The sequence below is a fragment of the Dreissena polymorpha genome, chromosome 6, assembly GCF_020536995.1.
Source record: "Dreissena polymorpha isolate Duluth1 chromosome 6, UMN_Dpol_1.0, whole genome shotgun sequence".
NCBI lineage: Eukaryota > Metazoa > Mollusca > Bivalvia > Myida > Dreissenidae > Dreissena > Dreissena polymorpha.
Window position 1 is genome coordinate 5,376,462 of NC_068360.1, and position 126,802 is coordinate 5,503,263.

At 35.6% G+C, this 126,802-nt stretch overlaps 5 protein-coding genes and 2 long non-coding RNA genes across 10 annotated transcripts in view; 2 read left to right on the forward strand and 5 right to left on the reverse strand.

Moving 5' to 3' along the window:
- LOC127836178 (uncharacterized) overlaps positions 1 to 27,059 on the reverse strand; it is a 27,267-nt gene extending 208 nt beyond the window's left edge. Inside the window, exons 1-7 of one of the 2 annotated variants that reach the window (XM_052362659.1) lie at positions 26,377 to 27,059; positions 20,557 to 20,732; positions 19,626 to 19,806; positions 18,182 to 18,373; positions 17,779 to 17,928; positions 3,784 to 3,949; positions 1 to 1,304 (exon numbers count right to left, since the gene is read on the reverse strand). The exon at positions 1 to 1,304 is cut by the window's left edge and continues 208 nt beyond it. In XM_052362659.1, the coding sequence (XP_052218619.1) occupies positions 1,237 to 1,304; positions 3,784 to 3,949; positions 17,779 to 17,928; positions 18,182 to 18,373; positions 19,626 to 19,806; positions 20,557 to 20,732; positions 26,377 to 27,039 (1,596 nt within the window). In that variant the 5' untranslated portion in view covers positions 27,040 to 27,059 and the 3' untranslated portion in view covers positions 1 to 1,236. The remainder of the gene's footprint in view (positions 1,305 to 3,783; positions 3,950 to 17,778; positions 17,929 to 18,181; positions 18,374 to 19,625; positions 19,807 to 20,556; positions 20,733 to 26,376) is intronic. The other variant, XM_052362660.1, reaches the window with a different exon arrangement.
- On the reverse strand, positions 13,373 to 15,949 carry LOC127836186 (uncharacterized). Its single transcript, XR_008028642.1, has 5 exons — positions 15,419 to 15,949; positions 14,889 to 14,965; positions 14,597 to 14,693; positions 13,910 to 13,991; positions 13,373 to 13,623 (listed from the first exon to the last, which is right to left on the reverse strand). It is a non-coding gene; the product is annotated as an uncharacterized LOC127836186 (long non-coding RNA).
- LOC127836179 (integral membrane protein GPR180-like) lies at positions 18,153 to 48,831 on the forward strand. Of its 2 annotated transcripts, XM_052362662.1 has the most exons (10): positions 18,153 to 18,418; positions 25,186 to 25,213; positions 29,770 to 29,907; positions 31,511 to 31,723; positions 37,010 to 37,190; positions 39,029 to 39,078; positions 40,478 to 40,632; positions 42,436 to 42,627; positions 43,857 to 43,934; positions 46,387 to 48,831. In XM_052362662.1, the coding sequence occupies exons 3-10, from the start codon at positions 29,829 to 29,831 to the stop codon at positions 46,540 to 46,542; spliced, it is 1,104 nt and encodes a 367-aa protein (XP_052218622.1). In that variant the 5' UTR covers positions 18,153 to 18,418; positions 25,186 to 25,213; positions 29,770 to 29,828; the 3' UTR covers positions 46,543 to 48,831. The 2 variants fall into 2 exon arrangements, with proteins under 2 accessions (XP_052218622.1, XP_052218621.1); XM_052362661.1 differs by lacking the exons at positions 18,153 to 18,418; positions 25,186 to 25,213 and adding an exon at positions 27,210 to 27,530 and having other exon boundaries at positions 46,387 to 48,829.
- Positions 48,832 to 71,125: 22,294 nt separating this feature from the next.
- Positions 71,126 to 89,132, reverse strand: LOC127836180 (RNA-binding motif protein, X-linked 2-like). Of its 2 annotated transcripts, XM_052362664.1 has the most exons (6): positions 89,048 to 89,132; positions 80,138 to 80,296; positions 77,293 to 77,422; positions 74,280 to 74,475; positions 73,247 to 73,846; positions 71,126 to 71,626 (listed from the first exon to the last, which is right to left on the reverse strand). In XM_052362664.1, exons 1-6 carry the CDS (start codon positions 89,059 to 89,061, stop codon positions 71,622 to 71,624), a joined length of 1,104 nt encoding a protein of 367 aa, XP_052218624.1. In that variant the 5' UTR covers positions 89,062 to 89,132; the 3' UTR covers positions 71,126 to 71,621. The 2 variants fall into 2 exon arrangements, with proteins under 2 accessions (XP_052218624.1, XP_052218623.1); XM_052362663.1 differs by having other exon boundaries at positions 71,126 to 73,846.
- Positions 74,787 to 75,441, reverse strand: LOC127836185 (uncharacterized). Its single transcript, XR_008028641.1, has 2 exons — positions 75,190 to 75,441; positions 74,787 to 75,027 (listed from the first exon to the last, which is right to left on the reverse strand). It is a non-coding gene; the product is annotated as an uncharacterized LOC127836185 (long non-coding RNA).
- An 8,385-nt stretch (positions 89,133 to 97,517) lies between the features above and the next one.
- Positions 97,518 to 99,822, forward strand: LOC127836181 (uncharacterized). Its single transcript, XM_052362665.1, has 3 exons — positions 97,518 to 97,641; positions 98,150 to 98,893; positions 99,549 to 99,822. Exons 1-3 carry the CDS (start codon positions 97,608 to 97,610, stop codon positions 99,818 to 99,820), a joined length of 1,050 nt encoding a protein of 349 aa, XP_052218625.1. The 5' UTR covers positions 97,518 to 97,607; the 3' UTR covers positions 99,821 to 99,822.
- A 12,898-nt stretch (positions 99,823 to 112,720) lies between these two features.
- On the reverse strand, positions 112,721 to 121,263 carry LOC127836177 (uncharacterized). Its single transcript, XM_052362658.1, has 2 exons — positions 121,094 to 121,263; positions 112,721 to 117,328 (listed from the first exon to the last, which is right to left on the reverse strand). Exon 2 carries the CDS (start codon positions 117,317 to 117,319, stop codon positions 114,338 to 114,340), a length of 2,982 nt encoding a protein of 993 aa, XP_052218618.1. The 5' UTR covers positions 117,320 to 117,328; positions 121,094 to 121,263; the 3' UTR covers positions 112,721 to 114,337.
- Positions 121,264 to 126,802: the final 5,539 nt, after the last annotated feature.

Here is a 126,802-nt window from a genome sequence, read left to right on the forward strand (position 1 = left end):
TATGTTGACAGTCATAAAGACAGATTCACCATTATTTAGATGCATTGAACCTGTTCTAAAATGCAATTTACAGTATTAACTTAAAGGGTCCAATATTCTTTATATTTACAAATGTTGAATAGCTTAACCCTTTACCCTTATCAACACACTTTAATGGGTTTGCAGTCACTAATAAAAACTAATTAAGTTTAAAATCTTCTTTACTAGAATCAAGTTTTAAAGGCTTCATTTCCAACCCTTTGATACTGATAAGCAGCATAAAACCTGAACAGACTGCGAGTTCCTCGCAGGCTGTTCTGGTTTTAGGGTGGTTGCATATAGCCATTTTCACCTTGCTTCTGATGGGGAAAGGTTTAAGGTTTATTGAGTCAAGATTCACAGAAGCAGCTGAGATTGCGTCAATTCAGCATTGGAGCCAGCCTCTTCAAAAGATGGATCAATTTTATCTCCAGTCTGGGTGTTAAGTGTCAGCTCTGAGTTCAGATCCAAACTCTCGGTGTCTTCAACATACACTGATGGCAACATCACTGAACAATATTCAGTGTTTAACTCCAGAGATTGCATAACTGTACCACCACTTTCAACAGCAGCTATTGTCTCTGGGTTGTTTTCTAAGCTAGCATTATTTTTGTCATTGAAATCACTTCCAAAAAATTCAGTTTTGCTTATTTCTAAACAACTATTGTCATTACCATGCTGCTCAACGATAGCATTGACATTGGAAAACTCTGATGAATTCAGTTCAGTGTCATTAAATTCTTCTTTAATTTGGATGTCAGAATTCTCAGTAAAACCATGGCACTCAGCAACCTTCATATCCATTTTCACTCTCTTGTCAATATGTGGATGGCAAAAAGCATTGTTGCAGGAGACATCATACTTTAATCCATTTCCATCAAAACTGTTTGCTTCAAAATATCTGGTACCTTCATCTGAACATTCTAATAAATTCCTCTTTCGTTTGACATATTTCTCTCTGTTTACAGCATCACCTTTATTAGATGGAAAATCCTTACCTACAGATATTTTAGTTACATTATCTGAACACTTTCGTTTGGCCACACCACTTTTAGAAACATAATCGGAACCATATTCATCAGAACAAGATGACCGTAATTGTTCAACGTCCACCAATTCAGGAGACAATCTGTTTTGGATTTGTTTTAAATATGAGGTCCGGTGTAATTCATCGCTAGACACACCCCAATGTGACTCAACCTGAATGATACTTTGACACTATTTTATTGCACGATGGTTGCTTGAAATTTCAGCTGCTTTCTGGTCAAAATATTCAGTTGCAGAATCTGAAATATAAAGCAGTCATTTAAATTAATGCGGACTTGTCTTAAAAGAATTTATCAGAATCAGCAGTGTTTTTTTCCACTGTTTTGGGAATTTGGCCGGGTCCGTTTTGATTGGGAAAATTCGCAGCGTTTTGACTAAATTTGGGAAATTTGGGAAATTAGTGTTGTTATTGTTTTGCTAAAAAATGCTTCAAACTTGAAGATACAAGTGTGTCAAGTATTATATTTACTAAGGTTCAACTTATATTGATGGGAGAGAAACAAAATATTGAGACCAAACTAATTTTTTTTTGGAAACCTTCCATTGGGAATTTTTAGCTCCAATTAGGGAAAAATATATACTTTTCCCATAGGGAATGGGTCCGGTTACCGGACCCTATTTTGAATGAAAAAAACAACACTGGAATGTTGAATATTAAGCTTGGCTATTAACATTCATGATAAGCACACACTAATACTATATACAGGGTATCTATATGATAGACTTTACTCTCTATTGTTTTTGCTTTTTTCATTACATGAAATGCTCTTTTAACCCTTTACCACTTAGATACATATTTTGACACATTTGTTGTCCCTCAGGAAGTTATTTATAATTAAAAACCTTTCTCACTAGATTCAAGTTTTAAAGGCTTCATTTCCAACCCGTAGATACCAATGAGATTAGAAGCAAACAGCATACAATCTGAACAGACTGCGAGAAAATCGCAGGCTATTCTGTTTTCTTCTGGGTTTGCACATAGCCATTTTTACATTGCTTCTGAGTGGGAAAGGGGTAGTTACAGGTGCAGCATTTTCTGAGGGAGGCTTGCTAATGACATTATGTGACACAAAACAACTATGAGGTCACAACCATAAAAATGACTTACTAGCAGGATGCCAATCAGTCGTATGTTGAGAAAATTGTAAAAGTTGTTTGCAATTCTTACAAAAGCTGCACCATGCACATGTCTGACCTTTATTCTTCAGTGTGACCTTTGACCTTTATTCTTCACTCTTCAGTGTGACCTTTGACCTGTATTCTTCTATGTTACCTTTGCCTATCAGTCAATTAACTGTTTTCCACTCAGAAGCAAAGTGGAAATGGCTATATGCAAACAGCATAAAACCAGAACAGCCTGCAAGTGACTTGCAGTCTGTTCGGGTTTGATGCTGTTTGCTGCTCTTCAGTAGTTAAGGGTTGGAAATGAAGCCTTTAAAAATTGAATCTAGTAAGAAAGGTCTTTATTTAAATTTAACTTTCTATGGGACTAAAAACGAGTCAAAATACGCATCTAAGTGGTAAGGGTTAACTTGCGTGTGACATGCCTTTTTCACATGGTAAACATTTGTTGTAAACAAGAGATATTTTTAAAACATGTTACCCACCGACCTACAACTAATGAAATTCAAATGTCCCACCTGCAGAAATAAGCAAGCAATAAAAATAACAACCATGTATATGGCTTATGAAACTGGCTATGTTTGATAAACAACATCTTTACCACTTAGATACGTATATTGACGCATTTGTGGTCCCTTAGAAAGTTACATTTAATTCAATTCTCTTCTTACTGGATTCAAGTTGTATAGGCTTTATTCAAACCGTTGGATACTGATGAGCAGCAAACAGCATAAAACCTGAACAGACTGTGAGTAACTCGCAGGCTGTTCTGTTTTTTTTGCTGGTTGCAAAAGCAATTTTCACTTCTCTCCTTATGGGGAAAAGGGTTAAACAAGATGAAATGCTTTAAGCATTCACAGCTGTTAGTACCGTCATCATTGCAATTATCCAGGCAGTGAGTTATGTCCAGATGATGTTTTCTCAAATTGAAAATCTGCTTAAAGGATATTTTCAAAGGTATTATCAGCACTTCAAATAACTTCTTTAAATGACTATCATATTCATTTTTTCAAGTTACAAGCCCTTCTTTCCTCCTAAGTAATGATCATACCAAGTTATAGGTTAAAAAGTTTCCCTAGATGTCACATGGAAACGAATGGTCAAAGTGATCTAAGTGCACCGACTGACCCATCAACCAATATTTGCAAAGCAATAGCATTGGGAAAATGTTCTGAACAAAGTTGATTAAGATTCAGCAATAAATGGGGTTGTAGAGTTTTCACAAGGTATATCTTGATGAGGGACGACACTTAACAGACAAAAAGTGAACAGAAAAGCACACCAGGTGAGCTTAACAAGTGTTACTAGAAAAAAACTAGAGCTTAACAGCCAGATAATATATTTTTAAGATAAATTTAGTTCTGTAAACTTTCAATGGCAAAAGGTAATATGTTGCTGAAAATCTGTTAATTACAAAATAATATTCTATACTGTTTTAAACTAATGAATGTAAAGTAGTCAATAAGCTTGTTTAACTTTCCACTATCCCTTTATGCAGCACCGTGTGCACTGTTAATACTAAGACACTGTATATTTTGCATTCCTTGGATATAAAAATATTGCTCATTAAATGCACAAAATAATTAAGACCATTACCTTCACCAGCATGAAAAAACTGTGTCAGAGATGACTGTCTGGTGGCAGTGAACAGCTGTTTTGGAGGGGGGGAGTTTTGTGTCATCTGATACGGTGTTCCAGACACAGACGTGGCGCGGGGTCGACCTATGGCTGCCTGACGCTTGATTCTTTTCTTGGGCTCAATCTAAAAGGATATTGGTAAATACTTTAATAATATAAACCATTTTGCATCTTGCACTATGCTTTTACGAAATGAAATCCATTACTTTACAATCCTTGGAGAGATTGGCTTAAATATAATTGGCACAAAAAGACTTTTTTTTCAAGATGAATTTAGGGCATTTTCAGCAGATTGTACATTTGACAGTGTACGTTTTGGGACAAGCTGGGCAAAATTTGCAATCTTCATTGTAAGGCATGTCATACCAGTCATTGTTCTGCTGCTATCACAGGGCTCGTATTGGACCTGTTGACCTGTTCCCAATTTTAAATGGGCATATTTTGACCAAATTCTCTCACACAAAAATCCTTATAGTAAATAATCAGTACTTATTTAAAATTTGATTTTTCAAAGTTCATGTTAATATTTGTTTTTTTATTGTTTAAAAGTTGATTTTCAGTAATTTTCAGACTGTTTCAAAATTCTCTTATTTTACAATTGTTTACAAAAAAGTGCCTTCTTTTGCCTGCTTCGCATTCAATCTAAATTTTAATTTACCAGTTGATTAATCAATGTGATTTGATAAGAACATTGCCTTATGCGCACACATTTATTTTCAAGATTTATGTATTACTTGTTCTTGTGCATTAATTATTTGGTCAAATGTTATGCAGGTTATTATCATGAATAAATTATAATCTAATTATGGTTCAGATTGACCACTTATTAAATATTCACCGGGTATTTTGCTATTTAAAATATTAACCTGGTATTGTGCAACCATTTCAGATATAATCCGTCTCCCTCCTGGTCACTAGGAGTTGCAACTCCTTAAGGCTTTTTTCATGTTAACTTGCCGCTTGAAATCCAGCGGTGACTTTATTTGTTAATATGAGCCACATACAATGTTTTCTGGCAGAAAGTAACACAAAAATATCACAAATATGTCTCTTAGGCTCAAATTAAAACAACTTACTGGTTAGCAAGTATTTGTCGGACAGCAGTATTTACCTGACGTTCTATTTATTTCGTGTATTGTAACGCTGCAACGCATTTGCTTCGTTAGATACTTACAGATGTTTGTTTTCCTGAAGTTGACAGCAAAAAAGTCATGAAATGCTTGTATTAAAGTTAAAGGGATCTTTTCACGGTTTGGTAAATTGACAAAATTGAAAAAAGTTGTTTCAGATTCACAATTTGTGAGGAAACAGTATTACTGAACATTTACCATAGTCCAATATAGCCATTATATGTATCTTTTGACGATTTGAAAACCTAAAAATTATAAAGCGTTGCAACGCGAAACGATTGAATAATTTGGTGAGTTCTGTTGTTGTCGTTTAAATTTACGAAACTACGAAGATTGCTTATATAAGGTATTAAATACTTATTCTGTGTATACTCGGCAGAATAGCCGAGAGGGCTAATGCGTATTTTACTTCAGACTAACTCCAGGACTCCGGGGGTCACTGGTTCGAGCCCTGGTACCCGCTACTTTTTTTTCCTTGTTTTAATTTTATTCTTGATTTTTTACTGGAGCTTTTAAGATCCAATGTTTACATTTATTAATATAAAGCATTTAATGACAAACTTCAAAATATGCAAAAATCTGTGAAAAGGCCCCTTTAAACAATTGTGATGTTTTCAAATTTCCTCGGTATGTAATGCGACCTCCTGGCGGGGGATATTAATAGCACGCGCATGCTCAAGAGAAATCCCTTACTGAAACACGAACTGTGTGCTTGTGATTTTCATGCTTGTACTGTATATGAACAGGTCTCAATACTTGTATTACAAACTCTCGTATTTTACCAAACCTTCTTTGTTTGACACGCACACATTTTTTAAATTATATATTTTTTTCATTCAAATTACACACAATTTTCTATATACATTTATCTGAATTGCTCACACAGTGTACTAAGTAAACAATTATATATAATAGAAACAAATCTCATTTAAAATTATAAATTCACTGTTTGGATTTACTCCCTTGAAAAATAATATTCTTCTTTCCACAAATATCTATAAATAAACATGCTTATTTATAGATATTTGTTCGAACTGATGTTGGAAACAAATTATTAATCTATTTACACACTCAGAAAGCGACATATTTCACTATCAAATTAATGTATTTACGTCATTTTAATGTTAATATTAAGAAAAGTTTCATTTCAACTTTTGTTTGTTTCAAAATGCTCAATTTATATAAATGTCTGGTAAATACTTCTGTAAAGTGGAAAACTACCTCCCTTTAATGACCCCATATACAGCCCTCGTACATACGCATGTGCACATCAAAAAATGTTTTGTTTACATTCGCTTGTAGATAAAGGACCCAGGATATTTCAGTATTTTTTATAAAATATTTCGTTTTAATTTGAAAGTTATTAAATCAAAACCCTATATTTTGTCCGACAAATGCTCGCTAACTAGTACGTGATCTGGTGTGCTTGCAGAATAATTATATGAATACAAGTTTCAAACATGTCAGCAGTTTATAAAATGGGTAATATTTAAAATTAAACAATGCAATTTGTGTTCCGAATTTGAAAATATGTTAAAAATAGATGTTTGAAATACGAAATTAAAATGTGATATATCAACTCCTCCAAAAGATAGATCATGTCGCTAATCAATGTGAAACATGTTGTCCATGGGATTGAAAGATCAATTTAAAACTTTCACTTTCTGTTTGACAATGTTTTTTTAATAAGTTTCTATTTTGAGCATTTTTCCACAAAAGACACATGAATTGATGTTGATGGTAAAAGGTATTGTGTTTGTTACAAGGTATTAGATTGATTGATCTTGATTTTATACACAACAATGGGACATCTTTTTATCTATATGGGAATTTTTAAAAGTTTTATATTAACGTTTAAGAACTTTGAGCTGTACATATGTAGATCGAGTTATGGAGGTTTCGTAAGTAACAAGTTCGGTAAATTTGATTTATATAGTAAATGCCGCGGAGGTTTCGGTAAATTGGTATAAATAGGGATTATTGCACCTTTAGTCGATAAGCGTGTACACTAATTGAGTTGTTTGGCACTAATTAAATTATCTGATTAAAATGTACGGAGTTGATGTTATCAATTTAGAGATGTTTGCAAAGTGTTAATATTATTTACCCAGGCTTGCAACCTATTACCAGTAATATTCTAATCAAGGGAGGTAATTTATATATTAAATGTTTATCTTTAGGTCCTGATTTTTTTGTTATTATATATGTTTTTATACAATTAATTGGAAAAACTTTAATAAAAGTGTATCAGATCAGATAAAAATAATAATAATTTCTATCAAACATATTTGTTTCTTATATGAATAAATTTTTCGCTTCTTTTTCCTACAAGCAGGTCAGCACATAAGGTAGTCGTGAAGACTCGTAAATAAAATTTTATGAAAAAAAAGACCTTTAAATAAACTCTGACATCCACACACACTTTTTAATACAAAAGTTTACATTGCCGTAAATCCCATTGTTCCAATTAATACAGTAGCCAGGTGCCTGTGTATTTAGCTGATAAGATAGTGATCACCACAGCAGGTTGCTAATACACAGTGTATTCATTCGGGTCTGCTGGCGTTATGTTAGATGTCATTTTTATCGGTTTTTAATTATGTGTAATTTAGTTCGCATCTCTTCGCTTAACTCAAAGTTCAATGGCACGCGCACTATTAAAAAACATAACGTGTATCATTATATTTCTTTTTATAAATTACGTCCATGTATTATATGTTATATATTGTTTTTTTCTTGTATTTTTCTCAACCTGAAAAAAATAATAAAACATTGTTATATATTAAGCGCATTCGGAATGTGACCTTTAATTTGAAGCAATCCACAATTTTTGTAGCGGCCAAGCGCAGTATTCTGTGCTCGGCCGCTGATGGTGTATTGTAATATGTAATATGAAATTCAACATTTGGCTCTTACAAGAGGTGGCCTCCACGTGGCAAGAGCTGGGCAACATATTCATTATGTTGGCAAATTACCTCATGTATACACTGTAACTCCAATATAGCGCGGTCAATGGGGTCCAAGCCGCGAAACAGCGTTATAACGGATCCGCGTTATAGGTTTTGAGCTCATTTACTGCAGGGCGCTATAAAAAAAAAACAGGTATAGAATAGCCTATGATATAGGTCATGTATATTGCCATGCTGTGTTGACGCAAACACATGCATATAAACCGAATCGTATCGATAACAGTATACATACCGCTTTTCTTATGTGCACATTTATCCGATAATGCAATATAATTGCAACATCACTTAAAAAATAATAATCTTGAATATTAATGACGATATATCATATGTTTAAGAAATTTGTAGACACAACCGTACGCATATATGCCATTTTCAGAAGTGTTAAGAGTACAGTGCATTATGGGGCAGAGCTTTCATTGGACGAGCAACTTTAAATTTAGATTGAATGCAATACGACTCATGTACAAAAATTGTTTTATTGCGTCATACGCATGCAAAAAACGTGTTTCCCGGGGACTTTCTGATACCGCGCGAAAATGAAAGTCAAACTCTGTTAACAATTACCGGTACACTGCGTTCCCATGTAAATAAATCGTCTGCATTATTTAATTTCTTATACACGAACTGAAAGATTAAATGACATAATACTAGAATGATAATGAAATGACAGAAAAAGTTGTTTTATACAGTAGGCAATATACAGTACACTCCACGCGTTTTCCCCAAAAAACGCGCTCCCTCCGCGGGTTTTTTTCTGCTAGTGAGTGTTCACGCGGCGTTGAGACAGCGAGGTGAACTCGATAAAACGCTCGGCGTTACGCCGCGTTCGCTAATTCCCGCGGCATGTATTACTTTAGCCTAGTCGGTAAATGCAGACAATTTCCGTTCCTATCAGTGACCGCCGCGCAACGCCGCGTTAGCAGTGTGCTACTGGGCATGCCAAAAAATAAAAACATTGTTTTAATAAATTGTTTAAATACTGTAGTACATGAATAAAAAAGAAAATGGTATAGAAAATTAATACGTATAAAAATTATGTTTTTAATTCACAGGTACGTCTACAATATGAATGAATACAAGAGTTCCGCGGTCGGAGATGACCGCATTGAAGCCGGATTTTTGATTTAAATGACAGGAAAGTACCTTTCGTGTTTTTGTCAATGCAATACTTAAATTACTGAAATATTGTTCAAAGGTCAAAATGAAATGTAAGTACTTTTCAAGGCATGAGCAAACCTTGTGCTATGTTTTGAATGCATGCATATACATGAACAACAATAACATTTAAGGTCACAAATATGAACTTGAATTGACAATTAGGAAAGTTTGATCTCAATTTTTTTATTAGCAAATTAGTAACATATTGTTTGAAGTTTCCATCAATTTCATTATCAAATGTAAGAAAATAAACTTAGATGAAATAATACTATTTATTGTTTTGCTTTCACATACCTACACAGAAATCCAGACAGCCTTATGATCACTCCAAAAGGTTTCTATCACACCAGTTCTAGCAGATAGATTGGACACATAAATATGATCCAAGCTTGAATGATAGTCTGTGGTTTCACTTGGCGGGGTAGCCTTCAGTCCATTTTTACATTCAAGGTCACAGTGACCTTGACCTTAGAATGAATGACCTTGAAATGACCAGTGGTCATCTAAGTGTGCTTGCAAACCTTCATGTCAAGTTTGAAGACTCTATGTCCAAGCATACCAAAGTTATAACAATTTTAACATTTTAACATTTAAGGTCACAGTGACCTTTACCTTCAAATGAATGACATTGAAATGACCAGTGGTCATCTTCTAGTACTGGCCAATCTTTATTTCAAGTTTGAAGACTCTAGGTACAAGCATACCAAAGTTATAACATGAAATAAGAACTTTAACATTTTTACATTCAAGGTCACAGTGACCTTGACCTTCAAATGAATGACCTTGAAATGTCCAGTGGTTACTTACTAGTTCTGGCCAACCTTCATGTCAAGTTTCAAGACTCTAGGTCCAAGCATACCAAAGTTATAACAACTTTAACATTTTTACATTCAAGGTCACAGTGACCTTGACCTTCAAATGAATGACCTTGAAATGTCCAGTGGTTACTTACTAGTTCTGGCCAACCTTCATGTCAAGTTTCAAGACTCTAGGTCCAAGCATACCAAAGTTATAACAACTTTAACATTTTTACATTCAAGGTCACAGTGACCTTGACCTTCAAATGAATGACCTTGAAATGTCCAGTGGTTACTTACTAGTTCTGGCCAACCTTCATGTCAAGTTTCAAGACTCTAGGTCCAAGCATACCAAAGTTATAACAACTTTAACATTTTTATATTGAAGGTCACAGTGACCTTCACCTTCAAATGAATGACCTTGAAATGACCAGTGGTCATCTGTTAATCCTGGCCAACCTTCATGTCAAGTTTGAAGACTCTAGGTCCAAGCATACCAAAGTTATACCATGAAATAAGAACTTTAACATTTTTACATTCAAGGTCACAGTGACCTTGACCTTCAAATGAATGACCTTGAAATGACCAGTGGTTACTAACTAGTTATGGCCAACCTTCATGTCAAGTTTCAAGACTCTAGGTCCAAGCATACCAAAGTTATAACAACTTTAACATTTTTTATATTGAAGGTCACAGTGACCTTGACCTTCAAATGAATGACCTTGAAATGACCAGTGGTCATCTGTTAATCCTGGCCAACCTTCATGTCAAGTTTGAAGACTCTAGGTCCAAGCATACCAAAGTTATACCATGAAATAAGAACTTTAACATTTTCGAGCACGCCGCCACCCCGCCCGCCCGCCCGCCCGCCCGCCCCCCGCCCGCCCGACAACATCAATCTATAAGCCGAGATTTTTTCGAAAAAAATCCGGCTAATAAGACATTTGACAAATTAATATTTAAATCATAACACATATAAGACAAGAATAAATGTTCCGTAAAATTTCCAAATGAGAATAATAATTAGTAATCCGAAACACACTACGATTTTTATTGTTAACACGACGTTTACAAATGCTTCCAATATACAGTCATCATGTATATTTCCCGACAAAAGCGCGCGAAAATTATGCTGCAATGTACAAGGTATACTCTTGCAAAGCGTGCGTGCATTGATTTTTTTGATACAAACTTTATAGCGCAGAGAACATTGAATTTTGTTGATTTCGGTTAAAAGTTTCTTTGGTATTTTTTAACAAAATTATATCGCGACTAAGTTGATATTTCCTCCAAAATAATTTCAAATCATACACGCCAAATCTTTATCGTTACGGTATTTTAGTAGAGTAATTATTTTAACAGTAATTGTACTGTAAATTGATTAAAGAAGACATCTGGGCGGAACTGTATTTTAAGTGTTTGACGTTATGAAAACACGCAAAGCTTGTCTACTGACCTATTGTGTAGACTGCTGTCTGCGGTGTTTTGACAAAAGGGATTAACATGTGTGAATGTCACTGCCGATTTGGTCCATAATTACTGGTAAACATTGTTTTGAATGTTGACGCAACAAGAATACAACTGTGAATATTAAATGCAACTATCAACTCAATAGTTACATGTAACACCTTCTTTTGACAATCAATGGAATAACCTAACTTCAAAGAGAAAATAAATGCAATAGCGAGCAGAGAATTGACTTTGTTCCGACAATTAAAACCATTCCTTATGCATTCGTTGAACGTGTTTACTTGAGTAAGTTATGCCTTTAGACAGGAAGCGGCTTTTCTTTGATTACGTCAAACTGTCAATTCACACAGATTTGCGAGATTTTTAGGGTCCTTGGTCATTTGTTTACATGTTCAGTATAGAAAATCACCTGCTAACATGAAAACTTTGGATTAAATTATCAAAATAAAAACAATGTTGCAAACTGTGTTTATATTAATTGGTAATTATTAGTTAAAAGACGACGTTTTGTTTGTTGTTAATCAACAAATTTCTATACAACAACAACTACTTCTACACCCACGTCGGGATCGATCTATCTTGGTTGTTTTTTTTAATTGTAAATATTATACTACATGTACATGTATGTACTTGTAATAAATGTAATTTTATTTGAAAATCAGGAAGTCAAACAAAATTAAATTGATCGTTATCTCGTAAAACGCGGAGTTTCCCCGGCGTTGCCAACGTCGAGGGCCGCCGCGTCGGCTTATCAGTTTTGCCGATCGTTAACCACCGCATCCAAAATCATGCAAACGCCGCGTCTGGCGGGATTTTCTTAATCTCCCTCCAGGTCAATCACCGCGGAGTATGGAGGGAAATTGGGGAAAACGCGTGGAGTGTACTGTATTTCACAGCCGCTCATTTAATATAGTCAAACTGCAACCATATCAAAGTAAGAATGTTTCAATCGTTTTGAATTACTTTAATTGTATAACTATCCCGCTTGCACTTAACTTATGGAAATTAGCGCATTGAACCGCTCTGATGAGGAATACATGTAATAAACACTGACACGCGAGTTTTTCACACCTTTATTGACATTACACAACAGAATAACACCAATTAGCTGTCGGTGTTGTTTAACCTCGAGGCGATTATAATTGGTTCAACGGACGGTTGAATAAAGCAATCAACATGTGATTGCCGCCATTGTTTGCATAATACGGATTTGAATCAGAAATCAAATGGGAGGTTGGAGAAAAAATGGGATCCAAGCATCCTCCGCGTTATATTGGATTCAGCGTTATAACGGAGCGCGTTATATTGGAGTTACAGTGTATTGAGAAATTGAGTGCTTTTCTGTGGTCTAAAATACTATTGTGCTTTATATTTAAACTGAAATCAATATCAAACTAATTATTTCATAAATTGTTTATGTTTTTTGTGTGTTATGTTTTTTTAATAAATCATGTCTACAATATTTTACAAGAACCTTTTCAATAGCATTAAACTTAATTGAAGATCTTACATTGATTCCGTCTTAAATCATCATTTATTATTACTATTATGTTATTTAAATAAAAGCACCAATTATTAAAAAAAATAGTATTGAGTTATTTAAATCGTAAATTTACTTTCAATAGAGTTACATTTTAAATACAATCTACATTTTTTGGTTTGGTACCTACAATTTCTTAAAAGAATTCGTTTTTAAATGATGTTATTGTAAGCCAATAATAGGTGTCATTGACACCTCATTGTAGGTATACCACCTCTATAAAAAAACAATTTACCGAAACCTCCGCGGCATTTGCTATATAAATCCAATTTACCGAACTTGTTATTTACCGAATCCTCCAGCACCCTGTAGATCTACTCATAAAAGCTCAAAGCACAAAAGTAGGACTACCATTTCAGATACTAGCAATAACCACTGATTTTGAAAATTGACATAAACCCAGTAAAATTATACATTTTCTGATAGATATTAGTAAACCATTTCCAAATATGTATGGTTTTTCTATCTTACATTGTCTATAGTAATGTTAGTGAATGCGGAAACATTGAAAAATCCCATGTGTCAAAATTGTCATTTTTCATTTTTTCAAAATAGTCAACCTGGGTGTATAATTTGTTTAAAATAATGATTTAAGAACACATTTTTTATCCAAACTTTCAATAATTCATTACAGATACATTTCAGCTATGTTAGATGTCCTTGCAAGTGGATGGTCCGGCAGGATTCTGGTCTGAAACACGTTACCCCCCCACCAACCCAGGACCCAAAAATTCCTGAAATAGACAATAAAAAGTTGATTTTTCTAAATTGCAAATGTGCATGTGATTCAATATCACAGTTGAAATAATGTACAACAAAACAAGAATAAATGTTGAAAAAACAAAAACTTATTTGGTTAGTATTTAAAAAAAAAACATTATCCAAAACATGTACAACTGCCCACCCAATACAAATGTGATACAACCTGGTATTTAAGAACATTTTCTAAGTAATATTATTTCTCTTAAACAAAATTTTATTTATGAACTAGCAGTTAAATTGAACAGGAAAAACACTTACGGTTGAATATGCAGCCAGTAATCTGAATTCTTATCCAAAATTCTGATATGTCGGTTGATTAGGAATGGCAGCACCAGGAATTCTGAAAGATCGACAATGCATTGCTAAATTAAATCTTATATACTTTTGTAAGATGAAACAGAAACACTATTTGTTAGAATAGTTTAACACACACCTATTCAAAAAAAGATAAACATATAATAAAATAATTAAAAAAATATTATAATAATTACTGTAAGAAGTTTCGAACTCATAATAGGCGAATGTATGTAACAGCTCAATATCTTTAAACAACTTCTTGGATTTAGTAAATCATTGTCGATACATTAATTAAGAGCTTGTTTTCTTCATGAAAGGAACTCCAAAGATGCTGAAATATAATAGTGCACTGCATGCAAATATTAATTAAGTGATACTGACAAACTGAAAGAACAGAACATTTAACCGCAAATGTTTTCTACAAGCTTTTACTGATTCAATGTTTCTTTTTTCAAAGTTTGCTAAAAAATCATGCTGAAATCAAAATTAGCCAATTGTAAGGGCATTTAATATTTCATCCATTTAAGTCATCTTTTTAATGTAGCGCCATATGATGAAATAACTGGAATTCCTTTGCCAACTGAAGTAATTTCCAATTTAATTTTAATAGTAATATAATAATTAATAATAAGATGCAGTCACACATACTGTTTGTCGAAAAGGCTGTTAAACAACTGATCTTTCACTGGAATATTCCTGTCAACCAAAAGGTGAAGGTGGTTGTGTCTCGTCAAGAGTCCGATATCTATGCAAATGAACAGACACATACATATTTTTGTCATCATACTTACAAAGTACATTTTCAACAATAATATTATTTCTTACAGTAGGGGCATGTGTATATTCTGTATTATTAAATAATTAAGTTTAAATTTAGGATATAATTGTTAACCATCAAATTCAATGTCTTCAACATGCAACTGCTTAAAATGTTACTTACCACAATGTAACTGTGCTCATGTATTTGTGAAATCCCATCATAATCACTGTCCAATAGATCTTTGTCAGTCATGTTCTCTATAAAATAAAAAGTAAATAAAATAGAATTTCAATACCGTTATGCACAAAACCTGCGACACATAATAACCGAGTCTTAGCAATGCATCCTCAATTTTGCAAAGGTTAATTCTAGAACCTAACCTTTATATATAATAATATCCATTTATTTTTTGTATATTAATCATGTAAATGAAATTAGAACTGAAATTAATTATAGCAGTTTTAACACGTTAACAAAACTAATAATGAGATGGTGTGTGAATTATAATGCTCCCTAAATGTATAATCAACTTAAAACTAATAACGTAACTTAGCTTTTAAGTTTATGATTATGATCAATCACAGAAGTTACATTTTACATTTGTTACAAATGAAGACAAGTCCGGTACGACATGGCGCGGGTACGATCTGGAACAGATTTTCTTTGACATAATTAACACAATAATTTAGGTGATTTAAGTGAATTCATACCTGCATCGATACCAGATGAGACGATTTCTCTTCCTGCCAAACAAATACTGTGTTTATCGTACCGATATCCGTAAAACTGCTCAAAAGATCGCTCCCGAATTCACCGTAACAACAATGTAATAATTCCGCGTAAAGGGGAGTAACTCTACTGCACAGGAATAGTGGTGTTGGAAATAAATAAATATATATTATTTCACGCGCATATACCTGATTCAAATGGTTAGAATTTATTAAAAAACACAATAATTGATTTATTAAAAGCTAAATTTCAAGTGAATCTGCCTTCTTTCTGCAAAATATTGGCCTTCGAATTTTTTACTTTCACTTTTGAGCAATGATTTTTTATTTTCCGGTCATGGCAAGGTCAGATACTGCTTATTTGGACATATCTCCTCCCACATATGCAAATTTTTCATTTGGATTACTTCTTTCATGCTCGTAGTGAAGCGTTAAAAACACCCCACATTTTTCGGTCAACTTTTTGCCTGAACACCGATTGCGCAATAATTTGCATAGCAGGTGCGTGGTTGTTGCTACAGATACCATATCGGCCACCAATTATTCTTGTTTCTCAATCTGGAACAAGATCTTCATGTACGACTTGGGAATTGACAATTACCTTTATTTTATTTCGCGTTGAAAGCCATCCAGTTTCTTGGCCAACCATTTCAAATATTCGCAACAAGTTTCGTCAATAAATGTTGGTTGTTATCTCAATCAATAGTTGTCATGTCGAACTTGTAACAAAGGGAAGTAACTTTGTTCAATTCAAATGTAAAATAAGATCAATTAAGGTCAAATATGCTGTTACATTTAGTGCTGTACACTATTATTTACATATTTTTAGTAAGTTTTAGTTATGATATGGCGATACCAATTTCGTATCAACTGGTTAAATATCAAACAATAAACTCCGCGCAGCGGGTAGCAGGCTTTTTCGGGCCCAAGCTTTTTCGGCCCAGTCAAAATAATCAGGTCGATTCGGCCCCAAACATATTCGGCCCAATTACAGTATTGACCAGGCATATTCGGCCTATTTTTAATTACACATTTTCTTTAATAAATTGATAACAGCGGTTTATGTTTGTCGGTTTGTTTGTTGAAGGTTGCTTTTGATTATAATTGATGAAAGGTGTTAATGATGGATATATTGAATACAATGACTAGCTAAGTTTGACAGTCAATTTATGTCCCTATAAAAGGTTGATAACATAATAAAGTAGCAAAATCCATAATGATTTGCAAATTATTATTTTATTTCATTGTCAGTTCAAATTTTGTGGACACACAGTTTTGTCTCAAGAATTAATTATTGTTTTATTTAAGATTATTTTAATATAATAATATCTAAGTATAAATGTGTATCCGGTGACACATCATACATGTATTTAACGGTCATTATAAAAAACCTGAAAGGTGATGTACAATAGCTTCAATTGATAATGAATGATGGGGTAGAAGTCAATAAACAACATCTTCTGCTTTGTGCTATATATCCACTATTTTATGCTAGAAGCTTTATAATTATTGTAAGCTTTAAATTGCTGAAATAAATGTTGTTGTATGTGTCTAAGAGTACCAAATTTGTTGGTCCAACGCCATACACATATAAACCTCCTAATAAAAATTACACTGGCTAGACTACAATAATCAGTTGTTTTCTGTTGTTTTATAAAATTTATACATGCAAAAAACTTGTGGAAAATTAATTGAAATAAAACAATGAGAGAGAGTGAGGGAGGACGGGAATAAAATGAATACTACTGGTACAAGTGTTGATAATAGTGATGTTTATCTTGCTCCATTAGGACATCAGAAATGTTTTCCTGTCATGTGTCTGTGACCTTGTGGTCTAGATTAAAGACTAGCTATGGTTGGTCTATGCGATAGAAATACTTTCTATTCCTTTTCAATAAATACCGATATTTATGGTTCTAAAAATGAAAAATATATGTTTTATTTAAAGTTAAAAGAATGTCACTTTTGTGGTTAAATTCTTCTTTTCTCATTAGGGGAAAAGAATTCAGGACAGCCTTTCAAAAACTGAAGACTCTTCCTGCAGTGTTTAATGGTATCCCATTAATATCATACATGAACTACCATTCTGATGAAGGAGCTGCCAAATATTTTGGAGAATGTGATGACCTTAAGAAAGACCCCAACGATTATTCACTTTCACTCCTGTTTACGCATTTGTTCTTTATATGCCAGGCAGCAGCATATCTGAAGCATTTGTTTGGATGTGGTGATGTAACAACATATTGATATGCAGTTATGTTTTCAAGACAAGATAATGTTGTTTTTAAAACAACAGTTGAAGGATTACACATTCAAATTTCCAGAGTAAGATTTGTTCTTACATCATCTGTTGCTGGAATCATCAGCCGCATGAGGTTTGATCTCCCGAGTGTGAAGAGGATAATACATGCAAGACCAGCTAGTAACCTGTCCCAGTACCTCCAGGATATAGGTCGAGAGCAGGTCGAAGAGTTCAAAACAGTACAGCAATACTACAATACAATGAGACTTTAAACCCATATATGTTTGTTCCATTGCATCATTATTTGAAAAGCTCGAGTCTGTTTCCTGGGTAGTTTTAGACCAGTACTTGTTGTGTCTGGGGGAGATCTAAAAAACAAACGCTTCCCCGTGACCTCCCAGTCGCAAGGTGGACACCATATCCACTACAACACAGCCTTGAAATTCTTATTAAGCTAGACTGACACAAGAAAGGGGTGTAATTGTAGCTCAAACATTACGTACCCTGCTGCCCTTGTTGTGTCTGTCCATTGCCTGATGTCCTGGTCTCACATCTCTGTCACTCGTGATTTCGAGTAGTTTTTTTCTTCTAGTACTGTTCATGGTGTGTTCCAGCATATCCCCAGCCTCACCCAGTAGCCGCAGTTTGGATGATGACGACATTGTAAGTCCCATGCGGTTGAATAGTGTTAGTGCCTGCACATAGTCAAATGTTGAAATGATCAACATATTTAGGACTGGGTAAGATTTCTTTTTACAGAACACACTTTATGACTTTAAGTGTTCATTTTGTTTTCATCTTAAACCCTAAGAATTCTAATTGGTTTATGCACAAGAAAGTGATAAATATGACTATGATAAACAATGCTTTCAATAACAGATAATAACAGTAATAGCCATTATTGAGTAAGGTTCCAAATGGCAAAACATACCATTTCCCATATCATGTTCTGAAATTTCCAAAAGAATTTTGAATTCAGATTGTTTTGAAAATATATAAAAGAAGTCCTGTTAAGTTTGAATAGCACTATTTTGGTCAGAATTTGCATTAAAACATAATTTGGACTACGTTTTCATAATACGTAAACAACAAATTTAGTTCCTAACTTCAAGGGTCATATTCCTTTAGTGGGACCAGACTAGGGCCACCGTTTCCTATATTATCGTAGCTGCAATGAGGCCCCATATAATTATACATTTCCACCAGCTTTCATTCTTTAAAATTAGTGTATGCTTACCCGGTATTTAACCCCAAAATAACTCCTTGTCTTTAAAAAATTGCTTTTGCCAACACTAGAGCTTAAGTGTGTTTTTTCCCACTATTTTAGGAATGGCGCTGGGTCTCTTAGTATTGCGAAAAATAGCATTGTTTTAACTAAAATTGGGAAACTAGTGTTGTTGATAATTTTTTGCTAAAAATACTTTAAAATGTATACTAAACGTGATTTCAATATTATATATTTACTTAGGTTCAACTTGTAGCACTGGATTGTTTATTAATTAAATGTTTAAACATATTTTTTTTATGTTTTTTTGTGTGGAAACTTTAAATTGGAAATTTTTAGGGTCCTATTTGGGAAAAAATCATTCCGAATGTGTTTCCCTACCGGACCCGAATTTGAATGGAAACAAGAGCTGTCACCATAGGATGACATATGCCCCCTATAAACGCTTTGATAGAAGTTATGAGCATTTTTCTAAACCTAAACGGGGACCCTAAATTTAAGGTCAAGGTCACAGAGGTCAAAATTTTTGTGTGTATGGAAAGGCCTTGTCCATATAAACATGCATACCAAATATGAAGGTTATATCTCAAGGGACAGAAGTTATGAGCATTTTTCGAAATCTAAACGCAAAGTGTGACGGACAGACGGACGGACTGACAGACAGACGGACAGTGCAATCACTATATGCCCTCCTTCGGGGGCATAAAAAATACTAAGCTTACTGCGTCATCCAAGTGCCCTTTAATGGATACAACTGTTGTGAGTCTGTGCCACGCTGACAACTTCTCATTCCTGGCATTCATGAGGATGGCATAGGCAGACACAATTGGGGCAATCTTATTGGCTGATGGGGTATTGCCCGCTATTGCCATCGTGCAGAACAGGTCAAGGACAAACGGAAGGCTAAAAGATAACAGCATGCATGTCAATTAACCCTTTACCCCTTAGATACATATTTTGACACATTTGTAGTTCCTTAGAAAGTTAAATTAAATAAAAGCCTTTTCTTACTAGATATAAGTTTTTAAGGCTTCATTTTCAACTTTTAGATACTGATGAGCAGCAAACAGCATAAAACCTGAACAGACTGCGCGTTACTTTGCTCTTTTTAAAACAAAACATATAAAAGGAAAAAAGAAACAGGAAGCAATAATAAATCAATTCACTGTCTTCTGACAGAGAAATAAATTGAAAAATAAAAATAATTTGTGTCTGTATTCATCACACAAAAGTGGAAATGATGACTCAATAAGAGAAAGTGGATAAGCGTTCTTTCTTATCAAAAACTTACAAAATACATGTGTATAGTGTAATGTTAACAAACATCATGGGGGACTTTGCAATATAGAAGTAAAAACCTTTTTAAAGAGGCCTATCAACAGCATTTACACTCTATCAAGATATTATTTTTAAGTTTAATGTTTAAATTATGAGAACCGAATCCACTTTGTTGAATGAAAATTTCCTAAGCAAAAGAAGGGTTGACTTAAAACTGATGAAGAAAAGTGTGCTTTTAATTTTAATTAATACAAATTTTACTATAGTTCTATACACTGGAAAAGTGCTCAGGGAACAAACTTTAAAGTTTATCCTATTTTTATTTTTATAGATTGCTTATTATATAAAGTATACTAAAAGGTAAGTCTTTTATACCTTTCTGATATTTCCTGTAATATTTCTGGAATAATGTTTTCACCATTTTGCAGCAACTGTGAAACACTTTTCTTTTTCAAAAGAATGCTGTTTAATGCAGCATCTCTTGATGCTAGTCCTCCACAGACATTGTTGATCTGTTCCAAGAATCTTGCTTGAACTCGTTTTGATAATGTCTACATAAAACCAAAAGGCAAAGTAACAAAAACAGTTTTATTTACATGTACTCTGTAAATTTTACAGAAAAGCTTTTGTTGTGGAACAGGAACAATTATCTGCTTTATTTCATAGCTGGTACTTGAAAGAATATGTACAAATTATCAGGGATTATTTTACCTTTCCTTTGAGGAATTAACACCAGTTCAAATCATTTGTAACAAGAGATGTGTTTTTCAGAATCACAATGCCCCCTACTGTGCTGCTTTGAAGCAATATATTTGACCTATGACCTTGACCTTTCACCACTCAAAATGTGCAGCTCCATAAGATACACAGGGCTTTCCTTTGACCCGAGCTCCCGGGTTTTGACGCTTGAAAATTAAAGAATACCCTAGTTTGACTCTTGAGAAAATTACGTCATGCGTCACATTTGACCCAGGGGAATGTACCGACTTGCGTCAAAGAGATCAAAAGTTATTAAGAGTAATCGATAATTGGCTTGGGGCGGAGTATCTTTTGGTAGACGCTAACCTATATCGCCCGTTTGAAGCACAAGTCCGCCCAGTAGGCGGAATTTTGCCCATTGAGAAATCTAATAATGACCAATTAAAACACTGCTGGTTCGATGACGCGTGTATCAACGTTCCATTATTTATCTGAGCGTTTGTTATCAGCTGTTTGCAGAAACGACATGTATTCAACCCACCAAAACAGAATGGACTCACCCGCGTCAGTTTTAATAATATCCAATATATAATTATAACATCCCTATCCACAATATTTTGAGAAATACTTCCACAATATGTCAGAATGTATTTCCAATGCTGAATACAGTGTACCCAACCCTGTTTTATTCCATGTTTGCTTTGTTCAAAGACGCGCGAAAGTTATGCTGGCATATGTACTGTCTACAAACTAAATTTACACGCTTTGCATCAGAGTTGCTAATAATAACCATAGAACTGGTATAACTGACCGTGTGGCAAAGTGACAAATTTGGATGCTGCATCTGCTAATTGATTACAACATAGGTGTAATAGTTGACCATTTGAGACGGCATAGAAAATCGGCGTGTTTGTCGCACGTCCTCAGTAAAGATGGCACATGAAATAATTAAATCCGGATTTGAGCCGTCCAGGGTCGATTTTGAGATGATAGGAAATCCAATTAGTTAGTTTAAGGAGGTATTTTGATGGTAAACGGCTGGCACTGACATGAGAAGTAACTGACGAAACATCTTTTTGTTTTGTTTTAAAACATCTTCGCTACTTTCCCAAAACCGTACCATTCTACGAACATTGCTATAGTTGTCCGCCAACTATAAATTATCTATTAGCAAAGTAAAGCACTGCAATATCATACTTAAAACAATATGTCAACCGAATTATATATTAATTGCGTATTTGCTAGGTTACTTATTACTGGCTTTCATTTTCTGCAGACAAACAAAACACATATTTTATTTCATTCGCAAACGACGTATCTCTACCCGATTTCGGATACGGTATGGTTCGTCGATTTTAATTTATTTCCAACGGTCTTTATAACATTTTTTATAGAATGACAAATACACATGCGGTGTTACGGATGGTCTGATTGATAAAATTTTGCATTGTACTCGCAAGAAATTGCACATAGAAAGAAAATAAAGAATAACAATAAGCAAGGGCTGGAGGGGCTTTGCCCTCTATTCCCTTTATCCTACGGTCTCTGAATCTCTGCTTAATTTTCCGTATTTCGAATTTGGGACAATTGACACCCCTGATATATATTACATGTATGTCACTACAAGTGCGAGTGTATTTTTCACAATGTTGGTCACAATGTATGTTTGCATTATCTCTTTCATTGACTGGAATATATTAAGAAATAAATGTTTAGATATTTGTAAATTTGTTGCTTTATATATATATATATATATATATATATATATATCTCAGTAATTCGCTTTAAGTACAAAAGATCATTGACTTTCCTGCGTTATTATTATGACTCATACAAATTTGATTTTGACTCTTGAAAATTTGGTCCCAAGAGTCATTGACTCTTGAGATTGGAGGTCTAAGGAAAGCCCTGAATTATTACACATGAACGCATGCATGCCAAATATCAAGTTGCTATCTTCAATATGGCAAAAGTTATGGGCAATGTTAAAGTTTTCGGACAGACGCACAGACTGACAGATAGTTCAACTGCTATATGCCATCCTACCGGGGGCATAAAAATAGCATTGTCCTACTGCTATTTTAAGCCCATGTTTTCATTCTACATGTACCTTAATTTAAAACAAAATAAAAAAACAAGAGATGTGTTCATCAGAAACACAATGCCCCCTATTGCGCCGCTTTGAAATAAAATTTCTATTTATCATTTGGCAAGTATAGAAATCATCTCCCTTTAAAGCTTATTACTTCCCTTGGATTTTGTCCAATCCAACCAGGGGGGGGGGTGTCTGTAGACAGTCAAAATGATCAAGTCAGACATCACTGACAACCAATGCTTGTGGTTTGTCAAAGAGATCATAGCCAGAGTTCATCATGTACCTATAGACATAAGTCCAGAGGTATGTAATGAACCTTACCATTCACAAATTAGTACAGTAAAGAAATGATAATTATATCATTTAAAAAACACCTTTGACAAATCATTCATTTGAGTTATAAATAATCAAAATAAAAAATCTGTACAGTAACTGTGAAAAGAAGTTAAATTCTTGGTAAGGAAATATATAATATGAGATTTATAATTATATAAATTACTTCCCTTGAAAATAATTGTCTCTAACAAATCTCTATTTTTAGTAGCAAATAATTAAAAGCCACTCTCTATTTTAAGTAGCAAATAATTAAAAGCCACTACCGTGACTGTAGATTCACCACTCAATGTGCAGCTCCATGAGATACACATGCATGCCAAATATCAAGTTGCTATGTTCAATATTGTATAATTATCTCCCTTTAAAGCTTATTACTTCCCTTTGATTTGTATTTTTTACCTTAGACCTTGAAGGATGACCTTGACTTTGACCTTTTACCACGATTTGTTTGTCAGAAACACAATGCCGCCTACTGCGCCACTTTGATTTATTTAAAAAAAAAAATTGGCAGGTCAGATAATTATGTCCATTTAAAGCTTATTACTTCCCTTGGATTTGTTTTTTCAATCCCTAGACCTGGAAGGCTGATGTTCACCTTGAAATTTTACCACTCAAAATGTGCAGCTCCATGAGATACACATGCATGCCAAATATCAAGCTGCTATCTTCAATATTTAAAAAGTAATGGCCAATGTTAAAGTTTTTTTTTCGGACGGCCGGACAGACTGACATACTGACTGACGGACAGTTCAACTGCTATATGCCACCCTACCGGGGGCATAACAATATGCCCAGTGACTTTGAAACAAAACAAAATAATACTTAATACAATAATACTGAAAGAATTTGTATTCATTTTCATACATGTAACTTACATTTTTAATACCAGCATTATTGGATAAGTAGCTTTGATTTAATGCCATGAGTGGAATGAATATTAAGCCTCACATGATAAAGTTCATCCCTATCCAATACTAATTTTTTATTCATTTTAAATCATGATCTCATAAATCCTGAGGACTTTTGTTAAGGGTTTGCCACAAAGTTCCAATACTGCATTCCAGGATGTTTAAAAACTTTCAATATTCAACACTTCCAAGTGGCAGCTCAGTAAGTTCATGGGCACACATTATCAAGGGCGTGCCACAGGGCTCTATACTCGGTCCTCTCCTATTTAATGTCTTTATAAATGATATATTTTACTTCATTCATAAGGGTACACTCTATAACTATGCTGACGACAACACATTATCGTACTGTACCTCAAATTTTGATGAGTTAGTAAATGTTCTACAAGAAGAGAGCAATATTCTAATAGACTGGTTTACTTTTAATTGTATGCAAGCCAATCTCGACAAGTTTCAAGCAATCGCTGTAGGAAAAAGAACTTCTTCAAGAAATCCCTCTTTTGATATAAGAAATGCTAACATAAAATGTGATGATGTAGTCAAACTCCTTGGTATAAACCTGGACTCCAACTTAAATTTTAATATTCATATTAGTAGTATATGCAGTAATGCAGCTCAGCAACTTAATATCTTGAAGAGAATAGGGAAAAACCTCTGTCGCTTAAGTAGACTGACCATTTTTCATTAATTTATTTTATCAAATTTTAGTTTTTGCCCTTTAACTTGGCATTTCTGCGGTAAAAGTAATACAGATAAAATTGAAAAAATACAGGAAAGAGCACTCCGTTTTGTATATGATGATTATTGTAGTTCATATGATCAATTACTTAGTAAAGCAAATCTACCTAGCCTGTATATCAGAAGAATCAGATCTATGGCACTTGAAACTTTCAAAATTATAAATAACATGGCACCACCTGTTTTAAATGACTTAGTGTTTAAACGTGACTCTTGTTACCATTTCAGGTACACCAACTTATTAGAGATTCCCCAGGTTAAGTCATCAAAGTACGGTAGTAGCAGTTTCCGGTATGCGGCTCCAGTTCTGTGGAATTCCTTTCCAGAAAGCTTCAGAAAAGCGAGCAATTTTAATCAATTTAAGAGCTTAATTGTGCACTGGAATGGTAAAGAATGTAAATGCTCAGCATGCAATGTCACATAGGCTCGCATAGCTGGCACACAGATCTGGAGCGGCATGCCACACTGCTTCCTTTGTTTTGTTCTTAGGCTGCTTGTGCTGTCCTTATTTCTGCTTTTGTATTTTATTTTTGCTTTTGTACTTTATGTTGCTTTAATATATTAGTTTGCCTGTGCCTGCTCATAGTTGTGTTGCTCATAGTTGTGTTGCTTTTCGCTATGTTACTAGTTTTATTGTGAGAAAGCTGCTGATCAGTTCACCTCAAATCTGATTTGAGATGATATTCGTTCTTAGATAAGTTTTATCCGGTCGCACTTTTGTGTTTTTTTTTGTGTTCAGTTTTTTATTTCCTTTTCTCTTATTGCAGTTTTTAGTCCTATCCACAGGAATAGATCAGCAGCTTCCTACACAGCTTTTAAACTCTCATATTGTTTTATTTGTGGTTGCAAATGTACGTTTATTTTTGCTTTATATTGCCTTTGGTTTCCATCGATGCTTTATTACTACCTGGTCATTATAAATAACTTCTTGCACTGACTCTGCTGCTGGTCCAGCTAATCTACATCCTTACATTGATTTGTTTGTTTTAAACATATTTTACCCCGTGCGTGCCACGATGATGATAATATCATGCCTTAAATTGCCCCTCCTAGTGCAATACCAGCAGGAAAGTAAGGAATATGTCTACCGTAGTTTAATATGTGTTGTATGCCTTAAATTGTATCGACTGTTTGTGTATCTGTATTTCTTATAATTATGTATTTGTATTTTAATACCCTAGTAATTGTCTTTCTTTTAACTAGCTTCTTTACTCTTGTTTTACTGTTTACATTTGTTGTATAGTGGGTTCAAAAGCTTCACAGCTTATGTTATTTGTTATTGTCTTGCCGACTCAAAATAAAATTTATTTGATTTTATTTGGAAAATACACAACATTAAGCTCAATTTATAACATATTTATTTATCAGATAAAATGGTACAAATTATAAATGATGAAGCAAATTATTATCAGTACAAACCTTATTATTGGCGACAATATCAACTATTTCGTCCACTATTCCACAATTTCCAGTGCTCCCACTTATATCATGCAAATGCTGCTTGATAATGTCCACAGCAGTGTTTGTAAGAATTGCATGACTGTCTTGTGGTTTAATAGCAGTGTTACTAAAAACTGTTGTGTAGTCATGATCTGATCCAATGGCTGTGTCCTTACAGTCATGATCACTTTTGAGTACAGCATGACCACCACTTACCGGTACTTCAACTACTTCTGGAGAGTCCTTACAAATAGAAGTACCGGGTCTGGCCGTGTCAACAAGTGAGCGCCTTGCAGTTGTTTGACTAGGAGAATGTTTACTATGCTTCACAGTTGCAGATACTTTGGGGGTTGTGGGCGAGACTATGCCACGCTTAACTCGAGTCGAGTCTGGTAATTGTATGCCATCACTCAAAACAAGCTCAAGTTTTTGAACAATTTCATAAGCAGATTGAATTTTCCCGTCACACGCTCTACAAACACCTAGTTCAATTTGTGCCTCTTTATTTGCTGTTACAAAATCCATAAATGGATGACCTAATAAATAAGAAATTTTTTTATTATAATACGATTCCTTTTTTCCGGTTAAACTAAAAACTCTTTTATTTTCACAAAGGAAACAATTCTCAGGCACTTTCTTCATTGTCGTATATTGGACGAGTTGTAACAAAGGGGAGTAACTTTTCTCAATTTGAATGTCGTAAAGTAAACACATACAAATAAAGAAAAGACTTAGATCTATATTATTTTTCGTGGTTTACGCTTTATTTACAATCTTTCACTTTGCATTTTTCGCTGATCATATTTCTTTATCCAAATCGCGAGCAAATTGATATCAACCAGATTTTATTAAACAATTTTGCGACATCCACGTAAGCCGACCAGATTTAGTAATCAGTTTTCGCGAGATATTGTGTCAACAACTATAGAGATTTTTGACAACTTTAACGTTCAAGCATTGTCTCCAAGAAATATTTTACATAAATATGACACCGTTTTCGATCATTGTTCCACTGTTTTTAATTGAGATACTTTCACTTCGTCTTGTTTGTCCAAAAACCATCAAAGGAACTGTGAACAGTTACCAAGCCAGGCAAGAAAAGGGCCTCTACCTATCCTCGTTTTGTTTTCATGGTTTGTATTCAATGATCTTTTAATTCATGGTGGATTTGTGGTTTGAAGTTTATGAAGTCTTTCTGCCTATGAGGATGCATTATGTGACGACCTGGGTTTCCTAGGTTAGAATCATGTGTACCAACCACTGCGCTAAGTGGACATCCATCATTAGCTTTATTTTTACATCATTAATGTAAATCAGATAGGGAAATCGTACATAATGCTGGCCTGAAACCTAGTCCATATAATTGACTCCCATACCCTTTGATAATTTTTGCTGTGATTGCACTGGGAGTCCATATGCATCCTTTCATAAACACAACCGCAGTTCTCTGCAGATGATCAGTGTGCATCACTAAACATACATTGTTTGTTACCAATTAAGGAAAGCAATGAATAAACTTTAAAAACACTTTATAATATATTGACCTGAATGTCAACCTGCAGACGTTATCCTTTGCATGCACCCTAAAAATAACACTATTTATAAAAATAACACTATTTATAACAGTGCTCCAGCTAGGCCTAAATTGAAGGGCGCCCCGCCCTGCCCTCCCGAACCTCCGCCCTGCCCATCCTAGGGCCCCCTCCCCCCCTGCCCTTAAAATTTTTTATTTTTTTTTTTACATAATGATGATTGATAAATCTCTTATTACAATACATTGTAATTAATGCATTCCTCATTGTAGACATTATTAGAATTGTTTAATAATAATGGGAATAATATATTATAACAATTCCAGAAACGCCTGCGCGCTCGAAAGTGCCCTTTTGACAAAATACTGTGCGTCCAAAGTGCCCTTTTGACAAAAAATCCCCCCTGCCCTTTTGAAATCCTAGCTGGAGCACTGTATTATAAAGTCTATTCTTGTGGACCTTTTTATGACATTTGGAACAGTGTAAATATTCGAAAATCATTATCAAATTAGGCTACATTACAAGAACAATGTGCAAAATATTGGTTTACTGCCAGTGATTTTTTTTGCCTCAAATTACGGCCTCTTACTTGCTGTTTGCCAATGATAACAAGTAAAAAAAATCCCCAAAGCTGACCAAAATTTACCCTAAAACGATGCCCAACTTTTCCTATAACTTAAAAAATGGTTTATTGAGTTTATTATAAAGCAATTTAATTCCCCAACACTTGTACATTTAAGAAAGCATTTAAACATGCACTAACAAACAATTGGTATATATACTGTTATTTATTGTTAAATATTATATTAATGTTTATTTTTTCCCAATTTCATGGTCTATCAAGCTTTTTTTGCCTCTCAAAAAGGCACAGGCTGTAAAATATAAAGCGAAAAAAAATCACTGATGGCAACCTAATCGATAGCGACACTTTAAGTTGGTAACATTCCAACAGTTTTACATGATGGTGGCAAGAGACGGAAGAGAGTAGGAATGAAAAACAAAGTAAATAAAAAGCAATTATTTTGTGCTTTAATGGTACAATTTGCATGGGTTTGTGGTTAAGACGGGTAAACATTGATAAGTTTTTGCATTTTCAGTGCTCCTTAGACCTTGCATTGGTGATAAAATTGTGCACCTTTGGAAAATAGTCGGTGTTTTTCAACTCTAACAACCCTTTGGGTTAAAAAGCTGAGAGTTTTATTATTGCAACTAGCCTTAGATCAATGACCTCTGGTACACTACTGTCACTAGCTTATTTCTTTCTTCTTGAATTCTATGAGCTTTTATGAGTACACTGGACATACGTACAGCTCATAATTATTATAGCTGGTTATGGGGCAGGTTCCCTTTGGATTGAGAAACATCACAGTGTTTTTACTAAAATTGGGAAATCAGTGTTGTTGTTTTGCTAAAAATTCTACAAAATTGAAACTTAAAGTGTTTTCAGTATTATATTCACTAAGGTTGAACTTACATATATGGATTGGAGATGACGAAAATGTTGAGATCAAAAAAAAAAGAATAGATTATTGTACCTTAACTAAATTGTAAATCTAAGACTACTAAGACTATTTAAGATACTTTAAACAGTGTAGTTCATTAACAGTAGATTCTATAAATTAAACCATTTGAAGCTCTTTGTATGTTTATTAGAGTTTTGCTCTGGGTATAACGGGCTAAATACATGTGCCTTAAGTTTAATCCCAGATTTGCAATCTGCTGACTGTTTCAACTGGCATGGAATTTTTCATTTCTAAGCGGAATGTGTTGTCCCTGATTAGCCTGTGCAAACTGAGCTAGGCTCATTATATCCCTTAAAAAAATGCATTTCCCTTTTCAGGAGATGGGGCTCTGCTGTACACTTTCAACACCACTGTACGAACCTCTGCACACTTTTACATGTTTCTGAAGGAGGATTGGGAAAACATTCTTCCAGACACAGACTGTGTATCACGGTTTCAACAAGCTAGATCAGTCTGTAGGAGACTTTTGTTTTTGTTTTATATTCATAAATATGCGTCCTTCTTGGTTTCATCTGGAATTGTTAAGTTGATACTTTTTATCCCCACGCTTTTTGAAAAAAAGGTGGGGATATTGTGGGTATCTCCGCCGTCTGTCCGTCTGTCTGTCTGTCCGTCCGTCCTGGCCACTATCTCCTCCTACACTAAAAGCACTAGAACCTTGAAACTTACACACATGGTAGCTATGAGCATATGTGCGACCCTGCACTATTTGGAATTTTGATCTGACCCCTGGGTCAAAAGTTATAGCGGTTGGGGTGGGGCCGCGTCAGAAATTATCACTCATTTTTTTAGGTTATTTTACATTTACTTCTTTATTTCTACACCGATTCACTTCAAATTGATACTGGACCTCTCTTATGACAATACGGTCAATCTCAACCATGCATGGCCCCATTCCCAACCCTGGGGCGCCCCGCCCACATAGGCCACACCCACCAAAAATTTCCATTTACTATAATTTTTTCATTTCTACACGGATTCACTTCAAATTGATACTGAACTTTTGTTATGACATTAGGGTCAATCTCAACTATGCATGGCCCCAATCCCAACCCTGGGGCGCCCGCCCACATAGGCCACACCCACCAAAAAATTCCATTTACTATAATTTTTTCATTTCTACACGGATTCACTTCAAATTGATACTGAACTTCTCGTATGACATTAGGGTCAATCTCAACTATGCATGGCCCCATAACCAACCCTGGGGCCCCGCCCACATAGACCACACCCACCCAAAATTGCCTTTACTATAATTTCTTTATTTCTACACCAATTCACTTCAAATTGATATTGAACTTCTCTTATGACAATACAGTCAATCTCAACTATGCATGGCCCCATTACCAACCCTGGGGCGCCCCGCCCACATAGACCACACCCACCCAAAATTGCCTTTTACTATAATTTCTTCATTTCTACACCGATTCACTTCAAATTGATACTGAACTTCTCTTATGACAATACGGTCAATCTCAACTATGCATGGCCCCATTACCAACAATACGGTCAATCTCAACTATGCATGGCCCCATTACCAACCCTGGGGCCCCGCCCACATAGACCACACCCACCCAAAATTGCCTTTTACTATAATTTCTTCTTTTCTACACCGATTCACTTCAAATTGATACTGAACTTCTCTTATGACAATACGGTCAATCTCAGCTATGCATGGCCCCATTACCAACCCTGGGGCACACCTAGGTCAAACATTCGGCGTGGGGATACGCGTCGGCCTCTGCCGCGCCATTTCTAGTTATTTTCTGAATTGAAAGTTGCATTAAATAAAGTTGAAAGTTTGTTTCCCTTTTCATTAACATTTATCAAAGAGACCTGTCCATTTGCTTAAATTTTTATTTTTAATTATAAAGCAAAACTTTAGGTTAACATTACATTGAAAATTGTAACATCACTCTTTACTGATACACAAGTTCAAAATTAGGAAATTAGATCTTTAAAAACTGTGAGTGGTATTACCACTGGCTCTTTTCAGGAATTACAATCAAAATAGGAAAAAATCGAAAATTGAAATAAATATCTGTGTGCCCCTTTCAGATGAGGTTACATCTTCTTTCGGCAATCAAACTGTCACAAACTTTGCCACTCCTCGGGTGTGGTATATAGTGTTTGCAGACGCACACACCTGCCAGGAGTACCCACTCTCCGACCTGGATGATGATAAACTGAACTACCTGTACTATGACATACAGCTGCTCAACCCTGATGCCTTGGGAAATGCCAAAGAACATTTTAGCGATGAGGAAACAGGTACTGTAGTGCTGCTTGTCAAATTTTTGGCTCCATTTAGAATCTCCAAAAGTGTGTTTTTCTCAAATGACAGCCTGGAATTTCTAATTGAATATTTAAAAAAAAATATTATTTTTAATTAACACATTTAAATATATATAAGATAAACCTTAGTTAATATAATATTTAAATTGCTTGTATAAACCAATTTCCAATTTAAGTCAAAACAATGCAATTTTTCCCAATTAAAAAGGCCCCAGTCCCTTTCCCAAGTTAGTGAAAAAAAACTTAAGTGTTAAATGGACTTGTTTACAGTTTAGCAAAATGAATATTGTCAAAAAAATGTTACAAATTCAAAGAAGAATGTATACATTATGTTTAACCCTTTCCCCATAAGAAGTAAAGTGAAAATGGCTTTTGCAACCAGCATAAAACCAGAACAGCCTGCGAGTAACTCTCAGTCTGTTCAGCTTTTATACTGTTTGCTGCTCGTCAGTATCTATGGGTTGGAAATGAAGCCTTAAAAACTTGAATCTAGTAAGAAAGGTTTTAAATTAGATATAACTTTAGAAGGGACTAGAAATGCATGAAAATACGTATCTAAGTGGCAAAGGGTTAATTACGTATTTAAATGGTAACGGGTTAAATACTTATCTAAGTGGTGATGGGTTAAATACCTATCTAAGTTGCAAAGGGTTAACCCTTTGCATGCTGGGAAATTTGTCGTCTGCTTAAATGTCGTCGGCTGAATTTCTAAAATTAGCATTTTCTTCGATTTTTTTCGAAGAATACTATCAGAATAGCAAACAGTTTGGATCCTGATGAGACGCCACATTATGTGGCGTCTCATCTGGATCCAAACTGTTTGCAAAGGCCTTCAAAATTCGGTTCCAGCACTGAAATATGTTAAATATGTATCTAAGTGGTAATGGGTTAAATACATATCTAAGTGGTAAAGGGTTAAATACGCATCTAAGTTGTAAAGGATTAAATATGTATCTAAGTGGTAAAGGGTTAAATACGTATCTAAGTGGCAAAGGATTAAATGTGTATCGAAGGGGTAAAGGGTTAAATATGCATCTAAATGGTAAAGGGTTAAACAAGGGACATAACTCCTCACTGAGAAAAGTGTTAACATTGTTGGCTGATTAATGGATAATCATCCATCAAAATAGGCAAAATTACAAAGCATTAACTGGTTTAACACTTTCCCTAAATAATTTGGAAAATCTGCATTTTACAACCAAAACGCTTGTACTATGGTATTTAAAAGTACAGAATGCGTGGTGCAATTGTAGCGAACTAGCTTTTGGTTGCAGAAGTGCAATGTGTTTATGCTGTGAAAGGCATTAAATTGTAATCAACCAAGGTTATAATAATCGGGGTTCACAATTGAACGTTAATGGATATAAACAAACTGGAATGTGGTGCCTTTCTTCAGATAGCTTTTTAAAACTTTTTTTAATGAATTACAATGAATTACAACATGTGCATAAGAGACAGTTTTTAGCTCCACTGGCCAGAGGCCAGCCGGGCTTATGTCATGGTCCTGTGTCCGCCGTGCGTGCATGCGTCCATGCGTGCGTCCGTGCGTTAACTTTTTTTAAAAACATCTTCTCCTAAACTACAAGTCCAATTCTGATAAAACTTCTCACAAATGTTCCTGGGGTGAACCTCTTTCAAATTTGTTCAAATTATGCCCCTTGGGTCAAATTTGACCCCGCCCCGGTGTTCAATAAATTGAACATATGCTTATATAAAGCCTTTTTTGTGCAAACTTTAAAAATCTTATTGTCCATAATCATTGGACCTAGTGCTACCACATTTGGCATGTAGTGACATTTAATAGTTCTCTACTTATGTTCATCATGAGCAATTTCTCCTTTTTGAAACCGGAAATCCTGTTTTCAAAATGAAAACAAACTCTTCAGAAGGAGTTATGATCTATTGGAATGTCAGATGGAAAAAGTAAAGGAAAGTTAGGTCAAGCTAATTGTTTGTCATGATATCTCTTAAAACCTCACGCCATATGCAAGTAGTGTTGCCATGATCGCAACATCTTGATGAATTATAATTCAATATTTTGTCTCATAAACATTTACTTTGTTTAACAAACAACCCCTACAAAGTTATCATTCCTACTGCCTTTCGGCACCTCATGAACCTGAAAAACTCGTAACTTTATGTTTCCTCAGACAAATGTACAATAAACAATTTCTTCACCACGTTAACAATCCTGCTACACTCACTAATGCCTCAAAAATTAAGTAAAGTTCAGGTGATCTACGTCATTAGGTATTTTGCATATGTCATGAACGATATAAGTAATAGAAACTTTAAAACCTACAAACACTTTTTGAAATTTTGGAAAAAGATTCATGATTGAATGAAGGAACTTTCATTAATCTTGTAGAACATGCATAGATTTGATCTTCAGCATCTAAAAATATGTGAAATAGAAAGAACGACAATATCTTTTGGAGAGATAAATGTACCTACGTTATAAGCAAAGGACCAATGCGACAATTCCCGGGCTTTTAAGTCTGTTTAGTTAACACCGTAGTAACGTTTTCCATATATAAAAATGCTCACCCTTCCAACTTTAAGCGCCCAGTGGGACGAGGGATAGAAAGAGAAAGTCACATGCTTAAGTACATTTCAACCCATGCGCATTGCACGCTTTTTTCGCATAAAAAAACAGTGGAGCGATACAGGGCCATCACGGCCCTCTTGTTTATACTGCTTAGGGTGATGCAAAATACATCAGAATTAGTTTATTGTCCCCTACCGGTTTCACCGGAGGGGACTTATGGTTTATACTCCGTCAGTCAGTCAGTCTGTGAGTCAGTCTGTCTGTCACACTTTTCTGGATCCTGCGATAACTTTAAAAGTTCTTAATAATTTAATGAAACTCGCAACATGGATAGATGGCAATATGGACATAATGCACGTCATTTCATTTTGTTCCTACGTCAAAAATTGTGGTTGCTATGGCAACCAAAAAAAAATTCTGAAAATGGTGGAATTTCTGACAATGGTGGAGCCGGTAGGGGACCATATTGCTTGACAATAGCCTTGTTGGATAAGCCTGTATTCATGGCCAATAATTCAATAAGTAACTTGAAGGTCGCCGTGGTGTTATGGATATGGTGTCCGCCTAGCGACCAGGAGGTCACGGGTTCGATCCCCGCTGTGGGAGGCTGGGAGCGTTCTTTCGATCTCCCATATAGACACCAAGTACTGGTTCTAGGCCCAGGAAACGGACTCGAGAGCATTTCAAATAAGTAGGAATTACTTTCTATGCAATCGAGCTAAAATAAATAGGTTTAAACTAATAAGTAACTCATTCAAGTACACAGGCTGCAAGCAACGTGAAATATTGGCACCTTTTTCAGACGTATTTAATTATTTATTCTTTAATCTTAAGATATCGGCACAAACTGCAAGTAAAACTTCTTTTTTGCACTAAAGATCTTTACAAAGGTATTTATGTAAGATATTTGCAAAAATAAAGTTCTTTACAGTGTGTTTACATATTGTCCAATCCATGTGTAAACCCCTGTGAATCCTGTTTATCCTGCACCATGGTAGCATAAAAAATGTAGTCAATTTATGAAAACAAACTTTGAAAAAATCATGGTGAGTATTTTGAAGGTTTTCCTCCATGTCCCAGGTTTGTTGCCTTTCTACCAGCTGCTGTCCCTGGCATACTTACATTATAACAGGCCAACATTTTACAAAACCAGGATCTCAAATGTTTCCATTTCTTCCATTTCCAGGCCCCTGTGCAGACACTTCCGTTCCTTCCAGGGATGTTGCTGTTCCACCATTTACTGGTCCTGGTCTACTTTGTCCTAGGCTTTATCTGCACGCCACGTATCGTTGAGCCCCTCAGTAGTTGGGGACCACTGAATGCATGTGCATAAAGTGTTGTATCTGGTAAGCCTGCGCAGTCCAGACAGGCTAATAAAGGAACATGGATGACACTTTCCTTCTTAACTGGATTTTCGTTTGAATAAATATGCGCAGGCTAGTGTGGGACGACACTTTCTGCACATGCATTAAGGCCAGTTGTCCCAGAACTAGGTTCAAGTAGCTTTCACTACTTTGCTTTAGCATGACAAGGATTTCGAAGGTTTCTTCCATTTCTAGGATTATTGCGGTTTTACTAGGTACTGGCTCTGGCCTACTTTGTCCTGGGCTGTATCTGCGTCCCCCGTCTTGTTGAGCCCTTCAGTAGTGGGTGACTGCTAAATGCCTCCTTCATTGGTTGAGAGCTCCAGATAAGGTTTTGTGAAATTCTTAAATTACTACCAGATTTTAAAAAAGAATTCTTAACTCTGAAATTTTATTCTTAACGTTACTACTAAGTTTTGGAAAATAATTCTTATTTTTTCTAAATGACCTAAAAATAATTTATAATGGTTATTTTCATGCAAAAAAAATCAAAATAAACATACTAGCAACTTTATTTATACGAGTTCAACAGTGTCTTTTCAGTATTGTACACTTTTATTTTTCAAAAACCTTCAAATGCCCAAACTGTGCTTAGATTGCATGCCTTAGATGAATTTTTACATATTTCACAAGTAAAACTGGTCTCCCCTTCAAACTTTTCAACAATTAGCCACGGGACTTGTCCCTTCCACTCGTTCAATGTTTTTTTTTGTGTTTAAGTTTGGACCCGTCGTGTCGCGTTTTTGTTTAGCTTTTCCGACTGTGTCAGCAACTGAACATACAACATCGTATAAGATCTTTTCTATAATGTCTTTCTAAACATTTAACTTCCGCTCACTTTGCGTACAATATGTTAAAAGCGTGTTTTTGGACGCTTTGCAGTTTTTTAGGACGTTCTCTGGGCGCCGCCATTGTTTTTTTACAGATAGACTGTATACGCCGCTTTTATTGGAAAAAATGCGCTTTGTTAAACAAACCCGATAACCATTCTATATAAGCACCGCAAAGATCTTTAATACGCGCAAAGAACTCAATAAAAATCGATACGAACCGATGTAAAAATAATATTCGTAACCTGATTTTGTAATTCTTAATGGTACGACAAGATTTTAAAATAAATACGTAACGGACTTGGAAATAATTCGTTATTACAAAAATACGACCCTTATCTGGAGCTCTGGACGTTTGTTTGTTCCAGGTTTGTTGAGGTTCTGCCAGCTTCTGGCTCTGGCCTACTTTGTTCTGGGATGTATCTGCGTCCCCCATCACGTTGAGCCCTTCATTAGTGGTCGGGGGACTGCTAAATGGCTCCTCCTCCTTCAGTGGTTAACTGACGTTTGTTTGTTCCAGGTTTGTTGAGGTTCTACCAGCTTCTGGCTCTGGCCTACTTTGTCCTGGGCTGTATCTGCGTGCCCCGTCTCGTTGAACCTTTCAGTAGCGGGGGACCCATGCAGCTTGTGATCCAGCTGCTCAGTGTCAGTACAGGGCTACAGGCGGTCGGCGCCTTCATCATGATGATGCACCTGAGAAAGTGAGCCTTTTGATTTTTATGCCCCCAAAGGAGTGCATATTGTGATCGCACCGTCCGTCTGTCAGTCCGTCCGTCCGTCTGTCTGTCCGTCACACTTTGCATTGAGGTTTCGAAAAATGATCATAACTTCTATGTCACTTCAGATGTAACATTCATATTTGGTATGCATGTATATATGGACAAGGCCTTTCAATACGCACACAAATTTTGACCCCCTTGACCTTGAACTAAGGGTCCATGTTTAGGTTTCGAAAAATGCGTTAAGGTTTCGAAAAATACTCATAACTGCTATCAAAGCATTTATCGGGGGCATATGTCATCCTATGGAGACAGTTCTTGTTTTGCTTTGCTGTAAATTATTGTTTGATTCAGTGTCAAATCATATTATCATTTCATGAGTGATCATATTTAAAATTGTTTTTAGAAGCAGAGGCACAGGGGTATTGAGTAACGCTGGCTACATATGGCATTAGACCCATTTTTCATGACGAGGGGCATATGCATTATTATTTTTGTGTGTTTTGTAAGAATTTATATCAGTTAAGTTGTTGCCACAAGTCACATTGCATGAGAGGCTGCATGTGTGATGCTACACGGCAAAACCAAGGAGACTAATAAGACTCGATTCTCCTGTTACACATTATTGGTCTTATGCCCTTTGTAAAGCCGACCCATTCCAAAACAGAAATTGTAAAAGTTCCCTATTTGGCTGGGAGAACAAATCCCTATTTTTTATGCCCCCGGATCGAAAGATCAGGGGTATATTGTTTTTGGCCTGTCTATCATTGTATGTGTGTGTGTGTGTCCCAAAACTTTAACCTTTTTCATAACTTTTTCAATATTGAACATAGCAACTTGATATTTGGCATGCATGTGTATCTCATGGAGCTGCACATTTTGAGTGGTGAAAGGTCAAGGTCATCCTTCAAGGTCAAAGGTAAAAAAAAAAATTAAAAAAAACTTTAACCGTCTTCATAACTTTTGCAATTTTGAACGTAGCAACTTGATATTTGGCATGCTTGTGTATCTCATGGAGCTGCACATTTTGAGTGGTGAAAGGTCAAGGTCATCCGTCAAGGTCAAAGGTCGAAAAAAAAATCAAAGCGGCGCATTAGGGGTCATTGTGTTTCTGACAAACACATCTCTTGTTTATTTATTTTTTTAAGTGTATTATGATTATTTTATCTAAAATATATAAAAACTTAAATATCTTAGCTTTTCAATTTTTAATATCTCCCTTTAACTAATTTTACAATAATATTATAATTTGAACACTGAAGTATTCACTGTAAAATGAATAGATGAGTTTAAGGAAAAATACAGTGATCAAGAACAGTAACTGTTTATAGTCTTCTTTTTTAATTACCTCCCTTTCTCTCATTTCCATACATGTTATTCTCTGCAGCATAACTCCAACACTATATAACTAATTGATCCTTGAAATATAAATAGATGGCACAAGTTCCATGTTTTACAAATATTATTCTACTCTCTTAAACAAATGTCATACAAGCAAACACATTTCGGCGGGGATTTGGCACTACTGTGACAAGCTCTTTTTTCAATTACATCAAACAAATTATAACTAGAATTCATATGATTTTGTTCTTCTAATTTGTGGATTCTGAAGAATTATGATCACTTGTTTCTTTTCAAAATCAGTGGACTTTTCGTGCCAAAAAATACAATACAAAAATTGCATTTGTCCCAAAAAGGCCAAGAAAAGGCCTGAAAAGAAAAACTCTCAATACTTCTAAAGATAATAGGCAAAACTTCAGAACATAGCCATGAATTTCCTATTTCCATTTTTAAAAGAGTCGTTGTGTTTCCTGTTTCAGATATTCCAGGGATGGAATTGGATCACCAATGTTTGAAATGCTCTCCGAATGTAAGTTATGTTGGTGGAATATTAGAGTTTTAGATAAGAATTTATGCTTGAATTATACCCTCTGCAAAGAATAAGAAGTGCTTGCTCTTGATCCATACTGAATGTTTTCCCACTTCAGAGATTTTTTTGCCCACTTAGGAAAAGTACTGTTACCAGCCCGATTGGGAAAAATTTGCAGGAAAACCCCTTAAATTGGGAAAATTTGTGTCTATACATTGGGAAATTGGTGTATTTTAAACTTTGCCCTCAAATACTTTAAAATTGATGACGAAGTGTTGGCAAGTTATCAATATTATTTACTTAGGTTCAAGCCATAGAGCTGCATGGAGAAACTAACTAAATGTTGCATTTTATTGATAAAAAAGAACCAAAAAAACAACAACATTCAATTGAGAATTTTTTGGACAGAAATTGGAAAATTCTTATTTTTTTCCAATTGGGGAATTGCAGTTTTCTGGTACTTTATAAAGAAGGAAACAAATTGCTGAAATTACTTGGCAGAAGCCATCAGCATGATGAGATAGATTGTCTTGGCAGAAGCCATCAGCATGATGAGATAGATTGTCTTGCACAAGAAATATGTATCTGGGTCCAAGCTCTTAGTCTAAATTCAAGGACAAAGGTCAACTTTGGGTATTTTCATTTACCTTCAAAAAGTGATCTGCATGATAAAAAAGTGTGTGGCAAATAGGAAGCAGATTTCCTGGACCAAGGTAAAGGTCATAATTCAAGATCAAATGTCAAATGAAGGAAATAAATATTTAACCCTTTACCACTTAGATATGTATTTTGACGTATTTGTAGTCTTAGCAAGTTAAATTGAATTAAAAACCTTTCTTACTGGATTCAAGTGTTAAACACTTCATTCCAACCCTAAAATACTGATGAGCAGCAAACAGCATAAAAACTGAACAGACTGCAAGTTAATCGCAGGCTGTTCTGGTTTTATGCTGTTTGCACATAGCCTCACTTTGCTTCTGAGTGTGAAAGGGTTAACACTGTATCTAGAGCATAGCTTTGTCCTGCATAAATGGATTTAAGGATTACAAGGTAAAAGTTATCAGCATTATGAGACAGAGTGTCAGAGGACAAGAACCAGGTCACTAGGTCTAAGGTCAGCGTCACAAGTCAAGGTCAACGTTCAAAATATAGTCTTGAGCAAATTTAAGATTTTGACAAACATTTTTATTCGTTAGAAGCATACTGAATATACCTTCACTTTAACTCCACTAAGTCCCTCAGTCAAAGTTCAAGGTCATAATTTTAGGTCTAAGGTTAAAAAACAGAACACAATTAATAGTTTGTCCAATTTATACCTGCATACATTTTTTGTTTCTGACAGACATATCTTTGTGACAATCAGACTCTTGTTGTGTACTGATTTCTGGTTTGTTTGCAGTTTTTGATGTGCTCTCCCAGTTTGCCATGCTGTACATGTTGCTGAGTTTGAGCCTGGGCTGGACCCTGGGGACCACACAGCGCCACAATACACACCTGAAAATGATACGCAAGAAACCGGCTGCAAAGGTGGTCGCAATATTGGCTGTAATCCAGGTAGCAATAATTCTTCATGGCCTAGTATGAGTGTTTTTTAGCTCTGCTGTTTTCAGAGAAAACCTGAGGTATTGTCATAGCCAGCTCGTTGTGTCGTCCGCCCTCTGACGTCCGCTTGGTGCTTAAACCTTGACATTTTGTTCTAAAATCAAAGTGCTTCCACCTACAACTTTGAAACTTCATATGTAAATTCACCTTGACACGCCAAATCCATTTTTGGGTCACTAGGTCAAAGGTCAAGGTCACTGTGACCCAGGGCTATAGATAATTTTTGGGGTATATTGGGTAATCAACCCCTGTTTTTGACAATAGGAGTTTTAGCAAATATTTTAACCCCCTACTTTTAAGCTTAATTGGGTTTTTTACCCTAGGTTTTTTTAACTCAATTGAGTAATTTAGGAAATGACAAATATAATATAATAAAAATCTACTAAGGTTACTATATTATTTATACAAATGGTATTCAAAAAGGTACCTGTACATAACAACAAACAATTACTGAATTTTGGATCAAAGTTCATTCATTTTTGCGTTGAATAAGACCGAGTCTGTTAAATTGCTGCACAATTGATGAAGTTCAAAGCGACGCACCTCGTTTTTGGGTCCTTTTTAGTTGAATACCTTGAAAATTAAAGTAGAAATCGGACGGGTCTATGAATAGTTACAATAATACCCCCAAAGATTGATAACCGCTGGAAAGACTGCCTTCTTTTCTACATAGGACGGCATATAAACTATCTGGTACATTTTTGTACGTAAAATAACTTGTCTAAAAATACGCCCGGTGTTTGTAAGAATTGCGTTTCGTGACGCAAGTTTTTTTACGGGAATTACCTTGTTAAATTTGTATTTGCGTTTTTGTACGCTTTATTGTGAATTTAATTACGTTTTTAGTTATTTGAATTGCGTAATAACGCAAATACGCTTTTTATCTATAGCCCTACTGTGACCTTTAAAAAAAAAACTGACAAGCTTTCATTTATTCAAAACTACACCCTCAGTCGAGCGTGGCACCCGTTATATGGTGCTCTTGTTTAATTTAAGCCTCGTTCTGGTAAAACAGGGCTTAATAAATGTGTCTGGGGTATGTCAAGGAACATCTCAAGGAATATCTCATAGTAATTAGTTAAGATAATTAAGTTTAGGGTATACTATTACACTGAATATGCAATAAATACAGAGGAACATTGACACATTTAGTTGCAAGTCTAGAAAACACACAGAGTTCCAGATTGTATATTAATAAGAAAACTAAATACAATATCTAATAAAGCAGTTCTTATTCTCTGCTTTTTCACCCAGTTACTTCCCTTGATATGCACTGCCTATTATCCGTTTTCTGCCATTTTGTTTGTTAATCTGTTTTCACATATTTAAAAAACCATCTAAGTACACACATATTAACCCTTCTCACGAATGTTCACCCTGTTACATCCCTTGACATTCACTGCCTCTTTCTTGTTTTTATTCCTTTTTTGTCAACTGTTTTGACATCATTAAAATCACTTGCTGGTTAACATATATGAATAAAAAGAACAACTTGCGATTGCACTTCGTAAAATAAATGAACAAAAAAATAAACTTGCGAGACATTGGCAAAATAAACAAAAGATAGTGGGTATTGTTAATTATCGTTAGATTTAAAAGACAAACAACAAAGTTTACACAAATATTTACCTTTTCTAGGACAGCCTGTTTCTATGGGTAAGCTGATTATGCAATAAATGCAGTGAATTATTGACACTTTGAAGAAGCAGGTCCAAAAAACACTTGAGTTTAACAGATTGTGTATTAATTTCCTAGGGCAGCCTGTTTCTATGGGAGCAGTACCAGGACCAGACTCACAGATTATACCACGCCCACCGGACACTTGCAGGCTCTGCCCTCCTGGTTCTACGTATAGTGCTAGCGGGGTTGTTTGGGTGGAACCTTTACACCACAGTGTCCAGCGAGCGTAGTATTATGAAAAGAGAGTTTTATGTATCATTTACAAAGGTAAGTAGAATGAAACGACCCATTTTTGGAAAGTGGAAGTTCCATGTTTAGTTTGAAACTATTTATTGAAGCTCTAATTGCATGGAAAGCATTAGGCTTATTGAAACGTTCTTGATTCCCATTCCTAGGTAGAATCAGTACTTGGTGGCTATGGGAGATCTAAAAAACTCCCACAGTGAAGATTGACACTGTGACCTTGTGACCTACAATGTATTTGTCACTAGGCAAACACCATATCCGCTACACCACAGCGACCTTCATAAGTTAAATGTATTATTAACTATTAAAGCATTTTCTTGAATTTACTGCATGGTTTATTTTGCAACTTTGCATTACACGTTTTAATTTAACTTTTTCTAAAATAAGGATTAACGGTATAATATATATAATCAGTAAGGAATCAATATTTATTTTTACACCCTGTTTTACAAAACCTTTCGTTTGTCACAATTGAGTCTAAGAAAACTGGGCATAATGCATGTGCATAAAGTGTCGTCCCAGATTAGCCTGTGCAGTCCACACAGGCTAATCAGGGACAACACTTTCCGGCTTAATTGGATTTTTACCAAGAAGAGACTTCATTTAAACAAAAAATGTCATAAAGCGGAAAGTGTAGTCCCTGATTATTATGTGCATACTGCACAGGCTAATCTGGGACAACACTTTACACACAAGCATTATGCCCAGTTTTCTCAGAACACGACTCAATTGTATATGAGCCAAGCCCATGCTCTGAGAACATGGTGCTTAATGCATGTGGGTTAAATGTTGTCCCAGATTAGCCTACGCAGACTTGTTGAAACTTGCGTTTTAGTAAGAAGACAGTTCACGCAAAAATATCATAAAAGCAGAAAGTGTCTTCCCAGATTATTCTGTGCAGACTACATACTGTAGGCTCATCTCAGACAATCTTAACCCTTCACCACTTTGATAAGTATTTTGAAGCATTTGTGGACCCTAAGAAAGTTATATTTAATTTAAGACCTTTCTAATTAGATTCAAGTTTTTAAGGCTTCATTTCCAACCCTTATATACTGATGAGCAGCAAACAGAATAAAACCTGAACAGAAAGCGAGTTACTGACTGTTCTGGTTTTATCCTGTTTGCACATAGCTATTTTCACGTAGCTTCTAAGTGGGAAAGGGTTAAAAACACATGCATACAACCCAATTTTCCCAGAGCAAGTGTCGTGCTGACGTTGCGGTGTATATTGGAGAGATGTATTTCAGAGCTGCATGCTGTGGTTCCTGTCATACCCAGTGATTGTGATTGTGGCCGGGCTCTTCTCAGAATATCTTAGATACAAAGTAAGCTATCTAGTCTGATACATTCTTAATATCATTAGCTATGAAGTCCATAAATGAAATTTAGCAGAAATTGTTTCAAATAAACAAATAACATTGCAAAGTACAAGAATTTTTTTTGATTTGGTTGAAATATTGTTAATGAACATTTGGTAATTCTTATTGGTATACTAGTAGTTTCTGTAAATGGATTCGTATCAAAGGTTTATGGTGTATATTCAATTCATACCATGGGTTTTAAATATGAGTTTTATTCAATCATGCCTTCCTTATAAATGAATGAAACAAAGATTTTTGTTTTCATTAATACATATGCCTTGTGATTATTTTCATTATGTTCTATTAACATTATGGGGTCTGGAAGTTATATAGGCTCATATAGAAATAGTTGATTTAGTATTGAAACTTGGATCGGATCACTTAATTGACACACTAATAGAATGCTTTCTGCTTAAGTGTTTGTATATTAAACTGGTATTTTGCAATGCTTAGTTTTTCTTTTTTGTAACAAACTTGTCTTACAAAGTACCAAAATATTTTTCATTATACATCATTCAAACCTATGTGCAAAGAAGAAGTGGTATACTGTATTGTTTTGCTGGATGACTGTAGACCAGTTTGTCTTGTCGGTATACCAGTTTGTTTCCGATCCATAACTTGTCAACAAATTGACCGGTTGGCTTGATACCTCACATGTGCATTGGCCTGGACAGTAGATGACCCCTATTGAAATTGGGGTCACCAGGTCAAAGGTCAAGTCAAAGGTCAAGGTCACTATCACACTAAGTGTGAAAATCGTTTCCGATCAATAACTCGTCAACCAATTGACCGATTGGCGTGTGAAAATTGTTTCTGATCAATAGCTCGTCAACAAATTGACCTATTTGCTTGATACTCGCATGTTCATTGGCCTTTACAGTAGAGGATCCCTATTAAAATTGGGGTCACCATATCATAGGTCAAGGTAACTATCACACAAAGTGTGAAAATTGTTTCCGATCAACAACTCGTCAACAAATTGACTGATTTGCTTGATACTTCACATGTGCATTAGCCTTGGACAGTAGATGACCCTATTGAAATTGGGGTCACTAGATCTTAGGTCAAGGTCACTTTCACACAAAGTGTGAAAATTGTTTTCGATCAATAACTTGTCAACGAATTGACTGATTTGCTTGATACTTCACATGTGCATTGGCCATAGATGACCCCTATTGAAATTGGGATCACACATTCAAAGCCTTGTTTGTGGGGCATATGTCTCCAACTCCGGAACAATTGTTATCCGTTATATTGTTTGCAAATACATAAACTGATGTTCCCTTATCAATTCAACTTATAATGTGTATACATTTGTGATATGATTATTACAACTTGTATTCATAGTACATGCGGCGTTGATAGGCACTTGTCACAACTGTGACAAATTTTAGTTTCCTATTATGTTTTTGGAAACAGCATTGGATAAAGGTAGCCATATATGTCTATACTGAGCCAAGGTTATTATATGGCATCTATTCATCTCAATCATGCATATTATTGTATTTATATAGCTGAGGAAGATCAAGTAAAACTTAAATTTACATTTTCTGGTCATGTTTATCAATATTGGGAATTACCAAATGGAATTTCTTTTGCCCCCAAGAATTTTCACTGAACTTATGAAACCATTTTTGCTGCATTGCGAATGTGTGGCCATTCTAATTCTGGTTTAAAACTGATGATTCCTTAGGATTGGATAAAGGTAGCCATATATGTCTATAAGGCGCCCACGTCATGGTGACCGTATGACAGCGAAAAATTCCATAAAATCAAAAGTGTTTTCCTTGAGTAACCTGTGCGTACTGCACAGGCCAATGTGGGATAACTCTTTATGCACATGCATTTTGTCCAGTTTTTACCAGAACAAGTCTCAAATAAAGAAGGATAACACTAGTGCTTGATTTAATTCACACAAAATCAAAGTGTTTACTGCTTTTATGCGGGGTTTTTCCCATTTTAATTGCAGATAATAACAATGTCTGTGGTATTATGTTGCAGATAATGACAATGTATGTGGTGTTATGTTGCAGGTAATGACAATGTCTGTGGTGTTATGTTGCAGATAATAACAATGTCTGTGGTGTTATGTTGCAGATAATAGCAATGTCTGTGGTGTTATGTTGCAGATAATAGCAATGTCTGTGGTGTTATGTTGCAGATAATAGCAATGTTTGTGGTATTATGTTGCAGATAATAACAATGTCTGTGGTATTATGTTGCAGATAATAACAATGTATGTGGTATTATGTTGCAGATAATAACAATGCCTGTGGTATTATGTTGCAGATAATAACGATGTATGTGGTGTTATGTTGCAGATAATAACAATGTCTATGTGTTATGTTGCAGATAATAACAATGTCTCTGGTGTTATGTAGCAGATAATAACAATATCTCTGTTGTTATGTTGCAGATAATTACAATGTCTGTGGTGTTATGCCAGTCCTTAGCAGTGGTGCTCCTATACCGGCTGTTCTTGTCTCGCAGTCTCTACTGGGAGGTGTCCGCTCTCTCCAGCACGCTGCCTCTGAGAATGGACAAGACCATGAGCCTTAAAATATACTCCTGATCTTCCTATATATGAGCCATGCTCTGTTAAAAGGAGGTTAATGCATGTGTGTAAAGTGTCATCCCAGATTAGCCTGTCCGCACAGCTAATCAGGGACAAAAAATTCCGCTTAAAAATGATTTTTGCATAAAAGAGACTTCCTTAAAGCGAAAAATATCATTAAAGCGGAAAGTGTCGTCCCTGATTACGCACATGCATTAAACCCCCTTTTCTCAGAGCACAGCCCATTTGTATATATATATATACTGTTCAATCATTAATGTTTGTGGGACATTAAATTTTGTTAGATTCTCTGAGAATTTACAAGATATCTAACGATATATTTATATATATATATATGTACTGATCTGCATATTTTCATGTACTGTAAAGTCATTATTATTTGTTGGACATAACTTGTCGTTTATATACTGTTATCATTATAAATGTAAATAATTATTGATGTGAACATGTTTTTCATTCATATACTGTTAAATTATAAAAATTTGTGGTCTAAGGAGCTTTGTTGATACGACCCCTGATCTGCTAATGTTTATTAGCCTTTTGTGGTCTAAGGAGCTTTGTTGATACGACCCCTGATCAGCTAATGTTTATTAGCCTTTGGTGGTCTAAGGAGCTTTGTTGATACGACCCCTGATCTGCTAATGTTTATTAGCCTTTTGTGGTCTAAGGAGCTTTGTTGATATGACCCCTGATCTGCTAATGTTTATTAGCCTTTTGTGGTCTAAGGAGCTTTGTTGATACGACCCCTGATCTGCTAATGTTTATTAGCCTTTTGTGGTCTAAGGAGCTTTGTTGATACAACCCCTGATCTGCTAATGTTTATAAGCCTTTTGGGGGGAAAATCAGGGCTTGATGCATGTGCACAGGCTTATAAGGGATAATAGTTTGTGATTAACCCTTTGCATGCTGGGAAATTTTTCATCTGCTAAAATGTCTTCTGCTGAATTTCTAAAATTAGCATTTTCTTCGATTTTGTTTCAAAGAATACTATCAGAATAGCAAACAGTTTGGATCCTGATGAGACGCCACGTTCTGTGGCGTCTCATCTGGATTCAAACTGTTTGCAAAGGCCTTCAAATTTCGGTTCCAGCACTGAAAGAGTTAAATCAAACTTTTTGTTTAAATGCAGTATCTTTAAAACAAAAATCCACTCTTAGCAGAAAGTGTCATCCCTGATCAGTCACTTCAGACTGCCATGGCTAATTGAGGGTAAAACTTAACACATTTGCATGTAGCCTTGTTTTCCTATAGTGCGATTGGTAGTTTACATAATTCATGTACCATGTTAATTCTCATCATACCATAGATTGCAAGCGTTTTTGTATTTTACACGAGTTTTGTGTTAATTATGCCCAAGGTTGCAGATGTTAATGTATTATACAATGTATATAATTATGTAAATACTTGTTATTTATTCTATAAGGTAAATGGCTATTATGTCCAGATGTTGTTTGTTTTTGAGATTGTTCAGACTCATATTTTGATATTTTATGTTGTCCTCGCTGATATTTTGTGATCTGCTGTTAATTGTTAGATATTCAAAAGGCCTTTCTTCAGAAATGTGTTAAGGCAAAAACCCGCAGTTGGCAATTGCTTTGATTAGTTAAAATTAATGTTCTATATTAAGTTATAAATTACTTTAGAGCTAAAACTAGCACAAAGTATGTTGATATGTAGAACTAGTAGACACAGGGGTACGCCAGGTTTGGACATTTGATACACCTGTACTTTAACCCTTCACCACTTATAAATGAATTTTCACGCATTTGTAGTCCCTTGGAAAGTTATACTTAATTTAAGATCTTTCTAACTAAATTCAAGTTTTTAAGGCTACATCTTAAAATCTTAGATACTGATACGCATCTTATAACAGCATAAAACCTGAACAGACTGCGAGTTACTTCCAGGCTGTTCTGGTTTTGTGCTGTTTGCACATGGCCATTTTCTTTTTCCTTGTTAGTCCGAAAGGGATAACAAATTGCAATAGGTCTGATTGATAACCGAGGTGTATGTGACTCATTTGGGGTACAGTAAATGTCTGTTTGTTGCAAGAAATCTGACCAACACTTATGTTTGGAACTGAACCTCAGCTTTTGTTTGTATTCGAGTCTGAGTTTGTGCTCTTGGCTACATTCAATGATATTTGAAAGTATAAGTTTGAATCTGCTCAATTTATATTGAAATATTGACCCTTTGCATGCTGGGAAATTTGTCGTCTGCTAAAATGTTGTCTGCTGAATTTCAAAAATTAACATTTTCTTCTATTTTTTTTCAAAGAATACTATCAGAATAGCAAACAGTTTGGATCCTGATGAGACGCCACATTCTGTGGCGTCTCATCTGGATCCAAACTGTTTGCAAAGGCCTTCAAAATTCGGTTCCAGCACTGAAAGGGTTAAGACAGATATTTTGCAACAAGATTTTGAAGCTTTCTGTCATTTTTCATCATTTATTCAAGTGGGATATATAACTTGTGAATATTTAAACAAGTAAAGGAAAACAAACCTTTGACTGTCCATCCTACCCTACTTATTTTTGCTGATGTTTGTGGAAAAAAATCATTTTTTGACTAAGTGCATGTATTAAAGACTATATATCCCAGTGGGTTTCATGACATAAAAACACTGTCTTATAGAAATTATTTTATGAATATAATGTGTCGCTACTTTGTGAATAGGATCAATTTTTATGTCCCCCCACTATAGTAGTGGGGGGCATATTGTTTTTGCCCTGTCTGTTGGTTGGTTGGTCTGTTGGTTGGTCTGTTGGTTGGTTTGCGCCAACTTTAACATTTTGCAATAACTTTTGCTATATTGAAGATAGCAACTTCATATTTGGCATGCATGTGTATCTCATGAAGCTGCACATTTTGAGTGTTGAAAGGTCAAGGTCAAGGTCATCCTTCAAGGTCAGAGGTCAAATATATGTGGCCAAAATCGCTCATTTTATGAATACTTTTGCAATATAAAAGATAGTAACTTGATATTTGGCATGCATGTGTATCTCATGGAGCTGCATATTTTGAGTGGTGAAAGGTCAAGGTCATCCTTCAAGGTCAGAGGTCAAATATATGTGGCCCAAATCGCTTATTTTATGAATACTTTGGCAATATTGAAGATAGCAACTTGATATTTTGCATGCATGTGTATCTCATGGAGCTGCACATTTTGAGTGATGAAAGGTCAAGGTTATCCTTCAAGGTCAAATATATGGGTCAAAATTGCTCATGTAATGTCACTTCTGCAATATTGAAGCTAGCAATTTTATATTTGAAATGCATGTGTATCTCATGGAGCTGCACATTTTGAGTGGTGAAGGGTCAAGGTCAAGGTCATCCTTCAAGGTCAAACGTCATATAGGGGGACATTGTGCTTCACAAACACATCTTGTTTAAAACCTGTAACAGCTTGGTTCATTATGTATCATTTATCATATAATATATATCAGGAAATTGCTGAAGGAATCCAATCGATGGTATGCAATTCTTTTATTAACCCTTTCAGCGCTGGAACCGGATTTTAAAGGTCTTTGCCAACAGTTTGGATCCAGATGAGACGCTACATAACATGGCGTCTCATCAGGATCCAAACTGTTTGCTTTCTGATAGTATTCTTGGGAAAAAAATGAAGAAAATGCTAATTTTAGAAATTCAGCATACAACATTTTAGCAGACGACAAATTTCCCAGCATGCAAAGGGTTAAAGGCTGATGTGTGCCTTTTGTCAATTGAAGAACATGATATGCCATGAAGACTTTTTTGCCTTAACTTTCTAGTCATAAATGTTACTGTGCAACAAAACTGTTGCAAATACAATGAAACTTGTTATTAATGTACATTAGCCGCACTCAGTGGAAAGGGGGCTTAATGCTTGTGCGTTAAGTGCCGTCCCAGATTAGCATGTGCAGTCTGCACAGGCTTATAGGGGTGACACTATCTGCTTAAACAGAATTTTTGCTAAGAAGAGACTGTTTAAACGAAATGTATCATAAAAGTGGAAAGTGTTGTCTCTGAAAATCCCGTGCGGACTGCATAGGCTAATCTAGGACGACATTTGTGCGCATGCATTTAACCCCTTTTTTCGCAGAGCACAGCCTATGTATATTTGACATTTCATGACAAAACTTTCACTTCTGATATTTATTCAGATTTATGTGTGGTATTATTGCGTGTGATATTTCATCACAAATTTAAGTGTGCATATTTGGGGAGGCTTTCAACTGATATCTTTTAGTTTCCAACTTGTTCCTTATTATTTCATCCCACATTGATCTGCATTTCCAAACCTTACGTCTTCATTTTAAATAAAGATACAGTTGAAGAGGAAAACGATTTTTGGTAATGAACTTTAAAATGAATCGTCTATTCATTATGTTTGATGTTACACTTTTGTATATTGAGACTGCTTACTTGTATGTCTTTGGAAGTCAAATGTCCAAAAAGAAATAAAGTGTTAGATGACTTATGTGTATAATGATTATAATCAAATTTCTTTCAGGAATGGTCATAGAAAATACGGTTTTCATGTAAACATGAGGGAACAAATATTGGATCATTCATTGACAACACATTTTCTTTTTATTGCATGGTTCACTAAAATTAATGAACACGTATTTGGGGAAACAGCGATCACTGTTTATTCGATCATATAGATTTTGAAAATTTAATAAAATGAATGAATGTATGTATGAGTTAACATGTACATAGACATTTCTGAATGTTATAGAAATCTTAACACGCACATCTTAATTAAATTTCTTTTTTTTTCATGAATACGAGTACAAGCTTATAAGAATTGTTTTCGCAAACATTCATATTAATATTGTATTTTATTTAATACTACTCTGTTTTTGAATGCACTACAAATACAACGCGGGAAGTGCAATCAAATCAGTGTTACATTGGTGCCGAAGGAAAATACTGTTAAAATACTTGAATATTAAGGAATAAAGGAATAAAAGTCTCTGATTACGTTTATTTGAATTATTATGCTACCCGTAGGGAGGCATATAGCTAGCAGTTGCACTGTGTGTCCATCCGGCGTTCCGTTTTCCGGAGGGTTTTTGCGCAAAGCTTCAAGATATTTAGCTGATTTTTGGTATGTTATTCTACCTAACTTACTTACAGATGGAGTGTAAAATCCGTTCCATTCTGTTGATTTTTGAAGAAGATAAGGGCCTTGGACTGATCTACAAATTTTGCCAAGGGAAGCAATAAGTTTTAAAGGGAGAAAATTTGTATGTATCATTTTGCTGGTCTTTTTTTGCCATGCAAAGTAATATTTTAAAGGGATATAATCCTAGTTAGGAGCTTATATAAATAAAACGTAAAAGGCATGGCGATATCGAGGAAATAAAGAATATATACTATACTCAAATACCATCTATAAGCTCAATATCTGGAATCGTTGCGTTAAAAATATGCCCATAACTTCGTCAAAAAACAATGGACTGGAAAAGATTCACATATAACTACGATATCGCCAAAAAATCCTATAAAAATGTATTGTTTCTTAAAGAGCGAGTACGCCCTAAAAAAATGCGGGCTTTGCAACCTCACGTTTTTGAGCAAATTCACCCCGGATGGATGTTGCATATAACCTTTCCTAAAATTTGGATCATGAGTTCAATGTGGAAACATAATAACTGACGAACGTCGAGTGCAACGAATAAACATTAAATTATAAGGAATCTGTTGACCTATGGTTTGACCTTCGCCCAAATTCGAACTTGGTTTAGATAATTTTGAAATTAAGTTTCTAACAAACTTTCATCAATATTGAGCCATAAATATGACTTCTACAGTTGTCAGAATAGTTAACAGGTCAATGATTATTAAACAATAAAAACACAGTGGATATTACAAGAGTTGGTCTATAAATACTAGCTGTATAAAACAAATAACATTATGTTAAATAATCAGGTGCCAAAGCAAACTGGAGCTTTGTCACAGACGTTACGTATACCCACATATGCTGCATTGACACAGACTATTTTGCATGCTGTCTTCACAAAACAAGAGAATCTAATTTACGGTAATTTTTAAGAATTATTATGCCAATATCATTTATGGCCATTTCGACCTTTGAACTCTTGAATTCTTTCGCATGACACACCGTCCAATGACTGTGAACAAAATTAATGTACAGAGTCATTTTAAAATCTCACAATGAATGACATAGTTATGGCCCAGACAAGCTCATTTAGGCCATTTTCGACTTTTGAACTTCAAGTGTGACCTTGACCTTGGAGATATCGACGTAATTCTTTTGCATGACACATCGTCCAATGATTGTGAACAAATGTACCGAGTAATTTTAAAATCTCGCCATTAATGGCATAGTTATGGCGTGGACAAGATCATTTATGGCTATTTTTTGGCCTTTGAACTCACAGTGTGACCTTGAGGTTGCAAATATCGACGTAATTCTTTCGCGCGCCTTACCGTCCAATTATGGTGAACAAATGTGCCAAATGATTTTTAAATCTCACAATGAACAACATAGTTATGACCCGGACAAGCTCATTTATGGCCGTTTTTGACCTTTGAACTCAAAGTGTGACCTTGACCTGGGAAATATCGACGTAATTCTTTCGCGCGACACACGTCCAATGATGGTGAACACATGTGCCAAATGATTTTAAAATCTCATAATGAATGCCATAGTTATGGCCCGGACAAGTTTATTTATGGCCATTGTTGTCCTTTGATCTCAAAGTGTGACCTTGACCTTGGAGATATCGACGTAATTCTTTCGCTCGACACACCGTCCAATGATGGTGAACACATGTGACAAATGATTTTAAAATATCACAATGAACAACGTAGTTATGGCCCGTACAAGCTCATGTATGGCCATTTTTGACCTTTGAACTTACTGTGTTACCTTGACCATGGAGATATCGACGTAATTCTTTTGCGCGACACACCGTCCAATGATGGTGAACAAATGTGCCAAATGATTTTAAAATCTCACAATGAACGACATAGATATTGCCTGGACAAGCTCATTTACGGCCATTTTTGATCTTTGAACTCAAAGTGTGACCTTGACCTTGGAGATATTGACATAATTCTTTCGCGCGACAACCCGTCAAATGATGGTGAACCAATTTGCCAAATGCTTTTAAAGTCGAACAATAAATGATAAAGTTATGGCCCGGACAAGCATTTGACCTTTGAACTCCAAGTGTGACATTGACCTTGGAGATATGGACGTACTTTTTCACACGACACACCGTCCCATGATGTTGAACAAATGTACCATGCCAATTTAAAATCTAACGATAAATGACAAAGTTTTGGTCCGGTTAAACTTTCGGTTTAAAACACACTAATTGACCCCGTGACCTAGTTTTTGACCCGGCATGACCCATATTCAAATTTGACCTTGACATCATCTAGATACATCTTGTGACCAAGTTTGGTGAAGATCGGATGAAATTTCGGGACAGACCGACACAGTGACCTATATAGCCCCAATTTCCAATGGTAATGGGGTATAATTATCATTCCTTTGCATGCGCGGCATAACTGAAAAAACAACAGCAAAAAACGATCGAAACATTACAGATTGCTTTGCGTGTTTGCGTCAACATAGAATAAAATAACATTTGTATGGCCCTATGCATAAAAAACATATACCGCTTTCCATATTTACAGTTGTCTGATGACAGTGATTTCTGAAACACACCAAGTTAGATGATCTCGCTGATTTGTGAAGCTTAATGCGCTGATAAACATTTTCAGCCTTTGTGCAAAAAAAATAATATTGTGCACTTCATAAAATCTACCCTTAATAAAGAAATTTAAATGGCTAGTATTACTATTTGCCCAAATAACAGTATGAGTTAAAGTGAGTATGCACGATTTTGCACATGATCTTCTTAAATTTTATTTTAATTTATATTGAAATATATGTATAAGTTTTTTACACATTTTATATAAATTCATAAATATTTGACAAAATCGTATTATCTCGCTTTAAACTATGACGATAAATGCACGAGATTTCGTTTATATTGTTGCTATTCATGCAAACAATTTCGTTGTATTGTGTTTGTTATTGTAACATGTTTTATCAATATATTACCATTTAACACATATAAAAATCGTATACTCTCGCTTTAACAAGAACGCAGAAACTGCTGTTTCTAATTAACAACAGTCTATTTTCGTCAGTTTTAAATGAATTTGGTTATCAACATTCCAAACAAATAAAAATCATGTTTATTTTAATATAAAATAGCGTCGACATTACAAACCAAGTCGAGGCGCAACAAGTATTTACGTTGTCACTTTAAATGTGTTAATGAATGTTGGACATAAAGAAAATATATGTGTTGAAAGAGCACATTTTCCCTTTCGGAGACTTTTGTTGTATTGCCTTTTTGGGGTGTCAGAATAGGCGTGTTGAACATTCATTGACATTTCATGGATGTTTGTACATTTATTTCATGACAAATGCGTTCACTATGGGTACAAAGCTTGTCTTAATTTAAATAGAGTAATAGTTTACCATGGAAATAGTACATTAAAGGGGCCTTTTCACGTTTTGATAAATTGACAAAATTAAAAAACGTTGTTTCAGATTCGCTAATTTTCGTTTTAGTTATGATATGTGTGAGGAAATAGTAATACTGAACATTTACCATGCTCTAAAATATCCTTTATATGCATCTTTTGATGATTTGAAAACCTGAAAATTATAAAGCGTTAAAACGCGAAAGGAATGAATAATTTGGAAAGTTCTGTTGTTGTCGTTTATATTTGGGAAACTACGAGGATCGCTGATATAAGTAACTAGAAATGGCGCGGCAGAGGCCGACGCGTATCCCCACGCCGAATGTTTGACTTTGGTGTGCCCCAGGGTTGGTAATGGGGCCATGCATAGCTGAGATTGACCGTATTGTCATAAGAGAAGTTCATCATCAATTAGAAGTGAATTGGTGTAGAAATGAAGAAGTTATAGTAAAAGGCAATTTTGGGTGGGTGTGACATATGTGGGCAGGGCGCCCCAGGGTTGGTAATTGTGCCATGCATAGTTGAGATTGACCATATTGTCATAAGAGAAGTTCAGTATCAATTTGAAGTGAATCGGTGTAGAAAAGAAGAAATTATAGTAAAAGGCAATTTTGGGTGGGTGTGGTCTATGTGGGCGGGGCCCCAGGGTTGGTAATGGGGCCATGCATAGTTGAGATTGACCGTATTGTCATAAGAGAGGTTCAGTATCAATTTGAAGTGAATCGGTGTAGAAATGAAGAAATTATAGTAAAAGGCAATTTTGGGTGGGTGTGGTCTATGTGGGCGGGGCGCCCCAGGGTTGGTTATGGGGCCATGCATAGTTGAGATTGACTGTATAGTCATAAGAGAAGTTCAATATCAATTTAAAGTGAATCGGTGAAGAAATGAAGAAATTATAGTAAAGGCAATTTTGGGTGGGTGTGGTCTATGTGGGCGGGCCCCAGGGTTGGTTATGGGGCCATGCATGGTTGAGATTGACCCTAATGTCATAAGAGAAGTTCAGTATCAATTTGAAGTGAATCCGTGTAGAAATGAAAAAATTATAGTAAATGGAATTTTTTGGTGGGTGTGGCCTATGTGGGCGGGCGCCCCAGGGTTGGGATTGGGGCCATGCATAGTTGAGATTGACCCTAATGTCATAACAAAAGTTCAGTATCAATTTGAAGTGAATCCGTGTAGAAATGAAAAAATTATAGTAAATGGAAATTTTTGGTGGGTGTGGCCTATGTGGGCGGGGCGCCCCAGGGTTGGGAATGGGGCCATGCATGGTTGAGATTGACCGTATTGTCATAAGAGAGGTCCAGTATCAATTTGAAGTGAATCGGTGTAGAAATAAAGAAGTAAATGTAAAATAACCTAAAAAAATGAGTGATAATTTCTGACGCGGCCCCACCCCAACCGCTATAACTTTTGACCCAGGGGTCAGATCAAAATTCCAAATAGTGCAGGGTCGCACATATGCTCATAGCTACCATGTGTGTAAGTTTCAAGGTTCTAGTGCTTTTAGTGTAGGAGGAGATAGTGGCCAGGACGGACGGACAGACAGACGGACGGACGGACGGCGGAGATAACCACAATATCCCCACCTTTTTTTCAAAAAGCGTGGGGATAAAAATACATGCGCTCATATCATTAGCACGGATGGTCGAGTGGTCTAAGCGGGAGACTTTATACTCCAGGACGCCAGGGGTCAGTAGGTCGAGCCCAGTTGAGGGTTACTTGTTTTCCTTTTTTAATTGTATTTTTGTGTTTTTACCTGGAGATTTTTAGAACCAATGTTTAAATAAATCAATATAAATCATTTAATGACACGCTTCAATACATCTGCCAAAAATCTGTGAAAAGGCCCCTTTAACTCAACAATGTCGGTAAAAAAACGTCAGGATTTCTATTAAGTTTCAATTAGCCGAAGCCTAAATTAAAATTTCATGTTTTCTATTGTTAATTTTGGATAATTATTTCAAAACCAATTGCATCAAAAACGATTATAAAAACGAAAAAAAAAACGCAAAGGCAAGACAATTTAATATTCCATAAAGTAACTATAGTAAAAACAGACATTGAGTAATGAGTATTAAGTATAAACAAACACTATCTACGAGTGTATATGACAGAAACAAACACGTATGTCCATATAATTTAGGATATACATTGCAGTGCTCCAGCTAGGATTTGAAAAGGGCAGGGGGGCTTTTTTGTCAAAAGGGCACTTTCGACGCGCAGTATTTTGTCAAAAGGGCACTTTCGACGCGCAGTATTTTGTCAAAAGGGCACGTTCGAGCGCGCGGGTGTTTCTGGAATGCTTCCTATTGCATGTTAATTTATATGTTATAAATAATTGTATTATTCCCATTATTATTAAACCATTCAAATAAAATGTCTACAATGAGGATTTAACTAATTACAATGTAATAAGAGATTTATGAATTATCATATTATGTAAAAAAAAAAAAAAAAAAAAAATTTTTTTTTTTTTTTTGAGGGGGGGGGGCAGGGCGGAGGTTCGGAGGGGCAGGGTGGAGGTTCGGGAGGGCAGGGCGCGGCGCCCTTCGATTTAGGCCTAGCTGGAGCACTGCATTGGTATATATAACAAGAGCACCGCATAACGGGTGCCACGCTCGGCTGCGGGTGCAGTTTTTAACAAGAGCACCGCCTTGCGGGTGCAGACCGCTCATCTATTTTCTTTTTAAAGGTGAAGGGACTCTCATTTTCAATCACAAAGGAGGGAGGGGTGGAGTGAAGAGGGTTGTATAGTGTGGGGGCGTGGACATTTATTACATTATCTTCCAAAAATGCGAAAAAAAATGCAAAAAAAACATTCGGGGGAGGGCGGATTCTTGGGTACGATGGTTGGACGGTATTTCAAACATAAAATAATAAAAATAATTATTTGTGTTTTTTAACCGTTTCAAAAAAAAATTGGGGGGTAGGGTGGGGGGGGTATAGTATAGTGTGAGGGTGCAGTGCCTTCCCCAGGAATTTGTTCAGGCGCCCCGGGGGTGGGTTCGGGAGGGGTGTCCCCTCCCGACGTTGATTTTTTTTTAATTTAACGTGTCAATTCACGTTCTGTGGTGCGTTATAACTCAAAGAAAAACAGCGTCAAAAGACGTCATTTGGTGCGCTATGACTCTTCAAAAAAATCCCCCAGTCATTTAAAAATATATATTTTTATATTGTTTAATTGTTTTAAAACTTTTCCGCACAGCTAGTAAAATCCCGACTCGAACGATTCCCCAATACATCCGTTTCAACCCGAATCTATTACTGTATACTTACTATTTTTCAAGTTTCTATTTATTACCCGATAATCCCGTTTATTCCGTTTTTATCAATCTCTTTCTGGTAAATATTTACGATAAAAGCTTTCAGTTATTTCTTTAACACAAACATTGTCATTTTTTAAGTGACTATTTATAGATTTGATGAAATATAGCCTCTGAATATGCGTCAATCCCCTGACCTGTTGTGTGCTTGTTAAAACGCTCAATACACGCCATTTGTATGCAATAGACGCGACGTTGTACATGCTGCATAATTTTCGCGCTCTTTTTAATTGAGAAAAAGATTCGACACAAAATAAATTTGCGCTGCTAATTTGAAGCAAAAATATTTAACGTTGCGGTAACATTTACATTCGGAAGTGTGTTTCGGATTAAAAACGCGTTAACATCGACTTACGGTAATGGGTTTCGGATTACAAATTTAATTATTCCCATTTGAGATTTCAACAAATATTAACCGTTGCGTTATAAATTCAACGATAATTTGTTTACACACTTTACGAGTCGAATAAATGTTTTGAATGTGCATGAAATTCACGTTGTCCACGAGGATCACGGCCGGTCTTCTAACTATCGATTATCGGACGAAGCATTTACAAGTGTGCGTAATTAATTCAACGAAAATTTGTTAAAGCGCATTACGTGTCGAATAAATGTCAGAAAAACGACGTGAATCAGTTCTATAAATGGAAATGTTGAAATATACATGTACTGGAATTAAATAAATTGTTATCACATAATTGTAACCGCTATAATAATTAATTGTTTACCACTTGCAATTAATTTCTCGTATTAATTATGAGTCATAGGTAACACTTGTTTACAGTAAAAAGGTGTGATGATGATGCCCGAAACCGTCTTTAATGTTCTGTACTGTTCTAATTACCGGTTTTATATTACTCAAATGGTACAACTACTTGCTAATCAAGCTGCGATAAACTCTTACTTCATGCCCGACGTCAGTCAAAAATAATGGTCGATAGTTAACCCCGCCCTCATAAGCATTCGCATAACCGATTGGACGATGAACTTCACATTTTGACGACTGGAAAGTTACCAGATACATCCTTGTCAGCATTTAAATGACCGTGTAATGTGGCTAGAATAATCGATACGCGCGTCATGCTATTCTCTTATCAGTGGATTATCCATTACCCCATGTGGTGTTTATGGCGATTACTTGTGAAAGTATGTACCGAGTGCTCTTTTAAAACAGGGAATATTGATACACTGATAGGGAAACCTTGATTTTTTTGGACAATCTCCACTTTCTTTTACTGAAGAATACACTGATCGGAAAATTTAAATGGCCTGGGGAAGACCCTGGGGTGTGGTGGTCATTTGTGAGATGATCTTAAAAAAAAATGATTTAGGGGGGGGAGGAATTCGGGGGGGGGGGGGGTATTCTTGGGTGCGATGGTTGGACTGTATTTAAAACATAAAATAATAAAAATAAATATATGTGTTTTTTAACCGTTTCAAAAAAAATGGGGGGTGGGTGGGGTGGGGGGGGGTATAGTGTAGTGTGAGGGTGTGGTGGTCATTTGTGAGATGATTAAAAAAAAAATAGGGGGGCAGGGATTCGGGGGGGTGGGGGTATAGTATAGTGTGAGGGTGTGTTGGTCATTTGTGAGATGATCTTAAAAAAAATTAGAAGGGGGGGGGGATTCGGGGGGTGGGGTGGGGGGTATAGTATAGTGTGAAGGTTTGGTGGTCATTTGTGAGGTGATCTTAAAAAAATAGTGCGGGGGAATTGGGGGAAGGGGGGTATTCTTGGGTGCGATGGTTGGACGGTATTTCAAACATAAAATAATATAAATAAATATTTGTGTTTTTTAACCGTTTAAAAAAACAATTTGGGGGTGGGGTGGGGGGTATAGTATAGTGTGAGGGTGTGGTGGTCATTTGTGAGATGATCTTAAAAAAAATTAGGGGGGGGGATTCGGGGGGGGGAGGGGGGAGGGCACGGAGGATGGTTTGGGTGGAGTCTATTGTGGTATGTCAGGTAAGAGTAGTTTTGTCAAAGTATCAATCAAATCTAGTCATAAATAAAGAAGTAATGGCATTTTTAGCAAAATTTAATAATTTGACATTGAGAGTCAAGGTCATTCAAAGGTCAAGGTAAAATTCAACTTGCCAGGTACAGTAACCTCATGATAGCATGAAAGTATTTGCAGTTTGAAAGCAATAGCCTTGATACTGTAGAAGTAAAGTGGATCGAAACACAAAATTTAACCATATATTCAAAGTTACTAAGTCAAAAAAGGGCCATAATTCCGTAAAAATGACAACCAGTGTTATGCAACTTGTCCTTTTACTGTACCCTTATGATAGTTTGCGAGTGTTCCACGTATGAAAGCAATATCTATGACAGTTTAGGAGTAAAGTGGACCAAAACACAAAACTTAACAAAATTTTCAATTTTCTCAGTATAAAGGGCCCATAATTCCGTCCAAATGCCAGTCAGAGTTACATAACTTTGCCTGCACAGTCCCCTTATGATAGTTAATAAGTGTTGCAAGTATGAAGCAATAGCTTTGATACTGTAGGAATAAAGTGGACCTAAACACAAAACTTAAACAAATTTTCAATTTTCTAAGTATAAAAAGGGCACATAATTCTGTCAAAATGCCAGTCAGAGTTACATTACTTTGCCTGCACAGTCCCCTTATTATAGTTATTAAGTGTTGCAAGTATGAAAGCAATAGCTTTGATACTTAAGGAATAAAATGGACCTAAACACAAAACTTAACCAAAATTTTCAATTTTCTAGGTATAAAAAGGGCACATAATTCTTTAAAAATGCACGCCAGAGTTATCTTACTTTGCCTGCCCAGTCCCCTCATGATAGTAAGTAAGTGTACCAAGTTTGAATGCAATAGCATTGATACTTATTGAGAAAAGTGGACCTAAACGCAAAATTTAACCGGACGCCGACGCCAAGGTGATGACAATAGCTCTTTTTTTTTTCAAAAAATAGATGAGCTAATAAATGAAAGCTTGTAAGATTTTTTTTTATTGATTTTTAGAGGTCACAGTGACATTGACCTTTGACCTAGTGACCAAAAAATGGGTGTGGCACGTAGAACTTATCAAGGTGCAGCTACATGTGAAGTTTCAAAGGTGTAGGATGAAGCACTTTGATTTTAGAACCAATGTTCAAAACCTTGACAAAATGTTAAGGTTTTAGCACGACGCGGACGGAGGAAACGACGACGGACACGACGAGCTGGCTATGACAATACATCGGATTTTCTCCGAAAACAGCCGAGGTAATAGGAGAGTTAATACATAACATTACAAAATATTTGAATTACATAATGCACTGTCGCAGTTTATTGTACATGGTCGGTAAGATATTTTTACACGATGTACGAAACCGTTTCATAAATATTGCATACACGATGGGGTTAATCATATGGTTGAAGAAATATATTCTGAAGAAGAAAGCAAAAGAGGAAAATTCTCGAGGTGTCATGAAGACTATCTTGTCGACTTTCAGTGTCAATATTATGTGTGCTAAATACGTTATGATAAACACGACTGTTAAGATGAACCACATGATAGTCTTCGTCGGAAATTTAAGTAAACCATTTGTGGAATGTTTAACATTTGTATTGCGGCTTTCTGCAACTGTACTACTCGTCTCTTCATCGTTGTCACCTCCTTCACCTCCGTTTGATGACATGAGGCCATCGATTTCCGGCGACATTTTTAATGTTTGGCTCCTATTCATTGGCTCGTGAACGATCGCGTTTGGTTCGTAGATTCCCGAACTGCATGTAACGTCGAAGGAACTCTGACGATGTCTTGAGAAAGCTCTAATCTGCTTCGTTGCCTCGATCATGACAAAGGTATAAAGTACAATATATGCCAGCGAAATTCCACAGAGCAACAAAACAAGCCCCCACTTGTAGATCGCCCTCCAAACGGTTCTCTCAAATCGTTCCTCTGTCTCACACAACTGAATGGTTGTGGTTGTTCCATATTTATTCACCATCTCCGTAGTTTTTATTCCGCACATTACGGTCCCCGGAATCGCCAAAAGTATAGGAAACAAAAAAGCAACTCCCATTAAAATTCGTACGGCAAGCTTTGGGTTCATCTGATTCTTGAAAGGCTGACAGACCTTGCGGTATCGATCCACGGATATCACTAGAAATGCCAGACAGGACGACGAGGCGCCGAAGATATTGAAAAAGCATTTTATCTTGCACGGTACCTCGTCTCCGAAGGAAAAATAGCGCTGCTGTTTTACAATCTCTGCAGGTAAAAGCGTGACACATGTGATTATGTCAATAACGCCTAACGTCAGAACAAACACTTTGAAGTTATTCCGCTTGTAGTCTCTACTTAGAGAGAACACGACGAGAATCAGCAGGTTTCCTAGGAAACCAAAGAGTGTGAAGAACCCGAATGTGACTGACAATGGTATCAGTGCTTTTGCATACCGAGCATTTAAATCCTCCAGGGTTTCTGTTACATTCAGCGTTAATGTAATTGTTTCTGATAAGCTGTGTTGGTTCATCTTGATGTGGTTGTGATTTTTTGTGATTTACAGTTTCGTTTTTAACCGATCGACTTTTAACTACCACCGTTCTCTCAGTAGAGTATCACATCACACTTATACAGAAACTAATGTAAATAAAGCTTATACATATTTAACCCATTTATGCATAGCGTCTAAAAAAGTCCTTGGCAAACCGCTCAGACCCAGATGAAAAAGTGCACAATATTTACTTGCTTAATTCTTAACAGATAGGTAACTAAAGCGGTGCATGCTTTAAACCATTATGCTAATGTTACCACGCTGATGCTTAAATCAGTAAACATTAACAATTGTTTTACGGCACATATCAGACAGTAGGAACCTTTTTTTTTGTCTTGATGCTTCATATACAATTGTGTAAAAGCTTTCATGTGGGTGCAAGGGTAGGCTGATTTTGTTTCCTGTGGTATTGTTATGATTGCGTGTTTAGATCTTCAGCCTGTGAAACATCACAACATTCCTGTGCTTGGTTTTGTAAAATCATTATCAAGACATATATCTTCCCAGTTGTTGTATTTTCCGATTCGTATAGAAGAAAATAGTTTCCTTAAATGGGTTTGTACTACATTACTATCAGAGTAGCACATCACTTTAATCATTATGTGAGATACTAAACAATACATATCTGAATTCCTTGCAATTGTGGATGCCTTATCTGAATGACAGATAACACAAATATTGTTAGCTTGGTGAAGAAAACTCTGTCCTTGCTAACACAGATGTATTGTGGTTGATGTTTTTAGCATAGGTGCGTTTACGCACCTATGCTTATGGTATATACCACATTTCAAAAATCCACATCGCTCGGTTACCCATTATGAAGCCTTACCTGATCAAAAATCAGACGAAATATCTATTTAATTTAGTATATGGTCATTCTTACAAAAAAAAATTTGAAAACGTTTTTCTAACGTTTTCTTCCAAGAATATTGCTGACACCGTTTTTAGTGAATTTTTCTAAGACCGTTTTTGTCAAAAAATCTTCTTATAACCTAAAACAAATTTCGTTCGTAAAACAATTCTATCTGCACTATAAATCTCAATCTCCTACGCAGTGGCCTCCCTTATACTAGAAGTTACTGACCGGGCGAAGCAAGGGAAGTAACTGCTTTGAGGAGTTTCTATAAAAATCTGCATTCAGAAATCTGTATTCAGAACTCAATCTGTTGTGCACGTCTGCATCTAACGCTTACCACAAGTTTTACGACAAATTCTTGACGCAGACGAATAGGGTAGCGTCTATTTTCATTTGTGAAAAGATACAGATGTGTCCGTGCTTAAATTTTGAAAGGCTTGGGTAATTATTTTGCATACACTGATGTAAATGGAAAGATTATCTATTTAAATAGTCGGTAATTGTTTGAAATTATTGATTTGAGAAATTCGCGGATGGCGATATCGAACTACATTATACCACGTGACGCCATTCTTCCCTGTATCTTGCACCTATGCTTTTAACGCCATCGGCGCTCTCGTTTATTTATTTCACTATAATTTTTCCTGACCCCGTTCAGAATTATTATGCACACTGTCTTAATTAAAATCTGATTATTAAATGGGAATTAACAATTTTAAGAATACAATTTTTCACCCTTCTACGGGTAAGTGCTTGGGGGTATATCAGAATAACTTTGTCACAGTCCGCCAGAAAAGTAACCAGTTTTCACTAAACTCGACATTAAGGTTAATAGTAAATGTTAAAGTGTTTTTGTTGGGGGACATGTTACTGATGAAGAATCCAAATATGCCCGGCTGGTATTTTTGGGATTTAGAGAAATGCAAGATGGCGTCTAAGCTGGCGGCCATTTTCTTTTTTTTGTAATATATTATACATAATACATATATATATATGAATTATTGTATGTATTATAATGTCTTTTAATATTGTTATACATGCTCATTATGAATACAGAAGTTTAAACGTAGGTTACATAAACAAAGCTGGCGTCCGAAATGGCTGCTAGAATAAAGATGGCTGCCTTAAAGTTCTGAGCAAGTGTTATGAAAATTGGACAATAAATATGATTTTAAGAGTGTTAACAAGTTTTTACTATAGAAATTTAAGGAAAAATGCACCGCCCACTGGCAGCCAACCGACCAGAACTATTTTCAAACTCGTCCAAGATATCATTGTAACAAATATTCTAACTAAGTTTCAATAAGATCAAACAATAAATGTGGCCTCTTGAGTGTTAACAAGGTTTCACTCAAGTAATATATAGCCATATAAGAAAAAATGCCCGCCCCATTGAGAACATGTTTTTCAAGAAACCGAAACCATTTTCGAAATCGGTTCTACCCAAGTTTCATGTAGATTGGACAATAAATGTGACTTTCAAAGTGTTACCAAGTTTTTACTATAGCAATATAAGGAAAAATGCCCCACCCCTTGATGGCCATGTTTTCCAACCAACCAAAACCATTTTATAACTCGTCCAAGATATTATTGAGATATATCTTTTGACCAACTTTGAAGGTGGGACAATAAATGTGGCCTCTAGCGTGTTAACAATGGTTCACAATAGCCGTATACGGAAAATTGCCCCGCCCCATGGTGGCCATAATTTTCAACCAACTGAAACCATTTTCGAACTCGTCCAATATATCTTCTGATCAAGTTTCATGTTGATCGGACAATAAATGTGGGCTCTCGAGTATAAATACGGTTTTACAAAAGTCATATAAGGAAAAATGACCCGACCCTTGGAGCCATGTTTTTTAACCAACCGGAATCATTTTCGAACTCGTCCAAGATATCATTGGGACAAATCTTGTGACCAAGTTTCAGGAACATCGGACGATAAATGTGGCTTCAAGAATGTTAACAAGTTTTACTTTAGCCATATATATCCATATAAGGAACAAGAGTTCCGCGGTCGGAGATGACCGCATTGAAGCCGGATTTTTGATTTAAATGACAGGAAAGTACCTTTCGTGTTTTTGTCAATGCAATACTTAAATTACTGAAATATTGTTCAAAGGTCAAAATGAAATGTAAGTACTTTTCAAGGCATGAGCAAACCTTGTGTTATGTTTTGAATGCATGCATATACATGAGAATGAATGACCTTGAAATGACCAGTGGTCATCTAAGTGTGCTTGCAAACCTTCATGTCAAGTTTGAAGACTCTATGTCCAAGCATACCAAAGTTATAACAATTTTAACATTTTAACATTTAAGGTCACAGTGACCTTGACCTTCAAATGAATGACATTGAAATGACCAGTGGTCATCTTCTAGTACTGGCCAATCTTTATTTCAAGTTTGAAGACTCTAGGTACAAGCATACCAAAGTTATAACATGAAATAAGAACTTTAACATTTTTACATTCAAGGTCACAGTGACCTTGACCTTCAAATGAATGACCTTGAAATGTCCAGTGGTTACTTACTAGTTCTGGCCAACCTTCATGTCAAGTTTCAAGACTCTAGGTCCAAGCATACCAAAGTTATAACAACTTTAACATTTTTACATTCAAGGTCACAGTGACCTTGACCTTCAAATGAATGACCTTGAAATGTCCAGTGGTTACTTACTAGTTCTGGCCAACCTTCATGTCAAGTTTCAAGACTCTAGGTCCAAGCATACCAAAGTTATAACAACTTTAACATTTTTATATTGAAGGTCACAGTGACCTTCACCTTCAAATGAATGACCTTGAAATGACCAGTGGTCATCTGTTAATCCTGGCCAACCTTCATGTCAAGTTTGAAGACTCTAGGTCCAAGCATACCAAAGTTATACCATGAAATAAGAACTTTAACATTTTTACATTCAAGGTCACAGTGACCTTGACCTTCAAATGAATGACCTTGAAATGACCAGTGGTTACTAACTAGTTATGGCCAACCTTCATGTCAAGTTTCAAGACTCTAGGTCCAAGCATACCAAAGTTATAAGAACTTTAACATTTTTTATATTGAAGGTCACAGTGACCTTGACCTTCAAATGAATGACCTTGAAATGACCAGTGGTCATCTGTTAATCCTGGCCAACCTTCATGTCAAGTTTGAAGACTCTAGGTCCAAGCATACCAAAGTTATACCATGAAATAAGAACTTTAACATTTTCGAGCACGCCGCCACCCCGCCCGCCCGCCCGCCCGCCCCCCCCGCCCGCCCGACAACATCAATCTATAAGCCGAGATTTTTTCGAAAAAAATCCGGCTAAAAATGCCCTGTCCTCTGGCGGCTATGTTTTTCAACCAACTGGAACCATTTTTTAACTCGTCCAAGATATCACTGGGACAAATCTTCTGACCAGGCTACATAATGATCGGACAATAAGTGACTTCAAGAAAGTTAAAAAGGTTTTACTCTAGCCATAAAAAGCCATATACTAGTAAGGAAAAATGCCCCGCCCCCTGACGGCCATGTTTTGCAACCAACTGGAACCATTTTCGAGTTTGTCCAAGATATCATTGGGACAAATCATCTGACCATTGTCCATAATGATCGGAAATAAATGTGATCTCTAGAGTGTTAACAAGATTTTACTATTGCCATAGTAGGAAAAATGCTCCATCCCCTAGGGGCCATGTTTTTCTACCAACCGGAATCATGTTCGAACTCGTCCAGGATATCATTGGGATAAATCTTCCGAGTTTTATGAAAATCAGACAATAAATGTGGCCTATAAAGTGTTAACAAGGTTTTACTCAACATATATATAGCCATATAACGAAAATGCCCTGCCCCTGGCGGCCATGTTTTCAAGCAACCGTAACCATTTTCGAACACGTCCAAGATATCGTTGAAACGAATCTTCTGACCAAATTTCATGGATATTGGACAATAAATGTGGTCTCTATAGTGTTAACGATGCAAATGTTGGCGCCGCACAACGCACAACGGACAAAAAGCGATCACAAAAGCTCACCATCAGCACATTGTGCTCAGGTGAGCTAAAATTTATACTAACACGCTGAAACCCGCAACTTGTTTAGTAGTTTACTACCAAATTAATATTTAATTGAACAATTAAACTTCCGTGTAATGGCTAAATTGTATCAAAAGGAATCGACTACATAAGAAGATAAATCGTGATATATCTCCCCAAAACAACAGAGGAGCACCCCTAGTTTTCCGTTTTATCAAATCAAAAACGGTAAATGGAAGCAGACACTCAACCTCCGCGCATAGATTTGACTGGAACCAGAATGGCTTGATCATATCCCTGCCTTCATAACCAACCACGTGATGATAGCCCACGCGGAACAATAATTTTACCGTTGTTATTTTTACTTTTTTAATTTATGTAATTAATTTTTTATGATGAACCGAAACTTATAGACTATTTTCAAAATATAAAAGAAAATGAGACTACTTTAAATAATGTACAACTTAAACAAAAAAATTATCCTATCAAATCGTGTAGGATTTTCTTGTGATGGCAGAGATTGTATGTGAGAGCAAAGATCGACAATATGAATAGGGAATATAAGTTTCGTGTTTTGTTATTATAACACCGAAAAACGTCACAAAGAACTCAAATTTGTTGCTTTCTTTGTTTTTGTTTGTTCAGGTTATAGTAAAAACGAAATATGAACTAATATACGTTGATACTTGATTTTTGTTGTGTCGAATGCAAAACGAAAAAGACGGTGTCTTCACGGACCCAACTTTCCATGTTTTCTTAAATGATTTATTTATTTATTGCATTAGATTTAAGACGGTATTTGTTGTACTGCACATCAAAGACAAGTGTTTTCATTAAAACCTTTTCCAACGTGATAAGAATCCGAATGAGCACTAAGTACCTTTTATATTATTAGAAGTGTTATATGTTGGTTGACAACAATAATTTGATTCGAAGAGAAATCGACTTGGAATAACATTTCGCTATATATTATAATTGCATCTTTTACTCTTCTTGTATATGTCCTTATACCTTAAACTAGAAGTAAATACATTGAAAAATTAAGAAGAAAAAATGTATTGCACAATCATGATAAACTAGACAAGTATACAAGGGACAAAATTGTCACAAAACCAGGCTTTCAATTTGAAGAAAAAAAGTCTGATAAAGGGAGAAAAAACTCAAACTGAACTGATTGTTCATAGTTACCCCCCTTGTTTCAAAATAAATCTATTTTTAGTCGTGGCGACCTTGACCTTAAAGATATTGACGTAATTCTTTAGTGCGACACACCGTCAAATGATGGTGAAAAAATGTGACAAATGATTTTAAAATCTCACAATGAAAGACATTGTTATGGCCCGGACAAGCTTGTTCCGCCCGCCCGCCCGCCAACATTCGCCAATCTAATAACCAGTTTTTTCCTTTGGAAAACCTGGTTAAAACAAAACAAGGGACAAAATTGTCACAAAACCAGGTTTTCAACTCAAAGTGTGACCTTGACCTTGGAGATATCAACATAATACTTTCGCGCGACACACCGTCCCATGATGGTGAATAAATGTGCCAAATGATTTAAAAATCTCACCATGAACGACATAGTTATTCTCAGACAAGCTCATTTATGGCCATGTTTGACCTTTGAACTCAAAGTGTGACCTTGACCTTGGAGATATCGACGTAATTTTTTCGCCCGTCCAATGATGGTGATTACTTCAGAGAGCAATTATCATCACCATCTGAATTGCATCCATTAAAATAAGTTTCCAAATGACTCATCAGAAAAATGACAACTCACATACAAATACTATAAAAAACATGTAAACAAGAGGGCCAAGATGCCGCCCTATTCGCTCACCTTTTTATTTACAAGGCCTTGTTCATTGCTTAGTTGAACCAACATATCATTAAGACAAACATTTTGACAAAGTTACATGAAGATTGAGCATGAAATATGACTTCCCCAGTGTTTACAATGTTTTTCTTTTTTTGACCTAGTGACCTAGTTTTTGACCCCACATGACCGAGTTTCAAACTCGATCAAGGTATCATTGGGACAAATCTTCTGACCACGTTTCATGAAGATCGGACAAGAAATGTGCCCTCTAGAGTGTTTACAAGGTTTCTCTATAGCATAATAAGGAAAACTGCAACGCCCACTGGCAGCCATGTTTTTCAACAAACTGCAACCACTTTTGAACTCAACAAACATATCATTTAAACAACCATTTTGACAAAGTTACATGAAGATTGGGTATGAAATGTGACTTATACAGTGTTTACAAGGTTTTTCGTTTTTTTGACCTAGTGACCTAGTTTTTGACCCAGCATGACCCAGTTTTGAACTCGATTGAGGTATCATTAGGACAAATCTTCTGATACAGTTTCATGAAGATCGGACAAGAAATGTGGCCTCTAAAGTGTTTACAAGGTTTGTCTATAGCCAAATAAGGAAAACTGCCTTCCCACTGGCGGCCATGTTTTTCAATGGACCGGAACCACTTTTGAACTCAACCAACATATCATTAAGACAAACATTTTGACAAAGTAACATGAAGATTGGGCATGAAATGTGACTTCTACAGTGTTAACAAGGTTTTTCTTTTTTTTTTACCTAGTGACCTAGTTTTTGACCCGGCATGACCCAGTTTCGAACTCGACCGAGATATCATTGGGACAAAGCTTCTGACCAAGTTTCATGAAGATCGGACAAGAAATGTGGCCTCTAGAGTGTTTACAAGGTTTCTCTATAGCCAAATAAGGAAAACCGCCCCGCCCACGTGCGGCCATGTGGCCTCTAGTGTTTATCAGGTGAGCTAAAACGGATTCAAATTGCAAAGCCCGCTTTGGAAGAGGAAAAGCATGGCAAATCCGAATAATGTTACACATATACAAGGGGAGAATAAAATTATAAAGCCTACATGTTCCTCATATTCATACCTAACACAATAAACGCTCTGCCATCATGCAATTTGCTTTGTTTTGCGTTTCCTTTAACATGTCCACTTACCACGAGCAATTTAATTTAAATGTGTCGTAAATGTTTGGATCATTATAACAGTTCTGCTTAATTTGTCTGCTCCATCCATCATATAATCAACATTTTATCGTAGTTTTTTTAACAAAAAAACTACATGCATTATTCGTCATATAAGACATGGGTTCCCGTGAATTAAAAAATTATTTCTAATATAGTGGGGTTGTACTAATAAAGGTCGATTTAGTTGAATTATAGTTAAAAAAAGTTATAATAGTACCTTCATATCAACTTCTCCAGTTGATGTCATTAAGTTGATGTCATTAAATGTTCTTTGATATCTTTGTTCAGGTAAATTAAGACGTGAAAGAAGTATGTTAGAACAAGGTAGACTAGTGTCTGTAAAATGTATTCACTGTAATGTCTTTACATTTAACAAAATCATTAAACATACAAGTTATCACGTAGGGCAAAGTAAACTGACATAAACAGATTGATGGACAATCCAGAAATGTAATTAACCTGACACTGACGTTTTGATTTGACTTGTTAATTGTTTCATTTTTTCATTAAACAATTCTCGACATTGATGTTCCAAACCAACATGTAAAAAAATAATTTCCAAAACATTCATTTGGGCATTACAAATTTGTCTATTGTTTCCATATATGTGTGGCACAAACTTAATGTCACGTACAGTTATGTTCGTTACTATGCCAGTATACGAAACATACGTTTGGCCTTAAATATATATTTTGTTTAATGTGTTGCAGTTACTTACAGCTTCACATGTAACAACACATGTAAATAAATTTGACAACCTCCCGACACGCTGTATGTTAGTTTTTCAAGATTCTCAATCCAAAACGATCTTTAATTCCTTGTTTCCTTAATCTGAAATTGATATCATGACCGAGTTGAGCGGAAATCAATGAAATCAGGCGAGTTAACAAGCGTTGCTTAGATTAAATCTTGTTAATGTTCATAATGGCCTATTGTCAGTGTTGAATGTGAGAATATATAAACAAAAGCACCGCATTACGGGTGCCACGCTCGGATGCGAAAGCTTGTCAGAATATTTTTTTTAGAGATCACAGTGACCTTGACCTTTGACCTAGTGACCCAACAAGAGAGTTTGTCAGAAACACAATGCCCCCTACTGCGCCACTTTGAAATAAAATTTCTATTTATCATTTGGCAGGTATAGACATCATCTCCTTTTAAAGCTTTATTACTTCCCTTGGATTTTGTCCAATCCGACCGGGGGGGGGGGGGAGGTCTGTAGACAGTCAAAAATGAACAAGTCAGACATCACTGACAACCAAGGCCTGTGGTTTATCAAAGAGATCATAGCCAGAGTTCATCATGTATGTATGGACACAAGTCCACTGGTATTTAATGAAAACTAGCATTAACAAATTAGAACAGGTAAGAAATGATATCAAGATATGTGTTCGTCAGAAACACAATGCCCCCTATTGCGCCCCTTTGAAATAAAATTGCCAACCGGGGGCGGGGGGGGGGGGGGAGTCTCACAGTCAATTATGACCATGTCAGAGTTTATCATGTATCTATGGACATAAGTCCACAGGTATGTAATGAACATCAAAGAAATTATATCATTAAAAAAAAACTTTGACAAATCAATCATTTGAGTTATAAATAATCAAAATAATAAATCTGTACAGTAACTGTGAGAGAACTTTAATTCTTGGTAAGGAAATATATAATATGAGATTTATAATTATATAAATTACTTCCCTTGAAAATAATTGTCTATAACAAATCTCTATTTATAGTAGCAAATAATTAAAAGCCACTACCGTGACTGTGATTGACCACTCGAAATGTGCAGCTCCATGAGATACACATTCATGCTAAATATATAAAGTGGCTATGTTCAATATTTAATAATTATCTCCCTTTTTAAAGCTTATTACTTCCCTTAAATTTGTATTTTTTACCGTAGACAGTAAAGGATGACCTTGACTTTTTACCACAATGTGTTTGTCAGAAACACAATGCCGCCTTCTGCTCCGCTTTGATTTATTTAACAAAAATATATATGTGGGCAGGTCAGATAACGATGTCCATTTAAAGCTTATTACTTCCCTTTACTTTGTTTTTTCGAACCTAGACCTTGAAGGATGATGTTCACCTTGAAATTTTACCACTCAAAATGTGCAGCTCCATGAGATACACATGCATGCCAAATATCAAGGTGCTATCTTAAATATTTAAAAAGTTATGGCCAATGTTAAGGTTTTAGCACGACGCCTACGGCGGACGTCGGATGTCGGACGACAAGCTGGCTATGACAATAGCTGGGGTTTTCTCCGAAAACTGACTCGCTAAAAATTAGAAATTGACATCATCACCGTGTTAAGTGAAATTAATGAGATCAGGCAAGTGTACAGGCATTGCTTATACTAAATCTTTTTCAGATGGTCAATGTCCTGGCCTGTCATTAGCGTCTGCGACCATTGCGTTCTTCAGATCTCTCCCTATACCTACGGTTATCTCCAGGATTTTTATCTCTCTCGCTTCGACTGTCTGCATGATCTGAACGATGACTTCTGTCTTGGTCTCTGTACCGATCATTTCCACTACTGTCTCTATCATGTCTTTCATATCTGTCATTCCCATTCCTATCTCTATCTCGTCTTTCAATACCACTCCTATCCCATTCAAGTCTTTCATTTCTGTCATTACCACTCCCATCTCTGTCATTTCTTATATTCCCTATCCTATCTCTATCATGTCTTTCATTTCTATCACTCCCTAAATTTTCTCTGCCTCTGTTCCGATCACGTTCTCTTTCATTGCTGTCTTCATCTTTATCAAACGAACCTCCCTCTTTATGTTTCCTATAGCTTGCCTCTCTGTTTCCATATGATTCGCGTTCCACCTCTCTTTTATGTGCATGTCTGTCATAATTTCTATGCCCTGAGTTTTGGCCAGTAAGTGCTCTATCATAACCTGTGTCGATTTTTTCTTTCTTAACTTTAACATTGGACTGATATTTGCCACCATCAGAACTTTGTGATTCTGATGAAGAATGCCGTCTTTTCTTTTTTTCTTTCTTTTCTTTTTTCAATTTCTTTTGCTTCTTCTCTGAAATGTTTTTGAATTATCATGATGCAGACAAAGATAAACAACATACATGATATAACAAGAATACTAATCAGCATCTTGGACATGGACAAGCAGGCTTAATGCATGTGGGTATCATGTCCTCTCAGATGAGCCAGTGCAGTCTGCACAGGCTAATCAGAGAAGACACTTTCAGCCTAAACTGGATTTTCACTAAGAAGAGAGACGTCCTTTAAACAAAATATACAATAAAAGTGGAAAGCGTCGTCTATGATAAGCCTGTGTGGACTGCAAACGCTTATTTAAGACCACACATTACGCACATGCATAAAGTCCAGTTTTTCATTAGACCTCCTCAAATAAATGTAGTTGAGCAATTTTTCACTGAAAAGGAGAAAATTAGATGAACTAAAGAAAGAAACACACCCATGTGCGTACGGGTTTTTTATTCTACCTTTCTTAACAGTGACTTGAAACATGTCCTCCTCCTCCTCATTGTCATCAGGCCTTGGTGACGGTTGCCGTGGTGATGGGGGTCGAGGAGCGCAGCCCTCTTTTCGCAGCTTCATCGTGACGTCATCCTCGTCCCCGTGCTCCTTGGGCATCCGGTACTCCTCAACGTGGTCCACACGGATCGTACGGCCCAGCAGCTGGAGGAGAGGAGAGACGTCGATTTGACGAAATATTTTTAGAAGAGAGAAGTCAATTGTATTTAAGATTTATAGAAGAGAGAAGTTGGTGGTATTTTACATTTTCAGAAGACAGAAGTAAATTGTATGAAATGTTTTTAGAAGAGAGAAGTTCATTGTATTTAAGATTTTAAGAAGAGAGAAATTTATTGTATCTAAGATTTTTATAAGAGAGAAGTCAATTGTATTAAAAACAAGGGACAAAATTGTCACAAAACCAGGTTTTCATTGTGAAAAAAAAATCTGATAAAGGGAGAAAACTCAAACTGAACTTTTGAAATGACCAAAAAAAATTAACCCCCTTTGTAAGTTTTTTTTTTTTTTTTTAAATCTATTTTTAGTCGTGGCGACCTTGACATTGGAGATATTGACGTGATTCTTTCGTGGGACACACCGTCCCATGATGGTGAACAAATGTGCCAAATGATTTTAAAATCTCACAATAAATGACATAGTTATGGCCAGGACAAGCTCATTTATGGCCATTTTTGACCTTTGAACTCCAAGTGTGACCTTGACCTTGGAGATATCGACGTAATTATTTCGCGCGACACACCGTCCAATGATGGTGAACAAATGTGCCAAATGATTTTAAAATCTGACGATGAACGACATAGTTATGGCTCGGACAAGCTCATTTATGGCCATTTTTGACCTTTGAACTCAAAGTGTGACCTTGACCTTGGAGATATCGACGTAATTATTTCGCGCGACACACCGTCCAATGATGGTGAACAAATGTGCCAAATGATTTTAAAATCTGACAATGAACGACATAGTTATGGCCCGGACAAGCTTATTCCGCCAGCCCGCCAGCCCGCCAGCCAGCCAGCCAGCCCGCCAGCCAGCCAGCCCGCCAGCCAGCCAGCCCGCCCGCATTCGCCAATCTAATAACCAGTTTTTTCCTTCGGAAAACCTGGTTAAAAATTAGAAGAGAGAAGTTAATAGTATTTAAGATTTTTAGAAGAGAGAAGGTAATTGTATTTAATATTTTTTGAAGAGAAAAGTCGATTGTATGTTAGATTTTTTAGAAGAGAGAATTTAATTGTATTGAAGATTTTTATAAGAGAGAGGTCAATTGTATTTTTTTTAATTAGAAGAAGGAAGTCAATTGTATTGAAGATTTTTAGATGTGAGAAGTTGATGGTATTCAACATTTTCAGAAGACAGAAGTAAATTTTATGTAAGATTTTTATAAAAGAGAAGTCAATGGTATTTACAAATTTTAGAAGACAGAAGTCACTTGTATTTGTTTACATGAAACATTTGCTTGAAATAAAGTTTTAACAAAATTGGATTTAAAATTTCAGGAGAGAAGTCCATGGTATTTAACATTTTTAGAATACAAAAGTCAATCAAAATTAAAATTTTAAGAAAACGGAAGTCAAATGTATCTCACATTTTAAGACAACAGATATCAATGGTATTTCACATTTGAAGAAAACAGAAGTCAGTTGTATTTAGCATTAGGAGAAGACAAAAGCCAATTGTATTTAACATACGTAGAATACAGAAGTCAATTGTATTTAACAATCCCAGAAGATAGAAGACAATTGTATTCAACATTCATTGAAGACATATGTCTATTGTATTTAACATTCGCAGAAGTGTATTTAACATTCACAGAAGACAAAAGTCAATTGTATTTAGCATTTGTAGAAGACAGAAGTCAATTGTATTTAACATTCGTAGACGACAAAAGGCCATTGTATTTTACAATTGTAGAAGACAAAATCTAATTGAATTTAATAATCTTATAAAATGTTTTTCGTTGCATAAAGGTTATATCCAATTTTTAAGAATTATTTTGTGAAGGTTATTCACAGTCTACGATTATTATCATTGATTGCACATAGGCTTTTTACAGTCCATTGAAGTTAGCTACACTCCACAATTATTCTTCTTGATTCCTTTGAGGTTCGCAAGTGTCTTCTTTAATTCAATTGAGAATATCTACAATTCACAAATACTTACCTTTATTCCATTTATGTTATCGACAATTAACAAATATTCACCATTATTCCATTGAGATTTTCTACAATTCACATATACTTACCCTTATTTCATTGAGATTATCTACAATTCACAAATACTTATACTTCGCCTACTGAATGTAATAAGTCATGTAACAGACATTTTTATACATTTTTACTTTTTTCCATTTTTGTGTTTATTAAGGTGACATACATCAACTGTTAAAATATTAAGTCAACCTTTTTGGTAAAAATAATGTTTTTATCAAATTTTCGAAATTGACATAACAAACACATGTCATTTTCTGAATGTAAAAAGTAGCGTAACTGACATTTTGTTAAATTTTCAGGAGAAGCAAAAAAATGTTTTATAAAAATAATAACCATTTTTCCGTATTCAAATTTTCTGATTAGTATTATAATAACACTTGAAAAACGAAACAAAACTCCAAATTGATATGTCTTTTTTAAAACAATAAAAAATTAAGAAAGGAGCAGTTACCATAATTTCAACTCTGAAATATTTTGAGCGCAAAAAATAACGTAAGTGCTCTTACTGTATTTTTGAAAATGTCTGAAAATATGCTTTCCTGAACAATTCACAAAATGTCAGTTACCCTAGTTATTACATTCAGTAGACGACTTATTCCACTAGGCTTATTGACATTAAACAAATATTTACCATTATTCCATTGAGATTTTCTACAATTCACAAATACTTACCCTTATTCCATTGAGATTATCTACAATTCACAAATACTTATACTTATTCCACTAGAGTTATTGACATTTAACAAATATTTACCTTGATTCCATTGAGATTATCTACAGTCAAGACAGTACTTCTTTGGTCTTCAAAACAGATGAAACAAAACCCTTTAGACTTTCCAGTCTTCTTGTCACGCACTAGGTTGATATTCACTATTTCACCATACCTTAAATAGATGTCAATAGATGTAAATAAAGTAAATAAAACATTTAAAAAACAATTAAATTGCATTAAAACATAACTATATAAATATATTAAAACACAACAATCTCAAAGGCTTTAAATTTTAAAACTGCAGCAGCAGTTGTACCAAATATGAGTTTGAAATATCTGTTTTTTAATAATGTTAACACTAACTGGTCCACACAAAAATAGCTGTACTACTATCAACAAGAGCTGTGTTTGTGAAACACAATGCCCCCACTGCACTTTGAAGCCGCATGGCAGCTATTTTAGACAAAAAATGACCTTTGACCTTGAAAGATGACCTTGACCTTGCCCTTTCAAACTCAAAATGTGCAGCTCCATGAGATACACATGCTTACCAAATATCAAGTTGCTATCTTCAATATTGAAAAAGTTATGACCAAGTTTAAAGTTTTGGGACACACACATACAATGACAGACAGACAGACAGACAGACAGACAGACAGACAGACAGACCAAAAACAATATACACCCAATCATTCGATCTAGGGGCATAAAAACAAACACCTTAAAAGGTAAGTTTTCTGGTGAATTATTTGTTTTTTCAAAATTACTGTTTTTAATTCAAATCTTCACAAATTAATACAAATAACACAACAAGAGGCCCCATAGGGCCCTGGGTCGCTCACCTGAGAGACTAAGATGGAAAGAAACAAAGATTAAAATTCTTCAGCAAATATTTCAAATTATTGGTATGACAAGACTGACTTTAAAAATAAGGTGTTTAAAAGTATTCACAATAGGCCTATATTGAAAATTACCCCACCCACCCTTGCCGCCATGTTTTAATACCCAGATTTATTTTAAAATATATATATATATTTATGAGGAAAATGCTTCTTACATGTACAAACATATAGAGAAAACTGCCCCAACCCATGGCGGCCATGTTTTTCCACTGATCACGACCCTTTTAAAACTCATCCGAAATAATAAAATCAATGTTTTGACCAAGTTTCATGATGATTGGCCAAAAAATGTGACTTTTAGAGTATTTGTTATTATATACATATAAGGAAAATGACCCCCCCCCCTGGCGGTCATGTTACTAGATGGATCAAAACCATTTTTAAATACAACCGTCGTATCCAGGATATGCATATAGAGAAAACTGCCCCAACCCCTGGCGGCCATGATTTTTCACTGATCACGACTAATTTCAAACTCAACAAAGATATCCATAAAACCAATGTTTTGACCTAGTTTAATGATGATTGGACAAAAACTGTTACTTCTAGAGTGTTTACAAGCTTTTTTTACTACTTCAATATAAGGAAAAAGCCTCCCCCTCCGTTGGCCATGTTTTTTTACCAATCCGAACCATTTTCGAACTCAACCGTCGTATTCAGGAAACAAATGTTCTGATCAAATTTCATGAAGATTGGTCAAAAAATGTGTCTTCTAGACTGTTCACATGTTTTCAGTTTATACATATAAAGAAAACTGCCCCACCCCTGGCGGCCATGTTTTTCGAATGATCACGACCATTTTCAAACTCCTCCAAGATATCCGCAAAACCAATGTTTTGATGATTAGGCAAAAAATGTGACTTCTATAGTGTTCACAAGCTTTTTTAATAATATAAATGTAAGGAAAATGACCCCCCCCCCCCCCCCGCCCATGTTTTTATACCGATCTAAACCATTTTTGAACTCAACAGTCATATACAGGGAACAAATATTCTGACCAAATTTTATGCAGATTGGACCAAAAATGTGACTTCTAGAGTGTTCACATGTTTTCACTATATATATAGAGAAGACTGCCCCGCTCTCTGGCGGCCATGTTTTTCACCGGTCTGGACCATTTTTGTACTCGTCCCAGATATCAATGAAACCAATGTTTTGTTCAATTTTAATGATAATTGGACAAAAATTGTGACTTCTAGAGTGTTCACAAGGTTTCTCTTTAGCCATATTAGGAATACTGTCCCACCGCCTGGGGGCCATGTTTTTCAACGGAACAGAACCATTTTTTAACTCAACCAACATATCATTAAGACAAACATTTTGACAAAGTTACATAAAGATTGGGCATCAAATGTGACTTCTACAGTGTTCACAAGGTTTTTCTTTTTTTTGACCTAGTGACCTAGTTTTTTTACCCAGCATGACCCAGTTTCGAACTCGGTCGAGGTATCATTGGGAAAAATGTTCTGACCAAGTTTAATGAAGATCAGACAATAAAAGTGGCCTCTAGTGTTCACAAGGCAAAATGTTGACGACGAACGACGGACGGACGACGGACAAAAGGCGATCCAAAAAGCTCACCATGAGCATTGTGCTCGGGTAAGCTAAAAAACAGGAACAAATGTGTTGAAATAAATAAAAGAGCAAATAATACAAGACTTATTTAAATCACTCAATGCATTTTAAACCTTTCCCTCTCAGAAGCAAAGTGAAAATGGCTATTTGCAAACACATGTGTAAAAATACTTATCTCAGTGGTAAATGGTTAATATAAATACATTGAAAATGGGTCTCATGCCAAATACCGCCAGCATAGCTCCAGACGAGCCTGCACATCTGCTATAAAGTTAAGGAAGGCTTAATGGTCTCATGAGTGGACCAGGACCAGGTAGCTCCTGAGTAACCTTTGCAAATGCTCAAGTCTGGAGCAATGCTGGCCGCATATGACAAAAGACTTATTTCGCATGAACCAGCTCATTTCTTACTGTGAAAATACACATATTGTATCCCCCTCTGTAAGGTCATAGGGAAGACCGCCAACAAATATCCAAGCGCTGTCCTTGTATTGATCGTGCCAAGACTTCTTATTGGTCAATCCAAGCTCAAGTTCCCTTTGATTGAGCTTTTGGAGATTTTTCACATTTCTGAAACAAAATGAAAACACTTGCAATCTTTTAGACATTATCATAGGGTAAAGACCTGGAGATCTTGGTCCCCCACTCTCCTCTCAACTAGGTTGGTCAACACAAACAAGGAAAACATTATTTAAAGTGTTTTTTCAATACTGAGTATTCAATGACCTAATCCCGTTTTGTGCATAGGGGCCTTAATACCACAAATTTATATACAATGTACGTTGTGCACAGGAGCCTTAATACATGTATCATAAATATCTATAGGGGAAACAAGGCGTAAAATTTCTGTACATCAACAGGGATGAGCTCAAGTGTTTGCTAAATCTATAGAAAAGAAACTAGACAAAAATTATACATCAAAACAAGATCTTAAAAACAATGTAATATGGAATTTAGACTAGTATATATTGCGACAACATTTGAAAGGTCAGACAACAATTTTCAGATCATCTGTATAATTGTCTGAACCAAAATGATTATATAATCTTTAAACAGCTTTTGGCATCAGAAGTTTAAGACATACATGTACAGTGTATCTCGATTTTTTTAAACACAATTTTGGTGAACATAACCCATTTCAAATGTATTTCCTGAATCGCGATTTCTTTCGATTTTATTTGATCCATTCAATATCATATTGTTATTATTATTCTTATGAATCAGAAAACACTTGTTTAAAAAATGTGAATTTTTGAAACCATCGTTATTATAGTCTGTCGTATGTATTCCTATGGTATCGCTAATCCCGTGGTATTTAAATTGCGCCCCCTATGTGCTGTTTACATGTCAGACTGTGACCCAATTTCCAATCGCTCTAACAAAGCAGTTTTCAATCGATCATGAGCAATATTGTGGTACTAAGTTGTGTTTGAAATCCATCAAAAACACGTTTATTTTTAAAATTAAACAATATTCAGATTTAAATCTTTAGTGTTTTAGCTTATCTTCAACTTGTTTACACTTGATCTGCTTACACTTTTCAGATCGGATTAATTTCTAAGTTTACGATAGGTTAGACATCAGTTTATAAAGATAAGGTCTAAAACCACAATCTTTGAGATTGTTCAAATTCAACATCAAAATGACATTTACGAAACGCCTGCATGAATTATCAAATTATATGATTTTTCTTGGTTTCTGTTAACCCTTTTAACTTTGAAGCAAAGTGAAAATGGCAATGTGCAATCAGCATTAAACCAGAACAGCCTGCGAGTAACTCACAGTCTGTTCAGGTTTTATGCTGTTTGCTGCTTATCAGTATCTAAGGGTTGGAAATGAAGCCTTTAAAACTTCAATCTAGTAAATAAGGACTTAAAATAAATTTTACTTTCTTAGGAACTACAAATGCGTGAAAAAATGTATCTTAGTGGGAAAGAAATAATTAAGAAGCACTGGTCATCATGCAATCCATTTAATTGAGCAAAACTGACAGTTTAGGTTTACACATATCAACAAAGAAGTCATTTCTGAACTATCAAAGTTTGCAAGGAATTAAAGTTTTAGCCATGGTGATCTTATGTATTGGTTCTGTTGGTTTACTTGGAACGAATATAAGTGTCTTGTTCTGAGAAAATTGGGCTTAATGCATGTGCGTAAAGTATTGTCCCAGATTAGCCTGTGCAGTCCGCACAGGCTAATCAGGGACGACACTTTCCGCTTTTATGGTATTTTTAGTTTCAAGGAAGTCCCTCCTTGCCAAAAATCAAGTTTAGACGGAAAGTGTCATCCCTGATTAGCCTAAGCGGACTGCACAGGCTAATCTGGGATGGCACTTTACGCACATTCAGTATGCCCCTTTTTCTCAGAACAAGACACATAAGTGAACTTTTTTAGAATTTTGGAGAGTCTATATCTGTAATTCTGTATGTCTGTAAACAAAAAGCAACCATGGCATTTTAAAATTAGATGTGAAAACATTGTTATAATATTGTAGTAAAATTAACAATTTGCAAGCAATTAACATGTTGAAGAAATATGATATTCCAATAGTCAAAATTATCAAATAGACTTTGGCAAGCAAATTAGGATGCACCTATTATGATATCATATTACTTATATAACATACATGTACTATCAACCACACACAAAAGAAAAGATTTGAACAAAAAGTAAATAGATGCAAACTACTTGACCATTTGTTTTTCTTTTAGATTTCTTTTTAATGTTTCCTGTGTCTGACAGATGTGACAATGATCTGACAGACTTTCAAATTATGTAAAACACATGGCTGAGAGGTTTTGTGGTGTTTGGTTCAAGTAAGGATGAAACTTTCAGTATTTATTCATTTATAAATATTCATTCCCAGTGTTTTGCCGTGAATCTTTACTGTTGGGGACAGGGACCCCCTAGGGTTAAAAAAGTGGGGACAAAAAGGAAAAATCCGGGGACACAGAAATATATTTGTAGCAGAATTAAATTTTCAGACACTACCTTTTACTTGCACTCTTAAACTTGCTTGATTTCTTCTTACAGCCAGTCCACAGAATGTAACATTCTAATTCAAACTTGAACATTTTTAAAACTGTAAAACTGTCAAACAATTGTCAACATATTTACAAAACTTTGAACAGATTAATGGTCATTGGACTCAGCATGGCGTGTCAAAGTACTTGTTTGATAATTAGAACTACCGATAGTAAAGGCGTTTTCTTTTTTGTGCTTATGCACAAATTGCATGTCATTTTGTTGTCATCAAACAGTGACCAAGAAAATTCTCGAAGCCAATCTGCTTGGAATGTACGTTTAGGGGCAGACTTTTTTGTCATTGCTAAACAATGTTGGGACTTGGGAAGACTCTGTTGGGTTGTTATAATATAGAAAAAACTAAAATGGATTTTGTTTTCTTCGTCCGGTCACTTTCCGCCATTTTGATAGGTGTGGAAATTTCCTTGATATCTGATTGGTTGTTATAATCTCAACTTACCAATGAAATTAAGTGTCATTAAAGTAAATTAACCATTGGCTGCGATTAATGACGTCACGTCCAATGAAACAAGCAAATTCATTGAATTGATATCCCCCGCCAATATACTTCTGGACACAAATATTTCTGGAAGGGATGGACCACGCCAATGTGCATCATCCTCTTATCCATTTATATACATGTACATCCTCTTATCCATTTATATGCTCATACAATGTACCAAGTTGCAATGAAATCCGTCAAAGCACTTCCAAGATATGGCTCCGGACACACACAAAAAGCATTTTTTCAAAATACAAAGGGCCATAACTCTGTTATTATCCAATGGTGTCCAATTCCATTTGGTGTGCATCATCCTCTTATCCATATATATACTCATACCAAGTTTCAATGAAATCCGCCAAAGCACATCCAAGATATGACTCCAGACACAAAAGTGCCGGACGGACAGAAGGACAGACAACGCCAAAACAATATCCCTCCGCCTATGGCGGGGGATAATAATTCATTGTAGTTACACATTCACTCGATTACTTTGCCAACTAACATATTGAAATGATTAGTTTTTATTCCTTATTCCTGTGCGCCCGCTGACCAATATACGGAAAACGGGTGGGGACAAATCCTTTTTTTGCGCCTATGACGCACGGGCGCATTCATGGCAGAACACTGAATTCCTTATAGAAAGTTTCAACAAAGTCTAAATTTGTTTATTTGCAGGCATAGTTTTGACTTGACAACCTAAGAATACATGTACATCATTTTTTCCCTTGTGCTCATACATACAAACAATCATCATATTGAATTCCAACTAACTAGAATCATTTGCAGGCCGAGCCAAAGCACCTGGATAAGTCATTCTTTTAATAACGGAAAGTATGTACCCAGCAAGAAATATCCTCCACCACAATGAGTATTGAACCTTTCGGTTCCAAATCAGGCAGACACTGTACCGTTTTGCTATAACAGCTAGCTCCTATATAGCAAGGCAGTATATGTTCTCCTTACATGTATATGGAACCCTGCTACATGTACAAGTACAAAACTCTTGAGTTTCTAGATGATTTACTCATAAGCTATTCATAAGAAGGGAAAGCCAATATGGCGGCTATCGCTCACCTCACTAACATTTTGACAGTATAAAATGTTTGGCAGAACGTGAGACAATCAATATGATAACAGGACCCCTGTTAATTGATCGATTAAGACACGTAGGGTCAGTGATTTTTTTTGCTCAAATTTACAGCCGATTTTCGGCTACTTCCCAATCGCAAAAATAAACTTTTTTTCCCAAAATCTGACCAAAATTTCCCCAAAAAAGCCCAACTTAAAAAAAAAACAAAAAAAAAAACACATTTTTTTTTTTTTTTAGAAAGAAGTCTCATATAACTTAATTATGATTTCTTAAATCTAGGTCTCAACTTTATTTTTTAAACATCTTACAAAATATATAACTTGAATTTAGTCATTTTTGTCCATAAATCATTCCCAAACTTGCCACTTTTATTGATTAAAAAAAATCCCAATTTGGCCAGACTCCTTTTCTAGAAAACTCCCTGAACATGCACTTAAAAGCAATATCACTTCTGTTACTTATAATCCTATTTATAATGCTTAATTTTTCCCAATTTCATGGTTTATCGGGCTATTTTTCCCAATTTCACGGATTATCGCGCTAATTTTCCCAATTCAAATGGCACAGGCTGAAACAAATTAAAGCAAAAAAAAAATCACTGAGGGTAGTCACCTATTCCAGTAGGCATTGCTATGGAGACGCTGTGGATTAGTGGGAACACAGATTTGAGGTGCAGTTAAGTCTAAGATAAGGTACATGTATATATGGATTTTGTTAAATCTGGGAAATTTGACAGATGTCCAGGACTGCAGAACACGTTCTTCATTTCCGGGACAATGCCAGATAATCTGGGACGTATGGCATGTACATTTGTATGCTGTTATAACATATGATACGAAGATGAAATAAAAAGCATTTATCTTCTTTTCAAAAGACCTTTCCAACGATGTATAACAATAAATACTTTATAATTGTAATTTTAAAAATAGTCTTTCCTCACTGTCAACATAAAAATGTCAACAAGAATAGTATGTTGAAACATTGTCGTGTTGTAAATGGTAATCTATTTTTGAATTTTATTTGATTGCTTTCCTTAATTTGTCTGTTAAGGGATGTGCATAGCTAAAGAAAGCTGAAGCCAACCCCGTATCGAAAGTCAACCAGAGTCGTAACATATTTATCATATGTTATGCTATAAATCAAAGAAAGCTCCTTTTCTTGGACACATTTCTATGTATATTGGTGAATGAATATAAATTACTGCATCGGGGAATATTTTAAGGTTCAAATGTTTCAAATGCATCTTACAATAAATGAAAATAACTCTCATCAGTCTGAAATTCACAATTTTGACGCCATTGTCGCTTTGTCAAGTGACGAGTTTTCATTTGGATACTTTCGGATCGACCTTGACATTTTTTTTGCTGAAATTGTAAACATTACTTTCGTTTTCAAAAAAATCTATCAGGGCTCAACATTAACGGTTGTCCTATTGCCACTGGCAAGTAAAAGTTTGGTCCGGGCAAGTTATTTTATAATCTAGTTGTCCGCCCGGGCAAGTGCAAAAAAAAACAATGAGCATTTAATTTAGACTATAATTGACTTTAATTGCTCTAATCATTTTGTTAAATATGCAAAAATAAAAATAAAGTTTTGTGGTGTATTATTTTGATCTTTATTGAGCTTTACAGTTTATGTGATATTTCATGTTTGAGCAAGTGGCTTTACGTTCAGGGCAAGTAGATTTTCTAAGTACTTGCCGGGCAGGGCAAGTTGGTTTTTAGGTTAATGTTGAGCCCTGTCTATTATTTGTGATTAACAACTTACGTCTGGTGGATTGTAAGACTGATTTCAGTGTGAAACACAGGGTTCCCGCTGTCGATCGCCATTGGCGCCAATTGCGACAAAATAAAAAATCTGGCGACAAAATTTCGTAAATGGCGATTTTAAAAAAATCGTCATTTTTCTGCATTTATATTTTCTTAAAATGACAAAAGACGCTGTGTTTACCAGCCGCTTTACGGCAGTCGTAATACTATAGATTTCCATGCAATCGGGACTCCTCGGACAATTCCGCCATAACGGCGACGGTGTGGTGTAGCCCACTGTCCGATGCGTTCAGATTGATTTCCATCACAGGCAGCAGTATCATAAAAAAATGCCCCCCCCCCCCGGACCATACCCCCCCCCCCCCCCCCCCCGAGCTTACTCCAGGGGTTCCAGATTGTTAAATGTACACCTATTGTGTATGGTTTAACTTTCCAACATCGAATAATGACAAAAAATAACAGTTTAAAAAAATACCCCTCTTATAGGTATTATATATACACAAGGTATGAAACGCACTATATGCCTATTGCTGAAAGATTGTGGAACACTGGACGTGACCTTTTTCATCGAAAACACACATGTTCCCGTGCAGTTGCCGACAAAATCCAACTGGATTCGTTAAAAGACAGTAAAAGAAACGAGATTACACTATTAACCGTTCTTCTGCTCGGCTAATAACTTTAATATTCAATTAAATTCGACTTTCTCGCTACATGTCTGTGTTTTGCTGTCATATTTTGTCGATCGAATACTCGGTTCTAAAACGCCATATCATTGGCCAACACAATGAGAACAACCAACCAGATGACGCGTTATAAAATTAAAATGGTGTACATGTGTTGATAAAACACCGAGAGACATATAGCGAGAAAGTCAAATTTAATTGAACATTAAGGTTATTTGCCGAAGAGATGATCGGTAAGGTGTGTAATTACGAAGCTTTTAATGTCATTTATTGAATCCAATTGCCTTTGTCCGGCAAGTGCATGGAAACATGTGTGTTTTCGATGAAAAAGTTCACGTCCAGTGTTCCACAATCTTTCAGCAATAGGCATATAGTGCGTTTCATACCTTGTGTATATATAATACCTATAAGAGGGGTATTTTTTTAAACTGTTATTTTTTGTCAATATTTGTTGTTGGAAAGTTAAACCATACATAATAGGTGTCCATTTAAGAATCTGGAACCCCTGGGGTAAGCTCGGGGGGGGGGTATGGTCCGGGGGGGGGGGGGGGGGGGGGCAATTTTTTTATGATACTGCTGCCTGTGATTTCCATGATGTAAGCGATACAGCTGTTTTCAATGGAGCGTGGAGCTGACTGCATACTACCGCAAAGTGGCATGTTATGGTGATAATTGCGATTATCTGGAGTGTTGTTGCAAGTTATCTTAATTGGTCGGCAGTTTTATTGCATCAGAGATAAGGCAATATTGAAACATGCCGACTTTGCGCTTAAATGTGAAGTGTTTGTCACAGTGTTCGAAGCAGATTCAAGACCATTAAATTGACAACAATGACAATCAAAAAGGTAAGTATCGATTGTTTTTAGAAAAATCGGGTGTAATTATAGAAAATTGTAAAACATTTTACCCGTATTGGTTCTAGTTAAACAGTGACATATTTCTGTTTCACTCGTCAAAATGGCATATTCAGAGTGTAAAACGACTTTTAAAAAGTGAACATTAGATTCTCCTAATTTTGAGACTCATTCAAAATGCAAACGTTCCCCTCCCTAACATTCACCAGCTAACAAACAAAAACCAAACAAACAGTTGTTTATCAGAATTTTATTGCCTTCAATATGATTTCCAACACACAATCTATGCTGTGTGAACTCTTTATATCCTCATCACTTATCAATTCACTCACTACAGAATGTACTGTTTTAAGAAAGGTAAACATAGTTAAGCACATTTATATTATTCATATACTACACATTAATTGATTATTATTAGTTTAATATTAATATTATATCTCCCTTTTTGTATTTTCAGAATACCATAGAGTTATGAAGCACCAATACTGTGGCAACATAGTCAGGCTGCTAAGAAGGTGTCAATCAACAAGAGTTACAACTGATTGAATGTGCCTTTATTTAATGAACAATTTTAAATGTGTTGTTATTATAAATACTACTGTTATTAAATCAATTCCTTTAACATACTGTAAATGCTCATTTTTTTGGTATTATAATAACATGATCTTCATCGCCCAAATGTTGCCCCAGTGTGGCGACAACTTTTTTAATTTGGCGAAAGTAAGTGGCGACAACTTTTGAAAGCCCAGAGGGAACCCTGAAACAGGTAGTTTTATATAATATTTACCTTGAGTTTGTATTTACACTACAATTTGTTTACAAAACAAGCCATAATAATCTAAAATACCAGGAAATGTCATTCTAAATTTTAAAACACTTGAACACATGGTATGTTTCTAAAAATGGAAATAACGTCACATGACCGTGAAATCTCGAGAGATTCGCATTTCAAGAAAGTCTGTCAAATTGCTGTTTTTCTCCTACGTAAGAGCAAAATAGATAAATTTTAAATGTCTAAGATAGTATTTTGTGAAAGAATATATCAGTCAAATGTGAAAAATGTCAATCTTTCCGATCAAGTGGTTGATTTGGGCCAATAACTGCATTTAAAAGCTGTTTTGGACCGGTCTCTGTTGACTGTCAACTTTTTTGGAATTTCTGGTTGACTTTCCTAATGGGTTTGGTCCATAACTATAAAGTCGCGCCTGTCAAAAATCATAAATAGCGACATTTAAAGTTATGGTAGCCAGAACTAGGATGTGCACTGATCATGAAGGGGTGCACAATGGTCAAATATGCTTAAATAAAAAGTACATGTATAAACCTATATAGCTAGAAATTGTATGACAAGTTACCGCTTTTTCTGAATAATATCTTTGCATAGTAAACTCACGTTAATGGATTCATCGCAATGCAGAAATCAACTCATTTGATCGTTTATGATTTCAGGTTGTTGTTGTTGTTTTTGTCGTTTCGGATAGTAACCTAAAGGAGAATCTAAAAGTAGTTTGGGTTACAAATAACCACACGGTATGAATGTCCGAAATCGATTACTTCTCTGCAAGACTGTTGTTTGCAGTCTCGCGTCGAAAATACATCAGAACATTTCCCGATACGTAGATATTCGTTGCAGAACAAAATTCCATCTCATCATTCATCATGCTATAATTTCAAAGGGTCGCTGTATCAGAAGAAAAAGAAGAATATTGCACAAAACTTAAAGCACAACCATTTACAACCCAAACCCCAAAGAAAACATCGATGAAGAGAAACAAGGTCGACAATGTTGATCCAAAAATCTTCATTCTATTCATTCCAAACTAATAATGTTGATAAAGTATCTTTAAAGCTCAAAAAAACATTTAGACAAGCCTCAGCTGAATTCGTTATAGTATGAATAGCGATAAATTGGAATTTATACGAAAATTAATTGAAGCGTGGAATACCGAAATTAAATTAGCGCTTTACGATTGCTGACTTCTGTGCAACTTTGGACTGAGTGTCGTGAACAGTTTCAATTTCTGAGCTCGACTCAGACAAAGACCTATGTGTGTATAGGTCTTTGACTCAGATGATGATATTTAAGTTTCCACTTCGCTGTGTGTTGAGGGTGCTGGTCAGCGCACGAGCAAACTCAAATCTCAGATATTCGAATATTCCTCCTCAAACTCAGGGTTGGGTACGACTCAAAACTAAAAACAGAACACCAAATATAGCAAGATGATCAAACTCATTTCAAGAATCGAAAACATACACTGCAAGATGAGTTAAATATTGACTTGAGATTGATAGTCATACTTAGCCCAACACTCGAGCTACGAACGTCAGATCTAACACATAACACCTGTATACAGAAAAAACGCTTTGAACTGAGAATGATAGTTATACTTAGCTTAACACTCGATGAAACAAAACGTCAGATCTAACACATAACACCTGTATACAGAGAAAACGCTCTGAACTGAGAATGATAGTTATACTTAGCTTAACACTCGATGAAACAAAACGTCAGATCTAACACATAACACCTGTATACAGAGAAAACGCTCTGAACTGAGAATGATAGTTATACTTAGCTTAACACTCGATGAAACAAAACGTCAGATCTAACACATAACACCCGTATACAGAGAAAACGCTCTGAACTGAGAATGATAGTCATACTCGAGCTACAAAACCGTCCGATCATAACATCTGTACTTTATACAGAAAAAACGCTCTGAACAGACGTTTAGACATGCTGTACATAAAGAACACGCATGGAGATAGCAAACCAATAAACTTAACATTCAAAATGATTCATTCTCCGATAATAGATTATTTAATGGACTGCTTAATGAACAAACAGAGGTAGTGCATTCATATAAGATCTACGTGTTGATTACACTATCTTCTCTTACTCAAGCATAGTGCACGAATTAAATAAACAACAACTAACATTTCGAAAAAAATTGAAAAGCAGCTTTATCAGAGGTAAAACATACTGATTTTGACGTCGAATCTTCCGTTTCGATGTAAACGGCATACATTGGTTTCTTATAAAATGTCTACATTTTAATTACGACATTGCTGTCAAGTTCATCCGATCCATTTCCAAAGCCTCAACAACGGGAATCATAACAAACGGTAACCGTGAAGCGTACTTTGGTAACATTATCTGTATTTCTAGTGCACATGCTCCATGAGCTGTTCAGTTACACAACTTTACGATTGGTAGCGTCGATTCAATCTCCACGCAGAGTTGTCGTTCCTTGCTCTCATATACAATCTCTACCAGCACCAGAAAATCCTACCATATTTGGTAGTTTTTTTAGCATTATATTATGAAAAGAAGCATCATTTTCTTTTACATTTTATAAATAGTGTATAAGATTAAGTTCATAATTTAAAAAAAATACCGAAATTTAAATAAGTAAAAGTAACAACGGTAAAATTATTGCACCACGTGGATAGGCTATCATCATGTCGTTGGTTATGTAGGCAGGGATTTGATCCAGGTATGCTGATTCCCGTCAACTCTGCGCGGAGGTTGGCGTCAATTCTTTAGAACACCTTTCAACCTCCGCGCAGGGATTTGACTGGAACCAGTATGTGCTTGAGAGCAAGGAACGACAACTCTGCGTGGAGATGGCTCACCTTTGTGTACCCGTTAGGATGAGGCTCATATGAACTCTTACACGCAAACGCCAGGGAAGCCACGAAAAGCTTGATTCCTATCGTCTATTTTCAACATTGTGCCGAAGCATATCAGTTCGACTTGTATGTTATACTCACCCTCACATATGGTCTGGATATAATATCAATTAGTTAATGTAATACCTAAACTCTGGAACGCGTTCAAAAGAACATAATTAGAAACAAACGCAGTATTTGCATGCTTTGCCATCATAACCATTAGATAGGACAGTTTTATCGAACTATCGCACTAAGTTAACTGCGCACAATATTAACCGATATGAATATCAGAAAGTATGCAGACAACGTCTCGGTCAAATACACGTTCTCCGCATCGTTTTATCAAACGGTACTTTCGGTTAACATGAAACTCACATTTGTCATCAGTCTCCACTTAATACATACGCAAGCCAAAGACAAACAAAATTATTTGAGGACATCAAGTCCTGTAATGTTTTGAAACTTACGGGACCTAACACAGATTTTACCGGGCCTTGTCCTTGTTTACGAAAGAAGCGAAGATACAATTAAAATACAATAAAATAAAATGATCACTAAATTAATATATGTTCAATACCCGTAGCCAGGGGGGGGGGGGTGCGTTGGGTGCGTTCGCACCCAATCTTTTTTGACGAGTAAAAAAATGTACTATAAGTTGCAACCAACTTTATTTGACGCAAAAAGGGTTATTTATTTTTTCCAGGAACCCAGTGAGTCTTTGTATTTAAGCGTTAAAATAATGTTGTATTCAATATGAAACCGACAGGTCACCATATAATTAATTTCTCGATTAACTCATTCCCAAGATAGCACGTGATTTTTATTTACAATTTTTAACCGTAGAATTGTTGAAATCAACAGAAGTTTTGACAGCAAAATTTGAGAAGATCTAGGAAGCCAGTCCCCGAAAAATGGAATTGGAATCTTTGTTATAAATGGATATTTGTTTTGTTGTCTGTATAATGCATAATTATTAACCTTGCACTATTATCCGTATAAAATCGATACACATTTATATATATTAAATACTGAATGATTATTAGTGTCTGTTAAAGCCATAACTTTAATAGATATCATAACAAAATGATGTAGCCATGACTTATAACAAGTCAACAGACTGCGTTGTCTTTTTGTTATATCCCCATACAACCATTTTCGGATCCCCTAAATGGTTTTCCAGCAACAAAAATATCAGCTATGCTCAAGACAAGCTAATTTTGCTTGTTTTTGAATGACAAGAAAACAAATCATTTCTACAAAGCAATGAAGCTTTTTGTGTAGTTTACCAACACTTAATGGCATCTGTTTTGCTCCACATACATAACTTTCCACAATGTTTTAATTATGTCAAACTTGATACTCGAAATGTCCTTCTCTCAAACTGTTCTTATAATGAATTTAAAACGTTATAACATATGATCTGGACGTTAACGTTTAATGTTCATCAACTGTGACGGGCCTTAAGCATATAATGGGCAAATACGTACATCTTTTTTTTCCAAGTCCTGGTATACATTGTTAAGGAATTTGAGACCATAGGGCCAGTAGTTTGTGGTTATAGGGTCTTAATGAAGCCTTAAGTGTTATATTTTTCTGAAATTCGTTTAGAAAAGATAACTTATTAGATAAAAAATAGTTTACACAAAAATAAAGTAACCTGTTATACCATTTTCATTTCTTTTTAGTATTGATGCAGATTAGAGAAGACCCAGTTTTGTTAATCAGTGTTTGTTGTACAATACACTATTAGCACGTTTAGAGCAATGCTAACCCTCTGGTACTATCCATAGTAGCAGACAAACAATTGTTTTGAAAAAAGTCAAATATTTCCATTTAATTTGCTCGCTCTATGAATGGTAGAATGTTGGAATGGTGAAACACACCAATGTTATCAAGATTCCAAGATTCCAATAAATAATGATATTTTATACCGTTCTTATTGTTTGATTTAACATTCTATAAATGTGTTGTTGCATATGTAAACAAAGTGTGTGCGCGCCTACTAGTGTCGGATTAAACACCGTATAAAATGATGTATATCCGTGACTGATAAAAAAAGGTGGTTATTGAAAAACGTGGTGGGAAATACATGTATGTTATATCATATTCATGTCGATAAGTCACTGAGTATGATCAATGAAAGTGACATTTCATATAAAAATGCACTATAACTTCAGTCTCTAAATACAGTTAAAAAGTGACCAGAATGCAGTAGTTTACGTTTCATTTTCAAAATTTTCTAGGGGGAGGATCTCCAAAGCCCCCGATTGCAGGAGTGGGACATCCCCTCCCGCACATAACCCCTTCGCCACTTCGTTGCTTAATAACAATCGTCGATGGAAAAAAATTCGCACCCCCTTTTCAAAACTCTGGCTACGGGCCTGGCTGTTCTTTTATCACAATTCACAAAACTATTAATTAACATTGAAAAACGCTTTGTAAAATGTTGTATACATTACATATCTTTTTAAACAGTAAAGCTAAACACACTAGTAGTTTAAATGTTATCACTAGAAACAATTATAATTGACACTCAAAACATGAAGTGAAGTACAAATTAAATGCCATAATAGTTCATGCGTGTAGAATAACTCATGTGATTCGGAATAATTTTTGAATCTGTCTAATCGGAGTTCGAGTCAGATGGCTTTTCCTCAGAGATCATACGGATATAGTTGACATTTCTACACAAAATAAAAACATTAAAAGCCCATACACATACAAATACAAATAAACGACTATCTCGTACAATATTTCGAAAAATAAAGTTAACACATAAACAAAATCAATGTTCCTTATAGCAATTGCCAAATTTCAACGCTAGATGTGGTCTGGTAACATAGATTTTTTTGTGGGACAATATATTCAACAAATGTTCATGTACCATATGAGTATTCGTGTGTCGTATGAATAGATATCGTTACGGGAAATTAAAATGGAATATATTGTGCCCCAAAAAACGAGCATTGTCTACCTCGTTATTTCTCTGTTACCATACCACATCTAGCGTTGAAATTTGTGTTATTGCTTAATGGAACAATTACATTTTTGATGAGTTAACTTAATTTAACGAAATATTCGTTGATTTTCAATATTTATGTTACTTCAAGTTTGAGTCATGTAAATTGATGCTGATTGTGTAATGTTATCTACGTATTCGCAATCAGCGAAACTTTACAGCCGCTTGAAATGCTAACTTTTGAATAATATGTTGATAAGGTTGAGGAACAGGCGAAGGTCCTCTGGTTCTCCGGTATCGCTTTATAATTATCAAAAGGATTGAAACCAGTAAAAGTCATTTCAACAAAGGAATAACGGTTGTGTTTTTCTTGTGTCACGAAAGTCCGCGCATGATTCGGCTGTTTCTGAGAAAGGCATTATAAGTTTGTTTCGTCACCAACACAGATATAGCAAGTCCGCTTTTTGTTAAAACACCCTTCTATTTTATCAGAAATCCATCTATCTACCGGTAAGTGAAATATAGCTATAACAGTCCATATAATATTTGTGACAAACTCAAAGTTTCTTTTTCGTTTCCAACCAAATCGATTTTTTTCGGACACGAGGACCTCAGTTTTGGAAACAATACCGGACTTCAGCAAACTTTGTTGGAAATGTCCGAGGTCCGAGGTCTTTCGCATGGGTTTATCAACGCACCGAATGTTCAAATTTTTAACAGATTTTACGTGATTGCCGACATGATTGGGGGGGGGGAGTCGAAACTCTGGATGCGGCATTGTAGTAAAGCGGGACTTCTCATCGAACTACATGTATCTTAATTTTTTTCCCCTCTAGAAAGAATATTCGGTGTACATCTAAATGACAGAAAATGACGCGTTTAGTTACGTTGAGACAAACGGTAATTTCGGTGACGTCGCAATTAGCAATATTATTATGGTCCACATGGATCTTCAATTTGGTATTCGCCTCGATTTACAAAGTTATACACCGTTTGAGCACACATATTTGCTCCAGAAATGTAGTCATATTTTATGTAAAAATATTATTATTTATCTGCTAACTTATGAAAAAATCGATACTCAACCTTACCCGAAAATATCCTTTATATCGTATCACGTTGACTATACAGTGACGTTATTCCCATGTAGCATAAAATGGCTGTCAGACATGTCAGTTACATCATCAAAGAAATACTTGTTGTTGATGTAGGTGGTTTCTAATTTTTTAAAGCGAAAAACATTACAATTTTTAGCGTAGATGTAGAGAGAAATATCACTTACATAAACACAAGTATGCACGGTTTGGAAACGGTGAAAATGAAACTATGATATATAGAGCTTGTATGTCGTTTTCATAATATGAGCCGCGCTCTGTGAAAAGGGGGTGAAAGTGTGGTCCCAGATTAGCATGTGTAGTTCGCACTGGCCTATCAGGGACGATAACTTCCGCCTAAAATTTATTTTGGCTATGAAGAAACTCTCTTTAAACGTAATATTTCATAAAAGCGTAAAGTGTCATCCCTGATCACCCTTTGCGGACTGCACAGGCTTTTCTGGGACGACACTTTACTTATCTGGGACGACAATTCGCTTATCTGGGACGATACTTTACGCACATGCATTAAACCGCCTTTTCACAGAGTACGGCCCATATATATTCTCTATAGTGACTATTGCGTCAATATTTTATAGCCTCAATCAATACTCAGAAAACTTTTTCATTTATTGGATATAAATCGTGATAAAGACCACTTTGGGATTCGCAAATTCTAATTTTGAAAGCATCCACTTAAATTTATTATTTTGTCAGCAAAAATACCGAAGCTTCATTATATCATTTTACTGAACTTCGGTTCTATCGGTTAATGTTGATAAGTATTGTGCTGTATTCAATCATATGAAAAATGATTTACGTACTTTTAGTCCAATTGTACAAATGTAAGGCAAACCATACATTGCGTGTTACGTTTCAGAACTTTTGTAAAAAAGACAGATATTAAACGTAAATAATGATAGCTAATGACATCCACTCCGAGAAAAAAATCAAGATCTATCGAAAAGCAATATTTATGACACGTGTAAATGTCCCACCATTGTTTGAATTTTTTGAGCCCTCGGAATTACAAGATAATACCATTTCAATTAAATAAACTCCGCTGATTAATGATAAACAACTAAGTGCAATATTGATCTAGAGAATGGAAGACAAACGTGTGTTTCAGATTTGAACAAGATGCGTCCGATTCACACTCGGTGGACTTCATTGTTTATTGTTAAAAGATGGATGACAAGCCGACCAGAAAAGCCAATTAGACGAACTGGATTAGTGTTCGTTTCCGCTTCTTACGAAAACTTTAAAGGTGCAGATGGAAAATGGTCATATGAGTCGTGTTTGAGAAAACTGGACATAATGCATGTGCGTAAAGTGTCGTCCCAGATTAGCCTGTGCAGTCCGCGCAGGCTTATCAGAGACGACACTTTCCGCTTTTATGACAATTTGCGTTTCAATGAAGTCTCTTCTTAGCAAAAATCCAATTAAGGCGGAAAGTGTCGGACTGCACAGGCTAATCTGGGACGACACTTTACGCACACGCATTATGCCTAGTTTTCTCAGAACGCGACTCATATTTTAAAGGTTTTCACTATAAATAAGATGATGTTTTAATTTGAATTGTAATTTTATTAATATTTCCATCGTGTTATTGCATCGTTTACATTTAATTTATATAAAATTCAAATTGTTCTGTCCCGAACTAATTTTTGAAAATTCAGATTGTAATGCGTTACGACAAAAAGTTCCACAATAAGCACTGGGATATAATGAAATCTGTATTCAGGAATTTGCATCGCTGAGTCAACTTTTAAACCTTTAATGCACACTGAGCATTAAGCAAATGTTCTTATCATTCCGATGTTTTCGACGAACTTAATGGTGAAGAAAAGAACTGTATTCATTTATTAAAACATCCATAAAGCGAAAAAATGTCGTGCGTGATTAGCCTGTGCGGAGTGCACCTGCGCATCTGAGACTACACTTAATGCGCGCGCATAAAGCCCAGATTTCCCTTAACGAGACTCATTAATATAATCCATTAAAAAAGTTTCCAAGGACAAGCATAATACAAATTGATTGTAACTAGCAGTATACATACTCCTTTAAGGTGTCTGTTGCCAATGACAGTTGATGACGTCATACTACCACATATTAGTTTTATAGGTCCCTGTGTTATTGAACTTTAGTGTCGCGTTCCTCCACATTGGAACTATATTTGACAAGTGTAGTAATACCCTTGCTTATATGTACGAAGATACCCAACAATGACGCCCGTAAATTGCTGCGTTTCGTTCTTGTGTAAGTACCGTTTGCATTTATTTTAAGGATATGTTCAATACAAAAAGTAATTTTAAAGTTAATAATATTAAAAGTACTCAGACCACATATTCAATGTTGTCGTTAAATTATTATCTTGGTTGTGTTCGCGAAAAGATAAATGTAGCAAATTTTTATGATAATAATAACATGAACTTGTATATTATAATAGCAAGATCTTTTCGATAATAATAATATTGCTAATAATAATAGCAATAAATAATAATTTTTGCTATTATTCAGCTTCTTCTTCGTCTTCTTTTCAATATTATTATTATTATTATTATTATTATTATTATTATTATTATTATTATTATTAGTATTATTATTATTATTATTATTATTTTTATTATATATTTATTATTATTATATTATTATTACAATTATTATTATTATTATTATTATTATTATTATTATTATTATTATTATTATTATTATTATTATTATTATTATTATTATCATTATTATTATTAAACCGCTTTTATACCAGTTACTTCGTTGATATTTGCACCCGGCCACTCATCATCTATCATGACATGGCCACTTGCTTTCGCCGACCCTGCCTATGACATCATTAAACAAACGGCCGAAGGAGGGAAAGTCGGATGCAGAAAAGAACTTGGAGATTCGAATCAATATCTGGGATACAGCGCCATCAAGTTTGTTGGAGACAGACGTTCCTACGTTGATTTAAGAGTCGTGTCAGGTTCTGTAAGTACTTTGGGAGATTTCGCATTTGTTCTGACAGTAAAAGCCTGCAGCACTTCCGGTGGAACCGTTTTCCACTATCAGCAAGATGCGGGCCCCATCGTGAACCCTAAGGTAATCCGGGACATTGTACTTTGGTGCAACACTACGCACGTCATTGTCGATGTGGTGAGTGGAACAGGTGACTCACTTGGGCAAATTGTTTCATCAGTGCCAGATATGGGTGGAGATGGATGGGTCAATCTCGCTATCGCGTACGACGAAAGCAAATCAGAGCTGAAACTCATGAAATCCCAAGCCGATCTGGGTCTTGTGAGACTTTTAGACAGTGGCACCAATCCTCGCATTGGTTTGCCAGGAACACTGCGCGTAGGCGGAAGGTTGAACGGGACGTCTAGCCAAGCGTTTGCGGGTCAAGCAATATGCTGCGTCATGTATGACAATAAGATTCCAAATGGTGACGTCATGACAGCTGTAGATGAGTGTAAACCTGGACAATGGCCCTCATCGTATCCTTCCACGCCTGGTAAGATTCTAGACTCATAAGAGGCAATCCTGTATATGTTAAATTATTTTTATTAATTGGTTATATTTGCAATCTATTTAACAAAGCTTTGTTTAAAAGTAAAACGAGACACAATTTATCTACGAAGTGTAACTTGCTCGCTTACCCACATTAGTTTTCATATTCATTTATCAACTGTCAAATTAAGGACGTTATGCATTAATGGACTAAATAACTTATGCAAGAACACTCGTACTGTCAAGGTAACGACATTCTGCATTAATGCACTAAATTACATATGCAAGAACACTCGTACTGTCAAGGTAACGACATTCTATATTATTAATGCACTAAATAACATATACAAGAACACTCGAGCTCACTGCTGTAAAGCCATCGACATTATGCATTAATGCACTAAATATCTAATACAACAACACTCGAGCTCACTGCTGTCAAGCTAACGACATTATGCATTAATGCACTAAATAACTAATGCAAGAACACTCGAGCTCACTGTATGTAAGCACTGGCACACTTACAACAAACTCCGAATAACACACTTTCGTATGATTATTATGGATGCAACATAATAGCAAATACAGTATTCGAGCATTCAATTGACGCGGTCTGTTTGTACTATCTTTTTTCTACAACCAAGTATCAAATAAAATAGTTTCAGGATCAACTTCATGCGAGCAGTTTAAAGGGTACTTCGTTCTAGAATCACGTAACACGGCTATGGGCGTTGCCATGGTGCCCTTATCAACGACTTCCGTAATGTCACGTGCAATGTGTGCGGATAAGTGTCTACGACTTGAGCAGTGCGCAACGTTTTCTTTTTCGACTTTGGACAAGGTATGCAAGATGTACGACGATGCCAATAGTGAGAGTCGTGTCTCGATCATGGACACTAACGTCTACACGCGCAGGGACATTTGCTGTTAACCCATTCATGCCTAGCGTCCTGAAAAAAGGACATTGCAAACAGCGTAGACCCAGATGAGACGCCGCATAATGCGGCGTCTCATCTGGGTCTGCGCTGTTTGCTTAAAGAAATGTCTGTAAGAAATATTCTAAATAAAGAAATAAATATACCAGACAACCCCACTTTTGGAAATAAATTGATCCAATTTAGAAGGATGGTAGGGTCCACTGGGCATTAATGGGTTAATACTGTGACACTAACCAGAGGGGGGTAATCAAGAGATTGTCAAGATGGTGACATCAATGCCGAGGCAGGTGTTTTTCGCCGTTTAAACCCTGTATTACTTGTATATTTATGTTTTATAATGCCGCCAACTGTCCAGCCATATGAGCAAGAAAGTTACTGGCGTTTATTTCATAGAAATATTCGTTCTATATCTCGACTTTACTCGCTGCGAAATTTCGGGATGACCTAATTAGGGCTCCACTAAGAAAATTTGCGTGGAGTTAAGTCGAGATATGAAGCGAATTTTAAAACGAAATAAAGGCTAATCACCTTTTTACTAATATGGCTGGAACGTGCGCGCCATTTAAAGGGGCCTTTTCACAGATTTTGGCATTTTTTAACTTATTCATTAAATGCTTTATATTGATAAATGTAAACATTGGATCGTAAAAGCTCAAGTAAAAAATCAAGAATAAAATTAAAAAAAGGAAAAGAACATTGCCCGGACCAGGTTTCGAACCAGTGACCCCTGGAGTCCTGCCAGAGTCCTGAAGTAAAAACGCTTTAGCCTACTGAGCTATTCCGCCGAGTACACATACTTGACGTATTTTATACCTCATATAAGCAATCTTCGTAGTTTCACAAAATTTAACGACAAAAACAGAACTCTCCAAATTATTCAATCGTTTCGCGTTGCAACGCTTTATAATTTTTAGGTTTTAAAATCGTCAAAAGATGCATATAATGGCTATATTAGACCATGGTAAATGTTCAGTATTACTGTTTCCTCACAAATATCATAACTAAAACGAAAATTTGCGAATCTGAAACAACTTTTTTCAATTTTGTCAATTTACCAAAGCGTGAAAAGATCCCTTTAAAAAACAAAAGTAATAAAGGGTATATGACGGAGAAAAATAACTGCCTCGGCATGGACGTCGCCATCTTGATTATCACGTGATTACCCCAACTGCTAACGGCTACACACGAAGGGACATTTGCTGTTAATGCAATACAGTACGAATACAGTACGCTTGTTTGAACTAGGCCCAATGTTTAAAAAAATAAACACATATATTGTAGTCAATTTTCACATCACATCAAAGCACAGCACTCGTTACCGAGTCCTATTAAATTAAGCGGGGGATTCGGTGTCCAGTTTTAATAAAATTGAGCCGCGCTGTGAAAAGGAGGTTTAATTAATGCATGTGAGTAAAGTGTCTAATATTTGTATGTGCAGTCCGCACGGCTAATCAGGAGCGACACTTTCCGCTTTTATGGTATTTTTTGCTTGAAGATAGTCACTTCTTAACAAAAAACTAGTTAAGGCGGAAAGTGTCGTCCCTGATTAGCCTTAAGTACTGCACGGGCAAATGTGGGACGGCAGGATTGGAGCCTGCGCGTGAAGATCCCAAAATATTTCTAGTCTAGCCTTAACCACTCGGCGTCGACTTCACATTAGTACCTGCTTAAATTAGATATCCATAAATAAACAGGTAAAAAAGGCTCTTCAATCTTCGAAGAAATCACGGGAAATCATTACAGGTGCGCTACCTCAATGCATGTGAGTAAAGTGTCGTCCCAGATTAGCATGTGCAGTCCACACGGGCTAATCAGGGACGACACTTGCCGCTTTTATGGTATTTTTCGTTTGAAGTTACTTCTTAGCAAAAAAAACTGCAGTGTAGTTAAGGCGGAAAGTGTCGTCCCTGATTAGCCTTACGTACTGCACAGGCAAATGTGGGACGGTACTTTACGCACATGCATTCAATCCCATTTTCACAGATCACTGCCCAAATATAAAAGAATGACGATGCAACTGACAAAGGTATCGATAATTATATTATAAAACCTGTTGAAAGGACGTTTAAACTTTTTCCATGGAGCAAAGGTTATTCCCACGACTTTTTATTTACGTTACGGAAGATATGTTCATTGGCGTCGCACTGGAGTGCGGCGACTAGTATGCAATACTTGTTTTTTTCGCTTATGGGAGGAGAAGTTATTTTACGGATCAATGGCATTATGTATATATTTTTGTTTTAAGAATATCTTGCATAGTGTTGATTTTTTGTGTAAATTAGTGTAAATAAGTACTGCATTTCTGCTTATTACATTTATTACAACATTTATTGCCAATAATGCAAAGCTAATAGTTTTAATTAATAACTGAACAGAAGGGAAAGATCACAGGGACTGAGCAAATACGCGAAACTTTCTGGTTTTGTATAAAAACAAAACATAATCAAAATATTTTTTGTGGGTTTTCTAACAATAGCGCAGACTTTTGCAGTTCGAGTTTTGGTTAACGCGTATTTTCTTCAATATTACAAGACGACAGCGATTACGCGGTTTATTGCTTTATTGATAACCGTTGCACTACAGTCTCTTATTAAGGCAGTAGGTGCCTAGTGAGATCGGGAATAGTCGGTCGATATCGCCATGTTCGGAAAGCGTTTCGGCTATAAGCGATATCTACGGTAAAGTCCGGAAATTATACTAAATACACGAAATAAATTTGTATTTTTTTATTTAGGAGTTTAGGAGGAGCGTATCTCTTTAAGATTTAATAACTATACAATACAAATATAAGTTAAATTAATTCGTTTCATAAAATAGTTGTGTTCATGACGTCACGGTTGTTGACATTTTTTTAGCAAAATGAAAGTGCGAAATAAAAGCGAGCGATTTGAAAAATCGAAAAAGAAGCAAACACGGATCGACAACGTTGTGTTCGATAACAATTATTCATTTACCGAGCTCTGCGATGGCGATTTGTGTAAAATGACTCACGTAAAAGCTATTCGCATTTGCTAAATGGCGTGAAAAGAGTAAGCAGAAGTGGATGGGGGATGGAAGAAGATTGATTGACTAATTGAGTTGGAGGTTTTGCTAAACAAATTACAGTATGGTCAGTTTTGCAATATGTGTCCGATTCCTTTGACAATATATAACATTGTTGGCGAACTACAAAATGGCCTTAGTGGTTATTTGCACGTTGTTTGTGAAAACCATGACTGTAGAGAACTCAACCGTGTTGCTTATGGAAAGCAACACCATCTCAAGATCAGGGGAATGCCATGCTTTGACGTAAAGACCAAGCTTGGAACAGGTATGCTTGTCTTAATTTTTCAACCTGCCATTTCTATCAATGTTTACTCATTGTACAATTGCCAGTGATCTTTGGTCTTCTTACACATTTTCAGACCCCTTAAAATTCCAAGTGTCATTCCCAGTAAATATTTGTTTATCGTGTAATATATAAGGAAACATTCCGGTGCCCATCATATTCAGTTTTCAAATTTAGTTTCAAATTTTAGCATTTGTGTTGTTAAATCCAATTGATTGCTTATTCATGTTATTTAATAATGTAATGAGGATACGAATGAATTCTATGAAAATACATTGTGACGTCATTATTAAGTAACTACGGCCTTATTTCGTTTTCATGTTCTTATCATTTTCAATTCTCTTTTCAGCAATGAAAGTCAGTTTGGTCAGGCCGGTGAAGGAAAATAACTTCATAACCACTCTAAACATAACGCTTATTGCAAATAGAAATCTTAAGAAGATGGAGGCTCGTGCTGGGGAGGCCATCAAGAAAATATCACTGCGTCGTCTAACAAGGCTGCTATTGATGCTTATGAGAAAGAAATGGAGTGAGTGTAAAAACTAACTTTTAATACAATGTTATTGACTATTCTGCTGCCAAATTTAAGTATTTTTTCTCATCAACTGTCTTCTTATTTCCTATTCCAGATGAACATGAAACATATTAACAATAATTTTTTTATTAAAGGCACTGTGTTCATAGTTTGGTAAAATTACATTTTTTAAAAAGATGTTTGGTTAGAACCCGAGGGCAGGCACATTATTAAAAATTTGTGATTGTTAATATAAATATTAAAAGCTATTCCAAATATTACAATTTTTTAAAATAAATTTATTACTTTTAGTAATAAATCTTATGAAGGAGCATAGGTATATTAAAATTCTGAGCTATTCATATACATGGTGAATTCTTTTCACAAGCGATAATTTGAGTTCGACGACTTGTCAATATGTAATGTGCTTGTTGTTCTGAAAATTGATTTTTCTCATAACCAACGATCATATAAGGCGTCAGAATGAAGCTTAAAGGGGAATTATACAATTCATCAAATAAGTATTGTGTGATTTTTTTTTGTATTTCAGTTCGAGGTACAGAAAGGCCTGATATTACTCAGATTGTTGTTGTGCATTTGAAGACGGGTTTAAGTTCTCGAAATATGTGGAGACAACTGGGTCATGCGAGTTGTGTATCGTGTTATTTCTTAAAAGTTGACCCAGAATTTGTAAAAAATATTGCAAGACATATACATTTCCACAAAGGAAATTCATTTCTGCGTTGAATAAGACCGAGATCGTGAAAATCGCTGCACAATTGATGAAGATATGGCTGTTCAAAGCGATGCACCCCGTTTTGGGGTGATTTTGAGTTGCATACCTTGTTATATATATATATTTGATAGTGATTTTTTTTTCATAAAATTTATTATTTCGTTATAATATGATTATTTATCATTGAAAATGATGTTTTCACTAATTAATATCATAGCAACACGCTAACCACCTGTGGAGACAACAGTGCCAATTTCTTTCGAAGCTCAGAAAGTGATTGGCATCTCTGTTGATGATCATGGCATAATGCGTGTAAATGGTGGAAGTGTTGATAGTGTATCAATTAAAATTCTCTACATGATTGTTCGATTGTAATTGTGTAAGCAGTTTTGTTGACTCTTTGCTGGTTTTCAAAAATTGTAACCTGGACAGTCACACAAACAGGAAGATCTAGTGAACGTGTTCTCCAGGCAACCTGCAACGCCCACAGTGCTCCTGATGATGATGAAGCACTGGGATCTTTGCTAAAACCATGTAAAATTACTGACAATATGGCCCATATCTTTACTGTTACTGCAATCCATAATTTAGTTTGTTTAAGTCATGAAAAGCCTTAAAGGCAAAGAACATTAGATTGTTAGACGTGCTGTTGCATAGAGGAACTCTAAAGCGATCAACAGCTGAAAACATTGCGGGATATGGACTGGCCTTGTGTCATTTGAAAGCCATATTTTCTAGTTCCGGAGAGGATGACTTTAGGGATACTTTCATTGCTAAAAACAATGAGGGACTACCAAAAGTCACAAACGCAAAAAAATATTTTATCTAAAGTGGTCCATAAAATCGGTCAGTTTTTCAGTGACGAATAGTGATGGAACGAGATAATATGGCTTTCAAATGGCACGCGGCCAGTCAAAATCACGCAATGGCTTTATACTGATACTCAATTATGTACATCTAGTTGTCATTAATCTGGCTGTTTGTATTAAAATATAAGTTGTATATTATTGTGCTACATGTTTAAAGAAACATGATAACTTATACATCTTTATGCTACGTAATATTGGGACAACTTTGACATTTTGTGGTGAACTGCGCCTGTATTCATATGTTACCTTTTGACTTTAGGTGACCTTAAGATTGCATTATTAGCTCAGCTGTTTTCGGAGAAAACTCCGAGGTATTTTCATAGCCTCTTCGTCGTCCGCCGTCCGACGTCCGCCGTCGTGCTAAAACCTTTACGTTGGCTCTAAAATTAAAGTGCCTCCACCTACAACTTTGAAACTTCATATGTACATGCACCTTGATGAGTTCTACACGCCACACCCAATTTTGGGTCACTAGGTCAAAGGTCAAGGTCACTGTGACCTCTAATACAAAACTTTAACTTTGCCTCTAACATCATAGTGCTTCCACCTACAACTTTGAAACTTCATATGTATAATGCACCTTGATGAGTTCTACATGCCACACCCATTTTTGGGTCACTAGGTCAAAGGTCAATGTCACTGTGACCTCTTATATAAAACTTTAACTTTGCATCTAACATCACAGTGCTTCCATCTACAACTTTGAAACTTCATATGCACATGCACCTTGATGAGTTTTACACGCCATTCCCATTTTTGTGTCACTAGGTCAAAGGTCAAGGTCACTGTGACCTCTAATACAAAACTTTAACTTTGCCTCTAACATCATAGTGCTTCCACGTACAACTTTAAAACTTCACATGTACATGCACCTTGATGAGTTCTACACATCACACCCATTTTTTGGTCACTAGCCTAGTAGGTCAATGTCAAGGTAACTGTGACCTCTAATATAAAACTTTAATGTTGCCTCTAACATCACAGTACTTCCACCTACACCTTTGAAACTTCATATGTAGATGCACCTTGATGAGTTCTACACGCCACACCCATTTTGGGTCACTAGATCAAAGATCAAGGTCACTGTGACCTCTAAAAAAATTCTGACATGCTTTCGCAGCCGAGCGTGGCACCCGTTATGCGGTACTCTTGTTAATGTATTATTATATCAATATTAATTCAAAATTAGCTTAATTTCTTCACATGTCATGGTTTATAACTGTAGCTTTTAATAAGCAACTAGTTGTTGGTTGTTGGCAGAGCTGAGTCTCGAAAGACTATGTTTATGCGCTCTGTTTGTCACTTCTTGGGACAACGCCTGCTGTAACTTAGCAGGCCGATGCGGGCGTGGCAGTCCTTGTTGCACAATACGCACACAAAGGGGCTTGCAGTCGGGGGGATGGCGGCGCGCGCTTTTCGCAAGCTTCTCTTCTGAGTTGCATGTCCGTATATGCTTTCCTCAGCTGCCTCAATACCTCTGTGTAAAAACTGTCGCCAAGCGGTGCGATCCTCGGCAAGAGTCTCCCAGGTTTCTACTGTAATGCAGCAGGCTTTGAGGACCCGCTTGCAGGCATCTTTGTACCTGAGAGCTGGGCGACCTACGGGTCGCGTGCCAGTTGCAAGCTGGCCGTACAAGACGTCCTTTGGTAGGCGTCCATCCTCCATTCGACGCACGTGACCAAGTCAGCGGAGGCGACGTTGAGCTAGTAGGGCATACATGCTTGGGATCCCATTACGTTTCAGTATGTCATTGTATGGGATACGATCCTGCCACTTTATCTCCAACAAGCACTTTAGGCAACGCATGTGAAACGTGTTGAGGCGGCGTTCATGTCGCATGAGGGTCGTCCATGTTTCGCTACCGTAGAGCAGAGTGTTGAGGACACAGGCCTGGTATACCCTTGTCTTGGTCTTCTCTGTCAGAAGCTTATTTTCCCAGAATCTCTTTGTCAGTCTGGCCATGGTAGCTGAAGCCTTTGCGATGCGCTTGCTTAGCTCGGTATCGATGGACAGGTTTCCGCTGATGGTGGAACCAAGGTAGGTGAAGTCCTCCACCACCTCCAGGGTATAGTCCCCGATCTTAATGCAGGGTACGTTGCTGGCATCCTGGCCCATGATATTTTTCAAGCTGACAGTAAGCCCAAATTCTGAACATGCTGTAGCGAAGAGGTCAATGAGTCTTTGAAGAGCCTCTTCTGTATGCGTGGCCAGGGCAGCATCGTCCGCAAACAGCATCTCTCTGACGAGGACTTTGGTAACTTTTGTTCTGGCCCGTAAGCGAACGAGGTTGAGGAGTTTCCCGTCAGACCTGGTGTGAATGTAGATGCCATCAGTGGACGAGTCAAAGGCAAACTTCAGCAGCATCGAGAAGAAGATGCCAAACAAGGTAGGTGCAAGCACGCCACGCAACCCTGCTTGACACCGCTGTTGATGAGGAATGGCTCTGAGGATGACCCGTCAAAGACGACAGTGCCTTTCATGTCTTCGTGAAAGGATACCACCATGCTGCGCAGCTTAGGAGGGCAACCAATCTTCTTCAAAAGGCGGAACAGTCCGGGTCTGCTGACCAGGTCGAAAGCCTTAGTAAAGCAGCTAGTAAACCCCCAAAAACAAGTGATATACAAATTTATACTTAAATTCATCAAAGTAAAATTTCTTGAGATAGGAACGGTAAAACTTCCTGAAATTCATTCAGTGTGTTGAAAATATGTTGTGTTAAATAAATATGTACAATATATGCATTTCATCACGCTACAAGTGACATAAAACGTAATTAAAGTTTCTTGTCACTGAGCCATTTGTTGTCGTTTTTGCCATTTTATCCAGATAAGTGCATATATTATTTGACATCAAAGGCACAATTCTCTTTCAATGACACTTTTTAAATTCTATATCTACTGACAAAATCCAGTCGAGTACGTTTATTAAGTTAATTGTCAAAATATATGTATATCCCATTACAAAAAACTATATAATTTGGATATAGGGTAAATCCATAGAAAACGCGCAACCGAGTCAAGGGTAGGTGTATTCAACCAAGTATAAAAAGTTAATCGGCTGGTAAAAGTTTTAAAATTTTGCAATTAGTTGTGATATACAATTACTATGTGGAAATAATAACAAAGGAAAAGTACTCAATTAGGCTCCCACTACCTTAATATCTTAGTAAGAAGGTGATTTTTCAAGCGGTTCCGTAGTGAAGTGGTTACACGCTCGCTTCACATGTGAGAGGTCCAAGGTTCGAGTCCCAGTAGAATAAAATTATTTTATTTGTGTTCTATGTTAACTTTTTGCTTTGATGAAGACAATTTAGTTTAAATAAATATGCTGTTTTATTGTAACCATTTTTTGTTTTTATTATGCCCATGAAATATATGTGTGAGAGGGTGGGGGGTCGTAAACACATTAAAACCTTTTTGTTCCACTATCCTAGCAACCACCTAGTTACTAATAAAGGCGCTATAGAGAGCGAAGCGCGACACGTATTATTAATTGCAATAATGAGTCTTGATAAAGGAAGCAGCCGCTTATCAATGAGGAGCACCATCACAGCACCCCAGTCTCATTACTATCAAGTCCTTCTACATGTTTTTTTAAGAACCACATATAGAAGGCCGCAGGCCTGTCCCTAATCTTGCCAGTGGTATGGACCCTTTGGTATGGACCTTTAACCCCGCTCACTATCCAGCGTTGGGTGGGGGTCGTAAACACATTTAAACTTTTACAGTGTTTTCATATCAATGAGTACTAATTCCCTATCGTTAATGAGCAACGTAAGAATAAGTTCAGAATCATCTCCCCTTGAAGTTGAGAAAAATATGAAATGACACATACAAGCTGAAGCAGGCAGATTTTTTAAAACCTACACAGTTCTGTTCCATTAATGAAAACTGCACACGGATGCCAGTAAAAAAGGAAACCAATGTAATTAAAATGAACTATGAAATATTTGTGGGTTACAACACAAAATCATAGATAATGGCTATTTGGGGTTATAACACAGCATCATAGATAATGGTTATTTGGTAGTTATAACACACAATCATAGATAATGGTTATACCAGTATCATTTTCTATCTTGTTTAAAATAATCGGCCAATATATTAATATTTACAGTAAAAAAATCGTTCCATGTAACTTCATTGAGTGCCTTTTACACTGAAATTCCCGACGCCCTTTGATGCTTTGCATCAATACTTATCTTGTACAATTATAAAATCAATATCCTAGAAGACCAAAATTGTAGGTACCCCGTTTGAAAGTTAAGCATAACATTGTCAACCATTTTAGGTCTTGGTCGTTTGATTGTCATAGAGTAAATGAACAACCCTTATTTCTTTACAATATCTCAACATACGAAATCAATATCTATCTATTTTACTAATAACCTGAATTCTTTTCAAACAGTTACTACAGTTCAGCTAACAACCTAACCAGTTTTATCACTAAACCTATTACACGCATGATTGGTAAGAACATAAACATCACATATATCTTTGATATAGTGTTCTGCGTTATTATAACAGGTTAGTGATAAATCAATTTATAAACTTTAACCTTTGTATTGTTGTTATCTCTGTTCTAATTAAATAACACATAAGGTATTTATTATATGTATTGTATAAACTGTATTTATTGTATTCATTGTATTACAATATTGCCATGTTTTTATAAATGCTATTACTGTTATTGTTGTATAATTAATAATGGTGATTAATGTCTGCATTTGCCACTTGACCGCCATGTATTTGAATAAAACCTTTATTCAGTTCTGGGGTGCTCAATATTTAGCATGCTAATTTAATTTGTATTAAGGATTAAACAGATTGTTGTTCTTTATGCACGACTTTTGCATAAACTTCACAAATAGATTCAATAATCATACACATATGTAAAATGGTGAGGTCCTGCTCTTGACTTATAAACGGTAATAGTTTGTTAAACCAAAGAATAATTATTAAAACCATTTTCACGACAATAGTCGCCTATTACACGTAAGATTCATTGAAGTACACTAAGCCACTTACCATTCTTTGCATGTACATAGTATGTTAATAACTGAAAATCATTTTGCCAACTCTTACGTATACTACAATTTACGCCGAGTACGGAAATTACGCTTAAAGGCACCCACAATACTCCGGGGTAATTTTTAGAATATTTCCCGTACATCGGGTATTTTTTTAGTATACTGTAGAGTACCGGGGTACTTTTAAGTAGTATCTGAGCCGACAATAATACATAATGGTTGTCTTAATAGGTCGTTGTCGGCAAGTACATCTTTAAAGTACCCTGGGTACTCTTACGTATACTATAATTTACCCCGGGTACGGAAAATACGCTCAAAAACACTAGGCCATACTCATGTTATTAAACATTTAAAGAGTAAAGTGCGGCGTTTTCATTAACAGAGCGATATATGCTCGAAATCTTCTTTGCATTCTTGACAATGGCAATATGTTGCTATGATCTGATTTCTTATTTAACAAAGATGTACAATCATGGACTGTACTAACAAATAAACTTGGAATATATGTGTTGGTCTTCGCATAAACAATATAGTCTTACACAATCGACTGGGCCTCGCTTTGTGGAACCTGGACATAATACATAACCGTAAAGTGTCATCCCAGATAAGCCTGTGCAGTCCAACTAGGCTTTAAAGGGACGAACCTTTCCGTTTTTAATGAATGTTTATTTTAAAGAAGTCTGTACTAAACGAAAATCCAGTTTAGGCGGAAAGTGTCGCCATGTGGACTGCGTAGACTAATTTGGGACGAAACTTTACGCGCATGCATTAAGCGCAGTTTTCCTAAAACGAGGCTCAATAAAAGAATTTGATGTTTAGACTGCTAATTTAAGTAAAGTTGAATTTGCGTCGACAGCTCTTACTCGGCTTTATTTCATCATTCGATTCAGTTTAAGCCATTGACGTATAACCTCGATTTCTTCGTGAACAGTATACGTTTTATATGGAATCGGTTAATTGGTATGTTAAGCATTTCCAAGTATTTGTAAATTTGATTATTTCTAATGGAATATTAAACTTCCAGATTCATTTCGCACTGTTATAAGAAGCAGCTATACTTCGAATGGTTACCTGCAGTTATGTTTTGAATAAATCTGATAATGAACTGTAAATGTTAAATATAAAGGAATGTAGAGAGTTCAGCGATGTATATAAAACCGTCTATTTTGTCAGTATTTATTATGGACGCCGATGTGTGCAACGAGCTCCACCACGAGCTCCACCATTGCGCAATATTTAAATATCTGATTGTAAGCAAGTCGTTTAAGTTGAACGATGATGGCAATAGTTACAAGCATGTTCAAAACTCCGGCACTAGCCTGTATTGTAATGTAATACAACATTTTCTCTAATAGCCATATTTTTATTCTTATGATAGAAATTAATAAAGAGATATTTTAATAATATGTATATGAAATGTCAGGATGAAGGTTGAAAATTTAATAATAAGTTTTTTGTGAGATATTTGTCATTTACAAATAATTATTCGTATGATAGAAATTTGAGTACAGATAAATTTAATAATACAGAAATATTTTAATAATATGTTTGAGTAATTGATTAGTAACTGTTATAATTACTAATATGTAAGAAAATGTTAAAAGGTTATTTACATACGTAAGCAGAAGTTAAAAGTTTGAAGTGGTCAAACTATTTGAGAGTTCATCTCGTGCATGTAAAGACTAGTTAAAATATTGGAAGGTTTGTCAATAAGCAAGTAAACATGATAAAGTGTGGGGTAAATAAATTGAAAAGTTTAATACCATATGTTAAGATTAGGAAATTGAGGGGTTATATAACTGACAGACATTTGATTAACGGAACAGGCCAACCTATTGACATATATGATTGTTATTACCTCATTTATCGTTGTAACGGTACACATGAAAGGGGTCGACAGAAAATCTTATTTGTACAGGCCATATAAAATAATTCACATGCATTCACAGGCAAACACAACATAAAGTTTTATGTCACACCGAGTAATGAGGTTTTAGAATATTCTATAAGCAAGTAAGAACTCGAACAGTTCGGGCTATCAATTCCCAAGGTGCAATGTAACCAATCCGTAATAAGCCCGGACCTTGGTGACCAATGGAAATTACAAGTAAATTTTATGTAAATTAACATGGGGATAAAATGCAGTGTTTTAGTTAGTAGTAGGCATTCTGCGGTTAGATCTAAAAAAGAACTTATAATTATAATTTCGATGTTAGAAAGATATTGATAAAAAAATAAAAGAAATAGTTTTAAGCAGTCAGAGATTTGTTTTATTTCCATTAGTTAAACGAAACACATTGACAATCGATTACGCTACAGTATAAAGGCGGTGAAAAAGGTTGTTAAAATTCACTTTTCACAATTAACGCTCAAAAAAGTGTGGTTGGGTTAGGATATGGACTCAACAAAACATCGTCTCAAGGATTGAGTTTTTATTTGTAGACGATCGAAAGTATATAGGCAGGTATATTTATATACACAGAATAGAAAACCTTCACAAATGAATTAAAATTACCAGAACATTGCGACCACCAATACAATATTCCAAAATGCACGTTTACATTCACACCGTAAACCAATACTTTCTTTTATGATGAACAAAAATGCAACTACAATTTGTGCAAGCTCACCAGATCGGAAGAATGACCCATAATAAGTTAAATATCGATTTTTACCTGAAATGCTAAGTATGATGAAGTTTGTCTTGCGAAATTCCAATATTAAAAGACAACATTGTACGTAATATGCAATCTCTAGCACGTATTTGTTACTTTTTGACTAAAGAAAATCATGTTGATTGCATTTCTCTCATCCCTACTGGACAATACAAGAACGACATTACAGTTCATAACTGAATAAAAACAGTCCAAATGACTGAATCTAACAACATATAACTCTGCACCATATGTGTATGTGCGTAAAGTATCATATGCCACTGTATATGCCTCTTGTCTCGTGCGTCTTCGGTGGGTAGCCAATCACAGCGTCTTCGTTCGTTTGTCAATACCACAGCGTCTTCGTTCGTTTGTCAATACCACAGCGTCTTAGTTCGCTTGTTAATACCGAAGTTCAAAAACACGAAACACTGTCATGCAATGACTATTTTTCACTTTATAGGGAATCCTTGCATCAAAACCAAACCCACGGGCTCCTTTATTTTCAAAAGGGTTACATCCCGGTTTGTGTAACAGAGTTCAGCATTTTACATATTTAACATTCAAATATGAAATTGCTCGCTGAAATAGAATACGCCTTCAACCGTTGAAGAAGATACTTCGCCAAGAGGAATCTTCAATCTCAAACTTCAGTGAAGATCTTCCCGGTGTTCACAAAAAGATGCAGTGTAGTTGATGGGCACATTCGCAGGCAATTTTTGTTATAATATACAGCATTAAAGACACATGCTTTTTCATGTTTTACCTTCATTAACTTACCGTCAATTGTCCCCTTATTCTTCAAAACGCGTTTGACCTTACAGTACTTAAAAAATTAACATTTGTATATGGTAAAACAAATCATTATATTTAATTTTTATCATTAATTATTATACATTATTAGAAGTATAACTATTAACATTTATAAAAAATCGCAAAAAAGATTGCATGAGCAAGATTTAAAAAGACATTTAACATTTAAGAATCAAATAAACATGAAAAAGCAAATTAATGAAAATATTCTTTCAAATCAACCATTTAATAATATAATTAAGTTACAAGTATAAATCGCTATACAGTGCAGGAGTTGGTTAAATTTTTCTTTGTTATGTTTTATATTTACACACTGTTGTTCCCATTCATGTACGACTGGAACTCATTTCTTTATAGACGTGTTACTATCTATCTTATGTTGCTACTTGCAAGGAATTAAACAAATCGTTCTTGGATAAACTTGTTTGTCGTTTTGTGTGTGATTGTGTGCGTGCATGCATGCGAGTGGTTTTTATTTTGTTTCTTGAGTTGTGTGTGTGTGTGTGTTTTGTTTCTTTATTGTTTTGAATTTATGTAATTATTATATCGAAAACATATTCACTTCTATCAAAAGTGTGCGTCAAGAAAAGTCTCTATAGGACTATTGCTACCGTTTTTCTTTTCATACGCACGCCTTTTCTTGACAGCCATCTGCATGATAATCTTTATTTCTTCCTCTTGAATATTTTCAATACCGAAGTTTTCTAGTACATTCCTCGTCTGCAAACTTTGAAACCTATGATTTCTTTTGCATGCTTCGCCGAATTTGCAGTCGTCCGCGATGTAAAACTTGCATATGTGTAAATGATGACATCTGTCGCCATGCTTGCAAGCTTCATTATTATAGAATTTGCAGACGATAGGAAGTGTGGTCCAGTTTCGGTTGTCTATGTGCCTGCATAGTTCAAGCACGATGCTATCCGGAAGTTTGTCGATGTTCTTTCTTTTTAGAACTAAATTATTGCGAGTATGACGAAGATTATGCAAACGAGGACACCGATCTCCTTTATTGCATCGCCCAATCATGAAGAACTTGCAGATATGAATATCTTTACAAACATGATCGTGCCGTATGAATTTCGTATACGTCTGACAGATTTTGATTTTTACTTTCGGTATTTCAATTCCATCTTCTGTAATTTTTATACCAGTGTCTTCAAACATTTTTTGCACGAAAGTTTTCAAACAATATTTAGTTTCAAATTCACGGCCTTGATATGTGTTGTTACAAAGATAGTCAAACGACGCGCACGGTGATGGGTGATTCAAAGCAGCCTTAACAATTTCGGTTCCTAACGGAACCAAAATTTCTGTATTCGCTTTCTCCATGTACTCTTCCGTAATAAACCGTTGGCCATCATTACCGGGTGGCGATCTCCTGTCGTTTTCATTAGTCCGCATACGTTTCCTAATGTCTGAACGCGACTTCCGTTTTCGGTTGGTTTTCTTTACAATTTTGGAATCAAAATCTCGTTTACGTTTTCGTGATGCGTGACTACCACCTTGTGTCAGTAACAATTCCGCTGGACAATGATTTCCTGATGAAATCTCGTCAATTATACAAGACTGAGTGCTTCTGTTGCCCTCTAGTTCAGTGTCTGCGTTAAAGTCGCGATGTTTTGTGTGCATTACTAATTCTTCATCATGCATTTTTCGTTGCACATTACTCAAACAAACTCGCTCGTCAAATGGATCACCATTCTGACCTCTTTGCAGCTCTTCGACATTCAACTGGTCCCTCATTTCATTATACAAGTCGCGAGAGTTGCTATTCCCATCACAAAAACCATTATCTAAATAAATCATGTGGTCACGCGGTAGACCATCGCAACAATGAAAATAAGCATCCGGCATTTGATTTCGGTCGTCGTATCGTGGGTTATCAAATCCTCTCTCATCCTTGTTTGCTGTCAACATGTTTGTCACATGTTCAACATGTGGGTCACGTACTTGATCATATCTGCTGAGCTGATTTGGCAAATAGTGGTTGTCAAAACTTCTAGAATCATCCCGCCTTTCTGTTCGTGAATCTTCCTTAAAATGCCTTCTAGCTTCGTATTTTTCAGAATCCCAAATTGAAATGTATCTTTCATGTTTTACTGCATCGTTTCTTGCTTGGAGTCCATTCAAACTATAATTTTTTACAGAGTTGAGGGGACTCCGTCTTGGCAAGAACATGTCTTTGTCATCAACTCTTACATGCAATAAGTTTTCATGCTCACGTTCATCAACTCTTATATGTTCATGTCTTTCTCTTTTAAATTCTCGTGCAGTATTATCTTTTCGTCCGTTGTCCCCTCCCTTATAGTCATAATTTGAACCCTGTGACATGCCTCGTTTACCGCCTAGTTGAAAAAGCCTGCTGTTTATTTCATCTCTTTCATTCGACTTTTTACGGTCATAATAAAAAGTACTTGGACTTTCATTATTTTTTCTTTCTCCGTACATTCTATTCCTTTCATGGTCTCCAAAATTTGAATGTGTTATGATTGAAAAATCTCGATCATGACTTTGATGCAGGTCAATGTTTTCTTTGAAACTTTGTCGACTTCCATATGGAGAATTTGAACTGTATGTATTTATTTTGCCATGCAAACTATTCCGTTCATCGAGATGACTCTTGTTTGACTTTCTGCCATCCACTCGATTATTGTAATGTTGTACGCTGTCATCTCCGTCAATTGGTAAATTAAGTTCATCAACATGTCTATCGTTTGCTACTCTGGCCAAACAATCTTGGTCGAAATATAAACCGTTTGATTTTATGCCAAAGCAGCCAATTGGTCTTTCTTCGTCTCTTCCCTCAATCGACCGATATCTTTGATAGGATTTGACATCTTCGTGTTTTCCATCATCCGTGTCATGGCCAGATCCCATCGGTCTGTCTTCATTATCTGGAAACTCCATACATTTCCTTTGACGTATGTAAAGTCTCAGATCTCCATGAAAATCGTTCACAGCTTGCAGCTTACTGCTGTATGTATCTCTCTCGTAATCAGTACTTCTTGGCGACTGTTTTTCGTGCGTTTGGTTATGTTTGTTTACCCGTTTGCCCTTCAATTCTGTTGTCTGGCCATCGTTAACAGAACGTACATGTTGTTGTTTCTCTGTTCTTCTTTCCAACTCTTCTTCATGCGTTAACTTAGGAGTTTCTACCCGATTGCCCTCCAAATCTTTTATCGGGTCATCGTTAACAGAACGTTCATGTCGTTGTTCTTCTGTTCTTTTTTCCAACTCTACTTCATGCGTTAACTTAGGATTACCTATCCGTATATCCTCTAAATAGTTCTCCTCTTCATCGACAGGCATGTCCAGGTCTGTGTAGCAATTTAAAGGTCTATCGTGTTGGGTTATTCCATTATGCATGAAAGACGTATCTGATTTGCCACGTACATACTTTGCTTGGTTTTTTCCTCGATCTCTTTCCGAAATACCGCGACCTCTAGCTCTTTGAAACCTACCATATTTTGTATTTTTTCTAGCATACTTAGCTTGGTTTCTTCCTCGACCTCTTTCCAAACCTCTTCCTCGTTGAAATCCACGACCCATTTTATATGTCTGAAATATATATCAAATAGGCCAAATCAATTTTTTTCCACTAACATCTTCAAAAATAGGATGGTTAGTTTGGTCCCGTTTATTTTATGAATATAATCAAATATAGCAAAAAAGGGATAAAACTCACGATCTATATCAGGAAAGAGAGAAAATTGTTTTGTGTTATTTACTTTTATACCTACTGGATACAAAACTAAGTATACAAATATATAACTCAAATCAATAACCGATTTTACTCATATTGAAATTTATCGAGATGCACTGCTTAGCGATTTTACTGTACGCGTATATATTCCTTTACTGGTTAGTAGGCACTTGCCTCTTACATATAAGAGAGTTTCTGCCACTATAACTAAATAAATCATATACTTAATCCTTTTTCCTTTAAAGACTCTTCTGTTATTGTTTTGTTTTTACTTGTTCGAGTGTTAATCCATCGATGACTATTTGTGTGCGTTATTTTTGTTTGTGTACATTCTATGTATTTTTTCACAATGCTAAATATGGAAAATATTAATGTGACACAATCATCGGTAGCCCAAGTATACTATACCCAGAATTGAGGAAATAAATTCTTCTATTTTATCCTGGAAAGACACAAATTTTACTTGAAACAAGCATTCATCATACAAGGTTTAAATCAGTTAATTGTTTGTTTCATATATGAACAGTTTTTAATTGATTTTAAAATTCGATGCTTTGCATTAAATATTCCTTTAACGTGACAATATTCATATGTGTTTTGGTTTGTCTTGTGAATATAGGTAAACAAGCCAGTGTAACGGTTGTTGTAAATATATAGAACATGGCTTTTTCCTGTTTTTGTTTTTGTGAAGCGGCCTTGCCGTCCCCCCCCCCATGTTGTGAAAAAATGAATCAGGAATTGTTGAAAATAAAGAAATAATTAGTTGCGAACTTCCTGTAATGTGCAAATTTGAGTCGCGAACTTCTTGAAATTGTGAAAATGTGAGTCGCACAATTCCCAAATAAAAAAAACGGCCATTCTCACAGAAGGAAAAAGCCCTGTTTAAGGAACATGAAGTCTACACACACACACACACACACACACACACACACACACACACACACACACACACACACACACACACACACACACACACACACACACACACACACCACACACACACACACACACACACACACACACACACACACACACACACACACACACACCACACACACACACACACACACACACACACACACACACACACACACACACACACACACACACACACACACACACACACACACACACACACACACACACACACACACACGCGCGCGCAGTCGATATAATCTCACTTCAGACTAAAATACAGACAACAAGAACACAAAACTTAATGCAAACAATGGGTGAGCACATTGGAACTGTTTATGCAAAGCCATTATTGTGTAGAGTAATTTTATCATAAATATTTCTTGAAAAAAAAGCATTTGCATGAGAGAAGTGTTCTTATTTTGCTTTAAACAGCTTTTTTTCAGAAATAAGATAATACATCATCTTGACTTGTGTGCAGCACTTACTTTTCTTCTGGATAGATCTAACTTGCTTGTTGAATTTAATTGTAAAATATTGAAACAAACAATCGCTGTTCCTTTGGGTACTTATTGTGCGCCACTTATAGCTGATCTATTTTGATATTGTTATGAAAGGGATTTTATGTTAGAATTATCGAAAACTTAAAAACTAGATTTGATTCAACGTTAAAACCTTAATAGCAGATACATTGATGACATACTAAACTTAGATAACCCTTACTTTGAACAATTTATTCACAAAAACTACCCAAAAGAACTAGTCTTAAATAGATCGTGTTAATCCAATACAGATGCTACATCTAACTACAAATGATAATATGATTAAGACAAGTTTATACGACAAGCGGGACGACTTTAACTTTGAAATTTTTGAACAGTTTTTTTGTTTGTATCATTACCTACGACGTAAATTGACAAAATTTCACTAAAAGTATAGTGATTTTATTTCAAAAAATAATGTTTCTTTAAAATGGCATATAAATTAATGGAATTTCCCACCCATCGTTTAATGGAGATATTTTGAAGCGTGCTCGCAAATGTAAATATCTTAAAGCAAATGTTTGCAATAAGCGTTTTAATGTAATTAACTCCTTTTTATCATAAGGATAGTTAAAAACACATGTTTGTTGGTTTTCGATTCACTATATCATTCGTCTCTTCAAATTTAGAATTATTAATGCAATGACCCTTTTATATGTTTGCTTCTATTAAATTTATGATGTTGTATTCTTAAATATTTTTGTCAAAAGAAGGGATGTAGTTGGTACTTCAAAATTTCATTTCATCGTTCTTCAAAAGGTTGAAACTATGTTGCTCTTGTCTTCTTCCTACCATTGGTAATTAAATTAAATGCGTTTTAATTCCCTTTTATAACTGTATAATTTCAGTTGCAAAGCTTTGAGGTTTAATTCTATTTACATTTATATATATCATAAATATTGCTGGGCAAAGTGTGAGGTTGAGCGCTCTAAGACCGGTTTAAACCCCCAGTGCTATGCATTTTGTTTCGTATTGTGCCGTATTGTTTTGGCAATTGGTTTCATAAATTAAGGACCACGAACGTGTGTATAGAAGGATATCAATACTGCTGGAGCAACTGGAGTTTCACTTCTTTATATTAAATCGAAAATTTTAGGCGTATTGAGAATATTATGTGAGTTTGGGATAAAGATTAAGTTTATCACTATAAGCTTAGAATCATGGTTGCGTTCGACTTTATCCAAAATTCACATAATATTATATTTATTGCATTATTTTCATCTTTTTTCCATTAAAATTGATTAAATACGCATTTCGTGACAATATTGTTCTTCCATATTTGACAAAAAACAGATTCTCCATTTTTTGGAAAAACCCGAGTGTGATCTAAAAATAGCGATAGTTTAAAGCTAAAAGATAAAGCCTCGCGCTACCATGGTTCTAAGCCTTGCATGATAAACTTTATCTATATCCGAAAACTCACATAATATTCTCTTATTTAACAGACGAGGCAAACATAAGAAGGTGCATAATAACAATTATATAAATCTTGACAATTGGAATGGGTATGAAACACATTTAATCCATTTATGCCTAGTGGACTCTCCCATCCTTCTAAAATGGATCAATCTATTTCCAAAATTAGGGATGTATAGTATACTTATTTCTACATTTAGAATATTTCTTACAGAAATTCATTTAAGCAAAAAGCGCAGATCCTGATGAGACGCCGCATCATGCGGCGTCTCATCTGGGTCAACGCTGTTTGCCAAGGCCTTTTTTCTAGACGCTAGGCATAAATGGGTTAAAAGACCATCTACTGTAAAACCCCAAAATCAACGAAAAATTAAATTAGCACATATTCAATCAATGTTCCTTATAGCAACGCTGGATGTGGTCTGGTAACATAGATTAACAAGATACACAATGCTCTTTTTATTTTCGCGGGATAATATATTCAATGGTTGAAATCGTTGCGGGAAATTAAAATGGAATATATTTGTGTCACAACAAATAAATACAAGCATTTTGTATCTCGTTAAATCCATGTTACCATATCTTGCGTTGAAATAATTATATTTTGTGAAATATTCGTTGGTTTTGAGTGTTACTTTAATACATCAACTGATGATATGTAATATTTATTTGATACATTACTTAATTGTTTGTCATAATTTTTATGGAAACAATGCCTAAAAATAAGCAATTAATTGAGAAACTCACCTTATGGGATAGTCTTCGTTATCCTTCTTTGAAACATTAACAAGTCATTCTTCCATCGCTTACAGATATAAAGTGAATTTTAAATATTCAACGGAGCACTGCGGGATATCGAATTACTCTCACGTCATTCTACGGTTTTCCGAAAATAAGGATAGTTTGCTTAAAATAGAAGCCAAGTTGAATGCCTATAACCAGCTGAAAAAAGAAATCGCTTTGTGATAAAAATAGCGGTGACTCACGAATGGTTTTCCAACAACTCATGCGATAAAGAACCTAGAAACCCAGTTAGGTAAATTGTGCTTATAACCTATCCGTATCGGAATTATCAGTTATATGTGACCGCCTAATCTCGTAAATTATCTTCTTACCTCGTGCTATATAAAACAAAAATTTCAAATCAAACATATTTAAATCCATTTATGGCGGTTTTCGAATACATATGAAAACGAAAGAAAAGTAAGACCATATCAACTGTTCAAATAACTTTAAAGGATAGTCTATGCTTTCAAACAGTGAAAACGAAACTTATTACTGTCGTTTAGTTTAATTAATATGTAGACAAACAAAAGTTTGTCCAGCAAGAAAAAAGGCGGGCATAAGATAAATTAGCACATTTTGATATTGTTCTATACGATTATCAAAAATCAACTGTATGAAAAAGCAGCCATTTAACAACTTTGTTCAATATTTTGCGATATTGTGTAGATCTATGCTCTTCATTCTTCAGCGTTTAAATCTTTTTATTTTAGCTCGATTGCATCGATTGCCTTGTGCTTATTTTATACGCTCTCGAGTCGGTTTCCTTTTACTATAACCAATACTTGGTGCCTATGGTGGAGATCTTAAGAACGCTCCCACAGTGGGAATCGAACCCATGACCTCACAGTCGCTAGAAGGACACCATATCCACTACCCCACGGCGACCGAGTTTTATAACTTCACATATATAGCTGTTTTATGAACGTGTGAGATTACCGTGTATTCATGCTCTCTGTACGTGTTACGTACAAAAAAAACTTGACCGATATCTTTAGTACCGTACATGCCCTATTTATGTGGTAGCGAGTATATGATCAGATAACCTTCAAACAAAAATACTACAATGTTTGCTTTTGTTATCTGCCTCGCTATATTGTTTGAAGGTTTTCGACAGGTAGATAACAACAAATGTATAAGCTTACTAACAATTTCATATACCATTATATAATGTAGATTCTTCAGATTAAAAAGAACAATCAACCTATGTATAGGCATTGAATTGAAGGACCTTTGCAGGCTGTACAAGAGTCCTCAATTGGTAATAGATGATTTTTCGAATTAGCATTACTTAATAATGACTTGCTTTAAGAGCCTCTATCAGAATACTTGAACCTGGGACTCACCAAAACGCAAACATGTTTAACCATTTCCTACTCAGAAGCAAAGTGAAAATGGCTATGTGCAAACAGCATACAAACTCGAAGTCTGTTCAGGTTGTATGCTGTTTGCTGCTCATCAGTATCTAAGGGTTGGAACTGAAACCTTTAAAACGTGGATCAAGTGACAAAGGCCTTTTAATAAATTTCACTTTCTGAAGGACTACAAATACGTAAAAAACGTATCTACGTGGTAATTAGTTAAGATGCAAATAACTAATGGTTAATAATCAATTCTATGGATGATTCGGTATGTTCAAATTTGAGACAAGATAGAATGGGACACTTCTTATGTTTCATTTAATTAAAATCGAAGTTGTTCGCATTAAAAACAAAACATTAAAATACAGATTTGTGTATACGTTAACATAAAAAAATATGAGAAAAAAATGTTATAAATTGACTTAAACTGTAATCAAGATGGCATTGAATAATGGTCCGTTGAGAACTCCCACTCAAATCACCGACCGTATAGTATTATCTCTCCGGCCCTCATCGAGCCATATATTGATTATTATTAAACCACATCCCTAAAATATTCATTATCAATGCGTGATATTTCGTTTGTGTGAATATATTATTGACTTTTTATTGAAATCTCACTTAAGTCGTTTAAATTGCTAATTTGACAACTGGTACAATATTTTATTGTATAGCTTTCATCGTTGTTAAAATACAATGTTGTGTTTGTCAAATCCTCTGTACAGATTTACATAAATGATATTTTTGATAAATGAAATACTTATGGTATGTTAATATCGGGCTCTTATCTGTATATCTACCACATATTTCTAGCGTGTTGGCGGGTTTTGTGGTCGCCAACAGGAATGTCAGAACGGCAAAACAATGGCACGTAATAATTTTAATTGCGCCATTTTTGTCATTTGACGGGTTAATTTGTCGTTTTTAATGTAGGCTTAACATAATCAACGCTTTTTATATTCGGAAGGCGAGACGTAAATCAATTTACACACGTTTTCACAAAATATTAAGCTTAACCCATTTATGCCTAGCGTCTAGAAAAAAGGCATTGGCAAACAGCGTAGACCCAGATGAGACGCCGCATGATGCGGCGTCTCATCGGGGTCTGCGCTATTTGCTTAAAGGAATTTCTGTAAGAAATATTCTAAATATAGAAATAAATATACTAGACATCCCTAATTTTGGAAATAAATTGATCCAATTTAGAAGGATGGGAGAGTCCACTAGGCATAAATGGGTTAACATTCCGATGCTCCTACTGATTTTCAGAAAACGACATCCAATACCACTCTTTTCCACTCCCACCAGTTGGTCTTTTCATGCATGATAACCGTTTGTAATCGTACAATTCGATATCTAGGTAGACCGTTGACAATCCCCTCCCATGCACGTATACATTATGTAGATAAATGCGAAATTCAATACATAATTATGAATGTCTATACAGCGATCTAAACTTCAATGTTTATACAGGCGTTTTCAAAAATCAGTTTGAAACCGCTATTGCAGATTTCATTCAGTTCAAAAAAGTATAGTAGGACGTCGATTTAACTTGTGTGTGTCGTTAACTTTTGAACGATTCCCAAGTCAACAACAATATGCAATTACATTCAGGCAGAAATGTTCAAATCTCTTTTAAAAAAATTGAAATTATATTTTCAGTATTTGTATTTAATTTAACCCACTTATGCCTAGCGTCTAGAAAAAAGGCATTGGCAAACAGCTTAAAGGAATTTTGGTAAGAAATAGTCTAATATAGAAATCAATATACTAGACATTTGGAAATAAATTGATCCAATTTAGAAGGATGGGAGAGTCCATAAATGGGTTAATGTTGATATAGCAAATATGATCAAATGAAGCACAATGATTGCAAACTTAACAGTTCTTTTAATGAACTATTTGTTAATTTAAACCTTTTAATTTTAGCTCGATTGCATCGAAAGCCTCAGGCTTATTAAAACGCTCTTCGAGTCTGTTTCCTATGACTAGAACCAGTACTTGGTGTCATTGGTGGAGATCTAAAGAAAGCTCCTTCAGTGGGGATCGGACCTCTTGACCTCCCGATCGCTGGGCGGACACCATATCCGTTACACCACGGCGACTTTAAAATGATTATTATTTGCTTAATCTTAATAAATTGCAGTAGAAACAAACAACTTGTCAGAAACATATTCTACTCTGACGATAAAGGCAGTATTTTCTTTGATCTTCTTACTTAGATTTATTTATCTCTTAAAGTATTATAAAACCTCACTGAGATTCTTAAAGCAAAGTATATTGATCATTTAACACACATAACTTGTATACAAGTATGACTGTATCCTTAAACATATTTAGAATGTCTATCTGGTCACTATCTCGTCATTGAGCCCGTAGTGGTGGTCTGCTATGTCTTACAGTTTAACGATCATTTTCATCTTAAACCTCAATCTTCCCGCAGAGTTGTCGTTCCATGCTCTCACATAATATCTGCCATCATTAAAAATCCTAACAGATCGGAAGGATTTTTTTGTTTTGTTTAGAATTATTGTATGAAAAGTAGTATCATTTTTTGTTTTATATGTTGAATATAGTGTATAAGTTTAGGTTCATAATACAAAATAAATTACCTAAATTAACAAGAGCAAAAATAACAACGGAACAATATTGTACGTACCACGTGGCTCGGCTATCATCACGTGGTTGGTTATGAAAACATGGATTTTATCCGGCTAAGCTGGTTTCAGTCAAATCTCTCGCGGAGGTTGCTGAAACCGTTGGAAAAAAAAACGATTGGCACTCGTGTTGTGACAATTTATTCCCCCGTTATTTATATTGGTTGTTTTGGAAAGCGGTGGCATTTTCATTGTAATCACAATTTCAGTTGAATAAATAAGATAATAAGTAAGTAAAACTTGTTTTTCTTATGTAGTATTGTTGTTTATATTCATGAGTGTTTTTTTTTGGTCGGGTAAACATTGCTGTTTAATCTGTTTGTTCATTCATTCGTGTCTTCGTTAGTTTGTCATCTTGAATCCATCTTCGAAATAGGAAAACTTGCATACAAAATTTGGTTTTCATACAAATTGATGAGCCGAAAGCGACAATTTATACTTCACTTTTAAACACTTTTAAATCGGAATACAATGATCATTCGTTCCATAAGTGTTCATACGGCACACGTGAACAGAAAAGGTTAAATAGGATATTGGTTGCATTGCCTTTGACAACGCGCACACCACCTGCATGTAAATGTATAATACTAATAACGTGTCGTTTCTTTGGTTTATTTGCTTTAACAACGCACACACCACCCCTGCATGTAAATGTATAATAAGTTAATAACGTGTCGTTTCATTGGTTGCATTGCCTTTGACAACGCCCACACCACCTGCATGTAAATGTATAATAAGCTAATAACGTGTCTTTTCATTGGTTGATTTGCCTTGAACAACGCGCACACCACCTGCATGTAAATGTATAATAAGGAAATAACGTGTCTTTTCATTGGTTGCGTTACCTTTGACAACGCGCACACTACCTGCATGTAAATGTATAATAAGTTAATAACGTGTCGTTTCATTGATTGCGTTGCCTTTGACAATGCGCACACCACCTTCATGTAAATGTATAATAGTTTAATAACGTGTCGTTTCATTGGTTGCTTTGACTTTGAGAACGCGCACACCACCTGCATGTAAATGTATAATAAGTAAATAACGTGTCGTTTCATTGATTGCGTTGCCTTTGACAGTGCGCACATCAACTGCATGTTAACGTATATAAGTTAATAACGTTTCGTTTCATTAAATGCTTTGCCTTTGACAACGCACTCACAACCTGCATGTAAATGTATATATAGAATATTATGTTAGTTTTAGATAAAGATCAAGTTTATCATGCGAGGCTTAGAACCATGGTAGCGCGAGGCTTGCCGAGCATGATAACTTGATCTTTATCCAAACTACATAACATAATATTTCTATTTTATCCTATTATTTACCATTTCATTTAAACATTAAATCTCGCAGTTTTTGACAATTTTGTTCTTCCGTAGTTAGCAAACCCGAGTGAGTCATTCCGCGTAGATTTTATAACAAAGTAGTCCCTGAGATAACAAACGTTTTATTGAACAAACAACCTTTGTAACATATGCCACTCATAATATTGTGTTGAAAACGAGACAACGCTCATTTATATCAATAACAATAATTCAATTACGATAGCTCTATATTATTTACGGGGCACTGGAATTCACGCGCAAGGCTCGTCGTAGTCAGTCGGTTATGGGAATAGACCAGTTGACGAGTGACGTCACGCGCACCTGCAA

Coding starts and splice junctions, on each gene's coding strand:
- LOC127836179 (XM_052362661.1), top strand. CDS start 27,383: ATGACACCGTTTTCGATCATTGTTCCACTGTTTTTAATTGAGATACTT. Junction 37,191..39,028: donor ATGATGATGCACCTGAGAAA/GTGAGCCTTTTG, acceptor TTCCTGTTTCAG/ATATTCCAGGGATGGAATTG. Junction 40,633..42,435: donor CAATATTGGCTGTAATCCAG/GTAGCAATAATT, acceptor TTAATTTCCTAG/GGCAGCCTGTTTCTATGGGA.
- LOC127836177 (XM_052362658.1), bottom strand. CDS start 117,319: ATGGGTCGTGGATTTCAACGAGGAAGAGGTTTGGAAAGAGGTCGAGGA.
- LOC127836180 (XM_052362663.1), bottom strand. Junction 77,423..80,137: donor ACAATATGTGTATTTTCACA/GTAAGAAATGAG, acceptor CATCTATTTAAG/GTATGGTGAAATAGTGAATA. Junction 74,476..77,292: donor ATAATCTCAATGGAATCAAG/GTAAATATTTGT, acceptor CCTCTCCTCCAG/CTGCTGGGCCGTACGATCCG.
- LOC127836181 (XM_052362665.1), top strand. CDS start 97,608: ATGACGCCCGTAAATTGCTGCGTTTCGTTCTTGT. Junction 97,642..98,149: donor TTGCTGCGTTTCGTTCTTGT/GTAAGTACCGTT, acceptor CTTTTATACCAG/TTACTTCGTTGATATTTGCA. Junction 98,894..99,548: donor ATCGTATCCTTCCACGCCTG/GTAAGATTCTAG, acceptor CAAATAAAATAG/TTTCAGGATCAACTTCATGC.